The 144,179-nt window shown below is 46.2% G+C and overlaps 2 protein-coding genes across 4 annotated transcripts; one reads left to right on the forward strand and one right to left on the reverse strand.

Annotated features, from left to right (window-relative positions):
• Positions 1-30,734: 30,734 nt before the first annotated feature.
• On the forward strand, positions 30,735-102,091 carry LOC136624358 (zinc finger protein 182-like). 3 transcript variants are annotated; one of them, XM_066598319.1, is made up of 5 exons: positions 95,733-95,938; positions 96,028-96,151; positions 96,234-96,298; positions 98,064-98,166; positions 100,617-102,091. In XM_066598319.1, exons 1-5 carry the CDS (start codon positions 95,735-95,737, stop codon positions 101,930-101,932), a joined length of 1,812 nt encoding a protein of 603 aa, XP_066454416.1. In that variant the 5' UTR covers positions 95,733-95,734; the 3' UTR covers positions 101,933-102,091. The 3 variants fall into 3 exon arrangements, with proteins under 3 accessions (XP_066454418.1, XP_066454417.1, XP_066454416.1); XM_066598321.1 differs by lacking the exons at positions 95,733-95,938; positions 96,028-96,151; positions 96,234-96,298 and adding exons at positions 30,735-31,220; positions 31,303-31,367; XM_066598320.1 differs by lacking the exons at positions 95,733-95,938; positions 96,028-96,151; positions 96,234-96,298; positions 98,064-98,166; positions 100,617-102,091 and adding exons at positions 30,737-31,220; positions 31,303-31,367; positions 33,013-33,115; positions 35,730-37,519.
• A 21,552-nt stretch (positions 102,092-123,643) lies between these two features.
• On the reverse strand, positions 123,644-132,830 carry LOC136624434 (uncharacterized). Its single transcript, XM_066598412.1, has 2 exons — positions 132,797-132,830; positions 123,644-124,796 (listed from the first exon to the last, which is right to left on the reverse strand). Coding segments are annotated over exons 1-2 (1,119 nt in total). The 5' UTR covers positions 132,799-132,830; the 3' UTR covers positions 123,644-123,679.
• Positions 132,831-144,179: the final 11,349 nt, after the last annotated feature.

Genomic DNA, 144,179 nt, shown 5'->3' on the forward strand with positions numbered 1-144,179 from the left:
GTTTTATATCAGCGCTACAGCGAATGCCCTGTGATTAGAGATGAGCGAGCACCAAAATGCTCGGGTGCTCGTTACTCGAGACGAACTTTTCGCGATGCTCGAGGGTTCGTTTCGAGTAACGAACCCCATTGAAGTCAATGGGCGACCCGAGCATTTTTGTATATCGCCGATGCTCGCTAAGGTTTTCGTTTGTGAAAATCTGGGCAATTCAAGAAAGTGATGGGAACGACACAGCAACAGATAGGGCAGGCGAGGGGCTACATGTTGGGCTGCATCTCAAGTTCCCAGGTCCCACTATTAAGCCACAATAGCGGCAACAACTTTTACTTCTGAAAAGCCCTCATTAGCAATGCATACCTTAGCTAAGCACCACACTACCTCCAACAAAGCACAATCACTGCCTGCATGACACTCCGCTGCCACTTCTCCTGGGTTACATGCTGCCCAACCTCCCCCCACACGACCCAGTGTCCACAGCGCACACCAAACTGTCCCTGCCCAGCCTTCAGCTGCCCTCATGCCACACCACCCTCATGTCTATTTATAAGTGCGTCTGCCAGAGAAAAAGCAGGCACACACTGCAGAGGGTTGGCACGGCTAGGCAGCGACCCTCTTTAAAAGGGGCGGGGCGATAGTCCACAATGCTGTACAGAAGCAATGAGGAATCCAATCCTGTGCCACTTTCATCTGGAGCTGCACACGTGGGCATAGCAATGGGGAACATATGTGCCACACACTATTCATTCTGTCAAGGTGTCTGCATGCCCCAGTCAGACCGCGTTTTTTTATAAATAGTCACAGGCAGGTACAACTCCGCAATGGGAATTCCGTGTGCACCCACAGCATGGGTGGCTCCCTGGAACCCACCGGCTGTACATAAATGTATCCCATTGCAGTGCCCTGGACAGCAGAGCTAACGTCAGATTAAATGCAGGTGGGCTTCGGCCCACACTGCATGCCCCAACCTGACCGGGCTCTTTAATTCATAGACACAGGCAGGTACAACTCCCTATTGTGAAGTCCCTGTGGACCGACAGCATGGGTGGGTGCCAGAAAGCCACCGGCGGTACATAAATATATCCCATTGCATTGCCCATCACAGCTGAGGTAATGTCATGTTTAATGCAGGTGGGCTTCGGCCCACACTGCATGCCCCAGTCAGACTGGGGTTCTTTAGAAGTGGACACATGCAGTTACAACTCCCTGTGGACCCACAGCATGGGTGGATTCCAGGAAGCCACCGGCGGTACATAAATATATCCCATTGCATTGCCCATCACAGCTGTGGTAATGTCATGTTTAATGCAGGTGGGCTTCGGCCCACACTGCATGCCCCAGTCAGACTGGGGTTCTTTAGAAGTGGACACATGCAGTTACAACTCCCTGTGGACCCACAGCATGGGTGGATTCCAGGAAGCCACCGGCGGTACATAAATATATCCCATTGCATTGCCCATCACAGCTGTGGTAATGTCATGTTTAATGCAGGTGGGCTTCGGCCCACACTGCATGCCCCAGTCAGACTGGGGTTCTTTAGAAGTGGACACATGCAGTTACAACTCCCTGTGGACCGACAGCATGGGTGGCTCCGTGGAACCCACCGGCGGTACATAAATATATCCCATTGCATTGCCCATCACAGCTGAGGTAATGTCATGTTTAATGCAGGTGGGCTTCGGCCCACACTGCATGCCCCAGTCAGACTGGGGTTCTTTAGAAGTGGACACATGCAGTTACAACTCCCTGTGGACCCACAGCATGGGTGGATTCCAGGAAGCCACCGGCGGTACATAAATATATCCCATTGCATTGCCCATCACAGCTGTGGTAATGTCATGTTTAATGCAGGTGGGCTTCGGCCCACACTGCATGCCCCAGTCAGACTGGGGTTCTTTAGAAGTGGACACATGCAGTTACAACTCCCTGTGGACCGACAGCATGGGTGGCTCCCTGGAACCCACCGGCGGTACATAAATATATCCCATTGCATTGCCCATCACAGCTGAGGTAATGTCATGTTTAATGCAGGTGGGCTTCGGCCCACACTGCATGCCCCAGTCAGACTGGGGTTCTTTAGAAGTGGACACATGCAGTTACAACTCCCTGTGCACCCACAGCATGGGTGGGTGCCAGGAAGCCACCGGCGGTACATAAATATATCCCATTGCAGTGCCCTCCTCCTCCTCCAGCCATACACGCTGAAAGGATGACAGGCAAGCAGCATGGGTACCCTCAGCAGTGGGCAAAGCTGACTCTTCCCCCTCCTCCTCATGCTCCTCCCCCTCCTCCTCAACGCACTGAGATATAGACATGAGGGTGCTCTGACTATCCAGCGACATACTGTCTTCCCCCGCCTCCGTTTCCAAGCGCAAAGCGTCTGCCTTTATGCTTTGCAGGGAACTTCTCAAGAGGCATAGCAGAGGAATGGTGACGCTAATGATTGCAGTATCCCCGCTCACCATCTGGGTAGACTCCTCAAAGTTTCCAAGGACCTGGCAGATGGCTGCCAACCAGGCCCACTCTTCTGTAAAGAATTGAGGAGGCTGACTCCCACTACGCCGCCTATGTTGGAGTTGGTATTCCACTATAACTCTACGCTGCTCATAGAGTCTGGCCAACATGTTGAGGGTAGAGTTCCACCGTGTGGGCACGTCGCACAGCAGTCGGTGCACTGGCAGATTAGACCGATGTTGCAGGGTCCGCAGGGTGGCAGCGTCCGTCTTGGACTTGCGGAAATGTGCGCTGACCCGGCGCACCTTTCCGAGCAGGTATGACAAGTGTGGGTAGCTTTTCAGAAAGCGCTGCACCACCAAATTAAAGAAATGGGCCAGGCATGGCACGTGCGTGAGGCTGCCGAGCTGCAGAGCCGCCACCAGGTTACGGCCGTTGTCACACACGACCATGCCCGGTTGGAGGCTCAGCCACGCAAGCCAGCGGTCGGTCTGCTCTGTCAGACCCTGCAGCAGTTCGTGGGCCGTGTGCCTCTTCTCTCCTAAGCTGAGTAGTTTCAGCACGGCCTGCTGACGCTTGCCCACCGCAGTGCTGCCACGCCGCGCGACACCAACTGCTGGCGACGTGCTGCTGCTGACACATCTTGATTGCGAGACAGAGGTTGCGTTGGAGGAGGAGGAGGGTGGTTTAGTGGAGGAAGCATACACCGCCGCAGATACCAGCACCGAGCTGGGGCCTGCAATTCTGGGGGTGAGTAGGACGTGAGTGGTCCCAGGCTCTGACTCTGTCCCAGCCTCCACTAAATTCACCCAATGTGCCGTCAGGGAGATATAGTGGCCCTGCCCGCCTGTGCTTGTCCACGTGTCCGTTGTTAAGTGGACCTTGGCAGTAACCGCGTTGGTGAGGGCGCGTACAATGTTGCAGGAGACATCGTGCAGGGCTGGGACGGCACATCGGGAAAAGTAGTGGCGACTGGGAACCGAGTAGCGCGGGGCCGCCACCGCCATCATGCTTTTGAAAGCCTCCGTTTCCACAAGCCTATACGGCAGCATCTCCAGGCTGATCAATTTGGCTATGTGTACGTTTAACGCTTGAGCATGCGGGTGCGTGGCGGCGTACTTGCGCTCAAACAGTTGCGCTAGCGACGTCTAGACGCTGCGCTGAGAGACATTGCTGGATGGGGCCGAGGAGAGCGGAGGTGAGGGTGTGGGTGCAGGCCGGTAGGTACTCGTGCCTCTGTCCTGAGAGGGGGGTTGGATCTCAGTGGCAGGTTGGGGCACAGGGGGAGAGGCAGTGGTGCAAACCGGAGGCGGTGAACGGCCTTCGTCCCACCTTGTGGGGTGCTTGGTTATCATATGCCTGCTGGTGGTGGTGAGGCTGCTGGTGGTGGCTCCCCAGCTGATCTTGGCGTGACAAAGGTTGCACACCACTGTTCGTTGGTCGTCAGGCGTCTCTGTGAAAAACTGCCACACCGTAGAGCACCTTAGCCTCTGCAGGGTGGCATGGCGCGAGGGGGCGCTTTGGGAAACAGTTGGTGGATTATTTGGTCTGGCCCTGCCTCTACCCCTGGCCACCGCACTGGCTCGGGCTGTGCCCACACCCTGACTTGGGCCTCCGTGTCCTCGCCCGCGTCCACGTCCTCTAGGCCTACCCCTACCCCTCAGCATGCTATATTACCAGTAGTGCAGAAACAGAACGCTGTAATTAAATGTGCCACTTATTGGCCTGTGGTTGGAGGCTGACTTCGCTTACGGAATGCACAGCAGAGCCAGGAAAGAATTTTGCGCAAGCCTGCTGTAACACTTAGCTGGCTGCGTATGAATTAGGACAACTACCCCCAGCAGAGACCCTGTACACTGAGGACGCTCACAGGTAGCCCAAATAGATTTTTTTTCCCAAATGTTTTTGGAAAGGCCCACTGCCTATATACACTGTATACGTCTTCTGTCCCTGCCTCACCACTACTGGCCCTGGACAATGTAAAATTACTGCAGACTGTTTCACTGTGGACAGGAATACAGCGGTGATGTAACAGGCAACACAGAGGCAGGAAAGAATTTTGAGCAAGCCTGCTGTAACACTTAGCTGGCTGCGTATGAATTAGGACAACTACCCTCAGCAGAGACCCTGTACACTGAGGACGGTCACAGGCAGCCCAAATAGATATTTTTTCTCAATTTTTTTTTGGAAAGGCCCACTGCCTATATACACTAAATATGTCTTCTGTCCCTGCCTCACCACTACTGGCCCTGGACAATGTAAAATTACTGCAGGACGCAATGCTCTGCACGGCCGATATACAAAAAAAAAAAATGTGCAACACTGCAATAAGCAGCCTCCACACTACTGCACACGGTTAGATGTGGCCCTAAGAAGGACCGTTGGGGTTCTTGAAGCCTAAAATAACTCCTAACGCTCTCCCTATAGCAGCTCCGGCACCAGCAGCACTTTCCCTGAACTATGTCAGAATGCATCTGTGACGAGCCGCGGGAGGGGCCGATTTATATACTCGGGTGACACCTGATCTCGCCAGCCACTCACAGCAGGGGGGTGGTATAGGGCTTGAACATCACAGGAGGAAGTTGTAATGCCTTCCCTGTCTTTCTATTGGCCAGAAAAGCGCACTAACGTCTCAGAGATGAAAGTGAAAGTAACTCGAACAACGCGTGGTACTCGTCTCGAGTAACGAGCATCTCGAACACGCTAATACTCGAACGAGTATCAAGCTCGGACGAGTACGTTCGCTCATCTCTAGTCTTTATTCTTGTTCTTCTAATACTTTTTCCAGAGTTTCATTTAGACTGTGTGCGACCAATGTCTTTAGCTGGTGACTCCAGAACATTTCCTTCCTTCGTAACTGGTTAATGATTTGGATGGGATATGTTGTAGTGGGTGACAGCCATGGGTTTCTGCAAAGTGTCGGGATTCACTATGTTTCAGAAATGTATTTTTTATATCAAACCTGTGTTTCGCAATGCGTTTTCTCAAAGCATTTTTTGTTCTCCCTACATATTTTATGCCACAAGTAAATTCTAACAGATAGATAACTAATTTAGTTTCACAATTTAATTTACATTTTACTTTAATTGATTCTCCTTTCTCTCCCATATTAATCTCCTTTCTTCCGTGCATTATATGTTGACAGCATCCCCACTTCTTGCCACATCTGTATGCTCCTAGGCTGTAGGTCTTTAATAGATTGGTCTTTTCATTTAGTTCTTTTAGTCTCCGGACGGGAAGGGGCTACGATAGTTTCTATGGTTTTGTTCTTTCTAAAGATGACTCCGGGATTCCTGTTTATGGAGTCAATGGCACTTTAAAAAAGAACTATTAAAGGGGTTGTCCCGCGGCAGCAAGTGGGTCTATACACTTCTGTATGGCCATATTAATGCACTTTGTAATGTACATTGTGCATTAATTATGAGCCATACAGAAGTTATCAAAAGTTTTTCACTTACCTGCTCCGTTGCTGGCGTCCTCGTCTCCATGGTTGCCGTCTAATTTTCGCCGTCTAATGGCCAAATTAGACGTGCTTGCGCAGTCCGGGTCTTCTTATCTTCTCAATGGGGCTCCGTGTAGCTCCGCCCCGTCACGTGCCAATTCCAGCCAATCAGGAGGCTGGAATCGGCAATGGACCGCACAGAAGCCCTGCGGTCCACCGAGGTAGAAGATGCCGGCGGCCATCTTCAGCCGGTAAGTAAGAAGTCACCGGAGCGCGGGGATTCAGGTAAGCGCTGTGCGGATTTTTGTTTAGGTCCCTGCATCGGGGTTGTCTCGCGCCGAACGGGGGGGGGGGGGGGGGGTTGAAAAAAAAAAAAACCCGTTTCGGCGTGGGACAACCCCTTTAATATTCACAGCAATGAGGCATACACCTATATATAGTACATCACACATATATAGCGCCACACATGGACATTACACACATATATCCATCCTTTTCTCACCGTGCACGCGCTAAAACCGCTCACTGTTGCCCTCATCCACTCTCGGCTCCATTATCGCTTGTGATTGGCCTCCCCTGCGCCAGACTCTCCCCTCTCCAATCCATCCTAAATACGGCAGCCAGACTCATCTTCCTATCCAGCCGCTAATCTGACACCTATACCTTCATCCACAAAGCTCTCCACAGCACCGCGCTGCCCTACCTTGCCTCCCTCATCTCAATCCACCACCCAGCCACAGCGCTGCACTCCGCTAACAAGATCAGATTAAGCTCCCCTTTAATTCGAACCTTTAATTCTTGCCTCCAAGACTTCTGCAGAGCAGCACCAGTCCTCTGGAAGGCACTACCCAAAACTATCTGTGCCAACTCTGATACATAATTTCAGGCGTGCTCTAAAAACGCACCTCTTCAGGGAGGCATACCAAATACCCTAAACCAAACCCCTCTGTACTCCCCCTGATAACATGCTTCCTGTCCTACTGACTGCAATCCCTAGCTGTAATTAACCGCCCCCTGCAGTCATATCGATTCGGCCACTATACGGCTTATGTCTGACCATTGTCCATGTGTATAATATCCCTCACACACAGGCTCAGCTCTGCTCCTCCATCTCACACACGCTCGGCTCTACTCCTCCGTCTCGCACATCCTTGCCTCTGCTTCTCCGTCTCACACACGCTCGGCTCTGCTCCCCCGTCTCGCACACGCTCGGCTCTGCTCCCCCGTCTCGCACACGCTCGGCTCTGCTCCCCCGTCTCGCACACGCTCGGCTCTGCTCCTCCGTCTCGCACACGCTCGGCTCTGCTCCTCCGTCTCGCACACGCTCGGCTCTGCTCCTCCGTCTCGCACACGCTCGGCTCTGCTCCTCCGTCTCGCACACGCTCGGCTCTGCTCCTCCGTCTCGCACACGCTCGGCTCTGCTCCTCCGTCTCGCACATGCTCAGCTCTGCTCCTCCGTCTCACACACACACACGGCTCTGCTCCTCCGTCTCGCACATGCTCAGCTCTGCTCCTCCGTCTCACACGCACACACACGGCTCTGCTCTTCCATCTCACACACGCTTGCCTCTGCTCCTCCGTCTCACACACCCTTGCCTCTGCTCCACCGTCTCGCACATGTTCAGCTCTGCTCCTTTGTTTCACACATCCTTGCCTCTGCTCCTCCGTCTTGCACACGCTCGCCTCTGCTCCTCCTTCTCGCAACGCTCGCCTCTGCTCCTCCTTCTCGCAACTCTCGCCTCTTCTCCTCCGTCTCGCACACGCTCAGATCTGCTTCTCCGTCTCGCACATGCTCAGCTCTGCTCCTCCGTCTCGCACACGCTCAGATCTGCTTCTCCGTCTCGCACATGCTCAGCTCTGCTCCTCCGTCTCGCACACGCTCAGCTCTGCTCCTCCGTCTCGCACACGCTCAGCTCTGCTCCTCCGTCTCGCACACGCTCAGCTCTGCTCCTCTGTCTCGCACACGCTCAGCTCTGCTCCTCTGTCTCACACATCCTTGCCTCTGCTCCTCCGTCTCGCACACGCTTGCCTCTGCTCCTCCGTCTCGCACACGCTTGCCTCTGCTCCTCCGTCTCGCACACGCTTGCCTCTGCTCCTCCGTCTCGCACACGCTTGCCTCTGCTCCTCCGTCTCGCACACGCTTGCCTCTGCTCCTCCGTCTCGCACACGCTTGCCTCTGCTCCTCCGTCTCGCACACGCTTGCCTCTGCTCCTCCGTCTCGCACACGCTTGCCTCTGCTCCTCCGTCTCGCACACGCTTGCCTCTGCTCCTCCGTCTCGCACACGCTTGCCCCTGCTCCTCCGTCTCGCACACGCTTGCCCCTGCTCCTCCGTCTCGCACACGCTTGCCCCTGCTCCTCCGTCTCGCACACGCTCGCCCCTGCTCCTCCGCCTCACACACGCTCGCCTCTGCTCCTCCACCTCGCACACGCTCGCCTCTGCTCCTCCACCTCGCACACGTTCAGCTCTACTCCTCAGTCTCGCACATGCTTGCCTCTGCTCCTCTATCGCGCACACACTCAGCTCTGCTCCTCCGCCTCGCACACACTTGCCTCTGCTCCTCCGCCTCGCACACGCTCGCCTCTGCTCCTCCGCCTCGCACACGCTCGCCTCTGCTCCTCCGCCTCGCACACGCTCGCCTCTGCTCCTCCACCTCCCACACGCTCGCCTCTGCTCCTCCACCTCCCACACGCTCGCCTCTGCTCCTCCACCTCCCACACGCTCGCCTCTGCTCCTCCACCTCCCACACGCTCGCCTCTGCTCCTCCACCTCCCACACGCTCGCCTCTGCTCCTCCACCTCCCACACACTTGCCTCTGCTCCTCCACCTCCCACACACTTGCCTCTGCTCCTCCGCCTCGCACACACTCGCCTCTGCTCCTCCACCTCGCACACGCTCGCCTCTGCTCCTCCACCTCGCACACGTTCAGCTCTACTCCTCAGTCTCGCACATGCTTGCCTCTGCTCCTCTATCTCGCACACACTCAGCTCCGCTCCTCCGTCTCACACACGCATTCGGCTCCGCTTCTCCGTCTCACACACGCTGGGCACCGTTCCTCCGTCTCCCACACGCTCAGCTCTGCTTCTCCGTCTCGCACATGCTCAGCTCTGCTCCTCCGTCTCACACATCCTTGGCTCTGCTCCTCTATCTCGCACATGCTTGCCTCTGCTCCTCTATCTCGCACACACTCAGCTCTGCTCCTCCATCTCGCACACACTCAGCTCTGCTCCTCCGTCTCACACACGCTCGGCTCCGCTCCTCCGTCTCGCACACACTCGGCTCTGCTCCATCCACTCTCTGAATACATCCTCACATAGCAGAGTCCTGCATCCACTGAGCGGAGAGACCTGGTCATGTGACCCCTTGTCTCCTCCCACACACTGATTACATGACGATGACATCATCACAGGTCCTGTAAGCACAGCACAACCCCACGGCTCCTGTCCGGCTGCAGGTAATAATTATAATCTTTATATAACTCCAACTTAGTCCGAAAACAGGGCAGTACAGATACCAAAGACAAGGATACTAAAACCACGGTTACATAGTAATCAGCTGATGGAGACAGTAGGGGTGCGGGGCTCCAAGGAGCTTACATACTACAGATAATGGGGGGATACAGAAGGTAGAGGGGCTTTAGATCTGCACGGTGTGGCGAGGTGGAGAGTGTGGGATGCTATACACACAGACAATGGTCAGACATAAGCCGTATAGTGGCCGAATCGGTGTGACTGCAGGGGGCGGTTGGTTACAGCTAGCAGGGATTGCAGTCAGTAGGTCAGGGAGCATGTTATCAGGCGGAGTACAGAGGGGTTTGTTTGGGGTATGCGGTATGCCTCCCTGAAGAGGTGCGTTTTTAGAGCACGCCTGACGTTTTGTGTGTCAGGGATTGCCCAGATAGCTTTTGGTAGTGCGTTCCAGAGGACTGGTGCTGCTCTGGAGAAGTCTTGGAGGCAGGAGATAGAGGTTTGGGTTAAAGGTGCACTCAGTCTGATTTCATTAGTGGAGCGGATGCCATGGACTGGATGGTGGATTGAGGTGAGCAATGCCATATAGGGTGGCGTGGTGCTGTGGAGGGCTTTGTGGATGTGGGTGGTGAGTTTGAATAGAATTCTATATTTGACGGGCAGCCAGTCCAGTGACTGTCACAGGGCAGAGGTGTCAGATTAGCGGTTGGACAGGAAGATGAGCCTGGCTGTCGTATTCAGGATGGATTGGAGAGGGTAGAGACTGGTGCAGGGGAGGCCGATCAGTAACGAGTTGCAATAATCGAGCCGGGAGTGGTTGAGGGCAACAGTGAGCGTTTTTAGCATGTGCATGGTGAGAAGAGAGCTGATTCTTGTGATGTTCTTGAGGTGCAGCTGACATGTTCGGACCCCAGATTAGATGGGGGGTGTAAAGCAGAGATCAAGTCGAATATAACCCCAAGACAGCAGGCGTGTGGGGAGTTATGGTGCCACACACTGAGATGGAGACGTCAGGATGAGGTCGGTTAGCAGAAGGCGGAAACACCAGTAGGTCAGTTTTTTGAGAGGTTCAGTTTTAGGCTTCTTTCACATGAGCGCATATTGGCCAGCTGTTTTCATGGCCAACCGATATGCGCTGTGATCTGATGCGTTGGATTCCAATGCACAAGATCACATTGGAGTATTTCTGAGAAGTAAAAATGCCCGGCCAAGCCAATATAGCGCTGGTGTTTTTACGTCGAGCCCAAAAGATAGTCCTGGAACTATCTTTTGGGGTGGAATATGTTGGCCGCTGCATGGGCTCCTTTGGCAGCCGATGGCAGCGGCCGTAGGTGGGAGGGAGTTTAGCAGCGTGGCTGCTAAACTTCCTCCCTCCGTTCTCCCCACCTGTGTAGGCTCAACTCTAGTTCCTCCCCACTTGTTCTGTGCAATAGGAGGGGGTGGGGCGGAGCTAAGTGTCCGCCCTCTCCACGCCCCTTGTACATACCCATCAATGGGAGGGGGTGGGGCGGGCCAGAGCTTAGATCCGCCACTGTCTCTCCCCCTCCCATTGTACAGAACGAGCGGGGATAAACAAGAGGTGAGCCTGCAATGGGGAGGGAGGGGAAATGGGCGATGGCCTGGTGAGCTCGGCACATTTGCGCCGGCCTCACCAGGCCATATGATTGGGTGCACAAACTTTTAATTTGTGTGCCCGTTCATTAGACTTTTCACTCCCAGCGTAGCGTATATCGGCTTGCTGTGGAAACGGCCGGCCCATATGTGCTCCTGTGAAAGAAGCCTTAGGTTGAGAGGACAAAGTGTTAGAGACAACGGACAGACAGAGGAATGTTGCTGAGATGTCACAGGCGGAGGTGTATAACTGGGTGTCATCAGCATAGAGATGGTACTGATAGCCAAATCTCCTAATGGTTTGCCCATTAGTGGTTGTGTAGATGGATAATACTGAGCCCTGGGGGACCCCGACAGCAAGGGGAAGAGGAGGAAAGTAGAGCCAGAAGGACAACAGCCGCACCTAAAGTAGTAGCTGCAGTGCTGGCGCAAACTAATGCCCAACTCGAGAATCAACACACTCGACAAGCCGCTGCTCGACTAGCTCAGATGCTGGAGCAAACTAACGGCCGACTCCAGAATCAGCGCAAGCGACAAGTAGCTGCTCGAATTGTAGAAACTAATTAAGCAAAGCATGCCCGACATTCTTCAGACCGAGAGAGACATTCAATTTTGAGAAGAACCGCTTGGAAATTCTTGGAGGGGGGGAGCTTTTAGATACAATGTAAACAATAACTACGAGTGTCACCCTCAGCCTATTGGCGGAATGAACAAACCATGTTTATATTGCAATGCTCTGAAGTGGCCCCAGGAGACCCCTGGACTATGTTGTCATGGTGGAAAAGTTTTACTATCAACGCTTAGAACACTTTGTAAACCACTACAGACTTTTATGTCAGGATCATCTTCCAGGATCTAAACATTTCCTGGAGAATATGAGAAAGTACAACTTATGTTTTCAAATGACATGATTTGGCATGACAAAGGAATTGAGCAACGGCAGATTTTGGTCAACATTTTAAAGTCGAATTGCAAATTTATCAATATGTTGGTTCACTACTAGAGATGAGTGAGTATACTCGCTAAGACGCATTACTCGAGCGAGTATCTCCCCGCTCGTCTCTAAAGATTCGGGGGGCGGGGAGCGGCGGGGGAGAGCGGGGAGGAACGGAAGGGAGATCTCACTTTCTCTCTCTTTCTCTCTCTCTCTCTCTCTCTCTCCCTCTCCCTCTCCCTCTCCCCCCCCTCCCTCCCGCTCCCCGACTCAACTCACCTGTCACCCGCGCCGGCCCCTGAATCTTTAGAGATGAGCAGGGAGATACTCGGCTAAGGCACTACTCGCTCATCTCTATTCACTACTACTTGAATCAAATGAGAAACACAAGTTCCTGCTGATCTACTTTATGGGGGACGAACAGCAGCAAGCCGAACAATGCTGCAAGAACACCCCAGCCACTAGGGAAGATATTGCCTTATCACTGCAGCGAATGCTGCACGAGAATAACAGCTATGTTCATAGTTTTATATCAGCGCTACAGCGAATGCCCTGTGATTAGAGATGAGCGAGCACCAAAATGCTCGGGTGCTCGTTACTCGAGACGAACTTTTCGCGATGCTCGAGGGTTCGTTTCGAGTAACGAACCCCATTGAAGTCAATGGGCGACCCGAGCATTTTTGTATATCGCCGATGCTCGCTAAGGTTTTCGTTTGTGAAAATCTGGGCAATTCAAGAAAGTGATGGGAACGACACAGCAACAGATAGGGCAGGCGAGGGGCTACATGTTGGGCTGCATCTCAAGTTCCCAGGTCCCACTATTAAGCCACAATAGCGGCAACAACTTTTACTTCTGAAAAGCCCTCTTTAGCAATGCATACCTTAGCTAAGCACCACACTACCTCCAACAAAGCACAATCACTGCCTGCATGACACTCCGCTGCCACTTCTCCTGGGTTACATGCTGCCCAACCTCCCCCCACACGACCCAGTGTCCACAGCGCACACCAAACTGTCCCTGCCCAGCCTTCAGCTGCCCTCATGCCACGCCACCCTCATGTCTATTTATAAGTGCGTCTGCCAGAGAAAAAGCAGGCACACACTGCAGAGGGTTGGCACGGCTAGGCAGCGACCCTCTTTAAAAGGGGCGGGGCGATAGTCCACAATGCTGTACAGAAGCAATGAGGAATCCAATCCTGTGCCACTTTCATCTGGAGCTGCACACGTGGGCATAGCAATGGGGAACATATGTGCCACACACTATTCATTCTGTCAAGGTGTCTGCATGCCCCAGTCAGACCGCGGTTTTTTATAAATAGTCACAGGCAGGTACAACTCCGCAATGGGAATTCCGTGTGCACCCACAGCATGGGTGGCTCCCTGGAACCCACCGGCTGTACATAAATGTATCCCATTGAAGTGCCCTGGACAGCAGAGCTAACGTCAGATTAAATGCAGGTGGGCTTCGGCCCACACTGCATGCCCCAACCTGACCGGGCTTTTTAATTCATAGACACAGGCAGGTACAACTCCCTATTGTGAAGTCCCTGTGGACCGACAGCATGGGTGGGTGCCAGGAAGCCACCGGCGGTACATAAATATATCCCATTGCATTGCCCATCACAGCTGAGGTAATGTCATGTTTAATGCAGGTGGGCTTCGGCCCACACTGCATGCCCCAGTCAGACTGGGGTTCTTTAGAAGTGGACACATGCAGTTACAACTCCCTGTGGACCGACAGCATGGGTGGCTCCCTGGAACCCACCGGCGGTACATAAATATATCCCATTGCATTGCCCGTCACAGCTGAGGTAATGTCATGTTTAATGCAGGTGGGCTTCGGCCCACACTGCATGCCCCAGTCAGACTGGGGTTCTTTAGAAGTGGACACATGCAGTTACAACTCCCTGTGGACCCACAGCATGGGTGGGTGCCAGGAAGCCACCGGCGGTACATAAATATATCCCATTGCATTGCCCATCACAGCTGTGGTAATGTCATGTTTAATGCAGGTGGGCTTCGGCCCACACTGCATGCCCCAGTCAGACTGGGGTTCTTTAGAAGTGGACACATGCAGTTACAACGCCCTGTGGACCCACAGCATGGGTGGGTGCCAGGAAGCCACCGGCGGTACATAAATATATCCCATTGCAGTGCCCAACACAGCTGATGTAATGTCAGCTGTAATGCAGATGGGCTGAAAATTAATTGGATTACACTGTAGGCGAGGGCCCCCAAAAATTGGTGTACCAACAGTACTAATGTACCTGAGAAAAATTGCCCATGCCCAACCAAGAGGGCAGGTGAAACCCATTAATCGCTTTGGTTAATGTGGCTTAATTGGTAACTAGGCCTGGAGGCAGCCCAGTAAAAATAAAAATTGGTTGAGGTGAAAGTTTCAACGCTTTAATGAGCATTGAAACGTATAAAAATTGTTTACAAAAATTATATGACTGAGCCTTGTGGGCCTAAGAAAAATTGCCCGTTCGGCGTGATTATGTGAGGTTTCAGGAGGAGGAGCAGGAGGAGGAGGAGGAATATTATACACAGATTGATGAAGCAAAAAGGTCCCCGTTTTGGATGGTGATAGAGAACGATGCTTCCATCCGCGGGTGCAGCCTACGTATTGCTTAGGTATCGCTGCTGTCCGCTGGTGGAGAAGAGAAGTCTGGGGAAATCCAGGCTTTGTTCATCTTGATGAGTGTAAGCCTGTCGGCACTGTCGGTTGACAGGTGGGTACGCTTATCCGTGATGATTCCCCCAGCCGCACTAAACACTCTCTCTGACAAGACGCTAGCCGCAGAACAAGCAAGCACCTCCAGGGCATACAGCGCAAGTTAAGGCCACGTGTCCAGCTTCGACACCCAGTAGTTGTAGGGGGCAGAGGCGTCACTGAGGACGGTCGTGCGATCGGCTACGTACTCCCTCACCATCCTTTTACAGTGCTCCCGCCAACTCAGCCTTGACTGGGGACCGGTGACACAGTCTTGCTGGGGAGCCAGAAAGCTGGCAAAGGCCTTGGATAATGGTCCCCTGCCCTGCGCTGTACATGCTGCCTGATCTCTGCGCCTCCCCTGCTACCTGGGCCGCGGAAATGCGCCTTCTGCCACTAGCGCTGTCGGATGGGAAGTTTACCATCAGTTTGTCCACCAGCGCCCTGTGGTATAGCATCGTTCTTGAACCCCTTTCCTCTTCGTGAATGAGAGTGGAAAGGCTCTCCTTATACCGTGGGTCGAGCAGTGTGTACACCCAGTAATCCGTAGTGGCCAGAATACGTGTAACGCGAGAGTCACGAGAAAGGCATCCTAACATGAAGTCAGCCATGTGTGCCAGGGTACCTGTACGCAACACATGGCTGTCCTCACTCGGAAGATCACTTTCAGGATCCTCCTCCTTCTCCTCCTCCTCTGGCCATACACGCTGAAAGGATGGCAGGCAAGCAGCATCTGTACCCTCAGCAGTGGGCCAAGCTGTCTCTTCCCCCTCCTCCTCATGCTCCTCCCCCTCCTCCTCCTCCTCAACGCGCGAGATATAGACATGAGGGTGCTCTGACTATCCAGCGACATACTGTCTTCCCCCACCTCCGTTTCCGAGTGCAAAGCGTCTGCCTTTATGCTTTGCAGGGAACTTCTCAAGAGGCATAGCAGAGGAATGGTGACGCTAATGATTGCAGCATCCCCCGCTCAGCATCTGGGTATACTCCTCAAAGTTTCCAAGGACCTGGCAGATGGCTGCCAACCAGGCCCACTCTTCTGTAAATAATTGAGGAGGCTGACTCCCACTACGCCGCCCATGTTGGAGTTGGTATTCCGCAATAGCTCTACGCTGCTCATAGAGCCTGGCCAACATGTGGAGCGTAGAGTTCCACTGTGTGGGCACGTCGCACAGCAATCGGTGCACTGGCAGATGAAACCGATGTTGCAGGGTCCGCAGGGTGGCAGCGTCCGTCTTGGAGTTGCGGAACTGTACGCTGACCCGGCGCACCTTTCCGAGCAGGTATGACAAGCGTGAGTAGCTTTTCAGAAAGCGCTGAACCACCAAATTAAAGACATGGGCCAGGCATGGCACGTGCGTGAGGCTGCTGAGCTGCAGAGCCGCCACCAGGTTACGGCCGTTGTCACACACGACCATGCCCGGTTGGAGGCTCAGCGGCGAAAGCCAACAATTGGTCTGCTCTGTCAGACCCTGCAGCAGTTCGTGGGCCGTCTGGCTCTTATCTCCTAAGCTGAGTAGTTTCAGCACGGCCTGCTGACGCTTGCCCACCGCTGTGCTGCCATGCCGCGCGACACCGACTGCTGGCGACGTGCTGCTGCTGACACATCTTGATTGCGAGACAGAGGTTGCGTAGGAGGAGGAGGAGGGTGGTTTAGTGGAGGAAGCATACACCGCCGCCGATACCACCACCGAGCTGGGGCACGCAATTCGGGGGGTGGGTAGGACGTGAGCGGTCCCGGGCTCTGACTCTGTCCCAGCCTGCACTAAATTCACCCAATGTGCCGTCAGGGAGATATAGTGGCCCTGCCCGCCTGTGCTTGTCCACGTGTCTGTTGTTAAGTGGACCTTGGCAGTAACCGCGTTGGTGAGGGCGCGTACAATGTTGCGGGAGACGTGGTCGTGCAGGCCTGGGACGGCACATCGGGAAAAATAGTGGCGACTGGAAACCGAGTAGCGCGGGGCCGCCGCCGCCATCATGCTTTTGAAAGCCTCCGTTTCCACAAGCCTATACGGCAGCACCTCCAGGCTGATCAATTTGGCTATGTGCACGTTTAACGCTTGAATGTGGGTGCGTGGCGGCGTACTTGCGCTCGCGCTCAAACAGTGGCGCTAGCGACATCTGGACGCTGCGCTGAGAGACATTGCTGGATGGGGCCGAGGACAGCGGAGGTGAGGGTGTGGGTGCAGGCCAGGAGACGGTAGTGCCTGTGTCCTGAGAGGGGGGTTGGATCTCAGTGGCAGGTTGGGGCACAGGGGGAGAGGCAGTGGTGCAAACCGGAGGCGGTGAACGGCCTTCGTCCCACCTTGTGGGGTGCTTGGCCATCATATGCCTGCGCATGCTGGTGGTGGTGGCTCCCCAGCTGATCTTGGTGCGACAAAGGTTGCACACCACTGTTCGTTGGTCGTCAGGCGTCTTTGTGAAAAACTGCCACACCGTAGAGCACCTTGACCTCTGCATGGTGGCATGGCGCGAGGGGGCGGTTTGGGAAACAGTTGGTGGATTATTCGGTCTGGCCCTGCCTCTACCCCTGACCACCCAACTGGCTGGGCCTGTGCCCACACCCTAACTTGGGCCTCCGCGTACTCGCCCGCGTCCACATCCTCTAGGCCTACCCCTACCCCTCAGCATGCTGTATTACCAGTAGTGCAGAAATAGAACTCTGTAATTAAATGTGCCGCTTATTGGCCTGTGGTTGGAGTCTGACTTCGCTTACGGAACGCCAGGAAATAATTTTGCGCAAGCCTGCTGTAACACTTAGCTGGCTGCGTATGACTTTGGAGAACTATTACACCCAGCAGAGACCCAGAACACTGAGGACAGTCACAGGCAGCCCAAATAGATTTTTTTCCCAAATGTATTTGCAAAGGCCCACTGCCTATATTCAATCAATAATCAATATGTCTTCTGTCCCTGCCTAAGCGCTTCTGGCCCTGGAGTATGTCAAAGAACTGCAGAGTGTTGCACTGTGGACTGCAATACAGCGGTGATTTCACAGCCCAGACAGAGCCAGGAAATAATTTTGTGCAAGCCTGCTGTAACACTTAGCTGGCTGCGTATGAATTTGGAGAACTACTACACCCAGCAGAGACCCAGAACACTGAGGACAGTCACAGGCAGCCCAAATAGATTTTTTTCCCCAAATTTTTTTGCAAAGGCCCACTGCCTATATTCAATCAATAATCAATATGTCTTCTGTCCCTGCCTAAGCGCTTCTGGCCCTGGAGTATGTCAAAGAACTGCAGAGTGTTGCACTGTGGACTGCAATACAGCGGTGATTTCACAGCCCAGACAGAGCCAGGAAATAATTTTGTGCAAGCCTGCTGTAACACTTAGCTGGCTGCGTATGAATTTGGAGAACTACTACACCCAGCAGAGACCCAGAACACTGAGGACACTCACAGGCAGCCCAAATAGATTTTTTTCCCCAAATTTTTTTTGCAAAGGCCCACTGCCTATATTCATACAATATGTCTTCTGTCCCTGCCTAAGCACTTCTGGCCCTGGAGTATTACTGCAGGGCGCAATGCTCTGCACGGCCGATATACCAAAAAAAAAGTGCAACACTGCAAAAAGCAGCCTCCACAGTACTGCACACGGTTAGATGTGGCCCTAAGAAGGACCGTTGGGGTTCTTGAAGCCTAAAATACTCCTAACACTCTCCCTATAGCAGCAGCAGCATCAGCAGCACTTTCCCTGAGCTATGTAAGAAAGCATCTGTGGCGAGCCGCGGGAGGGGCCGATTTTTATACTCGGGTGACACCTGATCTCGCCAGCCACTCACTGTAGGGGGGTGGTATAGGGCTTGAACGTCGCAGGGAGAAGTTGTAATGCCTTCTCTGTCTTTCTATTGGCCAGAAAAGCGCGCTAACGTCTCAGAGATGAAAGTGAAAGTAACCCGAACATCACGTGGTAGTAATTACGAGTAGAGATGAGCGAACGCGTTCGTCCGAGCTTGATATTCGTGCGAATATTAGGGTGTTCGGGATGTTCGTTATTCGTAACGAACACCATGCGGTGTTCTGGTTACTTTCACTTCCTTCCCTGAGACGTTAGCGCGCTTTTCTGGCCAATTGAAAGACAGGGAAGGCATTACAACTTCCCCCTGTGACGTTCAAGCCCTATACCACCCCCCTGCTGTGAGTGGCTGGGGAGATCAGGTGTCACCCGAACATAAAAGTCGGCCCCTCCCGCGGTTCGCCTCAGATGCGGTGTGAGTTAGATGAGGGACAGTGCTGTTTGTACCGGAGCTGCTGTAGGGAAAGAATTGGTAGTTAGTGTAGGCTTCAAGACCCCCCAAAGGTCCTTATTAGGGCCACTGATAGCTGTGTGTTGGCTGCTGTTAGCAGTGGCAAATTTTTTTTTCTCAAAATCGCCTCTGCAGACCATGGCACCTGGCATTAGGGACAGAAGTGCTGCATAGGCAGGGAGAGTGTTAGGAGTGAGTGTAGCCTTCAAGAACCTCAACGGTCCTTTCTAGGGCCATATTTATCCGTGTGCAGTACTGTCCAGGCTGCTGTTAGCTGTGCTGCATTTTTTTTTGCTTCTCAAAATCGCCTCTGCAGACCATTGCACCCTCCATTGATACTGCAGGGAAAGAATTGTATAGGCAGGGCCACAACACAGTTATTATTCATAGAATATACGCAGTGCTGCCTTTTGGTGGAAAAAAACTGAAAACAAATCTATTTGTCCAGCCTCTGTCCGTCCTAAGGGCGGTGGACACGTGTGAGCTGCTTGAACAACATTGCTAAATCAGACGCACCCAGCTACGCTTTACTGCTGGCTTCGCCATTTGCTTTCCTTAATTGGGAAAAAAATACCTGCTCTCCAAGAGTTATAATAACTCTGCTACCCTCACGTTCTGTGACACATAAGCAGGGACACAGCACAGTTATTAAACTTCTCATGTTCATTGAATATACGCAGTGCTGCCTTTTGGTGGAAAAAAACTGAAAACAAATCTATTTGTCCAGCCTCTGTCCGTCCTAAGGGCGGTGGACACGTGTGAGCTGCTTGAACAACATTGCTAAATCAGACGCACCCAGCTACGCTTTACTGCTGGCTTCACCATTTGCTTTCCTTAATTGGGAAAAAAATACCTACTCTCCAAGAGTTATAATAACTCTGCTACCCTCACGTTCTGTGACACATAAGCAGGGACACAGCACAGTTATTAAACTTAGATAATTCATTCACTAGAGGCAGTGGGGCCTTTCGTTTTCCAAAAAGGGCAAAAATTATATTTGGCCTGCAGTCTTGCGCCAATTTATTTCCTGCCTGTGAAATCAAATCACTGGTAATACAGCATGCTGAGGGGTAGGGGTAGGCCTAGAGGACGTGGACGCGGCCGAGGACGCGGAGGGCCAAGTCAGGGTGTGGGCACAGCCCGAGCTCCTGATCCCGGTGTGTCGCAGCCGACTGCTGCGCGATTAGGAGAGAGGCACGTTTCTGGCGTCCCCACATTCATCGCCCAATTAATGGGTCCACGCGGGAGACGGTTATTAGAAAATGAGCAGTGTGAGCAGGTCCTGTCCTGGATGGCAGAAAGTGCTTCGAGCAACCTATCGTCTACCCGCAGTTCTGCGCCGTCCACTGCTGCCAATCCGAATCCTCTGTCTGCTGCTCCTCCTTCCTCCCAGCCTCCTCACTCCACTACAATAACACCTGCTCAGGAGCGGGAACACTCCCAGGAACTGTTCTCGGGCCCCTGCTTAGATTGGGCAGCAGCGGTTCCTCTCCCACCAGAGGAGTTTATCGTCACTGATGCCCAACCATTCGAAAGTTCCCGGGGTCCGGGGGAAGAGGCTGGGGACTTCCGCCAACTGTCTCAACAACTTTCTGTGGGTGAGGAGGACGATGACGATCAGACACAGTTGTCTTGCAGTGAGGTAGTAGTAAGGGCAGTAAGTCCCAGGGAGCAGCGCACAGAGGATTCGGAGGAAGAGCAGCAGGACGATGAGGTGACTGACCCCACCTGGTGTGCAACGCTTACTCAGGAGGACAGGTCTTCAGAGGGGGAGTCAAGGGCATCAGCAGGGCAGGTTGCAAGAGGCAGTGCAGTGGCCAGGGGTAGAGGCAGGGCCAGACCGAATAATCCACCAAGTGTTTCCCAAAGCGCCCCCTCGCGCCATGCCACCCTGCGGAGGCCGAGGTGCTCTAAGGTCTGGCAGTTTTTCACAGAGACGCCTGACGACCGACGAACAGTGGTGTGCAACCTTTGTCGCGCAAAGCTCAGCCAGGGAGCCAACACCAACAGCCTCACCACCACCACCATGCGCAGACATATGATGGCCAAGCACCCCGCAAGGTGGGACGAAGGCCGTTCACCGCCTCCGGTTTGCACCCCTGCCTCTCCCCCTGTGCCCCAACCTGCCACTGAGATGCAACCTCCCTCTCAGGACACAGGCACTACCGCCTCATGGCCTGCACCCACACCCTCATCTCCGCTGTCCTCGGCCCCATCCAGCAGTGTAGTTCAGCGCACCGTTCAGCCGTCGCTTGCGCAAGTGTTCAAGCGCAAGTACGCCGCCACGCACCCGCACGCTCAAACGTTAACCGTCCGCATAGCAAAATTCATCAGCCTTGAGATGCTGCCGTATAGGGTTGTGGAAACTGAGTCCTTCAAAAGTATCATGGAGGCGGCGGCCCCGTGCTACTCAGTTCCCAGTCGCCACTACTTTTCCCGATGTGCCGTCCCAGCCCTGCACGACCACGTCTCCCGCAACATTGTGCGCGCCCTCACCAACGCGGTTACTGCCACGGTCCACTTAACTACGGACACGTGGACAAGCACAGGCGGGCAGGGCCACTACATCTCCCTGACGGCACATTGGGTGAATTTAGTGGAGGCTGGGACAGAGTCAGAGCCTGGGACCGCTCACGTCCTACCCACCCCCAGAATTGCGGGCCCCAGCTCGGTGGTGGTATCTGCGGAGGTGTATGCTTCCTCCACTAAAGCACCCTCCTCCTCCTCCTCCTCCTCCTCCTCCTCTGTCTCGCAATCAAGATGTGTTAGCAGCAGCATGTCGCCAGCAGTCGGTGTCGCGCGGTGTGGCAGCACAGCGGTGGGCAAGCGTCAGCAGGCCGTGCTGAAACTACTCAGCTTAGGCGATAAGAGGCACACGGCCCACGAACTGCTGCAGGGTCTGACACAGCAGACCGACCGCTGGCTTGCGCCGCTGAGCCTCCAACCGGGCATGGTCGTGTGTGACAACGGGCGTAACCTGGTGGCGGCTCTGCAGCTTGGCAGCCTCACGCACGTGCCATGCCTGGCCCACGTCTTTAATTTGGTGGTTCAGCGCTTTCTGAAAAGCTACCCACGCTTGTCAGACCTGCTCGGAAAGGCGCGCCGGCTCTGCGCACATTTCCGCAAGTCCCACACGGACGCTGCCACCCTGCGCTCCCTGCAACATCACTTTAAGCTGCCAGTGCACCGACTGCTGTGCGACGTGCCCACACGGTGGAACTCCCATCACTTTCTTGAATTGCCCAGATTTTCACACATGAAAACCTTAGCGAGCATCGGCGAAATACAAAAATGTTCTGGTCGCCCATTGACTTCAATGGGGTTCGTTGTTCGAAACGAACCCTCGAGCATCACGGGAAGTTCGTTCCGAATAACGAACACCCGAACATTTTGGTGTTCGCTCATCTCTAATTACGAGTAACGAGCATCTCGAACACGCTAATACTCGAACGAGTATCAAGCTCGGACGAGTACGTTCGCTCAACTCTACCTGTGATACATTTAAGGTAGTTATTCAGGCGGACAAAATACCTTCTGGTCAACATAAAGGATGTTTTAATGCGTCAACAAGTGATGAAGTAGCCATTGCTATCACTGGCAATTATTTTGGAAAAATACAATAGTCAGTTGCAGCGAGTGGCTGCAGGACCCTCTCATTTTTTGCCATGGAGAGGATGGCTTGTGTTGACGGACAGCAGCTTCTGCCGGCGTTCCGGAGGAGTCTTATCCCATGCCTCGCAGCCGCCAGCCTCAGGTTTGTGAGGTGCAGCCACCGTCTCGTCGCTTCAAGATCTTCTGGATGTCTTCTGAAATCAGTAAATCTTCCAAAACTTCTCTTCTCTGCTTCATGTAGTGTTTATAGCATTTAGCGGAAGCGCTGGACACGTTTTGGACACCTGATCCTTCTACAGCAGCCGGACTCATACAAATCACTTACAAATTTATTACAACATAATAAATCCCCCTGGTTAACCCCTTCCTGCTCCGGGGCTTATATGTACACGCTAGGAGAGAAGGCATTCCTGTAAATTGACGAACAGTTACATCCTATAGATGGTGCGGGCAGAGAAGTTGAGCGCCCATCATCTAACTGCTGGCCTACCGCTGCAACAGCAGCATCTAAAAGGTTCACAGAGGGAGAACCATGTAAATGTGGAGGGACAATGGGTTGCCATGGCAAATAAATGCGTCAATAGCGTTGGGGTCTGTGATCACTAGGATAAGCTATGATGCATTGCAGTACAGCAGTGTATTATCAGAGCGATCATAGCCTCACCGGTTCAGTTTCCCTCCAGGGACATAAATATATATGTATATATATATTAATTTTGGTATCATCATAATTGTACAAGTCTGCAGAAAAAAGTTATCATGTCATTTATGCTGCATGATTAACTCCTACACATACGGTTCCGCCCCTCCATCTCGTATGGGAAAGATCATTGTACAAATTGTTAAACAGCATGTCTGCAAGTACTTGGATAAGAATGGAGTAATTACCAGAGCCAGCATGGGTTTGTAACAAGCAAGTCATGTCAGTCAAATCTAATATCTTTCTATGACAGAATCACCGACTGGGTTGATCAGGGAAATGCGGTGGATATAGTATATCTTGACTTTAGTAAAGCATTTGACAAAGTATCTCATACCATACTCATTGAAAAAATGACCAAACATGGGATTGACAAGGCAACAGTTAGGTGGATTCAGAACAGGCTACATGATTCCACTCAAAGAGAGGTCATAAATGCCTACGCATTCAAGTGGAAGAATATTTTGAGTCGGGTATCACAAGACTGTGTCCTAGGCCTAGCGTTCAAGATTTGTATTAATGAATTAGATAAGGGAATTGAGGGAGAAACCTATTGAGTTTTCAAACGACACAAAGGCAGGAACAATGGCTTAACATTGGAGGAGAGAGGATTCAAAAAAATCTGGACAAACGTTAACAGTGGGTGGCGACTTACAGAATGGTATTTAACAGGGAGAAATGCAAAGTCCTACATCTGAGCAAGAAACATGAAAAAAAAAACATACAGCATGGTAGGAGTTGGGCTAAGCAGCAGCACATGTGAAAAGGACTAAGGTATACTAATAGATCATAGGCTGAACATGAGTCAATAATGTGATGCAGCAGCCAAAAAGGCAAACACATTTCTGGGATGAATTAAGAGAAGCATAAAGTCTAGATCACGTGAGGTCATTATCCCCTCTACTTATTTAGACCTCATCTGGAATACTCTGTCCAGTTTTTTGCACCACAATTTTAAAAAGACATCAGCAAACTGGAGCAAATTCAAAGAAGTCACCAAGATGGTGAGCGGTCTGCAAATCATGTCCTACGAGGAATAGTTAAAGGACTCGGGAGTATTTAGCTTGCAAAAAAGAAGGTTGAGTGGAGACTTAATAGCTGTCTACAAATATCTGAAGGGCTGTCACACTGCAGAGGGATCAGCCCTATTCTCATCTGCACAAGGAAAGAGTAGAAGCAATGGGACGAAACTGAAAAGGAGGAGACACAGATTAGATACAAAAAAAAAATTTCTTAAGTGAGGGTAATTAATCCAAGAGAAAAACAAATACTCAGCAGCATATTCTCCCATAACGAAAAGACAGGCAGCTTCGTTTTGACCTCCACCGTCTTTTTCAAGCTTGATCACATGACCAGGTGTCTACGCAGAGACCTGCATACACTGAGCGTAGAGACCGGGTCATGTGATCCCTTTTCTCCTCCCACACGGGTGACTGATCAGATGATAGTGTCATCATCGCAGGTCATGTAGGCACAGATTACTCCCATGTCCCCTGTCTGGCTCTGCAGTTGGAGTTTTGCGGCTCCCAGCTTCTTATAGTGTAGACACCAGGGAGGCAGCAGGAGATTATTGACCATGTAACGCTACTTTGGGAAGTTTGGAAACAAACAAAATTAAAAAAGAAAAAGTTCAAGCACTCTAGAGGTTGCGTAGATGACTTATGTCCAAAAGAAGGTAGCATGCAGAGAAAAGCAATGGCACTTATGTAGAGATGAGCGAACCTGCTAGAAAAGCAATGGCACTTATGTAGAGATGAGCGAACCTACTCGGCCATGCCCCTTTTTCGCCCGAGCACCGCATTTTTCGAGTACTTCCGTACTCGGGCGAAAAGATTCGGGGGGCACCGTGGGTGAGTGGGGGGTTGCAGCGGGGAGTGGGGGGGGGGAGAGGGAGAGAGAGAGGGCTCCCCCCTGTTCCCCGCTGCTACACCCCGCTCTGCCACGCCTCCCCCGCCCCCGAATCTTTTCACCTGAGTACGGAAGTACTCGAAAATCGCGGTGCTCGATCGAGTAATTACTCGAAACGAGTAGGTTCGCTCATCTCTACACTTATGTTATTTGTGGGGGAGGGGTCCAAGATTGAAAACACCCCCACTTGTGCTTTAAAATAATCACTGGAGAGGATAAGGCCCATGATCCCAAATTGGATACTATTTTATTGCTAGAATATACATACAGAAATAAAAGTCTTGCAACACATTTCGAAGGAGGTTCTCTTTTTATCAAGCGTAAAGGAGAAGGACACTCAATTTATAAAGTACATGGTCTCTCGTCTACTGATTAGTGTGTTTGCAATCTACCTCCAAAATGCTCAACTGGGTGTGTAATTCCTGACAATTTGGGTGTGGCTAAACTCAGAAGGTAGTGATGCTCAATCACATTGCCTGGAGCACAAAAATGGCACTCAATTGGCCAGAAGATCAGAAGAGCAGTCAAATTGTCCCGCCAAAATGACCATTTTGGCACATGGTTTTCCACCATTTCGGCGTGCAAATGCCAAAAGAGTGCCGCTATCTGCGTCGCTGGAGCGCACGTTCTTGTTGCCCAGCATCTGGAAATGGTTGGTGGATCAACAGTATTACATTGCCCATATGAAAATTATAAGACTAAATTAAAAATCATAATATGAGTAAAGAAGTAGGACTTAATTCACCATAAATACATAGAGGGACATAAAAATATATAAACAGTTAAGTTTTTTGTTTTTTTTCAATAGCATGTTACTGGATTGTAGGTGGGATTATGGTGAGAATAAACTGTAATGTATAAACTGAGTAACTAAATAGATAAATGAGTATGGTGAAGATTATATGGGCGACATATGTGATGGAAACAGGAGGGGTTGAACCAGAGATTCACACAGACCGCCCAGGGGGGTAACGAGATTAGCGCCGTTTGGGTTGTTTAAAAATGGGTTGTTGAAATTTAAAATAATGAATAATAGTAAGAAATAAATTAAAATAGGTGGTCTGCTTAAAGTTTGAATATAAATCATTTTGACATTAGCTCAAAATGCAAGATGTTGGTTATTACACCACATGGTAGAAAAGCTCTTGAACAGGAAGACATTTCTATTAAAACATTGAAATAAAAATTATATAGATTAAACCAAAACATAAAGTAAATATGAAGTTATTTATCGTAAAAAGGTAACCCGAAATTTAAAACCTCAAAATTTTGTGCGCCTATGTGCGCAAAAAAATGCACTCCACGGATGTACAAAATGCGCGTGACCGAAGCCCCGTGCATTTTTATACATGTGAGCAAAAAAGTGTGTGGAGCAGCTGTGCTTGTAGAAGCGCAGCTGCTTCATGAAGGTCCCCCCATCACTGAACACTGTGACAGCACTGTCAAAGTGTTCAGTGATGATGGGACTCCTTGCAGGGATGAAAGAATCCCCTGCAACAGCTGTGACAGCTTTGGCAGAGGAGCGCGATACCATCCAATTGCTTTCAATGGGACCGGCGCTGCTGCTGCCCCATAGAAGGCAATGAGATGAAGGCAACCCCTGCTGCAATTCATTTTCAGGATGGGGGTTCTTGAAATATAAGCCCTACCCTAAAAATAATCCCTAGCTGTGAAAAAAATAAATAAATGAACCCACCTAGAAGCAATGTCTGGCTCTTCTCCCCATCCCTAGAAATCTTCATCTGCCTTCTGGTGGCCAGGTATTGAAAAATCTCCGCCTCCATAAAGTGCTGCCTCTAATCAGAGGCAGCACTCAGCCATTCATTGAATGACAGCTGAGCAGTGCCTCTGTTTGGTCTGAGCGCTCAGTCAATCAGAGGCAGTGCTCAATGATTCATTGAATTCACAGCTAAGGATGATTTTCGGGATAGGGCTTATATTTCAAGCCCCCCAAAAGAATAATCGCAGCAGGCGTTACTGTCATCCCACTGCTGTCAATGGGGTGGCTGTCAATGGGGTGTCCTCGCTGCAGACCCCTCATCACTGAACACTGTGACAGTGCTGTTACAGTGTTCAGTGATGAGAGGACTCCTCGCGGGGCTTAACAGATTTTGCATTAGGGCCCATATACAGAAAGTTCCCCTCTCCATCTATTATTTCACATGTTACCTGTGGTGGTTTATGTTCTTTGTTCCACTATGTAAACATAGCCCAGGAACTTAATGCTTTTTTTTTCTATCCGCCCTCCAAACAAAGTCCCCTAATCCCCTGTCACTGCTGTCTTTACGCGCAGCACGGACCTTACCGGCACGCATTTAAAGCACGCCTGTCCTATCTTTTGTAGGTACGAGTATTTTGAACCTCTAAAAAAAATGGAAATGTGAGCACTTCATAGGAAACCAATGGTTCTAACAGATGTGATTTTTTTGCGCACATAGGTGCGCAAAAAACAAAATGCTCATCTGACGCAGCCTGAGGTGTAAGTGTTCTCATCCGGAAAATAGAAAACATTTAATTTCTCCTTAATGTCAAAAATTCCCCTTGAGGAATCTTTTCCAGTGGTGTCAAACGCATGTAGGTGGGGTCACTATCATGGTGGCCGAGAAAATGTTTAGAGGCACCATGCTTCGTGAACCCCATCTGGATATTCCAGCAATAGTGGTTTGCTCTAGTTCTCAGCAAGTAGGCAATCCAGCAAGTAAATGTAGGTCAAACCACAATTCATAAAGTCCCTAAGGGGTATTGATTTAATTGTCCTGCATCAATTTCATTCCAGTTATGATAAATGTTTGAGCAACACTTACAACCCCCGTATCCCACACTTAAAGGAGTCTTTTAATGATGGGTCCATGGCTGATCGAATACTGTGGAGAGCGCTCTGTTTGCAATGGTGAAGAGAAGGTTCCAAAATAGCAGCCTATGGTTTCTACGGAAGACCACCGATGGATGTTCTGGAATTTTAGTAACTAAGAGAGGATACCCCCATGGAGTTTCCCACTTTTTGCTCAAAATATTCTTCAATAGGGAATGCTGGGAGTTACATTGGGTTCTAAACTATATTTTTTGTTTAATATAGCCATGTTGATGATAACATAATGTTATGGCTTTTGAAAAGTGGAAATAACCCCCCACCCCCCCCAAAAAAAAAAAATTGTTGATCCCTACTGTATCTTATTGGCTCTATACAGACTGTTGTTTTTCACATCTTGATTTCCCTTCATCATTGAAGCTCCAAGATGATCTGTATTTATTATTAATTCTCGTGATCCCATGTGAGAGAACTTGGGAAGTCAACTGTGTAAGGTTTAGATTTAATGCTTTATACGCAGTGTTCAGTAGTGAGGGGACTCCATTAGGGGATGAAGAAATTAAAAAAATTACAGAAATTACAAAAGTTACATGTGGGGGTGGGGTTGATACAAAAGGTACAGGGAGAGGAGGTGGAGCAAGGGGGAACACAGCAATGTGACGATAATATGTGATATACAGTATTTTTCGGACACAAACGGGGTAGGGGTAATATAGGAGGTCTGGGACAGGAAGTGTACATGATGGGCAAAAGTGGATAGCCATAGGAATAGACAGAGGGCATATTGTGGGGATGGGGGACTAGATCATTGGTATGCTTCGATGAAGAGGTGTGTCTTTAAGGTACATCAGAAGCTCTGTGTGTCAGGGATTGTCCGAATGTTGTGGGGTAGAGCATTCCAGAGGATCGGTGCTGCTGTAGAGGAATCTTGGAGGCGAGCATGTGAAGTTAGAAATAGAGAGGTGTTTAGTCTGAGTGTGTTGGCAGAACGGAGCGCGTGGGTGAGTTATGCATGGACAGGAGGGAAGCGATGTACAGTGCAGCAAATCATGGAGAGATATAACACAGTAGTATATTAGATATTTAATGGGATTTTGTCACAAAAACAAAAATTCTAGCTGCTGGACCCCTCCTTAAATTAATAAAGCATTCTTGCCTCTCCTCAGCCCTGAATGGAAGTTAGTTTACTGCTGCTTCCAATCAGAGGTTGTACTCCTTGCATCAGTGCTAATATTCTGGGTGGTATGATGCCAGGAGTTTGGGACAGTGTTGCTGCAGACTCTGATTGGCTGCAGCAGTCACCCGACTTTCTCCAAGCCGTACAACCCCAGGCCAGTGCTGGGGCAATGGTAGCCATTTACCTGCATTCCAGGGGGCTGACGATTGGTGAGTATAATGTATTTTGTATTTTACGTGGGGTGCAGAAGTTGGTAAAAACAAATTTTTGTGACAACCCCCCTTAAAGGCAAGTTTCAGCTGAGGATATTACGGACACATTTCCTCGTCTGTGATACGGACGTGTGTTCCAGTCCAACCACGAGTTTTACTGACCAGAATTCAAAGCATCATAGGTCCCAATAATCCTCTGAGTTCGGGTCAATAAATCTTGCGGTAAAAATCCCATTATTGTGTTTATCATCTTTAGGGTACACGCACAACGACGTTTTTTCATTCATTTTCAGATCCATTCATTTGATGGGGGTAAATTCACATATACTTTTTTGTTTATTCTGATGAATAGTCCAAGAAAAAAAATAGCAGCATGTCCCATTGTTGTCCGAATCTCAGCTGATAATAGTACATCACTATGTAGTGTCCCGCACATCGGATGCACATGGGTGGGATGGCCAAGTGTTAACTGATCACTGTTACGTCTGAGAATCTCGGGCACAACTTTTTAAATGTCTGTGCTTATGTATCCTTAGACCGTACTTATATTGGCGCGTGCAAGACTGATCCAATACTGAACTTTTAATCTGCATTCTTACCTGTGAGTGCGATGTGTGTTTTGTGAAAAAAAGGCATCGCTGCACATGAGATTTTCACGTGTGTTAAAATAGCATGTTGTTCAAATAGTAAAATAGAAAAACAGAACATTTACGGTGCACTCGCATAAACACCGTACAGCATGCGATGGTGGTGCAAATTTTTTTTTTGTTATAAAGAAAATAATAAGCAGTATCACCCAAAAATAGGACATTCTGCGATCAGTTCAAGAGAAAAATGGCTCATGTAAATTAACCCATGTAAAATAATGGGCTCTTTTCATGTGCAATTTGTGTGCATCCCGAAACGCACAGAAATCATACTAAAAATCGCCCGTCTAAAAACACGCATATTCATTGCTGTCTTTGAATCAACTATAATACAGAGATTTGCGGGTGGGGGGGTTACATTGTCTTCTCTTCTTCCCTTTCAGGATACTCAGCTGATATCTTCTATAGCAGATCATTTTCCTGATTGACCCGACAAGAATGGAGAGGAACCGGGACAAGATGGCGGAGGGTATATTCACCCTCACCCTAGAGATACTCTTCCGGCTTACAGGAGAGGTGAGAGATTCTGGGGATGACGTCACGTTCCATCATTCTTATCTATGTCAGTCTCTGGTCACATCTACGGCAGAGGATTTACTGCTGATTCATCATAAATTCCGGGAAAATAATAGAGCCGGTTGTTCTGGCAGAATGACGGAAACCCAACAGATCTACTATAAGGCAATTGGAGGTTGTTGGGGGTCATTATTGTCTGTCATCTGACAGAACCAAAACTCTGATCATTTTGTTCTTCTGCTCCGGTGACTGAGTAGAACAACGGAGATGATGAACACAGATGTGAGGAGAATCTTACTAATTGTTGGACATAACTGGAGACATGAAGGACTCCGGGAATGTCTGCAGGGATATTTATGGATGTATCTCCCCATAAACAGGATTACACGGTAGTGAAGAAGACTTCTAGTGACGACTGTCAGGCCCCAGTATCTGATAGATTGGGAAGACCCCTTAGTCCAATCACAGGGCCTCCACCTCACTCCCTGTTACTTGAGGAGATCGATGAACAGAAGATCCTAGAACTCACCAACAAGATGATTGAGCTGCTGACTGGAGAGGTGACGCTGCTGGGAATGCTGGGACATTATTCAGTAACGCTATGGCGGCATAACATGTCTGGGTGATGACAGTATCATTGTGTTGTCAGGTTCCTATAAGGTGTCAGGACGTCACTGTCTATTTCTCCATGGAGGAGTGGGAGTATTTAGAAGGACACCAGGATCTGTACAAGGACGTCATGATGGAGGACCACCAGTCCCCCCCATTACCAGGTAATAGACAGGACTAAATCCACACGGCCTTTATTATTGGTATGTAGAGAATGAAGTCAGTGGTTGTCTGTGTTTTCTGCAGGTAGAATCAGTAAGAGAACAGCAGCGGAGAGGTGTCCCTATCCTTCTCTTTCACAGGATGATCAGGTAGATGGAGAGAAGGTCTCATGAAATCTCTCTGGTCAGTAGGATGGCTGACAAGGTCTTGTGTTCAGTCTAATTATATATTGCACGGAAAATTTTATGAAGTCAAGGTTACTTTAGAGTAACTGAGGAATAAAATGTGTATACACACAGAGGAGCATTAGATTTTTCTCAGGCTGCGTGTACCGATGTCCCTCTGCAGAATATGCCACCCCTCACACTCTCCTCATTTAGGACCTAAAGAATACTTGCGCCAAATTTTACGATTGTACGACAACAGGAAACTACATTACATAGGGATGCACTTACCTTTGCAATTAGCATTGAATAATTGACTTGTGACCCCTTTACTTTCCCTATTTAGGAACTAAAGAATGCTCCTGTCAAAGTTCATGTTTGTATGACACCAGGAAGTTAGAGAATTAGATTTGCTACATTACACAGGGGTGCCAATACTTTTGCACTTAGCATTGCATTTTCAAGTTGTGACCCCCTTTACTTTTTCTATTTAGGACCTAAAGAATGGTCATGCCTAATTTCTTGTTTGTTCGACATCATGAAGTTAGAGAATTAGATTTGGTACATTACACAGGGGTGCCAGTATTTTTGCAATAAGCATTGTAGTTTTAAATTTTGACCCCTATACTTTTACTATATAGGACCTAAAGAATGCTCCTGCCAAATTTCATGTTTGTACGACATCAGAAAGTTAGAGAATTAGATTTGGTACATTGCACAGGTGTGCAAATACATTTGCACTTAGCATTGAATTTTTGAGTTGTGATTCCTTTACGTTTCCTATTTAGGACCTAAAGAATGGTCATGCCGAATTTCATGTTTATGCGACATCGGGAAGTAAGAGAATTACTTAGTCAGTGAGGGCTTTCCCTTTATATGTATACTAACTGATAGGCTCGGCCATGCCCAATTTAATTTGATCCAGGTGTTTACATGTTGTTTGCACGGAAAATTTAATGATGTCAAGGTTAGCTTAGAGTAACCGAGGAATAAAATATGTATACATATAGAGGAGCGTTAGATTCTCCTCAGGCTGCAAGTACCGATGTCCCTCTGCAGAATGTGCCACCACTTCCACTCTCCCCATATAGGACCTAAAGAATGCTTGAGCCAAATTTCACGCTTGTACGACACCGAGAAGTTACATTACATAGGGGTGCACTTACCATGACCCCTTTGATTTTCCTATTTAGGACCTAAAGAATGATCATCCCAAATTTCATGGTTGTATGACATCGGGAAGTTAGAGAACTGGTCAGTGAGTGAGTGAGGGCTTTCACACACACACACATACACACACACATATATATATATACATATATATATATATATATATATATATATATATATATATATATAATTGTGTAATGAGAAAGCTGGAGATGGCGGGATTACAGCCAACCACAGACATTAGATCTCTGCATCTTTTCTAGTTCTGGAGACTTCTGGTTGGAATAAAGAAGCAACAGATTGGAGTTATACAGGAGACCTGCAGCTATTTGGCCCAGATCACTACTGCTGTCATGTCATTCCGGCTCCTCATACTAATTAATGACCTTTTCTGGCCATATAAAACCTTCCACACGACTTCTCCAACTGTGTGATGACTTTTACCATATTTATTTCACAGCTTGTGAATCCGGATGAAGATCCGATCCCTATTGATGCTACAGAGACACATGTGAGGGGGGATCAGCCGTGTAAGGAGGGGATTCCTACAGATGACCCCCCAGGTGAGACTACATGTAGAGAAGAGTCTGTGTTGTCAGGGTTTTCTGCTGAATGTTGCCTTATTTAGCCAAAAACAATGTTAAGAATTTTTTTCATAATACGCTGCTCAAACAAAAATTAGGGGACCTTTTAAGTCACATTAGGATTAAAACTATCAGTCCCGCACACAATAGCAGTTTTTAAAAAATCCATATTAACCTCTTGTAGTTTTTGTTAGTACTATTTTAGAATACATACGACTTTTTGATTGCTTTTTATTACATTTTGTCTCTCATTTTTCCATTGATAGGACTGTGTGAGGGCTCGATTTTTGTGGGGTGACCTGTAGTTTGCATTGGTACCATTTTGGGGAACATATAAAACTTTTTGATAGCTTTTCATTATTTTATTTTTTTCTGATGGAGACCTAAGTAGACCTTTATGGATGTAGTAATACCAATTTGTAGATTTTTTTAATTTTACTTTAGATTTTTACAATCCTAATAAAAAAACACTGTTTATTTCTCGACTTTTGCATTGGGAGACACAGTTGAAAACCATGGGTATAGCTACTACCACTATAGGGTGTACACTAAGCAAAAAAAAAAGTGTTAGTTTCTCCTCCCAGCTATACACCTCCTGCAGAAGCCAGCTAATCAGTTTTAGCTCAGAGTCTCGGAGCTCTACTGTCTATGGTAGTTAGGTGAGTATTTTCTCCACTGAGGTAAGTATTCTCTCCTCCCTCTTTTCCTTCCTCTTTCTTTTTACCACCACCACTGCAGCCAACTTTCTTTACTCCACTTCCAACCCACCCACCCACCCAACAAAACCAGTCAACCTATACCAAGCTTCCTAGCAGATGCTCCTTGGGGTGGCATATTCCTGGGGAGTATGAAGATTTCCCTATGGGAGACAGTTGACTAGCCAATAATGTTTCTAAAGCTATTTGTGGTAAGAGTTCTCATCTACCAGAAAACAAAGCCAGCCACGTGTGGTTCTGCACAGAAGAAGAGGCTCCAGATTTGTTTCTTTTGCCGCTCCAAAACAAAACACTCTCCTACAAACTGCGCCCGTCCTGGTGTCCCTGGCCACTATACTCCAAGCCCGCCTATACTAAATCTTCTATGCATATGGCTGTTCAGAACCAAGGCAATCAGAGTGGGGTGACGACTTTTTTTATTCAAGGGGACCTAACTCACTCATGGCTCAGACATCTATGTTCAGAAGGTTATCTATTCGAGCTATGCCATATAGTTTTCTACAAACCCAAAGATTGCTTCTTCAGTTCCAAAATTCCGATCTCTCCTTCATAGTGCAATGCTTTGGCTTATGTGATACACACTTTCTCCTCTAAGGTTGTAATTGTCCCTGTTTCGCCATAAACAGTGCAGGGGGTTATATTCCAATCTCTTCACAAGGAGGACGGCACTGTCCGACCTGTTCTGCATCTGAAGAGATTAAATCAATATGTCAAGGTTCAACAGTTCAGCGTGGAGTTGTTGAGATCTGTCATTGCGCCCATGGGAGTTTCTGTCATCCATTGATATTAAAGGGGTTGTCCCGCGGCAGCAAGTGGGTCTATACACTTCTGTATGGCCATATTAATGCACTTTGTAATGAACATTGTGCATTAATTATGAGCCATACAGAAGTTATCAAAAGTTTTATACTTACCTGCTCCGTTGCTAGCGTCCTCGTCTCCATGGTGCCGACTTATTTTCGGCCTCCGATGGCCAAATTAGCCGCGCTTGCGCAGTCCGGGTCTTCTGCTCTCTTCAATGCAGCCGCTCGTGCAGAATGCCGGCTCCGTGTAGCTCCGCCCCGTCACGTGCCGATTCCAGCCAATCAGGAGGCTGGAATCGGCAATGGAGCGCACAGAAGAGCTGCGGTCCACGGAGGGAGCAGACCCCGGCGGCCATCTTCAGCAGGTGAGTATGAAGACGCCGGACCGCCGGGATTCAGGTAAGCACTCTCCGGTTTGTTTTTTTAACCCCTGCATCGGGGTTGTCTCGCGCCGAACGGGGGGGGGGGGGGGGGGTTAAAAAAAAACAAAAAACCGTTTCTGCGCGGGACAACCCCTGTAAGCAATTCACCTAGTGATTAGTGAAAAGTTTACAAAGTAATAGAGGATGCACTTACTTGGATGAGGAGTTTGCAGGCACCAGTGATCCTCTAGGTTCGCTTTTAATGTAAGAGGCTTTATATCTATTAGTTCCACGCTTGAAAAAGGAGGTGAATCTGTCTATAAACACTCCAAAACACGTTGCACTTCTCTGTGATTCCTGTACTGTTTGTCCAGTGCAGGACAACCTGAATAATGTGTGATACTTTCTTCTTAAAGCTTCTGTGCTCTGTAACCTTACTAGCTGTATGAGCCGTGGATAAGATCAGCAGCTGAGAGCTCCAGCTGTATGTACTAATTAAACGTCAACGCATGGGAAAACACAACAAATAAGCTTATTGGCTAAAATAATTGGTCCTTTAGGATGGCTGTCAGTAGATTAGGCGCTCCACAAATTATTGTGGCTCATGTAAATGGGAAAAACCTTTAACAATTTATATGCAAATGTCATAAACTATTAGTATAATTGTAATGTTATATTCAAAAATATTAAAAATTCATTTTATTCTTGCCAGATTACAAAACTAGAAACTCCAAAGGACATCTGATATCAACAGATTATGAAGTGGAAGATCCTGGTATCATACAAGATACAAATGAAAAGCCGGCTATTATCCCAAATATGCCCTCAGCCCTTCACAGCAAAAATCTATCTTCTGATCCTTCTAAACATGTTTCATCTTCTGATTCATTGAAGAATGTTAAACAAAATAAAATTTACGGAACAGATGTTGAACAACAAAGAGTTCACACAGGGGAGAGGCCATATTCATGTTCTGAATGTGGGAAATGTTTTAACCAACAAGCACATCTAGTGATACATCAGAGAATTCATACAGGGGAAAAGCCATATTCATGTTCAGAATGTGGGAAATGTTTTAACCAAAAATCAAATCTTGTGTTACATCAGAGAAATCACACAGGGGAGAAGCCATATTCATGTTCTGAGTGTGGTAAATGTTTTAACCGAAAATCAAATCTTTTGTTACATCAGAGAATTCACACAGGGGAGAAGCCATTTTCATGTTCTGAATGTGGGAAATGTTTTAACAATAAATCAAATCTTGTGTTACATCAGAGAAATCACACAGGGGAGAAGCCATATTCATGTTCTGAGTGTGGGAAACGGTTTAACCAAAAATCAAGTCTTGTGTTACATCAGAGAATTCACACAGGGGAGAATCCACATTCTTGTTCTGAATGTGGGAAATGTTTTAACAAAAAATCAAGTCTTGTTTTACATCAGATAATTCACACAGGAGAGAAGCCATATTCATGTTCTGAATGTGGGAAATGTTTTAAGCTAAAATCAAATCTTGTGTTACATCAGAGAATTCACACGAGGGAAAAGCCCCATTCTTGTTCTGAATGTGGGAAATGTTTTAACAATAAATCAAGTCTTGTTTTACATCAGAGAATTCACACAGGAGAGAAGACATATTCATGTTCTGAATGTGGGAAATGTTTTAACAAAAAGTCAAGTCTTGTTTTACATCAGAGAATTCACACAGGAGAGAAGCCATATTCATGTTCTGAATGTGGGAAATGTTTTAACAAAAAGTCAAATCTTGTGTTACATCAGAGAATTCACACGAGGGAAAAGCCCCATTCTTGTTCTGAATGTGGAAAATGTTTTAACCAAAAATCAAGTCTTGTTTTACATCAGATAATTCACACAGGGGAGAAGCCATTTTCATGTTCTGAATGTGGGAAATGTTTTAGACGAAAATCACATCTTGCTGTACATGAGAGAACTCACACAGGGGAGAAGACATTTTCATGTTCTGAATGTGGGATATGTTTTAACCGAAAATCAAGTCTTGTGTTACATCAGAGAATTCACACAAGGTAGAGAAGATATTTTTATGTTCTGAATATGGGAAATCTTTTCACACATAAATATGTTCTTATTAAACATTAGAAAAAACACACAGAGGAGAAGCCACATTCATGTTAGGAATATGGGAATTCCCACACAAGGGAAGAAGCCATTTTTATGTTCAGAATGTGGCAAAAAATCCATTTACATGTTTAGATTGTGGTGAATGTTTTATGCATCATTTACATGTTTAGATTGTGGTGAATGTTTTATGCATAAATCAACTGTCGTTACTCATCTGAGAATTCACACAGGGGAGAAGCCATTTTCATGTTGAGAATGTGAGAAATGTTTTGTATTCAAAAGATTTTTATTGAAACTTTAAGGGTAATAGACAAAACACGAATACAATAAGGTATCAAAGATTTAACATATAAGTTGTGATGAAATAAATTGTTTAACTTGTCCTATTGTCTTTTGCCTAATAACAATTGACTCATATTTTCATGTAAACTTAGGAGTAATTTTGTTGGTGACATTTGCCACCTCTCTGTATATACCTCTCAAGTATGAATATACCTGAAGCCCTGCTTAAGATAATCAGAAAGGGCTCGGCCTATGGTGTAACAGCTGGCGCCTGAACAGGGACCAAGTGACCAGAACCTCTGATCCGACTTACTCTCGAACGGACAGAATGCACAGACCCATAATCAGGACCATGCTGGCTGGTAAGAAACTGTTATTCTTATCCCTCATTGTGTCTCTGTGATTCTGTCTGGTCAAAGTTAGGTAAGTGTGTTCATTTATATTGAGTGGTTCATTTAAGGTCTAAATTTGGTTCATTTTATATGACAAAGAACCCTGTCAAACAAGCTGTCTCGTTGTCTGGGTTTGAATGAATGTGTAACCCAATGTGTTTGAAGGCCATAATAGTGTCAATAGGTTGAATAATTGTCCTAGTGTGGATATTCTATGATCTAAGTTCCCTAATCTACTGGTAATATGTTCCCTATCCCTGACGAGGGACCGATTGTTTAGGTGGGTCCTGCCCTGTGAAGCCTGAGTTTTTAGGGGCACGCAGAAGAAACACCTGTGTATGTGGTTTAGGTGGGTCCTGCCCTGTGAAGACTGAGTTTTTAGGGTCACGCAGAGGGAACAATTATACTGTAGGACAAGTGTCTGACTTGTGACAAAAATCACTTGCCATAGTAAACATACCCTTCACAGTTAGGATAAATTAAAACATGTAAGCTTTATTGGGTATTTTAAAATAAGAAGACATTCGTGGGCGACAAATAGTTTCTAAAATCCCTCGAGGAGGGGTACAGTGAGTGTATACACACAAAACGACACGTGTACGATAGCAAGAATGTGGGTTGAGAATGTGTGTTTTCACTCGAAACAAAGAACTATGTTTCGGGGTTGGACAGTACTCCGTAAAATTTTCTGATAGCTCTATAGAATGTCTCTCTGTCACGAATTCAATATGAGAGATACGTAGGCTATCTGTTAGTATGGTGTACTTCACAACCGATAAAGATAAAAAGATTTCCTCATTGGAGTAAAACCTTTGATCGAGATGATACTCAATTGTATTGCACTCTAATAAACTTAGTTAGGAAATGTTGTTTTAATGTATAGATTTGAAATTCTTGACTCAACGCGTTTCTCCGCGAGATATTAGCAGTTCATCAGGAGTGTGGACTTTACGGTGAACTCAAATGTTGGTTCGTTGAGAGTATAAAGTATTCACCACATTGGTTCATGGAATAGGTTACATAAGACCAGGTCCCGCAAGGTATGCACGGTAGCCGGTCTGGTGTAGCCCAGTTGGTGATGTCTCATATCATAGATGTATGTCCTAGATTTAGATTTTATGCTGATGCATGCTCAAAACATGCATACAGCGTTTGCCACTGGCACAGTTCTTTAGGAGCTTAGTGAAGAGTGCTGCCAACAAAGCCGCCACAAACAATCCTACAAGAGGATACTTTGTCTAGGAGATGCTATAGACAAAGCCCCAATTTTTTTGATGCTTGATTGATTTGTGACGTAAAATGAGGCTACGCGAGCCTTGGATTCGTGGGCTAAGCTTGCCAGATGGAAAATCTAATGGCCCAGAAAACCAATGTGATGGTGTTGGATCTCTTAAATATATAAGCCCTTCCATGCAATTCATCCAGAAATGTGTTAAAATAAAAAAAATATATATACTCACCTTGTCCCGGCAGACGGAGTTCAGCGCGGCCAGCCTGCAGTGGGTGTGAAGGGGGTGTGAGTCAGACCTGCCCCTGATTGGCTCAGCGCTGAGCCAATCAGAGGCAGGTCTCACTCACACCCATTCATGAATTCATGAACTCCGTCTGCCGGAACAAGGTGAGTATATATATATATATATATATATATTTTTTTTTTACACATTTCTGGATGAATTGCAGGAAAGGGCTTATATATTTAAGCCCTTCTCAACAATTCATCCCGCGCTCGCCCGTAGCGCATTGCTTTCAATGGAGCCGGCTGTATTGCCGGCTCCATCGAATGCAATGCGCTGGACAGCTCCGGCCCGTTTCTAATGAAACGCGGCTAGGAGCAGATTTTCGGGCGATTTTTGGGCCCCGGTCACGCGATTTGCGGATGCGCATCCGTCATGCGATCCGCAAATCGCGCGAAAAAACGCCCGTGTGACTAAGGCCTAAAGGCCCATTTACACCAGACAATGATTGCTTAAAAAAAAAGTCGCTAATCGGCAATCGTTTTAGCGATCATCGGTGCATGTAAATGTGCGCCCATCGTCTGCTTTTCGGGCAAAGCTGGCTGATCATTAATTCAGTCCAACCTAAAAATCGTTGTTCACTTTTATCAGTAGTTCTCCATGGGGGAGTGCTGATAGCATGGTTTCCCCTTGGAGAACAAAGGATCTGAACTCAGATAATAGCCCCAGGCTATTAACTGTGTTCAGGGAAGGCTTCATTTGCACACCTAATTAGTATTTAGGTAGCTGAGTAGCTACTTAAATACCAATGATCACATACCAATGATTTATGCAAAATAATCGCTCAAAGCTGTCACTCAAATTGTTGTTTGAGCGATCTTTGAGCGATCATCTGCCCATGTAAACCAGCCTTAAGTCTTCACATAGTACCATTGCAACATATGATTAACAGGCTGCAGGAGTGGATACAGACAACATGCACCCCCACATGCAATAGATCCAACGTGCCCCGACTACTTGCTCATTAAAGCAGATGAAGGTTTTTATTGAAAATTGACAGTGAAATTTGTTATACAGTTCTATTAATTGTCTAGATAAGTTTTCTTTGTTCTATGGGAGATGAAGTAAGTTCTAAAGTGTGGGGCTCTGTCCTATAATGTGCTTGCTTGTCTGTGAAAAGATTTGTGAAGTGAAAATGTGTTATATTTTGCTGCACAAGAGAATGGGGATGTAATATTTGTCTATTCTGATCATAAATAATGTGGATCTGTTATTTTTGTGAATTTGTGTGTGGGGGTGTGAAGGACCCTTGTGCAAATTATATTGTGTTATATGGTATGTATACTGTTCGATTGCTGAATATGAAGTGTGAAAGAAATGCTCTAACAGAGGACAAGCACACCAGGGGTGGAGCTAGGTAATGTAAGGAGAGGGCAGGGAAGAAAAGTATGAAACAACTCTGTCCCTCCCTGACACAGACCAGCCTAGAAGAGAGTGTATTTCGATTTCAGTAAATGTGTGTAATATATATATATATATATATATATCACACAAAGGGCATTCCTTAAAGTTTGAAAATTAATTTTATTCATTTAGACTTGTTTTACTTGCAGGCTACTGGGACTGAGACCGGTTGTGTAAGGCGCAGTGGTCCTGTTTTTAGGCGTACTATTCATTACTCTCTCCCATTTTGCCATCTTTGCCTTGGTGTCAGGGCCTCTTTAGATAAATCCTGTACACGTGCATGGTTTGGAGGAGTTTTCTTTATGGTAAAAGGTACTGTTAGGTTGTGCTGGCTCGGATCTGTTGTGCTACATTGGTTTCTAGCAGCACAGCCTCACAAGTGTGGAATGATTGAGCTGGCTGGGTGTGGTGTTCTCCTGCTAGCCAATCACCACCAGTCTGGTTGCAGATAAATATCCTCCCTCTGCAAGAGGAAGCTGGTATCCCTTCACTCTAGGGTTTGTTGGTTTTGCATGCCTGTACTTGTGTTATGCGTTTGAACATGGGCTAGTCCAGTGTTTGGCATGTGGCCAGACATTAGGTGTGCATAGCCTTGTTCTGTTTATATGGTGTGAACAGTGTCAAGTTCTGTATGTCTGAACAGGGGGCTAGACATGAGGAGTGAACAGTCCTGTTCTATATGGTAGTGTGTTTGGCATGTGAACCCTAGTGTGTTGTTGTGTGAATGGTGTCCTGTGCTGCCTGTTTTGTGTCTTGCTAGAGTAGGGACATGCGCAGAAGACCTGTGCGGCGCGAGCACGCTGGAGCGGCCCCATTCAACAGAACAGAAGAGCAGACTGCGCAAGCATGTCTAATGGAAGGAGAAGAAGGTTTCGGTCAGTGCCATAGAGACGGGGACGCCAACACCGGAGGGGGTAAGTGTATAATTTCTGTATGGCCAATATTTAATGCACGATGTATATTACAAAGTGCATTAATATGGCCATACAGAAGTGCTTAACCCCACTTGCTTTCGTGGGACAACCCCTTTAAGGAGTCGTATAAGTTTGCTTTCAGATGACTGAATTGTCCTCAAAATATTGACCATACCAAGTGTTGCAATAGACTTCTATTTCTGTAAAGCTCAAACAGAAACAGAATTCGTTCCACGCCAGCCAGTTTGGTGTTGTCTTGATATTGTTTTTTGACCAAAATGTAAAAGTATTGAATGGAGTCCTCAAAAAGGACTGTGACAACAAGTTCGTAAAACATTAACCCTTTGCAATCCAATTTTGGATTCAGGGTTTCCTAAGGGGCTTTCTCTTTCTGCCATTATACAATGGTGCTGTCTGCTGGCCAGAGCCAGTACTGCGGTATGGGACATACTGGAGAGGCCCCTGACAACGGAGCCTCCAGTAATATACAGTAAGAATACCCTGACGGACGTCATCCGACATCGGAGCTGCACAGCCTTCAATCAGAATGTCTTCAGACATCAGACAGTGGATTGGAAAGGGTTAAGGAGTACTAGTGAGTAGTTCTCTCTGATAGTCAAAAACTCAGAAATTGCTGGATTTGCACACACAGTCCCATTTCAGCAAAAACAATGCCATGCGTAGACATTTCGAACGTAAGGGTTTTTGTGGTATTTAATTGAAAATGTAGTAACAAAACACAAGGTATAGGAAGTACCACTTCCTGTTGCTGCTTGGTTTCAGGATCCGTGTTTGGTATTAAATCTGTCTATTCCTAATGGAAGACTAGGAAAAAGCCAAACTCTGTTCCACAAACGAAACCCCGGTGGCCTGCTATCCCTCGGCAACCAACTGTTCCTGTCTCCAAATCAGATTTCCCCTTAATATGACTGTAATGGTAGAACAAACAAAAGATTTGGGTGTATAGGAGTTTCAGCCAGTGCAGGACTTGGTTGCAGGCCGTACTCCTGTGAATCAAAGAAAAGCACTGGAAGTTGTCTTGACGGTATGGTTGGCAGCAGTTTACAATAAATCTGTCCTTGAACTCCCACCAAGCGTCCACATTAATTGTGGACATGAAGCTTATAAAAGGCTCCCACAAGGTAAAACAGGCCTGTGCACCCTTGCTCAGCTTTCACTTGCCATATTAATAATTTTACATGATGGCCTCTCATATATGGACATTCCTAAACATGCTCTTTTTAGAAGAGCAGCAGACAGCATGCCTAGACCAAATAGTAACCCTCATGTGGTATCTATGAGTGCAGAAAATAAATTTTTCAGTACAATATTTATCTACCCAATGATCATGCAGATGTGGAATAAATTGGTGGAGGCCACAGATTATCTCGGTAACCAGATATTTGCTGTTCTAGGGTTGGTTAATCAGACAAATCAAATACAATCCCAGATAATTGTGGTCACCCACCAACACACAATAGTACTAGATTATCTAACTGCTGCCCAGGGTGGACTGTGTCAAATAATAGGAGTTACCTGTTGCCATTACATAGATCTTAAGGGTAACATGCAGATCAGAGCCAATATCCAGATAATCCAGGAAATGGGAGATAAATGCCTAGAAAAGCTATGAGGAAAAAAAAGACTTCTGGTGGAATGACACTTTCTCAATTTTTAATCCAGGTAACTGGTTAAAATCTATTTAAGGGTGGTTCATGGGTATACAACTGGCTATTTTTCAAATACTGCTGTTATGTTTTGCTGTATATGGTATTATTAGATTGATTATATGATGTGTACCTTATCTGTGCAATGTAAGTAAAAAAAGAATGTTTGGAAACTCACTAGATCAGTATATCTTCGCTATATTCAACCGTCCCCGGGGCCGGGGTACAGTAACCTCCAACAAGATTATGTATCTGAGTAAAATGTTGTGTTCCATCCCTGACTGTCTTATAAAACTCTTCAGGTAGGAAAGGAAATGGTAGCAAATAAGGGTAGGTAATCGAGGCATGGACATATCTACCACTAGGGTTAGTTCCATGGCAGAGGGATAGTTAGGTCCCAGTGAATAGGGGCAGGCCCTTAGTATAATAAAGGACAGTACAGAATTGGTCACAAAAGGGGGGAAAATGTGAGGGAAATTATATCTTGTATGATTTAGTTTGTATTTCAGTCTAATTTTGGCTATGTTAGTAAGGAGAATGTTCTGCAGAGCAGGATATTCTGCCGAGTCATTTCCTTGCACCATGTCAAAAAGTAGTAAAAAAAAAGAGAAACAATGTTTCTCCACGCTTGTAAAGATTTCTTTATCCAGAATTGGAATAAAAAAATGGTTTACCAAACGTGTTCCCAGTGAGGGATCTTCCGTTTTAATATTAATAAAGTTTATGTAAAAAGTAAATATATGAAAAGTAACTTGACAGGCGAGTCTGATGAATACATCTGCACAATAAAGTTTAGAACAACTCTTGCAATGCATTTCATATAAAGTGTGCCTTTTGCAAGCAAAATGATGGTACAAAATATACACATATTAGAGGAATTAGCTGTTTTTCAAATGAGTTCCCCAGTAGTGTGGTGTAGAGCAGTGCCAGCACGTCTTCTGATGCTGATTGTGATGTGTGTGACAAGTAGGCCGCCATTTAGAATGCAAAAAAGCATTCCACCAACTAATAGTAATGTACTGCGCATGCGTAGGTGGTGTGGGATGTCAGAAATGACGTCATCACGCTCCCACGCTCAGTCATGTAACCTGGAGATTCAAGAAGCTTTAATACCATTTTACAAAACCCTTGTGAACATCAGGCCTGGTCATATTCAACAAACTTTGTCTACAGTTGATAATACAATGTAATATAATAAATCACGGTTGCATCTCACAACCAGCAGCACACACTCTGCCGCTCAATCAATCCAAAAATAATAGGTCAGCACGCAAAACTTCCACAAAAAAACTTTTCTATATTTTATTCATTACAATTTAAAAGATTTTACAATACGACAGAGATGAGTCTATAATGTGCAGCAGACATGCGGAAGCAACTTCATAAAATTAAATATATGCTCAAAAAATGCATGTATGGAAAATGATATATCAACAAACATTTAATCATGTAAAATGACACATCAAGCATATAAAAGCATTGAATCTCCTGACCCCCTGAGGAAGCTTGGGACGAAACATGTGTCAGGTGTAGGTGGTAAGGTGGGCTTTATACATTATGTACTGCTGTTTAGATGTATAAATTCAATGCTTTGTATGCTTGATATGTCATTCTATACGATTAAATGTTTGTTGGTATGTAGGGGGATGATTTTGGTGTCATTCAATTCCTTAGATGCTGACCAGGGCCATAAAATCTAAAAATTTGTGGTGTGTACATTCAGTGACCCATGTTAAATATAGCAGTGCTTTTAGCCAGCAGAGCCGTTATGCAGATTCAACTATTGCTAAGCGACGCTCATAGTCTGGCGAGCATGTCTATAGTGGCGTGTTAGGGGGAGAGAAGCAGCATGGACAGGGGGAGAAGCGGCATGGGGAGGGGGGAGAGAAGTGGCATGGAGTTCAGGGTGGGATAAGCAGCAATGAGGGGGGTGAGAAGCGGAATGGAGGTTGGGAGAAAAGCGGCATGGAGTGAGGGCGGAGAAGCGGCATGGAGTGAGGGCGGAGAAGCGGCATGGAGTGGGGGCGGAGAAGCGGCATGGAGTTGGGGCGGAGAAGCGGCATGGAGTTGGGGCGGAGAAGCGTCATGGAGTGGGGGCGGAGAAGCGTCATGGAGTGGGGGCGGGAAGCGTCATGGAGTGGGGACGGGAAGCGTCATGGAGTGGGGACGGGAAGCGTCATGGAGTGGGGACGGGAAGCGGCATGGAGTGGGGGGGGGCAGCGGCATGGAGTGGGGGGGGAAGCGGCATGGAGTGGAGGGTGGGGGAAGCGGCATGGAGTGGAGGGTGGGGGAAGCGGCATGGAGTGGAGGGGGGAAGCGGCATGGAGTGGGGCCAGAGAAGCGGCATGGAGTGGGGGCGGAGAAGCGGCATGGAGTGGGGGCGGAGAAGCGGCATGGAGTGGGGGCGGAGAAGCGGCATGGAGTGGGGGGGGAAGCGGCACTCACAGCCTCTCCCACTCACAGGGATGGAAACATTCTTGATCTGGTCTTCCTCAGTCTCTGCCCTGCTTCCAATTTCACTAACTCCCCTCTCCCGTTCTCAGATCATAATCTCCTTTCTTTCCGTCACGCTCCCTAACATCTCTCCAGATCCACCTACCTACTGTACCTACAGGAACCTTAAGGCCATTCACACCCAGGACTTTGCTGAATCCCTACAGTTCTCTCTGTCCCCTATCTCTCTCCTCTCCTGCCCCAACCTGGCTGCCGCTCACTACAACACCGCTCTCAAACATGCCCTGGATGAAGCGGTGCCCCCCATGACCCGAGCCATCCGATGTAGAATAGGGCAACCCTGGCTCACGCCTCAAACACGCTTCATCTGGCGGTGCTCTAGAAGTGCTGAACGGCTGTGGAGGAAGTCGCAAACGTCCACATACTTCCTCCACTACAAATTCATGCTCAAAACCTACAACCTCACCCTCCACCACGCCAAGCAAGTCTACTTCACCCCTCTCGTCTCCTCACTATCGCACAACCCTAAATGGCTCTTTGATACTTTTCACTCCCTTCTCGCCTCTAAAGCGCAGTCCCCTGTGACAGATCTCAGTGCTGTAGAGTTGGCTGCTTACTTCAAAGAGAAAATTGATGACATCCGTCAGGAAATAACTTCCCAATCCCAGACTAGCCCTGACCCTAGTCTTGTCAGCACTGCATCTAGCTCCTGCTCACTGTCTGTACTCAAACCAATGACAGAGGAAGTCTCCAAATTGCTCTTCTCTGCTTGCCCCACCACTTGCGCTAGCAACCCTCTCCCCTCACATCTCCTCCACCTCCCCCCAGTGGTCATCTCCCATCTCACCACTATATTCAACCTCTCTGACCTCTGGCATCTTTCCCTCTTCTTTCAAACACGCCATCATATCCCCACTGCTAAAGAAGCCAACTCTTGACGTGACTGATGCTGCCAACTACCAACCCATCTCCAATCTCCCCTTCATCTCCAAACTACCAGAACGCCTAGTTTCCTCCCGTCTTGTAAGCTATCTATCAGAGAACTCTCTCCTAGACCCCCTACAGTCTAGCTTCCGACCCCAACACTCGACAGAAACTCCAATGACCTACTGACAGCCAAATCGAGGGGCGATTACTCCCTACTGATCCTCCTCGATCTCTCCACAGCATTTGACACTGTTGACCGGTAAACTCCTCCTCAGTATGCTTCGCTCCATCGGTCTAAAGGAGACTGCTCTCTCCTGTTTCTCCTCCTACCTATCTGACTGCTCTTTCAGTCTCCTTTGGTTGCTCTCCCTCCCCTTCTCTTCCCCTTGCTGTTGGGGGTCCCCCAAGGCTCCGTCCTCGGCCCCCTCCTTTTCTCTATTTACACAGCCCCTATTGGACAAACCATCAGGAGACTTAGCCTCCAATACCACCTGTATGCTGACGACAGCCAGCTATACCTCCTTCCCGTGACATCTCTACACCTTTCCTCCAAAACATGTCTGTCTGTCTGCTGTCTCTAACACTATGTCCTCTCTCTACCTAAAACTAAACCTCTCTAAAACTGACTTACTGGTATTTCCACCCTCCACTAACTGACCTCATCCTGACATCACAATCTCAGTGTGTGGCGCCACCTAAACAACATGCTGCCTTGGGGTCATAATCGATTCTGATCTATCACTTACCCCCTACATCCAATGTCTCGCCCGAACATGTCAGCTGCACCTTAAGAACATCACAAGAATCCGCTCTTTTCTCACTGTAGACATGCTAAAAACGCTTATTGTTGCCTCATCCACTCTCAGCTCGATTATTGCAACTCATTGCTGATCGGCCTCCCCTGCACCAGACTCTACCCTCTCCAATCCATCCTGAATGCGGCAGCCAGGCTCATCTTCCTGTCCAGATGCTATATCGACGCCTCTGGCCTGTGCCGGTCACTGCACTGGCTGCCCATTAAATACAGAATTCAATTTAAACTCACTACCTTCATCCACAAAGCCCTCCACAGTGCAGCGCCCCCCTATATCGCCTTCCTCATCTCAATCCATCACCCAGTCTGGGCTCTCCGCTCTGCTAACAAAACCAGACTGAGCGCCCCTTTAATTTCAACTTCTCATTCCCGCCTCCAAGACTTCTCCAGAGCAGCACCAGTCCTCTGGAACGCACTACCAAAGGCTACCCGAGCAATCCAGGACTCGCAGAACTTCAGGTGTGCTCTAAAAACGCACCTCTTCAGGGAGGCATACCGCATACCCTAAACAAACCCCTCTATACTCTGCCTGATAACATGCAGCCATCATAAACCGCTCCTGTAGTCATACCGATTCTGCAATCACACGGCCAAATGTCTGACCATTCTCTATGTGTATAGCATCCCTCACTCTCCAGCTCGCCATACCGTGCACATCTTCAGCCCTTCACCCTCTGTATCACCCCATTACTTGTAGTATGTAAGCTCGTTGGAGCAGGACCCGCACCCCTATTGTTTCCATCAACTGATTATGTAACTGTGGTTCCGTAATTTTTGTATTTTTTTGTCTTTCAGTATTCCCCCTGTCTATGTAAGCGCTGCAGAATATGTATTATTATTATATGTGACTTTAGTTTCCTTTACTTCATGTTCAGCTGCTGCTTTTGCAGTTACCTTGTTTCCTTGCTACCTGCTCGTGTTTTCCGTTTGTGTATCCATCTGTCTGTCACTCTCGTGAGTCTGCCTCTCTGTTCATCCCTGGCAGTTTGTACCTCCTTTGTTCCTTTATGTCCCGGTATTGTTCTGTCGTTTATTTTTATAAGGTTCTCTGTCCTGCCAGGGTCAGTCAGCAACTAAAAGAAGACCATGGGGTCGTTCTTATCGGGACGAGTGCTCCACTTATAGGCAGGGGTCTCCCCTCCTGGTTATTAGTTCAGGGCAAGATACCTTCCCTAGTTTCCATCTGCATGAGGGGTTCGTAAAACAGGTATCTTACCTTCCACGCTGGTGTCGGCTGTGAACAGTGCTGGACTGGATCATCACTTACCCGGTAGGTTAACACAGTGGTTCCACGTCCATAGTCCTTACAGTAACTGTGTTTGGCTTTGTTAGCCCCCCTTTTCTGTTTTATCTGGAGACCTATTTGTTGTATAGAAAATTGTGTGAAATTACAATAAAGCAGAGTCAGCATTTGGAACACCTTGTCATGTGTGTAGCTTTTGTTGTTTTCTTAGAGGTCATACCAACTACACTTAATATGGCATCCACAGTATATTGAACAGCACTAATTGCACTAATAAAAATAACAATCTTTATGTGTATAGCACCAACTTGTTCCGTAGCACTTTCAAGCAAGGAAGAACATAGACAATACAACAATTACATGTGATATACAATCAGTTTGAAGTCAACGAGGTGGGGGTGATGCAGGAGGATGTAAGGCATGGGGAACACAGGAGGTATGGGAATTACATGTGTAAATCGCTTATTAGGAGGTAAACGGGGTAGGGCAATAAGGGGGTGTAGGGGTAGAGATCATATGCAATAAGCAGGGTGGAAGGTGTGCGGAGCCGTGGGGAGGGGCAGGGGGACTAGGTCAGGTTTGGTTTGCCTCCCTGAAGCGGTGTGTTTTTAAGGCGTGTCTAAAATTTGATGCATCGGGAATTATCCGGATGTCTTGAGATAGAGCAATTAAGGGGATGGGTGCTGTTCTGGTAAAGTCCTTTAGGTGAGCATGTGAGGTTTGTATTAGAGGAGTGCTTAGTTTGAGTGTGTTTGCGGTCAGGGTGTGCGGGCTGGGTGATGCATGGACAAGAGGAAAGCAATGTACAGTGTGGCACCATGGAGAGCTTTGTGGGTGATGGAGAGGAGTTTAAATTTAGTTCTGCAGTGGATGGTCAGCCAATCAGTGACTGGCATAGTGCAGAGGTGTCTGAAAAACGTCTGGACAGTAAAATCAGCCTAGCTGCCGTGTTTAGTATGAATTGGAGGGGGAAGAGTTTGGTACAGAGAAGGCCAATGAATAGCGAGTCGCAGTAGTCAAGTTGGAAGTGGATTTGGGCGACAACTTTAGAGTGTCTGTGGTCAGGAACGATCGAATTTTAGCAATATTTCTGAAGTGCATGTGGCATGTTTGGGCCAGAGATTGGATGTGGGGGGTAAAGGAGAGGTCATAGCCCAGTGTGACCGCAAAGCAGTGGGCATACTGTCTGGGGGTTATGATGGTGCCAGACACTGGAATGGAGATGTTGAGGGGAGGTCAGTTGGAAGCCAGAAAGAGATGAGAAGGTTAGTTTTAGAGAGGTTAAGTTTGAGAAAAAGGGAGGACATAGTGTAAGAGAAAGCAGACACACAGTTGGTGATATTTTGGAATGGTTCAGAGATCTCATGGGAGAAGGTGTATAGTTGGGTGTCGTCAGAGTTTAGATGGTATTGGCGGCCAAATTTTCAGATGGTTTGTCCAATTGGGGCTGTGTAGATAGAGAAGAGAAGGGGACCAAGGACTGAGCCCTGAGTACCCCGACAGTGAGAGGAAGCGGAGAGGAAATGGAGCCAGCAAAGGAGATACTGAAAGAGCTGTCAGAGAAGTAGGAGGAGAACCAGGAGAGCGCAGTGTCCTTTAGACCAATAGAGCCGAGAATAGTGAGGAGGTGGTCAAGGTCGACAGTGTCAAATGCAGCAGAGAGGTCAAGGAGGATTAGTAGGGAGTAGTCGCCTCTAAACTTTGCTGTCATCAGGTCATTTGATACTTTTGTGAGGGCGATTTCAGTTGAGTATAGAGGGTGGAAATTGGACTGGAGGAGGTCTAGGAGAGCTATCGGGGAGAAAGCATGTGAGGCGGGAGTAAGCAAGATATTCTAGTAATCTGGAGATGAAGGGGAGGTTTAAGACAGGTCGGTAGTTGGCAGCGTCAGTCAGGTCAAGGGCTTGTTTTTTTAGCAGAGGGGATATGATACAGTGTTTGAATGAGGAGGGAAAAGTGCCAGAGGTTAGGGAGAGGTTATAAATGGTGGTGAAGTGGGTAATGACAGCTGGGGAAAGGAACCGGAGGAGGTGAAAGGGTCACTAGCACAGGTGTTGGGGCAACTGGCAGAGAGCAGCCTGGAGACTTCTTCCTGTGTCGTTGGTTCTAACATTGAGAGTGGATGGCTGATAGATGCAATGCAGATGGGACTGGAATTGGGGCTAGCAGTACCGTTTTCTGAGATTTCTGTTGATTTTTTTCTTTGAAATAGGTGGCTAGTTCTCTAGCACTAAGATCCGTCATGGGGGCCTCTTCTTAGGGGCTGAAGAGGGAGAGGAAGGTGCTGAAGAGTCGTTTAGAGTTGTGGGATAGTGAGGGGACAAGGGAGGTAAAATAAACTTGTTTGGCGTGGTGAAGGGTTGTGTTATAAGTTTTAAACATGACTTTGAAATGGAGGAAGTCTGTGGGCAGCTTTGATTTTCTTCACAGCCGTTCGGTGCACCTAGAGCACCGCCAGATGAAGCGCATTTGGCACGTGATTCAAGGTTGCCATGGTATGTGGTTGACAGCACATCTGAGGGTGGTGTTGTAGCGTTCAGCTGCCAGGTTAGGGCAGGAGAAGAGAGAGAGCGGACAGGGAGGACTGGATGGTCTCGGAGAAATGATGGGCGTGGATGGTCTGAAGGTTCGTAGAGGTGCAATAGATGGGAGGGTCATTGGTAATGCAAGGGTGCCTGATGGAGAAAGATAGGAGGTTTGGGAGTAAAGTGGGAGGCAAAGCAGAGGCGAAGGAAGATTAAATCGAGAGTGTTGTCATCTCTGTGAGTGGTGGAGTCTGAGAGTCATGTTAGGCCAAGGGAGGAGGTGAGCGTTAAAAGTCAGGAGGCAGATGAGGAGCTAGGCATGAGGAGCTGGCCCTTAACAGGGCAGTGTTTCTCAACTCCAGTCCTTAGGATCCCAAACAGGTCAAGTTTTCTAGATATCCTCAGTATTGCACAGGTGATGTAATTATTGTTAGTGCCTCTGACATTGCCACAGGTGTTTTTACTATAGGAATAGCAGAGGGTAGGAATAACAGAGAAAGAAAGGTGCAGTACAGAGAATATACAGCCGTCCGTACCTGCTGATGGACCAGAGGAGAAACCATCTAATAAACCTCTCAGAGGAGGAGGGGGACTGAGGGAAATACCAACATGCATCTATATGGGTGCCGACAGCAGCAGGAAACCCCTCACAGAGTGTCAGCAGCAACCTGCATAGGAGCCGAGCGACCAGTCAGCCTTCAGATCATGGCTAACGTACCGAAACACCGTCGTGGCCAACAAGCCGCAGTATATACATTATACACACATATATAGTCCCCCACATGTACATTACACACACGTGCGGCTCCGCTCCTCCGTCTCTCACATGCTCGGCTCCGCTCCTCCGTCTCGCACACTCTCGGCTCTACACCCGTGACTTACACTCACTTGGCGCAACTCATTCGTCTCACACACGCTCTGCTCCTCCGTCTCGCACACGCTCGGCTCTGCTCCTCCGTCTCACACACGCTCGGCTCTGCTCCTCCGTCTCACACACGCTCGGCTCCGCTCCTCCGTCTCACACACGCTCGGCTCTGCTCCACTCTCTGAATACATCCTCACACAGCAGAGTCCTGCATCCACTGAGCAAAGAGACCTGGTCATGTGACCCCCTTGTCTCCTCCCACACACTGATCACATGATGGTGACATCATCACAGGTCCTGTAAGCACAGAACAACCCCACGGCTCCTGTCCGGCGGCAGGTGGAGGTATGTGGGGGTCACAGCTTCCCCTTGTGGAGACACTTGGGAGGTGCAGGAGATTAGCGGCCATGTAACGCTCCTCTGGGGAGTCTGGGATGTACATAGGAGATGGTACAAGGCCTCTATAGCATCATAAATCCCCCTGGTTAGCCCTTTCTTGCTCCGGGGCTTACATGTACACACTGGGTGATGTTCTCATCCAGCTGGCCTCCCGTTGCAGCAGCAGGGATCGGTGAGAACATCAATGCCAACAGTTAACACCTTACATGACACAATCAATGTTGATTGCGGCATTTGAAAGCCCCCCATGGGAGAACCATGTAGACGTGGAGGGTGAGTGGGTTGCCATGGCATATGGTGACCCATGCTGTGGGTGCACACAGACTTCCCATAGCGGAGTTGTACCTGCCTGTGACTATGAAAAAAGGCCAGCCTGACTAGGGCATGGAGTGTGGGCCGAAGCCAACCTGTACTTTATCTCACGTTAGCTCAGCTATCTGGGGCACTGCATTGGGACAGACAAGAGGAGCGATACAGCGCTAATGAGACGTTCACAGCTATGCTGGCATTGGAGTCCGTTCTAGGCCCGCGATTGCTGAGGATTTGTGCAGAGGCCCATGTCCTGGGTGCTGTGAAAGTCCACTTTCTCCCTACAATTGCTGAAGCGGTTGGCCGAAGCCTATGTCCGGGGGGGGGGCTGCAACTGCACCAGGTTGGGGCTGTGCAACTTTTTCCTGGCTAATCCAGTCATTGGAGCGGTGAAAGGAAAGCTAACTGATTTAATGAGCCCGTCGCAGATGAACTAGCATCGAAGTCCGCTTCATGCCTAAGATTGCTGAAGCTGTGGGCCGAGGCCTATGTTGTCGGCGCGGTGCAAGTCTGCCATGTTTGGCCGCTCTGATTTATTTACTGTTCATGTCTTGGGTTGCCTAGGACCCACCTATGCTGTTACTGCACACTTAGTTCCTATCGCAGTGTTTGACCTGTCTTGCACAAAGACACTGACTGACTTGGGTGGGAGGCAGAGTGCAGATGGCTTTCCCCTTGCGGTGTCGATTGAGCTATGCGACACCTAGACAGAATGAATACTGTGTGGGCATATGGATTCCCCATAGCTATGTAACTCATACCCACGTTTGCAGCTCCTGACGGAGGTGGCACAAGATTGGAATGAAGATCAAACGTCAATTTCTCATTGATTCTCTACATCATTGTGGGCTATCGCCCCGCCCCTTTTAAAGAGGGTCGCTGCCTGGCCCTGCCAACCCTCTGCAGTGTGTGCCTCCGGTTCCTCCTCATGGCAGACGCACTTATAAATAGACATGAGGGTGGTGTGGCTATGCAGCCAGCGTGTGGCATGAGGGCAGCTGAAGGCTGCGCAGAGACACTTTTGTGTGCGCTGCGGACGCAGGGTCGTGCGGGGGGGTTGGGCAGCATGTAACCCAAGAGAAGAGGCAGCGGTGTGTCCTGCAGGCTGTGCTTGCGCTTGGTTGGAGGTAGTGTGGTGCTTAGCTAAGGAGTGCCTTACATAAATGAAAACCTTAGCGAGCATCGGCGATATACAAAAATGCTCGAGTCGCCCATTGACTTCATTGGGGTTTGTTACTCGAAACGAACCCTCGAGCATCGCAGAAAGCATTTTGGTGCTCGCTCATCTCTATTATTCAACCTATTTGGAACAATATAAGACATCATCGGTGTAATAGGCTAGTCCACAGCATCCTACCTCCATAAGCAGAAAATGAGATCATAATATCACTGGAAAAACACAACAAAAAGACAGCAAAAACAATATATATATATTCCTTTCCTTTCTTCCCCTCTCCCTTTTTCTTCCTTCTCCTTCATTTCTTTCTCCTTCCTTTTCTTTCCCCTTTCCTTCTACTTCCCTTTACTTCTTTAATATACATATACAATAGATCAGTTCTATAGTCCATTCCTGTAGGATACCTTTTGTCTAATTTGAGGATTCAGAATGCCTGTCTTTCTATAACTTTCTTCTTCATATTGCCTCCTCTGTTTATCCCTGTCACTGCTTCTATGCTTTAGAACATGATTGGCTCAAGATTACCATTATGGCAAACCAAAAGGTGTTTGACTACACAGATCTGTTATTTTTATGATTGATATCTCTACAATGTTCCATGATCCTGGTTTTTTATTTCTTCGTGGTACAGCCTGCATAAACTTTGGCGCAACATAAATAGTATCAGAGTTATTTAAAGAATTAGTTTTATATTCCGCTTTTCTATCTGCTCCAAAATTGCATTTTGTATTGATGGCAAACTTACATGCTCCGCACCTGACTCCCCAACATCAGAAGAAGCCGTTTTACGACAGCAAGCATCGTGAGCGACTGGTCTTTTCTAAATGACTATGTGATAGTTTATTTGCTAGATTTGTGTTACGCCCTGGCACACGTTGTACACCCCCTTCCAAAATAGATTTTAATGTCATATCCTGTTTTAAGATGGGAAGGTATGCAAAAAATATATTTTTTAATTTAACTGAACTAGTCTATGAATCTGCAATTGTTTATTAACCTGCTTATCCCTTAACAGATCGGTTCTATCCACCGATTGGACCCTTTTCCTTGACCTTTCCAGCATCCATTTTTGTACCCTTTTTCCTCCAATCTTTCACATATTTCACTTTCTGAGACTGTATAATCTTTTCTCTTAGTGCAGAAAAGTTTGGCTCTCGCTAGCTTCCCCACTGGTATTGCTTTGATTGTTTGCATGGGATGGCAACTATTGGCACGTAATATGGTATTACCTGAATTGGGTTTTCTATAAAGAGATATTATTATTTTCCCCGTCTCTCCCTCCACTCTCATTTACTTTCAGGACACCATGGACCTACTGAACAAAGTGTCAACTATAAGTCCGCTCCCAGATGGTGCCATCCTGGCCAGTATAGATTTGGTGTCCTTATATTCCAATATCCCAGACAAAAATGGACTGCCTGCCTGCCAAGCACACGTTGAGGCCAATGGGGTTACCTCTGAGTCAGTGTTACAACTCACAAGATTCATATTCACACACAATTATTTCTCCTTTGACAAAGAAATATTCCTGCAACTAACTGGGACCGCCATGGGCAGTAAAATGGCACCACAATATGCCAACCTTTTCATGGCAAAACTGAAGAATGACATTTTGGCATCTTGCCCCAACAAACCATTGGCCTACTTCTGCTACATTGATGGCATCATAATCATCTGGACCAACACCGAACAAGAACTAATAAAATTTCATGAGAGATTCAATGCATTTCACCCCACCATAAACCTGACATTAAGCTACTCGTATACAGAAATCAACTTTTTGGACACCACCATAAAAATTTAGAACAACTCTATACATACATCCCTATACCGGAAACCGATTGATGGGCCCAAATACCTCAGATGGGACAGTTCCCGTCTTAAGCACATCAAAATGTCCATCATCTACAACCAGGCCATCAGATACAACCGGATCTCTTCTAACCCAACAGACAGAGAGGAACATTTACACAATCTCAAAAAGACATTTTTAAATCAGGGCTACCATCCCATCTCAGTTGATGACCAAATCACCAGAGCCACCTGGATACCCAGAAATCAACTACTCCAATATAAGTAGTAGCTCTGTCATATATATATATATGCGCACATACACAGAAACAAAGATAACTCATGATGTCCATCTCAGATGCTAGTGTGGTGACCATGATGTCACTTTGTGGGAAGGTCTTTTGCTTTGGGCCAGCGTCGATCATGTGATCAATGCTGTAAAGCACAACGTGCATTCCACCCTCCTCTCTCATTCATAAAATTATTTAAACGTAACGTGCGTCTCTGTTATTAAACACATTGGCGTCATCGTACTAACCACATCGGTTCTGCAAGGAAATTACTATGAATAAAGGTACCTGTGGACTTCTCATTCCCAAACAAGTAATTAAAATCTGTATAAAAACACCTTATACAATGTCTAATGATCTGGCTTCATATATATATATATATATATATATATATATATATATATATATATATATATATTAGGCAGTTAGGGGGTGATATTGTGGATGGAGTATATCTCCCTCCCAGGCTCTTAGTCCTTAGGAAACTCAGCTGTAGGCACTGACCCCGTTACTGGGGCATAACAGGCTGCAGCCCCCAAGGAGTCAGTGTCTGACAGCCTGAGGAGGAAACCCTCTGAGCACCCTGCGTGGTGCAGCATTTCATCTGTTATACTGCATGGACTTTTGTGTTGCTGTCTTGTTGCCTGGAGCATACTATAAAAATAAAGACTGAAGTAAGTTTTTATGCACTTTTGAGTCCAGTGTGTCATTACTGCCCCCACCCCTTGGAGAACATTGTTACAATACATACACACAAATATATATATATAATCTGAAAGGATAATTTTACATAGGAATTCAAATAAAATAATTTCATCTGAGGAAACATCATACTAAAACATTAGAATACATACATTCTACAATTTTCTTCTATTAAAATCATTTCTTAAGAACATGAATTAAAAAAATGCAATAGATTACTTTTATTATACAGACAAGTAGCTAATAGAGATGAGCGAACGCGTTCGTCCGAGCTTGATATTCGTGCGAATATTAGGGTGTTCGGGATGTTCGTTATTCGTAACGAACACCATGCGGTGTTCTGGTTACTTTCACTTCCTTCCCTGAGACGTTAGCGCGCTTTTCTGGCCAATTGAAAGACAGGGAAGGCATTACAACTTCCCCCTGCAACGTTTAAGCCCTATACCACCCCCCTGCTGTGAGTGGCTGGCGAGATCAGGTGTTCGCCTAATATAAAAGTCGGCCCCTCCCGCGGCTCGCCTCAGATGCGGTGTGAGTTAGATGAGGGACAGTGCTGTTTATACCGGAGCTGCTGTAGGGAAAGAATTGGTAGTTAGTGTAGGCTTCAAGACCCCCCAAAGGTCCTTATTAGGGCCACTAATAGCTGTGTGTTGGCTGCTGTTAGCAGTGGGATTTTTTTTTCTCTCAAAATCGCCTCTGCAGACCGTTGCACCTGGCATTAGGGACAGAAGTGCTGCATAGGCAGGGAGAGTGTTAGGAGTGAGTGTAGCCTTCAAGAACCTCAACGGTCCTTTCTAGGGCCATATTTATCCGTGTGCAGTACTGTCCAGGCTGCTGTTAGCTGTGCTGCATTTTTTTTGGGCTTCTCAAAATCGCCTCTGCAGAGCATTCCACCCTCCATTGATACTGCAGGGAAAGAATTGTATAGGCAGGGCCACAACACAGTTATTATTCATAGAATATACGCAGTGCTGCCTTTTGGTGGGAAAAAACTGAAAACAAATCTATTTGTCCAGCCTCTGTCCGTCCTTACGGGCGGTGGAGACGTGTGAGCTGCGTGAAGAACAGTGCTAAATCATACGCACCCAGCTACGCTTTACTGCTGGCTTCGCCATTTGCTTTCCTTAATTGGGAAAAAAAATACCTGCTCTGCCAGAGTTATAATAACTCTGCTACCCTCACGTTCTGTGACACATAAGCAGGGACACAGCACAGTTATTAAACTTCTCATGTTCATAGAATATACGCAGTGCTGCCTTTTGGTGGGAAAAAACTGAAAACAAATCTATTTGTCCAGCCTCTGTCCGTCCTTACGGGCGGTGGAGACGTGTGAGCTGCGTGAAGAACAGTGCTAAATCATACGCACCCAGCTACGCTTTACTGCTGGCTTCGCCATTTGCTTTCCTTAATTGGGAAAAAAAATACCTGCTCTGCCAGAGTTATAATAACTCTGCTACCCTCACGTTCTGTGACACATAAGCAGGGACACAGCACAGTTATTAAACTTAGATAATTCATTCACTAGAGGCAGTGGGGCCTTTCGTTTTCCAAAAAGGGCAAAAATTATATTTGGCCTGCAGTCTTGCGCCAATTTATTTCCTGCCTGTGAAATCAAATCACTGGTAATACAGCATGCTGAGGGGTAGGGGTAGGCCTAGAGGACGTGGACGCGGCCGAGGACGCGGAGGGCCAAGTCAGGGTGTGGGCACAGGCCAAGCTCCTGATCCAGGTGTGTCGCAGCCGACTGCTGCGCGATTAGGAGAGAGGCACGTTTCTGGCGTCCCCACATTCATCGCCCAATTAATGGGTCCACGCGGGAGACGGTTATTAGAAAATGAGCAGTGTGAGCAGGTCCTGTCCTGGATGGCAGAAAGTGCTTCGAGCAACCTATCGTCTACCCGCAGTTCTGCGCCGTCCACTGCTGCCAATCCGAATCCTCTGTCTGCTGCTCCTCCTTCCTCCCAGCCTCCTCACTCCACTACAATAACACCTGCTCAGGAGCGGGAGCACTCCCAGGAACTGTTCTCGGGCCCCTGCTTAGATTGGGCAGCAGCGGTTCCTCTCCCACCAGAGGAGTTTATCGTCACTGATGCCCAACCATTCGAAAGTTCCCGGGGTCCGGGGGAAGAGGCTGGGGACTTCCGCCAACTGTCTCAACAACTTTCTGTGGGTGAGGAGGACGATGACGATCAGACACAGTTGTCTTGCAGTGAGGTAGTAGTAAGGGCAGTAAGTCCCAGGGAGCAGCGCACAGAGGATTCGGAGGAAGAGCAGCAGGACGATGAGGTGACTGACCCCACCTGGTGTGCAACGCTTACTCAGGAGGACAGGTCTTCAGAGGGGGAGTCAAGGGCATCAGCAGGGCAGGTTGCAAGAGGCAGTGCAGTGGCCAGGGGTAGAGGCAGGGCCAGACCGAATAATCCACCAAGTGTTTCCCAAAGTGCCCCCTCGCGCCATGCCACCCTGCGGAGGCCAAGGTGCTCTAAGGTCTGGCAGTTTTTCACAGAGACGCCTGACGACCGACGAACAGTGGTGTGCAACCTTTGTCGCGCAAAGCTCAGCCGGGGAGCCAACACCAACAGCCTCACCACCACCACCATGCGCAGACATATGATGGCCAAGCACCCCGCAAGTTGGGACAAAGGCCGTTCACCGCCTCCGGTTTGCACCCCTGCCTCTCCCCCTGTGCCCCAACCTGCCACTGAGATGCAACCCCCCTCTCAGGACACAGGCACTACCGCCTCATGGCCTGCACCCACACCCTCATCTCCGCTGTCCTCGGCCCCATCCAGCAGTGTAGTTCAGCGCACCGTTCAGCCGTCGCTTGCGCAAGTGTTCGAGCGCAAGCGCAAGTACGCCGCCACGCACCCGCACGCTCAAACGTTAACCGTCCGCATCGCAAAATTCATCAGCCTTGAGATGCTGCCGTATAGGGTTGTGGAAACGGAGTCCTTCAAAAGTATCATGGAGGCGGCGGCCCCACGCTACTCAGTTCCCAGTCGCCACTACTTTTCCCGATGTGCCGTCCCAGCCTGCACGACCACGTCTCCCGCAACATTGTGCGCGCCCTCACCAACGCGGTTACTGCCACGGTCCACTTAACTACGGACACGTGGACAAGCACAGGCGGGCAGGGCCACTACATCTCCCTGACGGCACATTGGGTGAATTTAGTGGAGGCTGGGACAGAGTCAGAGCCTGGGACCGCTCACGTCCTACCCACCCCCAGAATTGCGGGCCCCAGCTCGGTGCTGGTATCTGCGGAGGTGTATGCTTCCTCCACTAAAGCACCCTCCTCCTCCTCCTCCTCCTCTGTCTCACAATCAAGATGTGTTAGCAGCAGCATGTCGCCAGCAGTCGGTGTCGCGCGGTGTGGCAGCACAGCGGTGGGCAAGCGTCAGCAGGCCGTGCTGAAACTACTCAGCTTAGGCGATAAGAGGCACACGGCCCACGAACTGCTGCAGGGTCTGACACAGCAGACCGACCGCTGGCTTGCGCCGCTGAGCCTCCAACCGGGCATGGTCGTGTGTGACAACGGCCGTAACCTGGTGGCGGCTCTGCAGCTCGGCAGCCTCACGCACGTGCCATGCCTGGCCCACGTCTTTAATTTGGTGGTTCAGCGCTTTCTGAAAAGCTACCCACGCTTGTCAGACCTGCTCGTAAAGGCGCGCCGGCTCTGCGCACATTTCCGCAAGTCCCACACGGACGCTGCCACCCTGCGCACCCTGCAACATCACTTTAAGCTGCCAGTGCACCGACTGCTCTGCGACGTGCCCACACGGTGGAACTCTACGCTCCACATGTTGGCCAGGCTCTATGAACAACGGAGAGCTATAGTCGAATACCAACTCCAACATGGGCGGCGCAGTGGGAGTCAGCCTCCTCAATTCCTTTCAGAAGAGTGGGCCTGGTTGGCAGACATCTGCCATGTCCTTGGTAATTTTGAGGAGTCTACCCAGGTGGTGAGCGGCGATGCTACAATCATTAGCGTCACCATTCCTCTGCTATGCATCTTGAGAAATTCCCTGCAAACCATAAAGGCAGCTGCTTTGCGCTCGGAAACGGGGGCGGGGGAAGACAGTATGCCGCTGGATAGTCAGGGCACCCTCCTGTCTATTTCTCAGCGCGTACAGGAGGAGGAGGAGGAGCATGAGGAGGATGAGGAGGAGGGGGAAGAGACAGCTTGGGCCGCTGCTGACGGTACACCGGCTGATTGCCTGTCATCCTTTCAGCGTGTATGGCCTGAGGAGGAGGAGGAGGAGGAGGAGGAGGATCCTGAAAGTGATCTTCCTAGTGAGGACAGCCATGTGTTGCGTACTGGTACCCTGGCACACATGGCTGACTTCATGTTAGGATGCCTTTCTCGTGACCCTCGCGTTGCACGCATTCTGGCCACGACGGATTACTGGGTGTACACACTGCTCGATCCACGGTATAAGGAGAACCTGCCCACTCTGATTCCCGAAGAGGAAAGGGGTTCGAGAGTGTTGCTATACCACAGGACCCTTGCGGACAAGCTGATGGTAAAATTCCCAGCCGACAGCGCTAGTGGCAGAAGGCGCAGTACCGAGGGCAAGGTAGCAGGGGATGTGCGTAGATCGAGCAGCATGTACATCCCAGGCAGTGCAACAGTCTTTAAGGGCCTGGCCAGCTTTATGGCTCCCCACCAAGACTGTGTCACCGCTCCCCAGTCACGGCTGAGTCGGCGGGAGCACTGTAAAAGGATGGTGAGGGAGTACGTAGCGGATCGCACGACCATCCTTGGTGACGCCTCTGCCCCCTACAACTACTGGGTGTCGAAGCTGGACACGTGGCCTGAACTCGCGCTGTATGCCCTGGAGGTGCTTGCTTGTCCTGCGGCTAGCGTCTTGTCGGAAAGGGTGTTTAGTGCGGCTGGGGGAATCATCACAGATAAGCGTAGCCGCTTGTCAACCGACAGTGCCGACAGGCTAACACTCATCAAGATGAACAAAGGCTGGATTTCCCCAGACTTCTGTTCTCCACCAGCGGACAGCAGCGATACGTAAGCAATACGTAGGCTGCACCCGCGGATGGAAGCTACGTTCTCTCTCACCATCCAAAACGGGGACATTTCTGCTTCATCAATCTGTGTCTAATATTCCTCCTCCTCCTCCTCCTGCTCCTCCTCCTGAAACCTCACGTAATCACGCTGAACGGGCAATTTTTCTTAGGGCCACAAGGCTCAGTCAAATAATTTTTCAGAACAATTTTTAAAAGTTTCAATGCGCTTAAAAGCATTGGAACTTTAACTTGAACCAATTTTTCGTTACACTGGGCTGCCTCCAGGCCTAGTTACCACTTAAGCCACATTAACCAAAGCGATTAATGTGTTTCACCTGCCCTCTTGGCTGGCCATGGCCAATTTTTGGGATGTACATTAGTACTGTTGATACAGCAATTTTTGTGGGCCCTCGCCTACAGTGTAATCAAATTAATTTTTAGCCCACCTGCATTACAGCTGACGTAACCTCAGCTGTGTTGGGCAATGCAATGGGATATTTTTGTGTACCGCCGGTGGGTTCCAGGGAGCCACCCATGCTGTAGGTGCACACGGAGTTTTTAATACATCTGTACACTTCTAAAGAACCCCAGTCTGACTGGGGCATGCAGTGTGGGCCGAAGCCCACCTGTATTACGCACAACATTACTACCTCAGCTGTGTTGGGCAATGCAATGGGATATTTCTATGTACCGCCGGTGGCTTCCTGGCACCCACCCAGGCAGTGGGTCCACAGGGAATTATAAATGCATCTGTTTCCACTTATAAAGAAACCCAGTCTGACTGGGGCATGCAGTGTGGGCCGAAACCCACCTGCATTAACCCTTTCCAGTCCACTGTGTGACCTGTGAAGACATTAGGGTTTAAGGCTGTACAGCTCCGTTGTTGGTAGACGTCCGTCGGGGTTCTCTTACTGTATATTGCCAGCCTCTCTGCTGTCGGAGCCTATCCTACGTGTCAGCTCATGCAGTACTGGCTTTAGCCAGCATATAGCGCCGTTGTATAACGGCAGAAAAAGAGTAAGCCCCCTAGGAAAACCATATACAAATTGGATTGGAAAGGGTTAAGCACAACATTACTACCTCAGCTGTGTTGGGCAATGCAATGGGATATTTCTATGTACCGCCGGTGGCTTCCTGGCACCCACCCATGCTGTAGGTGCACACGGAGTTTTTACTACATCTGTACACTTATAAAGAACCCCAGTCAGACTGGGGCATGCAGTGTGGGCCGAAGCCCACCTGCATTAAGCACGACATTACTACCTCAGCTGTGTTGGGCAATGCAATGGGATATTTCTGTGTACCACCGGTGGGTTCCAGGGAGCCACCCATGCTGTGGGTCGCCAGGGACTTCACAATAGGGAGTTGTACCTGCCTGTGTCTATGAATTAAAAAGCCCGGTCTGACTGGGGCATGCAGACACCTTGACAGAATGAATAGTGTGTGGCACATAGGTTCCCCATTGCTATGCCCACGTGTGCAGCTCCTGATGGCGGTGGCACAGGATTCTATTTCTCATTGCTTCTGTACAGCATTGTGGGCTATCGCTCCGCCACTTTTAAAGAGGGTCGCTGCCTAGCCGTGCCAACCTCTGCAGTGTGTGCCTGCGGTCCCTCGTCATGGCAGACGCAATTCTAAATAGACAAGAGCGTGGTGTGGCATGAGGGCAGCTGAAGGCTGCCCAGGGACACTTTGGTGTGCGCTGTGGGGGGGAGGGGGGGCGGTTGGTCAGCATGTAACCCAGGAGAAGTGTCAGTGGAGTGTCATGCAGGCAGTGATTGTGCTTTGTTGGAGGTAGTGTGGTGCTTAGCAAAGGTATGCCATGCTAATGAGCGCTTTTCAGAAGTAAAAGTTGTTGGGAGGGGGGGGCACTCTTGCCGCTATTGTGGCTTAATAGTGGGACCTGTGAACTTAGGATGCAGCCCAACATGTAGCCCCTCGCCTGCCCTATCCGTCACTGTGTCATTCCCATCACTTTCCTGAATTGCCCAGATTTTCACACATGAAAACCTTAGCGAGCATCGGCGAAATACAAAAATGTTCTGGTCGCCCATTGACTTCAATGGGGTTCGTTGTTCGAAACGAACCCTCGAGCATCACGGGAAGTTCGTTACGAATAACGAACACCCGAACATTTTGGTGTTCGCTCATCTCTAGTAGCTAACAATGCTTCTTCTCTAATGTACAACTTTTAGTTTTACTTCATATACGGAGTTGTGTCTTTATTCTTCTTCTTCTAATACTTTTTCCAGAGTTTCATTTAGCCTGTGTGCGGCCAATGTCTTTAACTGGTGACTCCAGAACATTTCCTTCCTTCGTAGCTGGTTAATGATTTGGATGGGATATGTTGTAGTGGGTGACAGCCATGGGTTTCTGCAAAGTGTCGGGATTCACTATGTTTCAGAAATGTATTTTTTATATCAAACCTGTGTTTCGCAATGCGTGTTCTCAAAGCATTTTTTGTTCTCCCCACATATTTTATGCCACAAGTAAATTCTAACAGATAGATATCTAATTTAGCTTCACAATTTAGTTTACATTTTACTTTAATTGAATCTTCTTTCTCTCCGATATTTTCTATGGTTTAGTTCTTTCTAAAGATGACTCTGGGGTTCCTGTTTATGGAGTCAATGACACTTTAAAAAAGAACTATTAATATTCACAGCAATGAGGCATACACCTATATATAGTACATCACACATATATAGCGCCATACATGGACATTACACACATATATCCATCCTTCTCTCACCGTGCACACGCTAAAACCGCTCACTGTTGCCCTCATCCACTCTCGGCTCCATTATCGCTTGTGATTGGCCTCCCCTGCGCCAGACTCTCCCCTCTCCGATCCATCCTAAATACGGCAGCCAGGCTCATCTTCCTGTCCAGCCCCTAATCTGACACCGATACCCTCATCCACAAAGCTCTCCACAGCACCGCGCTGCCCTACATTGCCTCCGTCATCTCAATCCACCACCCAGCCACAGCGCTGCACTCCGCTAACAAGATCAGATTAAGCTCCCCTTTAATTTGAACCTTTAATTCTTGCCTCCATGACTTCTGCAGAGCAGCACCGGTCCTCTGGGAGGCGCTACCCAAAACTATCTGTGCCAACTCTGATACATAATTTCAGGCGTGCTCTAAAAACGCACCTCTACAGGAGGGCATACCAAATACCCTAAACCAAACCCCTCTGTACTCCCCCTGATAACATGCTTCCTGTCCTACTGACTGCAATCCCTAGCTGTAATTAACCGCCCCCTGCAGTCATATCGATTCGGCCACTATACGGCTTATGTCTGACCATTGTCCATGTGTATAATATCCCTCACACACACGCTCGGCTCCGCTCCTCCATCTTGTACACGCTTGGCTCCGCTCCTCTGTCTCACACACACTCGGCTCTGCTCCTCCGTCTCACACACGCTCGGCTCTGCTCCTCCATCTTGTACACGCTTGGCTCCGCTCCTCTGTCTCACACACACTCGGCTCTGCTCCTCCGTCTCACACACGCTCGGCTCTGCTCCTCCATCTTGCACATGCTCGGCTTTGCTCCTCCGTCTCGCACACGCTCGGCTCCGCTCCTCCGTCTCGCACACGCACTCGGCTCTGCTCCTCCATCTCGCACACACTCAGCTTTGCTCCTCCGTCTCACACACGCTCGGCTCTGCTCCTCCATCTCACACACACTCAGCTCTGCTCCCCCATCTTGTACACACTCGGCTCCGCTCCTCTGTCTCACACACACTCGGCTCTGCTCCTCCGTCTCGCACACACTCGGCTCTGCTCCTCTGTCTTGCACACACTCGGCTCTGCTCCTCTGTCTCACACACACTCGGCTCTGCTCCTCCGTCTCGCACACACTCGGCTCTGCTCCTCCGTCTCGCACACACTCGGCTCTGCTCCTCCGTCTCACACACGCTCGGCTCTGCTCCTCCGTCTCACACACGCTCGGCTCTGCTCCTCCATCTCGCACACGCTCGGCTCTGCTCCTCCGTCTCGCACACACTCGGCTCCGCTCCTCTGTCTCACACACGCTCGGCTCTGCTCCTCTGTCTCACACACGCTCGGCTCTGCTCCATCCACTCTCTGAATACATCCTGCAGAGTCCTGCATCCACTGAGCGGAGAGACCTGGTCATGTGACCCCTTGTCTCCTCCCACACACTGATCACATGACGATGACATCATCACAGGTCCTGTAAGCACAGCACAACCCCACGGCTCCTGTCCGGCTGCAGGTAATAATAATAATCTTTATATAACTCCAACTTAGTCCGAAAACAGAGCAGTACAGATACCAAAGACAAGGATACTAAAACCACGGTTACATAGTAATCAGCTGATGGAGACAGTAGGGGTGAGGGGCTCCAAGGAGCTTACATACTACAGATAATGGGGGGATACAGAAGGTAGAGGGGCTTTAGATCTGCACGGTGTGGGGGGGTGGAGGGTGAGGGATACTATACACAGACAATGGTCAGACATAAGCCGTATAGTGGCCGAATCGGTGTGACTGCAGGGGCGGTTGGTTACAGCTAGCAGGGATTGCAGTCGGTAGGTCAGGGAGCATGTTATCAGGGGGGTACAGAGGGGTTTGTTTGGGGTATGCGGTATGCCCCCCTGAAGAGGTGCGTTTTTAGAGCACGCCTGACGTTTTGTGTGTCAGGGATTGCCCAGATAGCTTTTGGAAGTGCGTTCCAGAGGACTGGTGCTGCTCTGGAGAAGTCTTGGAGGCGGGAGAGAGAGGTTTGGGTTAAAGGTGCGCTCAGTCTGATTTCATTAGCGGAGCGGATGCCATGGACTGGATGGTGGATTGAGATGAGGAATGATATACAGGGTGGCGTGGTGCTGTGGAGGGCTTTGTGGATGTGGGTGGTGAGTTTGAATAGAATTCTGTATTTAACAGGCAGCCAGTGCAGTGACTGGCATGGGGCAGAGGTGTCAGATTAGCGGCTGGACAGGAAGATGAGCCTGGCTGCCGCATTCAGGATGGATCGGAGAGGGGAGAGTCTGGTGCAGGGGAGGCCGATCAGCAGCGAGTTGCAATAATCGAGCCGGGAGTGGATGAGGGCAACAATGAGCGTTTTTAGCATGTGCATGGTGAGAAGAGAGCGGATTCTTGTGATGTTCTTGAGGTGCAGGTGACATGTTCGGACCAGAGATTAGTTATAGCGGGTAAAGCAGAGATCAAGTCGAATATAACCCCAAGACAAGAGGCGTGTGGGGAGTTATGGTGCCACACACTGAGAATGAGACATGAGGATGAGGTCGGTTAGCAGAAGGCGGAAACACCAGTAGGTCAGTTTCTTGAGAGGTTCAGTTTTAGGCTTCCGTTTTCATGGCCAGCCGATATGCGCTGTGATCTGATGCATTGGATTCCAATAGATAAGATCACATGGGAGTATTTCTGAGAGGTAACAACGCCCGGCCAAGCCAATATAGCGCTGGTGTTTTTACGTCGGGCCCAAAAGATAGTCCTGGAACTATCTTTTGGGGTGGAATATGTTGGCCGCTGCATGGGCTCCTTTGGCAGCCGATGGCAGTGGCCGTAGGTGGGAGGGAGTTTAGCAGCGTGGCTGCTAAACTTCCTCCCTCTGTTCTCCTCCCCACCTGTGCAGGCTCAACTCTAGTTCCTCCCCACTTGTTCTGTGCAATAGGAGGGGGTGGGGTGGAGCTAAGTGTCCGCCCTCTCCACGCCCCTTGTACATAGCCATCAATGGGAGGGGGTGGGGCGGGCCAGAGCTTAGATCCGCCACTGTCCGTCCCCCTCTCATTGCACAGAAGGAGCGGGGAGAAACAAGAGGTGAGCCTGCAATGGGGAGGGAGGGGAAATGGGCGATGGCCTGGTGAGCTCGGCACATTTGCGCCAGCCTCACCAGGCCATATGATTGGGTGCACAAACCTTTAATTTGTGTGCCCGTTCATTAGACTTTTCACTCCCAGCGTAGCGTATATCGGCTTGCTGTGGAAACGGCCGGCCCATATGTGCTCCTGTGAAAGAAGCCTTAGGTTGAGAGGACAAAGTGTTAGAGACAGCGGACAGACAGAGGAATGTTGCTGTGATGTCACAGGCGGAGGTGTATAACTGGGTGTCATCAGCATAGAGATGGTACTGATAGCCAAATCTCCTGATGGTTTGCCCATTAGTGGTTATGTAGATGGATATTACTGAGCCTTGGAGGACCCCGACAGCAAGGGGAAGAGGAGGAAAGTAGAGCCAGAAGGACAACAGCCGCACCTAAAGTAGTAGTTGCTTGAGTAGCTGCAGTGCTGGCACAAACTAATGCCCAACTCGAGAATCAGCACACTCGACAAGCCGCTGCTCGACTAGCTCAGATGCTGGAGCAAAGGAATGGCCGACTCCAGTATCAACGCAAGCGACAAGTAGCCACTGAATTGTAGAAACTAATGAAGCAAAGCATGCTCGACATTCTTCAGACCGAGAGAGACATTCAATTTTGAGAAGAACCGCTTGGAAATTCTTGGAGGGGGGGAGCTTTTAGATACAATGCAAACAGTAACTACGAGTGTCACCCTCAGCCTATTGGCGGAATGAACAAACCATGTTCATATTGCAATGCTCTAAAGTGGCCCCAGGAGACCCCTGGACTATGTTGCCATGGTGGAAAAGTTTTACTATCAACGCTTAGAACACTTTGTAAACACTACAGACTTTTATGTCAGGATCATCTTCCAGGATCTAAACATTTCCTGGAAAATATGAGAAAGTACAACTTATGTTTTCAAATGACATGATTTGGCATGACAAAGGAATTGAGCGACGGCAGATTTCGGTCAACATTTTAAAGTCGAATTGCAAATTTATCAACATGTTGGTTCACTACTACTTGAATCAAATGAGAAACACAAGTTCCTGCAGATCTACTTTATGGGGGACGAACAGCAGCAAGCCGAACAATGCTGCAAGAACATCCCAGCCACTAGGGAAGATATTGCCTTATCACTGCAGCGAATGCTGCCCGAGAATAACAGCTATGTTCATAGTTTTATATCAGCGCTACAGCGAATGCCCTGTGATGCATTTAAGGTAGTTATTCGGGCGGACAAAATACCTTCTGGTCAACATAAAGGATGTTTTAATGCGTCAATAAGTGATGAAGTAGCTATTGCTGTCACTGGGAATGAGATTGGCACCATATCACCAATGAGGATGGCTACCATATCAGTCTTATGCAGGTTGATCCGTTAACAAGAAATCTGACTTCAACAATATCTCCGCAATGGATTTTTATGCATACAGACGAATGGTGCAAGCTGACACAGCAAATCATATTCTCCGATGATGCCAACTTTTTCATCAATATGTGGTTGGCAAGTATGCGAAAATTGAAGGTGAAATATTGCAATATCTACACTTCAATCAAATCATTCATGGGAATCCCGTAGCAGGTCTTTTATATGTTTGAGATAGCGAGGCACTGGGACGTGTTTACACTGTGCATCCAAATAACTTTGAATGCCTTTTCCTGCATCTATTACTCCACGCAGTAAAGGGCCCCACTTAATTTGAAGACCTCAGGTCTGTTAATGGTCAAGTTTGTGCAGCATTTTGTGAGGTGTGTCAGTTAAGGGGATTGTTGGAAGACGATGCACATTGGAATGGTACAATGTTGGAAGTTGCTGCTGTATATTCACTTGGAAGACTGAAGAATCTTTTTGCTATAATTCTGATCATGTGTGGACCTTCCAATCGGGCACAGCTTTGAGAAAAGCACAAAGAAAGCCTTGCTGAAGATATTTTGACACATGCACATGCTCAAGATCAAGGAGTGACCTTAAATTATACCCCAGAAATGTTTAATCAAGCCTTCATTATGCTTAAAGACAAATCACTGCAGATGGCCGGTAAAGATCTCAACCAATTAGGACTTCCCAGTATTGAAAGAATTAACAAGGATCGACTTAGCAGAGAATTGCTTATAGAGACAAGCTACAATGTCAATGAAGTTGAAGCGGTATGTATCTACCAATGAACCTTTACTGATGCCAGAGCAAAGAACTATGTATAGTTGCATCTTGGACCAACTTGAAGGAGGTGCCGGAGGCATTCTCTTCCTTGATGCACCTGGTGGAACAGGGACGACGTTTGTCATCAACGTAATACTTGCCAAAATTTGACAGCAAAAAAAATTACAATTGCAGTGGCATCATTGCAATTGCTGCTACATTGTTTTATGGTACTCGCATTGCTCACTCAACCCTCAAACTGCTCCTGAATCTTACACATTATGAAGCTCCGTTGTGCAATATCAACAAAGCAACTGGAGAAGCTAGGGTTCTACAAGAATGCGAGTTAATTGTATGGGATGAATGCATTATGTCACATAAGTAAGCATTGGAAGCCCTGAACCGCACTCTGCAGGATCTTCAAGGCAATTGCAGACATATGGGTAGAGTTGTACTATACTTGCAGGGGACTTTTGTCAAACACTCCCTGTGATTCCAAGGAGTACAATACCGGATGAGCTCAATACTTGCTTAAAATCTACTTGCCTCTGGAAACATATAGAACAACTAGCTGATATACCCGGCTTCGCCCGAGTTAATTTGGTACTGGTGTTTATCTGGTGTTCACACGGAAAATCTTATGAAGTCGTGGTTACTTTAGAGATACAAAAAATATGTTCACCATTTTGCATAGTTCTCTGCGTTACCCAGGAAACACCACGTGGAGGTAACCATGCGACGTTTCCTTTATAGAAAATGACATCGGGAAGTGAGAGAATTAGATTACGTACGTAAAATTTGGACGCTAATTCTTTTGTGCTTTTAATTGACTAATCGAGTTGGGACCCATTAGCTTTTCCTATGTATGACATAATCAATGCCCGCGCCAAATTTCAAGTTTCTATGACATGGGGAAGTGATAGAATTAGATTCCGTACGTAAAATCTGGACGCTAATTCTTTTGCGCATAGAATTGAATAATCAAGTTGGGACCCATTAACTTTTCCTATTTATGACATAATCAATGCTTGTGCCAAATTTCATGTTTCTACGACATTGGGAAGTTGGAGAATTAGTGGCGAGTCAGTCAGTCAGTCAGTGAGTGAGGGCTTTCGTCTTTTTATATATATATATATTAATTCTGGTATCATCATAATTGTACAAGTCTGCTGAAAAAAGTTATCATGTCATTTATGCTGCATGATTAACTCCTACACATACAGTTCCGCCCCTCCATCTCGTATGGGAAAGATCATTGTACAAATTGTTAAACAGCATGTATGCAAGTACTTGGATGAGAATGGAGTAATTAACCAGAGCCAGCATGGGTTTGTAATAAGCAAGTCATGTCAGTCAAATCTAATATCTTTCTATAACAGAATCACCGACTGGGTTGATCACAGAAATGCGGTGGATATAGTATATCTTGATTTTAGTAAAGCACTTGACAAAGTATTTAGGGATGAGCGAGTATACTCGCTAAAGCACTACTCGTTAGAATATACATACAGAAATAAAAGTCTTGCAACACATTTCGAAGGAGGTTCTCTTTTTATCAAGCGTAAAGGAAAGGACACTCAATTTATAAAGTACATGGTCTCTTGTCTACTGATTAGTGTGTTTGCAATCTACCTCCAAAATGCTCAACTGGGTGTGTAATTCCTGACAATTTGGGCGTGGCTAAACTCAGAAGGTAGTGATGCTCAATCACATTGCATGGAGCACAAAAGTGGCACCCGATTGACCAGAAGTTCAGAAGAGCAGTCAAATTGTACATTTTGGCACATGGTTTTCCACCATTTCGGCGTGCAAGTGCCAAAAGAGTGCCGCTATCTGCGTCGCTGGAGCGCACGTTCTTGTTGCCCAGCAACTGGAAATGGTTGGTGGATCAACAGTGTTACATTGCCCATATGTAAATTATAAGACTAAATTAAAAAATCATAATATGACTAAAGAAATAGGACTTAATTCACCATAAATACATAGAGGGACATAAAAATATATAAACAGTAAAGTTTTTTGTTTTTTTTCAATAGCATGTTACTGGATTGTAGGTGGGATTATGGTGAGAACACACTGTAATGTATAAACTGAGTAACTAAATAGATAAATGAGTACGGTGAAGATTATATGGGCGACATATGTGATGGAAACAGGAGGGGTTGAACCAGAGATTCACACAGACCGCCCGGGGGGGTAACGAGATTAGCGCCGTTTGGGTTGTTTAAAAATGGGTTGTTGAAATTTAAAATAATGAATAATAGTAAGAAATAAATTAAAATACGTGGTCTGTTTAAAGTTTGAATATAAATCATTTTGACATTAGCTCAAAATGCAAGATGTTGGTTGTTACACCACATGGTAGAAAAGCTCTTGAACAGGAAGACATTTCTATTAAAACATTGAAATAAAAATTATATAGATTAAACCAAAACATAAAGTAAATATGAAGTTATTTATCGTAAAAAGGTAACCCGAAATTTAAAACCTCAAAATTTTGTGCGCCTATGTGCGCAAAAAAATACACTCCACGGATGTACAAAATGCGCGTGACCGAAGCCCCGTGCATTTTTATAAAAATAGTGTGTGGAGCAGCTGTGCTTGTAGAAGCGCAGCTGCTTCATGAAGGTTCCCCCATCACTGAACACTGGGAAAGCACTGTCAAACTGTTCAGTGATGATGGGACTCCTTGCAGGAATGAAAGAATCCCCTGCTACAGCTGTGACAGCTTTGGCAGAGGAGCGCGATGCCATCCTATTGCTTTCAATTGGTCCGGCACTGCTGCCGCCCCATAGAAGGCAATGGGATGAAGGCAACCCCTGCTGCAATTAATTTTCAGGATAGGGGGGTGCTTGAAATGTAAGCCCTACCCTAAAAATAATCCCTAGCTGTGAAAAAATAAATAAATGAACCCACCTAGAAGCAATGTCTGGCTCTTCCCCCCATCCCTAGCATTTTTCATCTGCCTTCTGGTGGCCAGGGATTGAAAAATCTCCACCTCCATAACGTTCTGCCTCTGATAGGTTGAGCGCTGTGTCCAATCAGAGGCAGCACTCAGCCATTCATTGAATGACAGCTGAGCAGTGCCTCTGATTGGTCAGAGCGCTCAGCCAATCAGAGGCAGCGCTCAGCGATTCATTGAATTCACAGCTAGGGATGATTTTCGAGATAGGGCTTATATTTTAAGCTCCCTACAAAAGAATCATTGCAGCAGGGGTTACTGTCATCCTACTGCTGTCAATGGGGCGCTGGCCCCATTGAAATCAATGGGATAGCAGTGACAGCTGTGACAGAGAAATCTTTTGTCCTTGCTGCAGACCCCTCATCACTGAACACTATGACAGTGCTGTTACTGTGGAAAGAATTAGGTAGGAGAAGCAGCACTACCAATTAATTTAAATCAAGGCATATAGCAGCCAATGGTGCACGATCCCGGTTGGTGATCCAGACCCTAGGATCAGAAAAGCAGTAATCCGTATAGAGGTAGCTAGGCCAGCACTCAGGAGTTGTTTCTTTTAAATAAGAATCATCTTTATTCCTCAATACAATGACCGCGACGTTTCGATCCTCAGATCTTTGTCAAGCATAACAAGGACACAGACAGAGACAGAATATATAGCCACAGATAGAAAAAACACATCCAATCATGCACTGGGTCAGACACAGTGTCCAACCCACAAGTGGTGACAGCAAATCCAAAGCAGGGCAGCACAGCTGATCTTCTTTCATTATAAATTAAATGTGCATAGAAAAAAGTATACTGCACCAGTCTGAGATCCTCAGGTTCCCCATGATGAGCACATGGAGCTGCTGCCTGGCGTCTCTCACTCATCAGAGCACAGGCTCCGCCTCTATCTCACTCCCAGGAGTGCCCATACCCAGACTAGACCTGTAGGGGCAACTGCACATGTGCGATGACATCATCAGCTTATGTCAGCCTAGGGGAGGTGTCTCACCTCTCCCGGTTGCCAGGCAATGTACAAACAGATTACCCAGCCCTGTGTAGTGTAAACTGTGCTTCCACGGGGCTGGAGGTTGCACATACTGCAAAGCTCAGTGAAGGACAGCAGCATGACGGTGTGACGTGCTAAAATGTCAGGTATCCGTCTATCAGGGTATAGATGTATCATCATAGCAGGGAGATTATGCATAAGAAGACTTATATACTTATATAACTTATAGTGCTGTTACAGTGTTCAGTGATGAGAGGACTCCTCGCGGGGCTTAACAGATTTTGCATTAGGGCCCATATACAGAAAGTTCCCCTCTCCATCTGTTATTTCACATGTTACCTATGGTGGTTTATGTTCTTTGTTCAACTATGTAAACATAGCCCAGGAACTTAATGCTTTTTTTTCTATCCGCCCTCCAAACAAAGTCCCCTAATCCCGTCACTGCTGTCTTTATGGGCAGCACGGACCTTACCGCCACGCATTATAAGCACGCCTGTCCTATCTTTTGTAGGTACGAGTATTTTGAGCCTCTAAAAAATGGAAATGTGAGCACTTCATAGGAAACCAATGGTTCTAACAGATGTGATTTTTTTTTGCGCACATAGGAAATGAGGACTCTTTTCCAGTGGTGTCAAACGTATGTAGGTGGGGTCACTATCATGGTAGCCGAGAAAATGTTTAGAGGCACCATGCTTCGTGAACCCCATCTGGATATTCCAGCGATACTGGTTTGCTCTAGTTTTCAGCAAGTAGGCAATCCAGCAAGTAGATGTAGGTCAAACCACAATTCATAAAGTCCCTAAGGGGTATTGATTTAACCCCTTAGTGACCAAGCCTGTTTGCGCCTTAATGACCAGGCCAAATTTTGCAAATCTGACATGTGTCACTTTAACATGGAAAAACACCAGAAAGGTTTTGCATATCCAAGCGATTCTGACATCGTTTTTTCGCCACATGTTGTGCTTCATTTAGGCGGAAAAAATAGACCAATAGAAATTGTGTTTATTTATTAAAAGCGCCAAAATTGGGAAAATTTTGAAAAAATCGTCATTTTTTCACATTTCCAACTGCAATATCTTAAATATGTGCAAACATAATATAGAAATTTTTGCTAAGATTTATATTTCCACCCGTTTACTTTATTTTGGGCGCACATTGGAAAAACTTTCGTTTTTTTTAACTATTTAGGAGACGTACAAATTTAACATTACTTTTTAGCATTTTGAGGAACACTTTGTTTTCCTATACCAAGCCGAGATTGGAAAGGCTCATGAGTGTCAGAATAATAGATACCCCCCCAAATGACCTCATTTTAAAAACTACACCCCTTAATGTATTCACTGAGGGGTGTCATGAGTATTTTGACCCCACAGTTTTTTTTCAGGAATTAATTCAATTTAGAGGAGAAAAAGTAAAATTTCATATTTTTGCAAATCTGTCATTTTAAAGACATATTTTTTTCCTATAGTTTACATGAAAATGAGGATTTACACCCCAAAATGGATACCCCTATTTCTCCCGTGTTCAGAAATATACCCATTGTGGCCCTATTGTTATATCTGAGTCCACAACGGGGCCCAAAATGAAAGGAGTAGTCAGTGTCTTTCAAAACAGAAATTTTGCTTGAAGTCCTTTTAGGCCCCATAGCACACATGTAGAGTTCTTGAGCGCCCAAAACCATAGAAAACCCCCACAAATGACCCCATTTTGAAAACTAGACCCCTTAAGGAATTTATCTAGGGGTGTACTGCATATTTTGACCCCACAGTTTTTGAATGAATTCAAACCAAGCAAAAGGAAAAAATTGTGATTTTCGTTTTTTCGGCAATTCTGTCATTTTAAAAACAGCTTTTTTTGTACAGCACACATATGAAGGAAGACTTGCACCCAAAAATGGATACCCCTGTTTGTCCCGTGTTCATAGACATACCCATTGTGGCCCTAATCTTATGTCTGGATACACAACGGAGCCCAAAATGAAAGGAGCGACCGGTGGCTTTCGGAACACAAATTTTGCTTGAAGTCCTTTTAGGCCCCATTGCCCACTTGTAGAGTTCTTGAGCGCCCAAAACCATAGAGAACCCCCACAAATGACCCCATTTTGAAAACTAGACTCCTTAACGAATTTATCTAGGGGTGTACTGCGCATTTTGACCCCACAGTTTTTGAATAAATTCAAGCAAAGCAAAAGGAAAACATTTGGATTTTTGTTTTTTTGGCAATTCTGTCATTTTAAAAACAGCTTTTTTTGTACAGCACACATATGAAGGAAGACTTACACCCCAAAATGGATACCCCTGTTTGTGCTGTTTTCAGAAATATACCCATTGTGGCCCTAATCTTATGTCCGCATGCACAACGGGGCCCAAAATAAAAGGAGTAATTGGTGGCTTTCAGAACATAGATTTTGCTTGAAGTCCTTTTAGGCCCCATTGCCCACTTGTAGAGTTCTTGAGCGCCCAAAACCATATAGAACCCCCACAAATGACCCCATTTTGAAAACTAGACCCCTTAACGAATTTATCTAGGGATGTACTGCATATTTTGACCCCACAGTTTTTGAATAAATTTAAGCAAAGCAAAAGGAAAAAAATAGGATTTTCATTTTTTGGGCTATTGTGTCAATTTAAAAACAGTTTTTTTTGTACAGCACACATATAAATGAAGGCTTTCACCCCAAAATGGATACCCCTGTTTGTCCCGTGTTCAGAAACATACCCATTGTGGCCCTAATAGACTTACAGGACCCATGGCTAGGCCTACAATGAAAGGAATACCCGTTGGATTTCAGGGTACCACTGAATAAATTTCAGGCCCCATTGCCCACTTATAGAGCCATTGAGCGGCCAAAACTATAAAGAACCCCCTCAAATGACCCCATTTTGAAAACTAGACCCCTTAACGAATTCATCTAGGGGTGTACTGCGTATTTTGACCCCACAGTATTTGAATGAATCTAAGCAAAGCAGAAGGAAAAAGTTACGATTTTCAATTTTTTTGGCAATTTTTTCAATTTAAAAAGTTTTTTTGTACAGTGCACATAGGAATGAAGACGTTCACCCCAAAATGGATACCCCCGTTTGTCCCGAGTTCAGAAACATACCCATTGTGGCCCTAATCTACTTACAGGACGCATGGCAAGGCCTATAAAGGACGGAACACCTGTTGGATTTTAGGGCACAACTGAATAAATTCCAGGCCCCATTGCTTATTTGTACAGAATAAAGATTGACTCCCTAAAAATTCCCCCCCTCCCCCTCCGCACCCTTTTTGGCGTTCGCAAATCTTAGATAAAAGTAAAAATGTGAACTGTGTAGTATTTCCGAAGACAGGGGTAATTACGGAGGCTGGTTGGAATAGGCCCATGGGGCAATAAAACCGGGTATCCCCCCCCCTCCTCTCATGCTTTTTGGGGGTATTTCATGACCTCAGTGGCGGGTATGGGGTGTAAAAAGTGGCGTTCCGTGAGTCTCCGTAAGCTTGATGAGGTGCGGCGGTCTCACACAGAAGGCGCTCAACAAGGTGCTCCTGGAACTGCAGGAAAGCGAGCGTTCCCGGGGGTTCTTGTAAAATACGTATCACAGGTAGCGGTCTGAATAACGCCGGGCTCACGCGGGTGCAGGCGGAATCCGCTTGCGGAGGCCCACAGCGGATCTCATCTGTGAGCCCGGCTGTGACCCTGCGTACGGCTGCGTAATGTACTGCGCATAACTGCGTACTCACACAGGCGGTCATGCACAGTACACCTTTGTTTGTATTTCCCGCACCATCGCTTAGCGATGACGGGGGTACCCGCAGCCCGTATACAATGTAGTTGCGTATGGACTGCGGGTATATCCATGACCATGGAGCACAATGGGCTCTATGTTGCCGATATCCGCAGTAAAATAGAACCTGCTGCGTTCTCTTTTCTGCGAGTGGATTACGCAATTCTGACCCGCTAATGTGAGCGGAATTGTGTAATCCAATGCGATTGATCTGCGTATTACCACGGATCAGACGCATGCGGAATCCGTCATTCCTATCCGGTCATGTGAGACCGACCTAAGGTAGATCGCTACCTTTTTATCACGTGACCGGGGACCGCTCAACGAGGCCCCTGGTCACTGCTCCAGGCTCTCTGTGACCGTTGGTCACTGGGAGCAAGGAGATTTTAAATTTCCTGGGTTCCCTGACTCCTGCGCATGTGTCCGGCTTTTTGCCGGCAATCGCATGTGCAGAATCCTGGAAGGTCCACGGAGGAAGATCGCGTCGGGATTCAAATACGCAGGCCTCCGGTAAAAAGTTTCATCTCCTCTCACCGATCGCATCAGTGAGGGGAGATGAAACTTCAAATTTTTTTTTTTACTTTTATGTGATCGCCATTATTGGATAATAGCGAACACGTGACCAGGAACCGCTCACCGCGGACCCCCATTAAATCTCCATGCTCTTGGCTACGTTTTGTAGCGAGGAGCAGGGAGAATTTAAATTATCCTGGCAATCCACAGCTTTTGCGCATGCGCCCGCCATTTTGGCGACGGGCGCGTGTGCAGAAGCTGGGGTATGGTCCGCGGATAAATCTGGGGGCCTTAGGTACGTACTTTCATCCTCCCTCACGGATATGATCCATGAGGGGAGATGAAACGTACGCTTTTTAAACTTTTAAAAACTTTTTTTTACTTTTTTTTTTTTTTTACTTTTTTACACTTTTTTCTCACTTTACATGATCACTGTCATCCATTGGATGACAGTGATCATGTCCCCGGTATAATCTCTCTGCTCCTAGCTACACATGGCAGCCAGAAGCAGAGGGATTTTAAATTTCCCGGGGCTCGAGCCCGTCTGTTCACGCGCCCGATGTCAATCATCGGGCGCGCATGCGCAGACGGGGATTCGGGTCCCGGGACATCGGGACACCGCTGAGGACTGGGGGTGAGTATTTTCACCTCCCCTCATGGATCCGATCCATGAGGGGAGGTGAAACTGACTTTTTTAAAACTTTTTTTTAACTTTTTCGCGATCGCCGCTAACCATTGGATAACGGCGATCGCGGTACTGGGGACCGCTCACCGCAGTCCCCGCTGACATCTCCTGCCTCCCGGCTACCTACAGGAGCCGGGAGCCAGGAGATTTTAAATCTCCCGCGCCGCCGGGCCTTCTGCGCATGCGGCTGACGTAATGCCGCCTGGCGCGCATGCGCAGAAGACCGGCTTCGGGCCCCGGAGCGGCAGGAGAGCGGGGAGCAGCGTGCCAGACCTCGGTGAGTAATTTCAGCTGCTCCGATGGATCCGATCCATCAGAGCAGCTGAATCTTTAACTTTTATGTACTTTTATTTACTTTTTTTGCGATCGGCGCTATCCATTGCATAGCGCCGATCGCAATGCCGGGGGGGGGCTCCGAACAGCCCGGGATGACAGCTCCATGCTGTCAGCTACCTGCGGACACCAACAGCATGGAGCTGTCACGTCCACAGCCCGAGGGGCATTATTCTCTGCAGGAAGCATGTTTTTACGTCCTCAGAGAATAAGGCCCACTTCGGGAGGACGTAAAAACACTATGGGCTGGTCGTTAAGGGGTTAATTGTCCTGTATCGATTTCCTTCCAGTTATGATAAATGTTAGAGCAACACTTACAACCCCCGTATCCCACACTTAAAGGAGTCCTTTAATGATGGATCCATGGCTGATCGAATACTGTGGAGAGCGCTGTGTTTGCAATGGTGAGGAGAAGGTTCCAAAATAGCAGCCTATGGTTTCTATGGAAGACCACTGATGGATGTTCTGGAATTTTAGTAATTAAGAGCGGATATCCCCATAGAGTTTCCCACTTTTTGCTCAAAATATTTTTAAATAGGGAATGTTGGATGTTGTATTGGGTTCTAAATAGAGATGAGCGAACATACTCGGTAAGGGCGATTTCGCAATCGAGCACCACGATTTTCGAGTACTTCACTACTCGGGCGAAAAGTACTCGGGTGCGCCGGGGGGCAGGGATAGGCGTGGCGGCATGGGGGGTAGCAGCGGGGAACAGGGGGGAGCCCTCTCTCTCTCTCTCTCCCCCCCACTCCCCGCTGCAACCCCCCGCACCGCCACGGCGACCCCCGAATTTTTTCGCCCGACTACGGAAGTACTCGAAAATCGCGGTATTCGGGTGAAAAAGGGGCGTGGCCGAGCACGTTCGCTCATCTCTAGTTCTAAAGTATATTTTTTGTTTAATATTTTCAGCCTTGCTTGATCTTTGCAGACTTTCCACTCTCCCTGATATAACAAGTGGTTTCTCCAAATTTCCCACAAAATGACACTTTTTCTGATTCCTACAGTCTCAGAATTATCCCCATCCATGACGTGTTTAGTACTTGGAGCCCCTTCCGGTTTTGGTTTTTGTTACCGGAGGTCTGGTTTATGCTGATGCAATTTTGGAATTTCCTCTTAACTTTCTCTAGCAATGGTGGGAGTGTCTGTGGGAGTGTTCTGCTACCTGTTACACTTGCTTAGCAATCTGGGAGGGCTTTTATTCCTGTCTTGGCTGTGGATCTGTGCTGAATGGTTGTTGGAATCAGAATTGGATCTTGGTCTCCTATTTTTTCCTTCTCCTTTCAAGGTACGTACTCTAGTTTTTGGTGGTAGTTGTATTCTTACTTGTTTACTTCTGTCCTAGATAGGAACAGGGAGTAGCCTAGGATCAGGGTTTGGGAGCGTCCTTATAAGGCCGGGACCTCTGCTATAGGCAGGTACACAGGGGTGTAACTACAGGGGATGAAATTGCACCTGGGCCTAGGAGCCTTAGGGGGCCCCTAAGGCCTCTCTTCTCTATATAGGGAACCTAGAACTAGGTAAAAAGCATTATAGTTGGGGGCCCTGTTACAGATTTTGCATTAGGGCCCATATAGGGAAAGTTCCCCTCTCCCTCTATTATTTCACGTTACCTGTGGTGGCTTATGTTCTTTGTTCCATTGTGTAAACATAGCCCAAGAACTTAATGGCGTTTTTTTTCTACCCGGCCTCCAAACAAATTAAGAACAGTTATGCAATGCATTATGTGTACCTGAAAAATAGTACCAATAAAAGCTACACATATAGCCATGTTGATGATAAAATAATGTTATAGCTTTTGAAAAGTGAAAATAACCCCCCACCCCCCCAAAAAAAAAAAATAGTTGATCCCTACTGTATCTTATTGGCTCTATACAGACTGTTGTTTTTCACATCTTGATTTCCCTTCATCATTGAAGCTCCAAGATGATCTGTATTTATTATTAATTCTCGTGATCCCATGTGAGAGGACTTGGGAAGTCAACTGTGTAAGGTATAGATTTAATGCTTTATACGCAGTGTTCAATAGTGAGGGGACTCCATTAGGGGATGAAGAAATTACAAAAATTACAGAAATTACAAAAGTTACATGTGGTATTCCATTATTTGGAAGGAACGGAGGTGAGGTTGATACAAAAGGTACAGGGAGAGGAGGTGGAGCAAGGGGGAACACAGCAAAGTGACGATAATATGTGATATACAGTTTTTTCGGACACAAACGGGGTAGGGTATCACCGTGGCAATGACGTCCTTCGAACTAAATATACTGTCACCGAGAAGAACTCACTGACTAAGTAGTAAAACTTAACCTTTAATATTTAAATATATAAAATGGGGAGACAAACATATAACATAAATGTCTAAAATAAATGTCGCATTCCTCTGGATGCTCAGGAATTTGCGTATTGTGTGAGGGTTTGATAATATGCAAGGTCCCTTATAATACTTCAGGGTACCTGCTTATGATGGATTACAGACCCAAGACACCTTTCTTATTCCATCCAGAGCACAAATGCCACAAGCATACCGTATCTCTGTCTAAATGTGGTGTTAGAGTAAGGATGATACTACACATATATATTCCCAATAATTACTGCAAGAGCCAGGGCAAACGACTTTTACTGATGGTAGCTGTTATGCTGTGTGGAATATCACCAATATCAGTATATATTGAGCCCCTTATATCTGATAGAAGAAGACCCTTGTCAGATTGAGAGTTTATTGTGTCAATATGTCTTCAATATAGGTACTTAATTAAAGATGACATCTAATGGAATACCATTGGGATCCATATAGAAAGAAGGTACTCTATTGAGACATAGAGACTCTCTAGCACCAAGATAGTCAAGGCTAGAATGGACTACTATATTGCATAGTCTATGTCCACTATGCCCGACTCAAAATGCCTGCACTTAATAGAATAGTGTTTTATGATAGACAAAACACTTTACTGATTAAGCCTATGTTCGATAGGATTTAATATATAGTGAATCCAATCACTGTCTAATGAACCCAATCGACGCGTTTCAATAGCCAAAGATAGTGGCTATATCATCAGGATTGGTAAAACCTAATGGCTGATTAATGATGCAGCCTCAGCCATTGGTAACTAGACTTAAGTGCTAAACAGCACGATATCCCAGCCCACATTCATAGGGCAACAATACGGATGTTACTAAGTGCAGCAGCCCAAAGCAACAGGACAAAACCTGCAGCCCTGCGGGCTGCAATGATATGGTCAGAGATGGTAGTTGGAGACAAATGTCAGACTTAAATATCCATAGCTCCACCCCTCACTTACATGGGATCGTCCTATTTCCTCCAATCGGGTGGTCTGATGCGGTACTCCCTCTTCCTAGATTCTCGCGATACTATAACGTCATGACGCCACGTCGTATGGGCGTGTCTACACTCCAAAGGTTAGGGTAGTGCAGGATTACGGCAAACTGACGTGGTGACGTCACGGCATTGCGATCCGGACCTTCAGATAGTGCCCAACTAATGAGTGTTAGCGCGTGCACAGTGGAATATTCAAAATGCATGCGCAATAAGCAAAGTCCAACACTTAGTGCTTTACAACTGATACGCGCTCTGGACCATATTGAATACTTAGTCCACATAGGTTACACTATCCAACTACCGACCTAGCTAGCATGCATGATACCCAACGCATGCGCTGTAGATAAAATCCAGTACTTAGTGCTTAAGTCCCATTCTGGATCTTATATAGGGTGGTGAAAGTTGCACACACACTCTGGACTGGTTAAGAGCCCACCAACATGAGTAAGAGCCCTTGGGTGGCTCTTTAGGAAGCCATGTTGGTGCGGGAGCTAGAGATGTCAGGTGACTATGCACCAGTCTGTCTCTAAGATTTCTACCTCGTCTGTATGTTATGTGAGGTATCTCCGATATGAACTCTTTCAGGTCAGTGTCTTTTTTAAGAATATCCCAATATTTACCAAGAATGTTCCTTACATCTTGGGATCTATCGTCAAATGACCCGATTACACGTATCGTTTTGTCCGTAGGTTTCTCTCTGGGTTCCAGTAGACAATCCCTGTTCAAATTCCTGGCAGATGTTTCAGCCCTATTGATAACATGTTCTGGATAGCCTCTATTACTGAATCGCTTTTTCATCTCACGTGATTGAATATTAAATTCATTTTCGCTGGAACAGTTACGTCTTGCTCTAATAAACTGGCTTTTTGGAATTCCCCGCTTTAATGGCAGGGGATGGTGACTTGTCCAGTGGAGCAATGTGTTTGTCGCGGTTTCCTTGCGAAAAATAGTAGTCTCAAGTAAATTGTTCTCAGACCGAGAGATGTGAAGATCCAGAAATGTAATTTTGACGGGATCAATTTCGGCTGTCAACAGCAAATTAAGATCATTTTGATTTAGATGTTGAATGAAGGCATGAAATTCGCTAGTCTCACCCGTCCAAAGTATCAAGACATCGTCGATGTACCTTATCCATAATTCGACGAATCTTGTCCATTTCTCATTCTCTTCCCTGAACACCATTGTTCCCTCCCCCCAGCCCAGGTATAGGTTGTCATAACTGGGGGCACAAGGGCTCCCCATAGCCGTACCCCTGAGCTGGTGGAAGAATTTCCTATCAAATAGGAAATAGTTGTGTTCAAGGACAAACTTTAGAAGATTTAGCACCAGGATGTTATGTTCTTGCAGATGTAGCCCTCGTTGTCTTAAAAAGAACTCCACTGCTTTAAGCCCCCCTGTATGCGGGATGGAGCTATACAGAGATTCTACATCAAGGCTTGCTAGTTTCGTCTCTGGAGATAAACATACTCCTTCGAGACGTTTGAGTACATCCATGGTGTCTCTAGTATAGGCAGGTAATGCCTCGACAAATGGTCTCAATATTTCATCAAGGTATTTACTAACGCCTTGGGTGAGACTATCGATGCCCGAGATAATCGGTCTGCCCTTTAAGGGGGATAGACCTTTATGCACCTTAGGGAGCCCGTAAAAGATGGCAATTTGAGGGCTCACTGGGTACATAAACGCAAATTCTTTGTCCCCTATCAAAGAGTTTGATTTTGCTGATGCCAGGATTTCTTTCAGGTCACCCATGAATTGGTCAGTAGGGTCTCGATCCAAGATCTTATATGTAGATCTATCTCTCAGTATTGTAAAGCACATTTCCCGATACTTTTGATGGTCTAACACCACAATATTTCCCCCTTTATCTGAGGGTTTGATTATAATCTCGGTATCTTTTTCGATTGTTAATAATGCTTTCATCTCATTTGGTGTCAGATTTTGTTTACTCCATCTCTTCACTTTAGATAGATCCTTTAGCTCTCTATTAACCATAGATTCAAAGAGATTGATGAAAGGAGATTCTCCAGAGGGTGTGCTGGTGTTTTTAGGTTTTAATGCAGTAAAGGGTCCATGTCCTGGATGTCTTATCCCTTCTTGTTCCAAGGATTCTAGTACACTCAATGCCTCTCGGTCGCCAGGGTCTAAACCTAGCTCCACGCATTTCTTTTTATCCTGTATTGCAAAAAACTTCTTCCAACGGAGCTTCCGTAGGAACAGTGATATATCCTTGGTCCAACAGAAATTATCGTATCTATTAGTAGGAATGAATGAGAGACCTTTTTTCAAAACAGATTGTTCATCGGTTGACAGACTTCTACTAGATAAGTTAACAATTTGGAGTTCATCTTCATATACCGTATGTGGAGTCATTGTAGTTTCCTCATCTATATTGGAGGTCGCTGATGTCTCTATTGGGAGGTTCCTAGGCCTACCCGATCCTGTAGCATATAATTGGAGATCGGCTGACCTAAAAAACGCCTCTCATTGGGACTATTTCTTGCTCTATTGCGTGCTCTCTGTCTACTAGTACCTCGACCCCTAAACATATCTGGGAAGCGACCTTTTCTTGTCATATCACTACTGGTAGTTTCACCCTCCGACGACACTGACCTGAAAGAGTTCATATCGGAGATACCTCACATAACATACAGACGAGGTAGAAATCTTAGAGACAGACTGGTGCATAGGCACCTGACATCTCTAGCTCCCGCACCAACATGGCCACCCAAGGGCTCTTACCCATGTGGGGGTTGTAAAGCCTGCAGATATATGCGGCGGAGTAAAACCTTCTCAAGTTCGTCCACCAAAAAGGAATATGTGATCAAAGAGTTCATCAATTGCCGTACCAGTGGAGTCATTTATCAAGCATCCTGTCCCTGTCCGATGGAATATATTGGAAAAACAAAACAACAGTTGTGTCGCAGAAACTTGGCACACATTGGAAATATTAACAGGAATGAACACACTAGTTTAGCAATCCATATGAAAGAGAAGCATGGAAATAATTCGGATCTGGTGACTTTTCGAGGAATTGAATGTATCCGAGATAATGGCAGAAGAGGAGACTTGGATAAGAAGCTACTGCGGAAGGAATGTGCTTGGATCTTTAGGCTTGATATGTGCACACCTAGGGGCCTGAATGAATGCCTGTCATTTGCGGCATTCATTTAAATCCAATTATGTGGTGGTCTTTCTTATGTGTAATTTGATAAATCAGTTTCTAATTGTCATCTACCACCCTTTAAAGGAATGTGCATAAATAATGACTAGGTTCCAACTGTCTTTTACCATCCTTGCACAAGGACTGTGTATAAATTAAACCTGCAATGCTGGCCCTAAATGATCCATAAAAGGTATAAAGAAAAATTGATACACCACCTATTAACATGGGATATTAGGATCACATATGGAGATATGGTTTGTATCATAGGGAGGAGTAAAGAAGAACAAAAGATCTGTTTTGATTTTCAGCATAGGTTTATTAAGCATCAAAGTATAGGTATCTGCACAGTCTAAATTTCTTTCAATATCTACTAAAATTGCTCCTCGCCAATAATTGAATGAATGAGTAGCATTAGGATTTAATCCGTATAAGATCCTGTCTGAATGATCCTGTTCTAAGATGATAAAAAGAATAGCATGTAATCATAAAGAAAGTCTACTTACCATATTTCTCCTTATTCTATCCTGCTGTTTATAAGTATCCGGTTTTGACATCAGAATCCTCCAATGTGTTTATAGGATCATAATTGTCAGTCTGCGTAGCACAACTTGCCTGTGGTACTTGCATGATATGCACCTTTTGATATTAAACATGATTTTGGCCTTGTGTCTTGTTACCTCTGGGATCCTAACATCCTTTATGATGTGGTTTACCCTCTTCCATATATGTGCTACTGGTAGTCCCCTTTTACCCATGACATCTCTGACACATGGATAATATATCTTAGTGTGAATAGGTACCCATAGAGTCCAGAGTGTGTGTGCAACTTTCACCACCCTATATAAGATCCAGAATGGGACTTAAGTACTAAGTACTGGATTTTATCTACAGCGCATGCGTTGGGTATCATGCATGCTAGCTAGGTCGGTAGTTGGATAGTGTAACCTATGTGGACTAAGTATTCAATATGGTCCAGAGCGCGTGCACAATCCTCACCGTGATATAGGAGATCCGTATCAGTTGTAAAGCACTAAGTGTTGGACTTTGCTTATTGCGCATGCATTTTGAATATTCCACTGCGCACGCGCTAACACTCATTAGTTGGGCACTATCTGAAGGTCCGGATCGCAATGCCGTGACGTCACCACGTCGGTTTGCCGTAATCCTGCGCTACCATAACCTTTGGAGTGTAGACACGCCCATACGACGTGGCGTCATGACGTCATAGTATCGCAAGAATCTAGGAAGAGGGAGTACCGCATCAGACCACCCGATTGGAGGAAATAGGACGATCCCATGTAAGTGAGGGGTGGAGCTACGGATATTTAAGTCTGACATTTGTCTCCAATTACCATCTCAGATCATATCATTGCAGCCCGCAGGGCTGCAGGTTTTGTCCTGTTGCTTTGGGCTGCTGCACTTAGTAACATCCGTATTGTTGCCCTATGAATGTGGGCTGGGATATCGTGCTGTTTAGCACTTAAGTCTAGTTACCAATGGCTGAGGCTGCATCATTAATCAGCCATTAGGTTTTACCAATCCTGATGATATAGCCACTATCTTTGGCTATTGAAACGCGTCGATTGGGTTCATTAGACAGTGATTGGATTCACTATATATTAAATCCTATCGAACATAGGCTAAATCAGTAAAGTGTTTTGTCTATCATAAAACACTATTCTATTAAGTGCAGGCATTTTGAGTAGGGCATAGTGGACATAGACTATGCAATATAGTAGTCCATTCTAGCCTTGACTATCTTGGTGCTAGAGAGTCTCTACGTCTCAATAGAGTACCTTCTTTCTATATGGATCCCAATGGTATTCCATTAGATGTCATCTTTAATTAACCCCTTAACGACCGGGCCATAGTCTTTTTACGTCCTCCCAAAGTGGGCTTTATTCTCTGAGGACGTAAAAACATGCGTCCTACAGAGAATAAAGCCCCTCGGGCTATGGACGTGGCAGCTCCATGCTGTCGGTGTCCGCAGGTAGCCGACAGCATGGAGCTGTCATCCCGGGCTGCGGGGACCAGCCCCCCGGTATTGCGATCGGCGCTATCCGATGGATAGCGCCGATCGCAAAAAAGTAAATAAAACAGTGAAAAAATACAGATATTCAGCTGCCCTGATGGATCGGATCCATCAGGGCAGCTGAAAATACTCACACGGCTTGTCGGCGGTGTCCCCCGGAGATCTGGTCCTCCCGGACCCGCCGGCGGCCTTCTGCGCATGCGCGCCAGACGATTACGTCAGGCGCATGCGCAGAAGCCCGGGAGCCCCCGGCTAATTCAAAACCTCACGGCTCCTGAAGGTAGCAGGGAACCAGGAGGGGAGGTGAAAATACTCACCTAAGTCCTCCCCAAGGTCCCGATGGTTCCGGGACCCGAAGTCCCCCTCGGGCGAGTGCACAGAAGGGCTCGAGCCCCGGGAAATTCAAAATCCCTCTGCTCCCGGCTGCCATGTGTAGCCAAGAGCAGAGGGATGTCACTGGGTACATGATCACTGTCATCCAATAGATGACAGTGATCATGTAAAGTTAAAAAAAAAGTGTGAAAAAGTAAAAAAAAAAAAGTAAAAAAAGTTTTTAAAAGTTTTTAAAAAGTTTAAAAAGGGTACGTTTCATCTCCCCTCATGGATCATATCCGTGAGGGGAGATGAAAGTATGGACATAAGGCCCCCAGATTTATCCGCGGACATTACCCCTGCTTCTGCGCACACGCCCGTCGCCAAAATGGCGGACGCATGCGCAAAAGCTGTGGATTGCCAGAATAATTGAAAATCTCCCTGCTCCTGGCTACAAAACTGAGCCAAGAGCCTGGAGATTTCACGGGGGGCCGCGGTGAGCGGTTCCTGGTCACGTGTTCGCCGTTATACAATGGATAATGGCGATCACGTAAAAGTTTTAAAAAAATTTGAAGCTTCATCTCCCCTCACTGATGCGATCGGTGAGAGGAGATGAAACTTTTTACCGGAGGCCTCTGTATTTGCACCCCGACGCGATCCTCATCCGTGAACTTACCCGGATTCTGCACATGCGACCACAGTCAAAACACCGGACACATGTGCAGGAGTCGGGGAGCCCAGAAAAACTTAAAATCTCCTTGCTCCCAGCGACCAACGGTCGCCGAGAGCCTGGAGCAGTGACGGGTGGCCTCATTGAGTGGTCGCCGGTCACGTGATAAAAAGGTAGAGATCTACCTTAGGTCGGTCTCACATGACCGGATAGGAATTACGGATCCCGTATGCATCTGATCCGCGGTAATACGCTGATCAATTGCATTGGATTACACAATTCCGCTCACATTAGTGGGTCGGAATTGTGTTATCCACTCGCAGAAAAGAGAACGCAGCAGGTTCTATTTTACCGCGGATATCCGCAACATAGAGCCCATTGTGCTCCATGGTCGCGGACATACCCGCTGCCCATACGCACTACGTTGTATACGGGCTGCTGGTACCTGCGTCATCGCTAAGCGACGGTGCGGGAAATACAAACAAAAAAAAGGTACTGCGCATGACCGCCTGTGTGAGTAGGCAGTTATGCGCAGTACATTACGCGGCTGTACGTAGGGTCACAGCCGGCTCACAGCCGGGATCCGCTGCGGGCCTCCGCTAGCGGATTCCACCTACGTCCGTGTGAGCCCGGCGTTATTCAGATCACTACCTGTAATACGTAATTTACAAGAAGCCCCAGGAAAGCTCGCCTTCCTGCAGTTCCAGGAGCAGCTTGTTGAGCGCCTTCTATGTGCGACCGCCGCACCTCATCAGGCTTACGGAGACTCACAGAGCGCCACTTTTTACACCCCATACCCGCCACTGAGGTCAAGAAATACCCCCAAAAAGCATGAGAGGAGGGGGGATACCGGTTTTATTGCCCCATGGGCCCATTCCAACCAGCCTCCGTAATTACCCCTGTCTTCGGAAATACCACACAGTTCACATTATTACTTTTATCTAAGATTTGCGACCGCCAAAAAGGGCGCGGAGTGTGTGGGCGGGGGGTGGAAATTTTTAGGGAGTCAATTTTTATTCCGCACAAATAAGCAATGGGGCCTGGGATTTATTCAGTTGTGCCCTGAAATCCAACGGGTGTTCCCTCATTTATAGGCCTTGCCATGGGTCCTGTAAGTAAATTAGGGCCACAATGGGTATGTTTCTGAACTCGGGACAAACGGGGGTATCCATTTGGGGGTGAACATCTTCATTCCTGTGTACACTGTACAAAAAAACTGTTTTTAAATGTAAAAAATTGCCAAAAAAATTAAAAAACGTAACTTTTTCCTTCTGCTTTGCTTAGATTCATTCAAATACTGTGGGGTCAAAATACGCAGTACACCCCTAGATGAATCTGTTAAGGGGTCTAGTTTTCAAAATGGGGTCATTTGTGGGGGTTCTTTATAGTTTGGCCGCTCAATGGCTCAATAAGTGGGCAATGGGGCCTGGAATTTATTCACTTGTACCCTGAAATCCGACGGGTATTCCTTTCATTGTAGGCCTAGCCATGTGTTTTGTAAGTCTATTAGGGCCACAATGGGTATGTTTCTGAACACGGGACAAACAGGGGTATCCATTTTGGGGTGAAAGTCTTCATTTATATGTGTGCTGTATAAAAAAAACTGTTTTTAAATTGACGCAAAAGCCCAAAGAATGAAAATCGTAATTTTTTCTTACTGCTTGTCTTAGATCTATTCAAAAATTGTACGGTTAAAATACACAGTACACCCCTAGACATATTCGTTAAGGGGTCTTGTTTTCAAAATGGCATAATTTGTGGGGGTTCTCTATGGTTTTGGCCGCTCAAGAACTCTACAAGTGGGCAATGGGGCCTAAAAGGACTTCAAGCAAAATCTATGTTCTGAAAGCCACCGATTACTCCTTTCATTTTGCGCACCGTTGTGCATGCGGACATAAGATTAGGGCCACAATGGGTATATTTCTGAAAACAGCACAAATAGGGGTATCCATTTTGGGGTGCAAGTCTTCATTCACATGTGTGCTGTACAAAAAAAGCTGTTTTTAAAATGACAGAATTGCCAAAAAAACAAAAATCCAAATTTTTTCCTTTTGCTTTGCTTGAATTTATTCAAAAACTGTGGGGTCAAAATATGCAGTACACCCCTAGATAAATTCGTTAAGGAGTCTAGTTTTCAAAATGGGGTCATTTGTGGGGGTTCTCTATGGTTTTGGGCGCCCAAGCACTCTACAAGTGGGCAATGGGGCCTAAAAGGACTTCAAGCAAAATCTATGTTCTGAAAGCCACCGACTACTCCTTTCATTTTGGGTCCTGTTGTGCATCCAGACATAAGATTAGGGCCACAATGGGTATGTCTCTGAACAAGGGACAAACAGGGGTATCCATTTTTGGGTGCAAGTCTTCATTCATGTTTGTGTTGTACAAAAAAAGCTGTTTTTAAAATGACAGAATTGCCAAAAAAATGAAAATCCTAATTTTTTCCTTTTGCTTGGCTTAAATTCATTCAAAAACTGTGGGGTCAAAATAAGCAGTACACCCCTAGATAAATTCCTTAAGGGGTCCAGTTTTTAAAATAGGGTCATTTGTGGGGGTTTTCTATGGTTTTGGGCGCTCAAGAACTCTACATGTGTGCTATGGGGCCTAAAAGGACTTCAAGCAAAATTTCTGTTCTGAAAGACACTGACTACTCCTTTCGTTTTGGGCCCCGTTGTGGACTCAGATATAATATTAGGGCCACAATGGGTATATTTCTGAACACGGGAGAAACAGGGGTATCCATTTTGGGGTGTAAATCCTCATTTTCATGTAAACTATAGGGGAAAAAAATGTCTTTAAAATGATAGATTTGCAAAAATATGAAATTTTACTTTTTCTCCTCTAAATTGAATTAATTCTTGAAAAAAAACTGTGGAGTCAAAATATTCATGACACCCCTCAGTGAATACACTAAGGGGTGTAGTTTTTAAAATGGGGTCATTTGTGGGGGTATCTATTATTCTGACACTCATGAGCCTTTCCAATCTTGGCTTGGTGTAGGAAAACAAAGTGTTCCTCAAAATGCTAAAAAGTAATGTTAAATTTGTATGTCTCCTAAATGGTTAAAAAAAAAGGAAAGTTTTTCCAATGTGCGCCCAAAATAAAGTAAACGGGTGGAAATATAAATCTTGGCAAAAATTTCTCTTTTATGTTTGCACATATTTAAGATATTGCAGTTGGAAATGTGAAAAAATGACGATTTTTTCAAAATGTTCCCAATTTTGGCGCTTTTAATAAATAAACACAAATTCTATCGGTCTATTTTTTCCGCCTAAATGAAGTACAACATGTGGCCAAAAAACAATGTCAGAATTGCTTGGATATGCAAAACCTTTCTGGTGTTTTTCCATGTTAAAGTGACACATGTCAGATTTGCAAAATTTGGCCTGGTCATTAAGGCGCAAACAGGCTTGGTCACTAAGGGGTTAAGTACCTATATTGAAGACATATTGACACAATAAACTCTCAATCTGACAAGGGTCTTCTTCTATCAGATATAAGGGGCTCAATATATACTGATATTGGTGATATTCCACACAGCATAACAGCTACCATCAGTAAAAGTCGTTTGCCCTGGCTCTTGCAGTAATTATTGGGAATATATATGTGTAGTATCATCCTTACTCTAACACCACATTTAGACAGAGATACGGTATGCTTGTGGCATTTGTGCTCTGGATGGAATAAGAAAGGTGTCTTGGGTCTGTAATCCATCATAAGCAGGTACCCTGAAGTATTATAAGGGACCTTGCATATTATCAAACCCTCACACAATACGCAAATTCCTGAGCATCCAGAGGAATGCGACATTTATTTTAGACATTTTTTTTATATGTTTGTCTCCCCATTTTATATATTTAAATATTAAAGGTTAAGCTTTACTACTTAGTCAGTGAGTTCTTCCCGGTGACAGCAAACGGGGTAGTGGTAATATAGCAGGTCTGGAACAGGAAGTTTACATGAAAGCCAAAAGAGGATAGCCATAGGAATAGACAGAGGGCATATTGTGGGGATGGGGGACTAGATCATTGGTATGCTTCTATGAAGAGGTGTGTCTTTAAGGTGCATCAGAAGCTCTGTGTGTCAGGGATTGTCCGGATGTTGTGGGGTAGAGCATTCCAGAGGATCGGTGCTGCTGTAGAGGAATCTTGGAGGCGAGCATGTGAAGTTAGAAATAGAGAGGTGCTTAGTCTGAGTGTGTTAGCAGAACGGAGTGAGTTATGTATGGACAGGAGGGAAGCGATGTACAGTGGAGCGCATCATGGAGAGATATAACACAGTAGCATATTAGATATTTAATGGGGTTTTATCACAAAAATTTTTTTTAGAGTTGCTGGACCCCCCCTTAAATTAATAAAGCATTCTCGCCTCTCCTCAGCCCTGAATGGAAGTTAGTTTACTGCTGCTTCCAATCAGAGGTTGAACTCCTTGCATCAGTGCTAATATTCTGGGTGGTATGATGCCAGGAGTTTGGGACAGTGTTGCTGCAGACTCTGATTGGCTGCAGCAGTCACCTGACTTTCTCCAAGCCGTACAACCCCAGGCCAGTGCTGGGGCAATGGTAGCCATTTACCTGCATCCCAGGGGGGCTGACGATTGGTGAAAATAATCTATTTTACGTGGGGTGCAGAAGTTAGTAATTTTTTTTTGTGACCACCCCCCTTAACCCCTTGAGTGGCGGGTTTTCTATGACCCTGTCGTACCCACCAGGGCAGGTTTTTTAAATGGTCTAATCATTGATTTTCATCTAATTTTGCAGTTGCGTTCCAAGAGCCATAACTTTTTCATTTTTCCATTGACCAGGCCATATGAGGGCTTGTTTTTTGCGGGACAAGTTGTACTTTTTGATGGCATCTTTTTTGGGTATATATAATGTATTGCATAACTTTTGTAAAAACATTTGTAGGGAGATTGGGGGGAAAAAAAAGAAATTCTGCCATTTGTTTTTTGGACTTCATTTTTACGGCGTTCAACATGCAGAATAACTAATGTGTTATCATTATTCTCTGAGTCAGCACGATTCTGGCAATACCAAGTTTATACAGTTTTTGTATGTTTCGGGGAGGAAAAAAAGTAATGGGGGAAAAAAGAAAAAAGGGGCCATGTCATTAAGGGGTTAAATAATGTACCAACTTCCTTCTCTGGGTCATTAAGACGCACGGATACCACATGTGTGATTTTATTTTAAATTTTTTACAAAGTAAAGGGAGACAAGTGTTTTTATTTTTTTTTATAACTTTTTTACTTTTGTTTTTTTATTTTTGTCCCTTTAGGGGACTTCCACAGGGACCCATCAGGACCCCCTGATCACTTTCCGGGGTCCGATGGTGACAGCCCTTTACATGCTGCAGTGACAGCCCTTTACATGCTGCAGTCATATAGACTGCAGCATGTAAAGGGTTAACACAACAGAGATCAGAGGTTTTCTCTGATCTCTGCTGTAAGAGCTGGTTCCTGGCTGTCCTCTGACAGCTAAGCATCAGCTCTCCCTGCACAGAGACCGTCGGCTTGCTTCTGACAAGCCGATGGTCTCTATAGCAACCTGTAAACAAAGCAGGACATTAGAAGCAGGAGATTGCCGGCAGATCGGCAATATCTTCCTGCTTCTTAATGTCTTGCTTTGTTCTCTGTGGGACTGTGCAGGCAGAGCACAATGTCACAGCTTGAAATCTTCCAAGCTATATCACTATCGGCAGTGGAGCTCGTCCCGGAAAATTTCTGGGCGTGCCACTCAAGGGGTTAAAGGCAAGTTTCAGCTGAGGACATTCCGGACACATTTCCGCATCTGTGATATAGACGTGTGTTCCAGTCCAACCACGAGTTTTACTGACCAGAATGCAAAGCATCATAGGTCCCAATAATCCTCTGAGTTCGGGTCAATAAACCTTGCGGTAAAAATCCCATTATTGTGTTTATCATCTTTAGGGTACACGCACACGATGTTTTTTTAATCATTTTCAGATCCATTAATTTGATAGAGGAAGATTCACATAGACTTTTTGGTTTATACTGATGAATAGTCCAAGAAAAATAAATTTCAGCATGTCCCGTTCTTGTCCGAATCTCAGCTGAGAGCAGAAGCTGTCACTGTGTGGTGTCCCGCACATCGGATGCACATGGATGGGATGGCCAAGTGTTAACTGATCACTGTTGCGCCCGAGAATCTCGGGCACAACTTTTTAAATGTCTGTGCTTATGCATCCTTAGACCGTACTTATATTGGCGCGTGTAAGACTGATCCAATACTGAACTTTTAATATGCATTCTTACCTGTGAGTGCGATGTGTGCTTTGTGAAAAAAAGCATCGCTGCACATGAGATTTTCATGTGTGTTAAAATAGCATGTTGTTCAAATAGTAAAATAGAAAAACAGAACATTTACGGTGCACTCGCATAAACACCGTACAGCATGCGATTGTGGTGCAAATGTTTTTTTTTGTTCCAAAGAAAATAATAAGCAGTATCACCCAAAAATAGGACATTCTGCGATCAGTTCAAGAGAAAAATCGCTCATGTAAATTAACCCATGTAAAATAATGGACTCTTTTCATGTGTAATTTGTGTGCATCCCGCAACGCACAGAAATCATACTAAAAATCGCCCGTCTAAAAACACGCATATTCATTGCTGTCTTTGAATCCACTATAATACAGAGATTTGCAGGGGGAGGGTTACATTGTCTTGTCTTCTTCCCTTTCAGGATCCTCAGCTGATATCTTCTATATCAGATAATATTCCTGATTGACCCGACAAGGATGGAGAGGAAGCGGGACAAGATAACGGAGAGTATATTCAACCTCACCCTAGAGATACTCTTCCAGCTTACAGGAGAGGTGAGAGATTCTGGGGATGACGTCACGTTCCATCATTCTTATATATGTCAGTCTCTGGTCACATCTACAGCAGAGGATTTACTGTAGATTCATCATAAGTGCCGGGAAAATAATAGAGCCGGTAGTTCTGGTAGAATGACAGAAACCCAACAGATCTACTATAAGGCAACTGGAGGTCGTTGAAGGTCATTATTGTCTGTCATCTAACAGAACCAAAACTCTGAACATTTAGTTTTTCTGCTCCTGTGACTGAGTAGAACAACAGAGATGATGCACACAGATGTGAAAAGAATTTTAATAATTGTTGGCCATAACTGGAGACTTGAAGGACTCCGGGAATGTCTGCAGGGATATTTATGGATGTATCTCCCCATAAACAGGATTACACGGTAGTGAAGAAGACTTCTAGTGACGACTGTCAGGCCCCGGTGTCTGATGGATGGGGAAGACCCCTTAGTCCAATCACAGGGTCTCCACCTCACCCCCTGATACTGGAGGAGATCGATGAACAGAAGATCCTAGAACTCACCAACAAGATGATTAGGCTGCTGACTGGAGAGGTGACACTGCTGGGAATGCTGGAACATTATTCAGTAACGCTATGGCGCCATAACGTGTCTGGGTGATGACAGTATCATTGTGTTGTCAGGTTCCTATAAGGTGTCAGGACGTCACTGTCTATTTCTCCATAGAGGAGTGGGAGTATTTAGAAGGACACCAGGATCTGTACAAGGACGTCATGATGGAGGACCAACAGTCCCCCCCATCACCAGGTAATAGACAGGACTAAATCCACACGGCCTTTATTATTGGTATGTAGAGAATGAAGTCAGTGGCTGTCTGTGTTTTCTGCAGGTAGAACCAGTAAGAGAACAGCAGCGGAGAGATGTCCCTATCCTTCTCTTCCACAGGATGATCAGGTAGATGGAGAGAAGGTCTCATGAAATCTCCTCTCTGGTCAGTAGGATGGCTGACAAGGTCTTGTGTTCAGTCTAATTATATATTGCACGGAAAATTTTATGAAGTCAAGGTTACTTTAGAGTAGCTGAGGAATAAAATGTGTATACACATAGAGGAGCATTAGATTTTTCTCAGGCTGCGTGTACCGATGTCCCTCTGCAGAATATGCCACCCCTCACACTCTCCTCATTTAGGACCTAAAGAATACTTGCGCCAAATTTTACGATTGTACGACAACAGGAAACTACATTACATAGGGATGCACTTACCTTTGCAATTAGCATTGAATAATTGACTTGTGACCCCTTTACTTTCCCTATTTAGGAACTAAAGAATGCTCCTGTCAAAGTTCATGTTTGTATGACACCAGGAAGTTAGAGAATTAGATTTGCTACATTACACAGGGGTGCCAATACTTTTGCACTTAGCATTGCATTTTTAAGTTGTGACCCCTTTACTTTTTCTATTTAGGACCTAAAGAATGGTCATGCCTAATTTCTTGTTTGTTCGACATCATGAAGTTAGAGAATTAGATTTGGTATATTACACAGGGGTGCCAGTATTTTTGCAATAAGCATTGTAGTTTCAAATTTTGACCCCTATACTTTTACTATATAGGACCTAAAGAATGCTCCTGCCAAATTTCATGTTTGTACGACATCGGAAAGTTAGAGAATTAGATTTGGTACATTACACAGGGGTGCCAGTATTTTTGCAATAAGCATTGTAGTTTTTGAGTTTTGACCCCTATACTTTTACGATATAGGACCTAAAGAATGCTCCTGCCAAATTTCATGATTGTACGACATCGGAAAGTTAGAGAATTAGATTTGGTACATTGCACAGGTGTGCAAATACATTTGCACTTAGCATTGAATTTTTGAGTTGTGATTCCTTTACGTTTCCTATTTAGGACCTAAAGAATGGTTATGCCGAATTTCATGTTTATGCGACATCGGGAAGTAAGAGAATTACTTAGTCAGTGAGGGCTTTCCCTTTATATGTATACTAACTGATAGGCTCGGCCATGCCCAATTTAATTTGATCCAGGTGTTTACATGTTGTTTGCACGGAAAATTTAATGAAGTCAAGGTTAGTTTAGAGTAACCGAGGAATAAAATATGTATACATATAGAGGAGTGTTAGATTCTTCTTAGGCTGCAAGTACCGATGTCCCTCTGCAGAATGTGCCACCACTTCCACTCTCCCCATATAGGATCCAAAGAATGCTTGAGCCAAATTTCACGCTTGTACGACACCGAGAAGTTACATTACATAGGGGTGCACTTACCATGACCCCTTTGATTTTCCTATTTAGGACCTAAAGAATGATCATCCCAAATTTCATGGTTGTATGACATCGGGAAGTTAGAGAACTGGTCAGTGAGTGAGTGAGGGCTTTCACGCACACACACACACACACACACACACACACACACACACATATATATATAATTGTGTAATGAGAAAGCTGGAGATGGCGGGATTACAGCCAACCACAGACATTAGATATCTGCATCTTTTCTAGTTCTGGAGACTTCTGGTTGGAATAAAGAAGCAACAGGTTGGAGTTATACAGGAGACCTGCAGCTATTTGGCCCAGATCACTACTGCTGTCATGTCATTCCGGCTCCTCATACTAATTAATGACCTTTTCTGGCCATATAAAACCTTCCACACGACTTCTCCAACTGTGTGATGACTTTTACAATATTTATTTCACAGCTGGTGAATCCGGATGAAGATCTGATCCCTATTGATGCTACAGAGACACATGTGAGGGGGGATCAGCCGTGTAAGGAGGGGATTCCTACAGATGACCCCCCAGGTGAGACTACATGTAGAGAAGAGTCTGTGTTGTCGGGGTTTCTGCTGAATGTTGCCTTATTGAGCCAAAAACAATGTTAAGAATTTTTTTCATAATACGCTACTCAAACAAAAATTAGGGAAACATTTAAGTCACATTAGGAGTAAAACTATCAGTCCCGCACACAATAGCAGTTTTTTAAAAATCCATATTAACCTCTTGAGAACGCGGCCCTTTTTTTCCATTTTTGTTTTTTCTTCCCCCTTTATAATACAATCATAACTCTATTATTTATCCATCTGAGGGCTTGATGTTTTGCAGGACGAGTCATATTTTTCAATGGCACTATTTAATCTACCATATAATGTGCTGAAAACTTCTGACAGCCATAACATTTTTGTTTTTCCGTGAACATAATTATGCAAGAACTCATTTTGTGCGAGACGTCCTGGAGTTTCTGTTAGTACTGTTTTAGAATACATACGACTTTTTGATTGCTTTTTATTACATTTTGTCTTGGATTATACTTCTTAATTCTGTGGGTCAGTAGGACCACAGGGATACCAAATTTATACAGTTCTTTAATATGTAGTAATGCTTAAAAGTTAAATACATTTTGAGAAAAAATGATTTTCTGACGCTAGATTTTACCTGCATTATTTTTTTCATTTTTCCACTGATAGGACTGTGTGAGGGCTCGATTTTTGTGGGGTGACCTGTAGTTTGCATTGGTACCATTTTGGGGAACATATAAAACTTTTTGATAGCTTTTCATTAATTTTTTTTTCTGATGGAGACCTAAGTAGACCTTTATGGATGTGGTAATACCAATTTGTAGATTTTTTTTATTTTACTTTAGATTTTTACAATCCTAATAAAAAAACACTGTTTATTTCTCGACTTTTGCATTGGGAGACACAGTTGAAAACCATGGGTATAGCTACTACCACTATAGGGTGTACACTAAGCAAAAAAAAAGTGTTAGTTTCTCCTCCCAGCTATACACCTCCTGCAGAAGCCAGCTAATCAGTTTTAGCTCAGAGTCTCGGAGCTCTACGGTCTATGGTAGTTAGGTGAGTATTTTCTCCACTGAGGTAAGTATTCTCTCCTCCCTCTTTTCCTTCCTCTTTCTTTTTACCACCACCACTGCAGCCAACTTTCTTTACTCCACTTCCAACCCCCCAACCACCGACCAAAACCAGTCAACCTATACCAAGCCCCCTAGCAGATGCTCCTTGGTGTGGCATATTCCTGGGGAGTATGAAGATTTCCCTATGAGAGACAGTTGACTAGCCAATAATGTTTCTAAAGCTATTTGTGGTAAGAGTTCTCATCTACCAGAAAACAAAGCCAGCCACGTGTGGTTCTGCACAGAAGAAGAGGCTCCAGATTTGTTTCTTTTGCCGCTCCAAAACAAAACACTCTCCTACAAACTGCGCCCGTCCTGGTGTCCCTGGCCACTATACTCCAAGCCCGCCTATACTAAATCTTCTATGTGTATGGCTGTCCCCAACCAAGGCAATCAGAGTGGGGTGATGACTTTTTTTATTCAAGGAGACCTAACTCACTCATGGCTCAGACATCTATGTTCAGAAGGTTATCTCTTCGAGCTATGCCATATAGTTTTCTACAAACCCAAAGATTGCTTCTTCAGTTCCAAAATTCCGATCTCTCCTTCATAGTGCAATGCTTTGGCTTATGTGATACACACTTCCTCATCTGAGGGTGTAATTGTCCCTGTTTCGCCATAAACAGTGCAGGGGGTTATATTCCAATCTCTTCACAAGGAGGACGGCACTGTCCGACCTGTTCTGCATTTGAAGAGATTAAATCAATATGTCAAGGTTCAACAGTTCAGCGTGGAGTTGTTGAGATCTGTCATTGCGCCCATGGAAGTTTCTGTCATCCATTGATATTAAGCAATTCACCTAGTGATTAGTGAAAAGTTTACAAAGTAATAGAGGATGCACTTACTTGGATGAGGAGTTTGCAGGCACCAGTGATCCTCTAGGTTCGCTTTTAATGTAAGAGGCTTTATATCTATTAGTTCCATGATTGAAAAAGGAGGTGAATCTGTTTATAAACACTCCAAAACACGTTGCACTTCTCTGTAATCCCTGTACTGTTTGTCCAGTGCAGGACAACCTGAATAATGTGTGATACTTTCTTCTTAAAGTTCCTGTGATCTGTAACCTTACTAGCTGTATGAGCCGTGGATAAGATCAGCAGCTGAGAGCTCCAGCTGTATGTACTAATTAAACGTCAATGCATGGAAAAAGACAACAAATAAGCTTATTGGCTAAAATAATTGGTCCTTTAGGATGGCTGTCAGTAGATTAGGTGCTCCACAAATTATTGTGGCTCATGTAAATGGGAAAAACCTTTAACAATTTATATGCAAATGTCATAAACTATTAGTATAATTGTAATGTTATATTCAAAAATATTAAAATTCATTTTATTCTTGCCAGATGACAAAACTAGAAACTCCAAAGGACATCTGATATCAACAGATTATGAAGTGGAAGATCCTGGTATCATACAAGATACAAATGAAAAGCCGGCTATTATCCCAAATATGCCCTCAGCCCTTCACAGCAAAAATCTATCTTCTGATCCTTCTAAACATGTTTCATCTTCTGATTCATTGAAGAATGTTAAACAAAATAAAATTTACAGAACAGATGTTGAACAACAAAGAGCTCACACAGGGGAGAAGCCATATTCATGTTCTGAGTGTGGTAAATGTTTTAACCGAAAATCAAAGCTTGTGTTACATCAGAGAATTCACACAGGGGAAAGGCCATATTCATGTTCTGAATGTGGGAAATGTTTTAACCAAAAATCAAATCTTGTGTTACATCAGAGAATTCACACAGGGGAGAAGCCATATTCATGTTCTGAATGTAGGAAATGTTTTAACCTAAAATCAAATCTTGTGTTACATCAGAGAATTCACACAGGCGAAAGGCCATATTCATGTTCTGAATGTGGAAAATGTTTTAACCGAAAATCAAGTCTTGTGTTACATCAGAGAATTCACACAGGGGAGAAGCCATTTTCATGTTCTGAATGTGGGAAAGGTTTTAACCGAAAATCAAATCTTGTGTTACATCAGAGAATTCACACAGGGGAGAAGCCACATTCTTGTTCTGAATGTGGGAAATGTTTTAACCAAAAATCAAGTCTTGTTTCACATCAGATAATTCACACAGGAGAGAAGCCATATTCATGTTCTGAATGTGGGAAATGTTTTAACCTAAAATCAAATCTTGTGTTACATCAGAGAATTCACACGAGGGAAAAGCCCCATTCTTGTTCTGAATGTGGGAAATGTTTTTACCGAAAATCAAATCTTGTGTTACATCAGAGAAATCACACAGTGGAGAAGCCATATTCATGTTCTGAATGTGGGAAATCTTTTAACAATAAATCAGATCTTGTTAAACATCAGAGAATTCATACAGGGGAAAAGCCATATTCATGTTCAGAATGTGGGAAATCTTTTAACAATAAATCAGATCTTGTTAAACATCAGAGAATTCATACAGGGGAAAAGCCATATTCATGTTCTGAATGTGGAAAATGTTTTAACCAAAAATCAAGTCTTGTGTTACATCAGGGAATTCACACAGGGGAGAAGCCATATTCATGTTCTGAATGTGGGAAATGTTTTAACCGAAAATCAAGTCTTGTGTTACATCAGAGAACTCACACAGGGGAGAGAAGATATTTTTATGTTCTGAATATGGGAAATCTTTTCACACATGTTCTTATTAAACATTAGAAAAAACACACAGAGGAGAAGCCACATTCATGTTAGGAATATGGGAACTGTTTTAAACATAAATCACATCTCGCTGTACATCAGACATGTATCTTCCTGATTGTGGAAAATGTTTTAAGCCGAAACCAACTCTCATTAAAAATCAGAAAATTCACACAAGGGAAGAAGCCATTTTTATGTTCAGAATGTGGCAAAAAAGCCATTTACATGTTTTGATTGTGGTAAATGTTTTATGCATCATTTACATGTTTAGATTGTGGTGAATGTTTTATGCATAAATCAACTGTCGTTACTCATCTGAGAATTCACACAGGGGAGAAGCCATTTTCACGTTGAGAATGTGAGAAATGTTTTGTATTCAAAAGATTTTTATTGAAACTTTAAGGGTAATAGACAAAACACGAATACAATAAGGTATCAAAGATTTAACATAAGTTGTGATGAAATAAATTGTTTAACTTGTCCTATTGTCTTTTGCCTAATAACAATTGACTCATATTTTCATGTAAACTTAGGAGTAATTTTGTTGGTGACATATGCCACCTCTCCGTATATACCTCTCAAGTCTGAATATACCTGAAGGCCTGCTTATGATAATCAGAAAGGGCTCGGCCTATGGTGTAACAGCTGGCGCCTGAACAGGGACCAAGTGACCAGAACCTCTGATCCGACTTACTCTCGAACGGACAGAATGCACAGACCCATAATCAGGACCATGCTGGCTGGTAAGAAACTGTTATTCTTATCCCCCATTGTGTCTCTGTGCTTTTGTCTGTTCAAAGTTAGGTAAGTATGTTCATTTATATTGAGTGGTTCATTTAAGGTCTAAATTTGGTTCATTTTATATGACAAAGAACCCTGTCAAACAAGCTGTCTCGTTGTCTGGGTTTGAATGAATGTGTAACCCAATGTGTTTGAAGGCCATAATAGTGTCAATAGGTTGAATAATTGTCCTAGTGTGGATATTCTATGATCTAAGTTCCCTAATCTACTGGTAATATGTTCCCGATCCCTGACGAGGGACCGATTGTTTAGGTGGGTCCTGCCCTGTGAAGCCTGAGTTTTTAGGGGCACGCAGAGGAAATACCTGTGTATGTGGTTTAGGTGGGTCCTGCACTGTGAAGACTGAGTTTTTAGGGTCACGCAGAGGGAACAATTATACTGTAGGACAAGTGTCTGACTTGTGACAAAAATCACTTGCCATAGTAAACATATCCTCAGACGGGGTTACCGTCTCCTCAAATAAGGAGGAAAAAGGTTATTAAAAACCCATGTAGATTACCAGTGACACATGGGTAACAGATGGTCTAAGAAAGCCACCTCAGATGAGTCAGAATGAATATTGACCTAAAACATAGTAAAGAATATGGAAGGTAAAGAAATAGCCAAAGAATGCAAGGCTTTGATGCCTATCATGAAACAGGACACCAGACATGGGACCCTTAGTCCCGGGCTGTAAATAGCAGTATAGGAATGCGCCACAAGGTCTTCTAAGAATCTTGTTCACAAATATCCAATCCCCAAGATGTCAGGAGAGCTGCAGAACATGAAGAGGGTTTCCCTTATGAAAAGGGAACCCCCACAAGAGAATGTACATAGAAAACTATTAGAAAAAGGCGTCACTGCGCTTCGTGATATTGTGCTATGAGTGATAGTCCCCGGCTGTGGTCAAATGCAATGATAGAATATAAAGGCAGTTTTAAAGATGCTAAAATGGAGGCAGCTGAAGGTTGGGACAGATGTGCCTGCCTGGTTGCTAAAGGGAAGATAGAATTGAAAATGATGGTGTCATTAATTACAGAATGAGAAAGACAGCATCTATCTATATATATAAAATTGAATGTATGTCTGTCTGTGTGTCTGTTTGTCCTTTATGCATTACTACACCATTCATCCGATCGCCATGAAACTTTGGGAAGTTGTTGAGTACACTCCTGGGAAGATTATAGGCATAGTACATTTATGCTATGATAAATGGCACGAGCATTGATTATGTCATAAATAGGAAAAGGTAATGGGTCCCAACTCGATTATTTAATTCTAAGCGCCAAAGAATTAGCGTCCAAATTGTACGTACGGAATCTAATTCTCTCACTTTCCAATGTCATAGAAACTTGAAATTTGGCACAAGCATTGATTATGTCATAAATAGGAAAAGCTAATGGGTCACAACTTCATTATTAAATTCTCAGCGCAAAAGAATTAGCGTCCAAATTTTATGTAAGGAATCTAATTCTCTCACTTCCTGATGTCATCTATATATAAAAACGAAGGCATGTATGTCTGTCTTCGCAGCAACGCGCGATGGGTAAGCTAGTCACTAATAAAATGCCAGATCCTGAGAAACAACCCATGGGGTTCTACAGAGCTTGTCTACAGTTAGCAGGAGTTTATGGCTGTTATAAAAACCTGAAAGAAGTGGCCAGGCATAAGGCTTACCCCTTCTTCTTCCCCTTGATGATTGAGGAGTTTGACCAACCACTTAACCCTAAGGTGTCTGGTTCAGGGGCTAGTTTCCTACATCATCTGAAACTCTGGCCTTTGAAGTGTATGACAGAATTAGGAATTACCATTTATGATGTTAGGCAGGAGAAGACAATCAGCAGAACCTTTTTTTTGTCTAGGATTCTGGTAGCGTGGAAGGACTTGGGATACAGTCTCAATGTTCCTGTACATGCCCAACTTCTTACACAAGCCTTTGGGGGATGTCTCAAAAAGAACATGAACGACAAACTAGAAGCCGCTCCATCCTGAATGGCATACTCTAGAGTCCCAGGCTCTTCTCCAAGTTGTCCGTGGTTTAGAACTAGGCTCCTGTACAATGGTACTTGTGAACCAGGACAACCATGAATTCCGGAAACCTATCACTTGCTACAACTGTGGCAAACAGGGCCACAGGTGTAGACAATGTAGGGCACCTCCAAAGGCTCAGAATGGACAGTCCAAACCAAGACCTTACTTTTCTGACCATTAGGAAACAGGCAATCCACTGTCGGTGCTCATTGATGACGTCTGCCCTTTGCAAATTAGCAAATCCAGAAGGGGCCCAGTACCTATTGTCTCTTTGACTATAGGTTCAGAAGGTCCTCTCCCCTTTCTGGTAGACACCGGAGCAGCCACTAGTGTAATACACAGCAGACATGTCAAAGAGAGGGATGTCAGTAAACAAAGCCTTTCATGTGTTTTGAGTATTGAAAGATGTAAAAGGTTTAGCAGTGAACAGAGTGGATGGCCTATGGATAATAGTTGCTAACTGAAGTGGTAAAGTATATAAGTGGAAATTGGGCATATGTGGTGTTGTAGTCTGAGGATTGTCATTAGATAACCAATACTGGACAAAACATGTAAAACCAAAGTATGTAAAAGTTTTTCTTATCTATATGTGTTTTGTTCACGGTTGGCAGTCCTATGTAAAGTAGATACAATCCCAGTCTCTACGTCACATGCTAAACTTATCAGTCCATGTATGAATTAATACATGTCCCTGTTTGTTTAGTGTGGATAGTTTGTAAGGGGGAGGGAGGTGGGAAGTAAATTACACTCAGAGGCCTCAGTCAGACGGGCGTTTTTTCGCGCGATTTGCGCATGCGTCCGGCGATTTTTTTAAAACCATTGCTTTGCAATGGTATCGGACACATGAGCGCTTTTTATGTGCTCGTCCGATAAATTATAGACCAGAAATCGCAGATCGCACCTATCTGCGATTCCTGTTCTCTTCTCTATCTGCGCTCAATGGGGCCAGCAGCAGCGCTGACCCCATTGAGAACATATAGAAGACAAATCATTCTTCTCTGCCACAGCTGTAACAGCTGTGGCAGAGAAGAACGATGTTTGCCCATTGAATTCAATGGAGCCGGCAATACAGCCGGCTCCATTGAAAGCAATGGGCTGCCGGCGTGCGCGGGATGAATTGTCGGGAAGGGCTTAAATATACAAGCCCTTCCCTGCAATTCATCCAGCAATGTGTTAAAATAAAAAAAAAATATATACTCACATTGTCCCGGCAGATGGAGTTCAGCGCGGCCAGCCTGCAGTGGGTGTGAAGGGGGTGTGAGTCAGACCTGCCCTGATTGGCTCAGCGCTGAGCCAATCAGGGACAGGTCTGACTCACACCCCCTTCACACCCACTGCAGGCTGGCCGCGCTGAACTTTGTCTGCCGGGACAAGGTGAGTATATATATATATATATTTTTTTTTTTTTTTTTTTTTTTTTACACATTTCTGGATGAATTGCAGGAAAGGGCTTATATATTTAAGCTCTTCCCAACAATTCACCCCGCGCTCGCCCGTAGTGCATTGCTTTTAATAGAGCCGGCTGTATTGCCGGCTCCTTTGAATGCAATGCGCTGGACAGCTCCGGCCCGTTCTAATGAAACGCGGCTAGGAGCAGATTTTCGGGCAATTTTTGGGCCCCGGTCACGCGATTTGCGGATGCGCATCCGTCATGCGATCCACAAATCGCGCGAAAAAACGCCCATGTGACTAAGGCCTAATGGCCCATTTACACCAGACAATGATTGCTTAAAAAAAAAAAAGTCGCTAATCGGCAATCGTTTTAACAATCATCGGTGCATGTAAATGTGCGCCCATCGTCTGCTTTTCGGGCAAAGCTGGCTGATCATTAATTCAGTCCAACCTAAAAATCGTTGTTCACTTTTATCAGTAGTTCTCCATGGGGGAGTGCTGATAGCATTGTTTCCCCTTGGAGAACAAAGGATCCGAACTCAGATAATAGCCCCAGGCTATTAACTGTGTTCAGGGAAGGCTTCATTTGCACACCTAATTAGTATTTAGGTAGCTGAGTAGCTACTTAAATACCAATGATCACATACCAATGATTTATGCAAAATGATTGCTCAAAGCTGTCACTCAAACTGTTGTTTGAGCGATCTTTGAGCGATCATCTGCCCATGTAAACCAGCCTTAAGTCTTCACATAGTACCATTGCAACATATGATTAACAGGCTGCAGGAGTGGATACAGATAACATGCACCCCCACATGCAATAGATCCAACGTGCCCCGACTACTTGCTCATTATAGCAGATGAAGGTTTTTATTGAAAATTGACAGTGAAATTTGTTATACAGTTCTATTAATTGTCTAGATAAGTTTTCTTTGTTCTATGGGAGATGAAGTAAGTTCTAAAGTGTGGGGCTCTGTGCTATAATGTGCTTGCTTGTCTGTGAAAAGATTTGTGAATTGAAAATTTGTTATATTTTGCTGCACAAGAGAATGGGGATGTAATATTTGTCTATTCTGATAACAAATAATGTGGGCATTCATTAAAGCTTGAAAAATAATTTTATTTCTTTAGACTTGTTTTACTTGCAGGCTACTGTGACTGAGACCGGTTGTGTAAGGCACAGTGGTCCTGTTTTTAGGCGCACTATTCATTACTCTCTCCCATTTTGCCATCTTTGCCTTGGTGTTAGGGCCTCTTTAGATAAATCCTGTACATGTGCATGGTTTGGAGGAGTTACATAATTTTTTTATGGTAAAGGGTCGGTACTGTTAGGTTGTGCTGGCTCAGATCTGTTGTGCTACATTGGTTTCTAGCAGCACAGCCTCACAGGTGTGGAATGATTGAGCTGGCTGGGTGTGGTGTTCTCCTGCTAGCCAATCACCACCAGTGTGGTTGCAGATAAATATCCTCCCTCTGCAAGAGGAAGCTGGTATCCCTTCACTCTAGGGTTTGTTGGTTTTGCATGCCTGTACTTGTGTTATGTGTTTGAACATGGGCTAGTCCAGTGTTTGGCATGTGGCCAGACATTAGGTGTGCTTGTTCTGTTTATATGGTGTGAACAGTGTCAAGTTCTGTATGTCTGAACAGGGGGCTAGACATGAGGAGTGAACAGTCCTGTTCTATATGGTAGTGTGTTTGGCATGTGAACCCTAGTGTGTTGTTGTGTCAATGGTGTCCTGTGCTGCCTGTTTTGTGTCTTGCTAGAGTAGGGACATGCGCAGAAGACCTGTGCGGCGCGAGCACGCTGGAGCGGCCCCCATTCAACAGAACAAAAGAGCAGACTGCGCAAGCGTGTCTAATGGAAGGAGGAGAAGGCTTCGGTCAGCGCCATAGAGACGGGGACGCCAACACTGGAGGGGGTAAGTGTATAATTTCTGTATGGCCAATATTTAATGCACGATGTATATTACAAAGTGCATTAATATGGCCATACAGAAGTGCTTAACCCCACTTGCTTTCGTGGGACAACCCCTTTAAGGAGTCGTATAAGTTTGCTTTCAGATGACTGAATCGTCCTCAAAATATTGACCGTACCAAGTGTTGCAATAGACTTCCATTTCTGTAAAGCTCAAACAGAAACAGAATTTGTTCCACGCCAGCCAGTTTGGTGTTGTCTTGATATTGTTTTTTGATCAAAATGTAAAAGTATTGAATGGGGTCCTCAAAAAGGACTGTGACAACAAGTTCGTAAAACATTAACCCTTTGCAATCTAATTTTGGATTCAGGGTTTCCTAAGGGGCTTTCCCTTTCTGCCATTATACAATGGCGCTGTCTGCTGGCCAGAGCCAGTACTGCGGTATGGGACATACTGGAGAGGCCCCTGACAACGGAGCCGCCAGTAATATACAGTAAGAATACCCTGACGGACGTCGTCCGACATCGGAGCTGCACAGCCTTCAATCAGAATGTCTTCAGACATCAGACAGTGGATTGGAAAGGGTTAAGGAGTACTAGTGAGTAGTTCTCTCTGATAGTCAAAATCTCAGAAATTGCTGGATTTGCACATACAGTCCCATTTCAGCAAAAACAATGCTATGCGTAGACATTTCAAATGTAAGGGTTTTTGTGGTATTTAATGGAAAATGTAGTAACAAAACACAAGGTATAGGAAGTACCACTTCCTGTTGCTGCTTGGTTTCAGGATCCGTGTTTGGTATTAAATCTGTCTATTGCTTATGGAACACTAGGAAAAAGCCAAACCCTGTTCCACAAACGAAACCCCGGTGGCCTGTTATCCCTCGGCAACCAACTGTTCCTGTCTCCAAATCAGATATACCCTTAATATGACTGTAATGGTAGAACAAACAAAAGATTTGGGTGTATAGGAGTTTCAGCCAGTGCAGGACTTGGTTGCAGGCCGTACTCCTGTGAATCAAAGAAAAGCACTGGTAGTTGTCTTGACAGTATGGTTGGCAGCAGTTCACAATACATCTGTCCTTGAACTCCCACCAAGCGTCCACATTAATTGTGGACATGAAGCTTATAAAAGGCTCCCACAAGGTAAAACAGGCCTGTGCACCCTTGCTCAGCTTACACCTGCCATATTTATAATTTTACTTGATGGCCTCTCATATATGGATATTCCTAAACATGCTCTTTTTAGAAGAGCAGCAGACAGCATGCCTAGACCAAATAGTAACCCTCATGTGGCATCTATGAGAACAGAAAATAACATTTTCAGTACAATATTTATCTACCCAATGATCATGCAGATGTGGAATAAATTGGTGGAGGCCACAGATTATCTCAGCAACCAGATATTTGCTGTTCTAGGGTTGGTTAATCAGACAAATCAAATACAATCCCAGATAATTGTGGTCACCCACCAACACACAATAGTACTAGATTATCTCACTGATGCCCAGGGTGGACTGTGTCAAATAATAGGCGTTACATGTTGCCATTCTGGTGGAATTTTTAATACAGCTAACTGGTTAAAATCTATTTAAGGGTGGTTCATGGGTATAAAACAGGCTATTTTTCAAATACTGCTGCTATGTTTTGCTGTATATGGTATTATTAGATTGATTATATGATGTGTACCTTATCTGTGCAATGTAAGTAAAAAAAAGAATGTTTGGAAACTCACTAGATCAGTATATCTTCGCTATATTCAACCGTCCCTGGGGCCCAGGTACAGTAACCTCCAACAAGATTATGTATCTGAGTAAAATGTTGTGTTCCATCCCTAACTGTCTTATAAAATTCTTCAGGTAGGAAAGGAAATGGTAGCAGATAAGGGCAGGTAATCGAGGCATGGAAATATCTACCACTAGGGTTAGTTCTATGGCAGAGGGATAGTTAGGTCCCAGTGAATAGGGGCAGGCCCTTAGTATAATAAAGGACAATACAGAATTGGTCACAAAAGGGGGGAAAATGTGAGGGAAATTATATCTTGTATGATTTAGTTTGTATTTCAGTCTAATTTTGGCTATGTCAGTAAGTAGAATGTTCTGCAGAGCAGGATATTCTCATTTCCTTGCACCATGTCAAAAAGTAGTAAAAAGTAAAAAAAGAGAAAAAATCTCTTTCTCCACGCTTGTAAAGATTTCTTTATCCAGAATTGGAATAAAAAGATGGTTTACCAAACGTGTTCCCAGTGAGGGATCTTCCGTTTTAATATTAATAAAGTTGATGTAAAAAGTAAATGCATGAAAAGTAACTTGACAGGCGAGTCTGATGAATACATCTGCACAATAAAGTTTAGAACAACTTTTGCAATGCATTTCATATAAAGTGTGCCTTTCACAAGCAGAATGATGTTACAAAATATACACATATTAAAGGAATTAGCTGTTTTTCAAATGAGTTCCCCAGTAGTGTGGTGTAAAGCAGTGCCAGCGCGTCTTCTGATGATGATTGTGATGTGTGTGACATGTAGGCCGCCATTTGGAACGCAAAAAAAGCATTCCACCAACTAATAGTAATGTACTGCGCATGCTTATGTGGTGCGGGATGTCAGAAATGATGTCATCGCGCTCCCATGCTCGGTCATGTAACCTGGAAATTCAATAAGCTTTAATACCATTTTACAAAACCCTTGTAAACATCAGGCCTGGTCATATTCAACAAACTTTGTCTACAATTGATAATACAATGTAATATAATAAATCACGGTTGCATCTCACAACCAGCAGCACACACTCTGCCGCACAATCAATCCAAAAATAATAGGTCAGCACGCAAAGCTTCCACAAAAAAACTTTTCTATATTTTATTCATTACAATTTAAAAGATTTTACAATACGACAGAGATGAGTCTATAATGTGCAGCAGACAGGCAGAAGCAACTTCATAAAATTAAATATATGCTCAAAAAATGCATGTATGCAAAATTATATAACAAACATTTAATCATGTAAAATGCCTCTTTTCGTGACATCTCTACACCTTTCCTCCAAAACATCACTGACTGTCTGTCCGCTGTCTCTAACACTATGTCATCCCTCTACCTAAAACGAAACCTCTCTAACACTGACTTACTGGAATTTCCACTCTCCACTGACCTCATCCTGACATCTCCATCTCAGTGTGTGGCGCCACCATAACTCCTAGACAACATGCTGCCTTGGGGTCATATTCGATTCTGATCTATCATTTACCCCCTACATCCAATCTCTCGCCCGAACATGTCAGCTGCACCTCAAGAACATCACAAGAATCCGCTCTTTTCTCACTGTAGACATGCTAAAAACGCTTATTGTTGCCCTCATCCACTTTCAGCTCGATTATTGCAACTCATTGCTGATCGGCCTCCCCTGCACCAGATTCTATCCTCTCCAATCCATCCTGAATGCGGCAGCCAGGCTCATCTTCCTGTCCAGACGCTATTTGGACGCCTCTGGCCTGTGCCAGTCACTGCACTGGCTACCCATTAAATACAGAATTCAATTTAAACTCACTACCTTCATCCACAAAGCCCTCCACAGTGCAGCACCCCCCCCCCCCCCCCCCCATATTGCCTCCCTCATCTGAATCCATCACCCAGTCCGGGCTCTCCGCTCTGCTAACAAAACCAGATGGAGCGCCCCTTTAATTCGAACTTCTCATTCCCGCCTCTAAGACTTCTCCAGAGCAGCACCAGTCCCCTGGAACGCACTACCAAGGGCTACCCAAGCAATCCAGGACTCGCAGAACTTCAGGCGTGCTCTAAAAACGCACCTCTTCAGGGAGGCATACCGCATACCCTAAACAAACCCCTCTATACTCTGCCTGATAACATGCAGCCGTCATAAACCGCTCCTGTAGTCATACCGATTCTGCAATCACACGGCCAAATGTCTGACCATTCTCTATGTGTATAGCATCCCTCACTCTCCACCTCGCCATACAGTGCACATCTCCAGCCCTTCACCCTCTGTATCACCCCATTACTTGTAGTATGTAAGCTCGTTGGAGCAGAACCCTCACTCCTACTGTTTCCATCAACTGATTATGTAACTGTGGTTCTGTTATTTTTGTATTTTTTTGTCTTTCAGTATTTCCCCTGTCTATGTAAGCGCTGCGGAATATGTATTATTATTATATGTGACTTTAGTTTCCTTCACTTCATGTTCAGCTGCTGCTTTTGCAGTTACCTTGTTTCCTTGCTACCTGCTCGTGTTTTCCGTTTGTGTATCCATCTGTCTGTCACTCTCGTGAGTCTGCCTCTCTGTTCATCCCTGGCAGTTTGTACCTCTTTTGTTCCTGTATCCTGGTATTGTTCTGTCGTTTATTTTTATAAGGTTCTCTGTCCTGCAAGGGTCAGTCAGCAACTAAAAGAAGATCGTGGGGTCGTTCTTATCGGGACGAGTGCTCCGCTTATAGGCAGGGGTCTCCCCTCACGGTTATTAGTTCAGGGCAAGATACCTTCCCTAGTTTCCATCTGCATGAGGGGTTCGTAAAACAGGTATCTTAGCTTCCACGCTGGTGTCGGCTGTGAACAGTGCTGGACTGGATCATCACTTACCCGGTAGGTTGACACAGTGGTTCCACATCCATAGTCCTTACAGTAACTGTGTTTGGCTTTGTTAGCCCCCCTTTTCTGTTTTATCTGGAGACTTATTTGTTGTATAGAAAATTGTGTGAAATTACAATAAAGCAGAGTCAGCATTTGGAACACCTTGTCATGTGTGTAGCTTTTGTTGTTTTCTTAGAGGTCATACCAACTACACTTAATATGGCACCCACAGTATATTGAACAGCACTAATTGCACTAATAAAAATAACAATCTTCATGTGTATAGCATCAACTTATTCCGTAGCACTTTCCAGCAAGGAAGTACATAGACAATACAACAATTACATGTGATATACAATCAGTTTGAAGTCAACGAGGTGGGGGTGATACAGGAGGATGTAAGGCATGGGGAACACAGGAGGTATGGGAATTACATGTGTAAATCGCTTATTAGGAGGTAAACGGGGTAGGGCAATAAGGGCGTGTAGGGGTAGAGATCATATGCAATAAGCAGGGTGGAAGGTGTGCGGAGCCATGGGGAGGGGCAGGGGGACTAGGTCAGGTTTGGTTTGCCTCCCTGTAGCGGTGTGTTTTTAAGGCATGTCTGAAATTTGATGCATCGGGAATTGTCCGGATGCCTTGAGATAGAGCAATTAAGGGGATGGGTGCTGTTCTGGTAAAGTCCTTTAGGTGAGCATGTGAGGTTTGTATTAGAGGGGTGTTTAGTTTGAGTGTGTTTGCAGTCAGGGTGTGCGGGCTGGGTGGTGCATGGACAAGAGGGAAGTAATGTACAGTGTGGCACCATGGAGAGCTTTGTGGGTGATGGAGAGGAGTTTTAATTTAGTTCTGCAGTGGATAGTCAGCCAATCAGTGACTGGCATAGTGCAGAGATGTCTGAAAAACGTCTGGACAGTAAAATCAGCCTAGCTGCCATGTTTAGTATGAATTGGAGGGGGAAAAGTTTGGTACAGAGAAGGCCAATGAATAGCGAGTTGCAGTAGTCAAGTTGGAAGTGGATTTGGGCGACAACTTTAGAGTGTCTGTAGTCAGGAACGATTGAATTTTAGCAATATTTCTGAAGTGCATGTGGCATGTTTGGGCCAGAGATTGGATGTGGGGGGTAAAGGAGAGGTCATAGCCCAGTATGACCGCAAAGCAGTGGGCATACTGTCTGGGGGTTATGATGGTGCCAGACACTGGAATGGAGATGTTGAGGGGAGGTCAGTTGGAAGGCAGAAAGATGAGAAGGTTAGTTTTAGAGAGGTCAAGTTTGAGAAAAAGGGAGGACATAGTGTAAGAGAAAGCAGACACACAGTTGGTGATATTTTGGAATGGTTCAGAGATCTCACGGGAGAAGGTGTATAGTTGGGTGTCGTCAGAGTTTAGATGGTATTGGCGGCCACATTTTCAGATGGTTTGTCCAATTGGGGCTGTGTAGATAGAGAAGAGAAGGGGACCGAGGACTGAGCCCTGAGTACCCCGACAGTTAGAGGAAGCGGAGAGGAAATGGAGCCAGCAAAGGAGATACTGAAAGAGCTGTCAGAGAAGTAGGAGGAGAACCAGGAGAGCGCAGTGTCCTTTAGACCAATAGAGCCGAGAATAGTGAGAAGGTGGTCATGGTCGACAGTGTCAAATGCAGCAGAGAGGTCAAGGAGGATTAGTAGGGAGTAGTCGCCTCTAAACTTTGCTGTCATCTGGTCATTTGATACTTTTGTGAGGGCGATTTCAGTTGAGTGTAGAGGGTGGAAATTGGACTGGAGGAGGTCTAGGAGAGAGCTATCGGGGAGAAAGCATGTGAGGCGGGAGTAAGCAAGGTATTCTAGTAATCTGGAGATGAAGGGGAGGTTTAAGACAGGTCGGTAGTTGGCAGCGTCAGTCAGGTCAAGGGCATGTTTTTTTTAGCAGAGGGGATATGATAGAGTGTTTGAATGAGGAGGGAAAAGTGCCAGAGGTTAGGGAGAGGTTATAAATGGTGGTGAAGTGGGTAATGACAGCTGGGTAAAGGAACCGGAGGAGGTGAAAGGGTCACTAGCACAGGTGTTGGGGCAACTGGCAGAGAGCAGCCTGGAGACTTCTTCCTGTGTCATTGGTTCTAACATTGAGAGTGGATGGCTGATGGATGCAATGCAGAGGGGACTGGGATTGGGGCTAGCAGTACCGTTTTCTGAGATTTCTTTTCGGATCCTGTTGATTTTTTCTTTGAAATAGGTGGCTAGTTCTCTAGCACTAAGATCCGTCATGGGGGCCTGTTTTTGGGGGCTGAAGAGGGAGAGGAAGGTGCCGAAGAGTCGTTTAGAGTTGTGGGATAGTGAGGTGACAAGGGAGGTAAAATAAACTTGTTTGGCGTGGTGAAGGGCTGTGTTATAAGTTTTAAACATGACTTTGAAATGGAGGAAGTCTGTGGGCAGCTTTGATTTTCTTCACAGCCGTTCGGCGCACCTAGAGCACCGCCAGATGAAGCGCATCTGGCACGTGATCCAAGGTTGCCATTGTCTGTGGTTGACAGCACATCTGAGGGTGGTGTTGTAGCGTTCAGCTGCCAGGTTAGGGCAGGAGAAGAGAGAGCGGACAGGGAGGACTGGATGATCTCGGAGAAATGATGGGTGTGGATGGTCTGAAGGTTCGTAGAGGTGCAATAGATGGGAGGGTCATTGGTAATGCAAGGGTGCCTGATGGAGAAAGATAGGAGGTTGGGAGTAAAGTGGGAGGCAAAGCAGAGGCGAAGGAAGATTAAATCGAGAGTGTTGTCATCTCTGTGAGTGGTGGAGTCTGAGAGTCATGTTAGGCCAAGGGAGGAGGTGAGCGTTAAAAGTCAGGAGGCAGATGAGGAGCTGGGCATGAGGGGCTGGCCCTTAACAGGGCAGTGTTTCTCAACTCCAGTCCTTAGGATCCCAAACAGGTCAAGTTTTCTAGATATCCTCAGTATTGCACAGGTGATGTAATTATTGTTAGTGCCTCTGACATTGCCACAGGTGTTTTTACTATAGGAATAGCAGAGGGTAGGAATAACAGAGAAAGAAAGGTGCAGTACAGAGAATATACAGCCGTCCGTACCTGCTGATGGACCAGAGGAGAAACCATCTAATAAACCTCTCAGAGGAGGGGGGGGATGAGGGAAATACCAACATGCATCTATATGGGTGCCGACAGCAGCAGGAAACCCCTTACAGAGTGTCAGCAGCAACCTGCATAGGAGCCGAGCGACCAGTCAGCCTCCACATCGTGGCTAACGTACTGAAAGACCATCGTGGCCAACAAGCTGCAGTATATACATTATACACACATATATAGCCCCCCACATGTACATTACACACACGCTCGGCTCCGCTCCTCCGTCGCCCACGCGCGCGGCTCCGCTCCTCCGTCTCGCACTCGCTCGGCTCCGCTCCTGTCTCGCACTCGCTCGGCTCCGCTCCTCTGTCTCGCACTCGCTCGGCTCCGCTCCTCTGTCTCGCACTCGCTCGGCTCCGCTCCTCTGTCTCGCACTCGCTCGGCTCCGCTCCTCTGTCTCGCACTCGCTCGGCTCCGCTCCTCTGTCTCGCACTCGCTCGGCTCCGCTCCTCTGTCTCGCACTCGCTCGGCTCCGCTCCTCCGTCTCGCACTCGCTTGGCTCCGCTCCCGTTACACACTCTTTTGGCTCCGATCCCCTGTCACACACTCACTTGGCTTTGCTCCTTCATCTCACACACACTCGGCTCCGCTCTTCCGTCTCCCACACACTCGGCTCTGCTCCTCCGTCTCACACACACACGGCTCCGCTCCTCTGTCTCGCACACTCTCGGCTCCGCTCCTCCGTCTCCCACACGCTCGGTTCCACTCCTCCGTCTCCCACACGCTCGGCTCCGCTCCTCTGTCTCGCACACTCTCGGCTCTACACCCATGACTTACACTCACTTGGCGCAACTCATTCGTCTCACACACGCTCGGCACTGCTCCATCCACTCTCTGAATACATCCTCACACAGCAGAGTCCTGCATCCACTGAGCGGAGAGACCTGGTCATGTGACCCCTTGTCTTCTCCCACACACTGATCACATGACGGTGACATCATCACAGGTCCTGTAAGCACAGAACAACCGCACGGCTCCTGTCCGGCTGCAGGTGGAGGTATGTGGGGGTCACAGCAGTTAACCCCTTACATGACACAATCAATGTTGACTGCGGCATTTGAAAGCCCCCCATGGGAGAACCATGTAAACGTGGAGGGTGAGTGGGTTGCCATGGCATATGGTGACCCATGCTGTGGGTGCACACAGACTTTCCATAGCGGAGTTGTACCTGCCTGTGACTATGAAAAAAGGCCAGCCTGACTAGGGCATGCAGTGTGGGCCAAAGCCAACCTGTATTTGATCTCACGTTAGCTCAGCTATCGGGGGGGCACTGCAATGGGATTTATTTATGTACCGTCGGTGGATTCCTGGGACCCACCCATGCTGTGGGTCCACACAGACTTCCCATAGTGGAGTTGTACCTGCCTGTGACTATTAAAAAAACCCAGTCTGACTTGGGCATGCAGTGTGGGCCGAAGCCAACCTGTATTTGATCTCACATTAGGTCAGCTATCGGGGGCACTGCAATGGGATTTATTTATGTACCGTAGGTGGGTTCCAGGGAGCCACCCATGTTGTGGGTGCACACAGACTTCCCATAGCGGAGTTGTACCTGCCTGTGACTATGAAAAAAGGCCAGCCTGACTAGGGCATGCAGTGTGGGCCTAAGCCAACCTGTACTTTATCTCACGTTAGCTCAGCTATCTGGGGCACTGCATTGGGACAAACAAGAGGAGCGATACAGCGCTAATGAGACGTTCACAGCTATGCTAGCATTGGAGTCCGTTCTAGGCCCGCGATTGCTGAGGGTTTGTGCAGAGGCCTATGTCCTGGGTGCTGTGAAAGTCCACTTTCTCCCTACAATTGCTGAAGCGGTTGGCCAAGGCCTATGTCCTGGGGGACTGCAACTGCGCCAGGTTGGGGCTGTGCAACTTTTTCCTGGCTAAGCCAGTCATTGGAGCGGTGAAAGGAAAGGTAACTGATTTACTGAGCCTGTCGCAGATGAACTAGCATCGAAGTCCGCTTCATGCCCGCGTTTGCTGAGGGTATGGGCTGAGGTATATGTCCCGGGGGAAGTGCAAGTACGCCAGGTGGGGCTGTGGAGCTTTTTCCTGCTAATCCAGTCATTGGAGCGGTGAAAGGAAAGCTAACTGATTTAATGAGCCCGTCGCAGATGAACTAGCATCGAAATCCGCTTCATGCCTAAGATCGCTGAAGCTGTGGGCCGAGGCCTATGTTGTCGGCGCGGTGCAAGTCTGCCATGTTTGGCCGCTCTGATTTATTTATTGTTCATGTCTTGGGTTGCCTAGGACCCACCTATGCTGTTAGTGCACACTTAGTTCCTATCGCAGTGTTTGACCTGTCTTGCACAAAGACACTGACTGACTTTGGTAGGGGGCAGAGTGCGGATGGCTTTCCCCTTGCGGTGTCGATTGAGCTATGCGACACCTAGACAGAATGAATACTGTGTGGGCATATGGATTCCCCATAGCTATGCAACTCATACCCACATTTGCAGCTCCTGACGGAGGTGGCACAAGATTGGAATGAAGATCAAACGTCAATTTCTCATTGATTCTCTACAGCATTGTGGGCTATCGCCCCGCCCCTTTTAAAGAGGGTCGCTGCCTGGCCCTGCCAACCCTCTGCAGTGTGAGCCTCCGGTTCCTCCTCATGGCAGACGCACTTATAAATAGACATGAGGGTGGTGTGGCTATGCAGCCAGCGTGTGGCATGAGGGCAGCTGAAGGCTGCGCAGGGACACTTTTGTGTGCGCTGCGGACGCAGGGTCGTGCAGGGGGGGGGGGGGTTGGGCAGCATGTAACCCAAGAGAAGAGGCAGCGGTGTGTCCCGCAGGCTGTGCTTGCGCTTGGTTGGAGGTAGTGTGGTGCTTAGCTAAGGTGTGCCTTGCATAAATGAAAACCTTAGCGAGCATCGGGGATATACAAAAATGCTCGAGTGACATTGACTTCATTGGGGTTTGTTACTCGAAACGAACCCTCGAGCATTGCAAAAAGCATTTTGGTGCTCGCTCATCTCTATTATTCAACCTATTTGGAACAATAAAAGACATCATCGGTGTAATAGGCTAGTCCACAGCATCCTACCTCCATAAGCAGAAAATGAGATCATAATATCACTGCAAAAACACAACAAAAAGACAGCAAAAACAATATATATATTTTTTTTTTCTTCCTTTCTTTTTCCTTCCCTTTCCTTTCTTCCCCTCTCCCTTTTTCTTCCTTCTCCTTCATTTCTTTCTCCTTCCTTTTCTTTCCCCTTTCCTTCTACTTCCCTTTACTTCTTTAATATACATATACAATAGATCAGTTTTATAGTCCATTCCTGTAGGATACCTTTTGTCTAATTTGAGGATTCAGAATGCCTCTCTTTTTAGAACTTTCTTCTTCATATTGCCTCCTCTGTTTATCCCTGTCACTGCTTCTATGCTTTAGAACATGATTGAATCAAGATTACCATTATGGCAAACCAAAAGGTGTTTGACTACACAGAACTGTTATTTTTATTATTGATATCTCTACAATGTTCCATGATCCTGGTTTTTTATTTCTTCGTGGTACAGCCTGCATAAACTTTGGCGCAACATAAATAGTATCACAGTTAATTAAAGAATTCATTTTATATTCCGTTTTTCTATCTGTTCCAAAATTGCATTTTGTTTTGATGGCAAACTTACATGCTCCGCACCTGACTCCCCAACATCAGAAGAAGCCGTTTTGCGACAGCAAGCATCGTGAGCGACTGGTCTTTTCTAAATGACTATGTGATAGTTTATTTGCTAGATTTTTGTTACGCCCTGGCACACGTTGTACACCCCCTTCCAAAATAGATTTTAATGTCATATCCTGTTTTAAGATGGGAAGGCATGCAAAAAATATATTTTTTTATTTAACTGAACTAGTCTATGAATCTGCAATTGTTTATTATCCTGCTTATCCCTTAACAGATCGGTTCTATCCACCGATTGGACCCTTTTCCTTGACCTTTCCAGCATCCATTTTTGTACCCTTTTTCCTCCAATCTTTCACATATTTCACTTTCTGAGACTGTGTGTAATCTTTTCTCTTAGTGCAGAAAAGTTTGGCTCTCGCTAGCTCCCCCACTAGTGTTGCTTTGATTGTTTGCATGGGATGGCAACTATTGGCACGTAATATGGTATTACCTGAATTGGGTTTTCTATAAAGAGATATTATTGTATTCCCTGTCTCTCCCTCCACTCTCATTTACTTTCAGGACACCATGGACCTACTGAACAAACTGTCAACCATAAGTCCGCTCCCAGATGGTGCCATCCTGGCCACTATAGATTTGGTGTCCTTATACTCCAATATCCCAGACAAAAATGGACAGCCTGCCTGCCTGCCAAGCACACGTTGAGGCCAATGGGGTGACCTCTGAGTCATTGTTACAACTCACAAGATTCATATTCACACACAATTATTTCTCCTTTGACAAAGAGATATTCCTGCAACTAACTGGGACCGCCATGGGCAGTAAAATGGCACCACAATATGCCAACCTTTTCATGGCAAAACTGAAGAGTGACATTTTGGCCTCCTGCCCCAACAAACCATCGGCCTACTTCCGGTACATTGATGACTTCATAATCATCTGGACCAACACCGAACAAGAACTAATAAAATTTCATGAGAGATTCAATGTATTTCACCACACCATAAACCTGACATTAAGCTACTCGTATACAGAAATCAACTTTTTGGACACCACCATAAAAATTTAGAACAACTCTATACATACATCCCTATACCGGAAACCGATTGATGGGCCCAAATACCTCAGATGGGACAGTTCCCATCCTAAGCACATCAAAAAGTCCATCATCTACAACCAGGCCATCAGATGCAACCGGATCTCTTCCAACCCAACAGACAGAGAGGAACATTTACACAATCTCAAAAAGACATTTTTTAATTAGGGCTACCATCCCACCTCAGTTGATGACCAAATCACCAGAGCCACCTGGATACCCAGAAATCAACTACTCCAATATAAGTAGTAGTACTGTCTATATATATATATATGCGCACATACACAGAAACAAAGATAACTCATGATGTCCATCTCAGATGCTAGTGTGGTGACCATGATGTCACTTTGTGGGAAGGTCTTTTGCTTTGGGCCAGCGTCGATCATGTGATCAATGCTGTAAAGCACAACGTGCATTCCACCCTCCTCTCTCATTCATAAAATTATTGAAACGTAACGTACGTCTCTGTTATTAAACACATTGGCGTCATCGTACTAACCACATCGGTTCTGCAAGGAAATTACTATGAATAAAGGTACCTGTGGACTTCTCATTCCCAAACAAGTAATTACAATTCACAGAAGATCCCTTAAAAACTAATATTTTATTTGTACATTCTAAAAAACATACACACGTTGGGCTTAATCATCAACCGATGAAAAGACAAAAGACAAGACAACGGATAGAAACTCACATGTACGTGCTCGTGTGGGACAGAATGCAGCCGTCCACGGGAGATTTCAAATCGCAGCTAGATTAATATACAATATTGCTGCATGAATCTCCAGGTGTAAAGAGTGGATATTTTTGCTTATTCCACATATATAGCTGGGGTGACTTAGATGTAGTGATTTATGGTTATGTCCTATCACCCTATCTCATACCAATCTATTTACTTTTCCGAGCACTGTAGATTTTCTTTTCATTGCTTTATTGGTTCAACTTATGGAATTATTTAATCGATCAACGACTAGATCAGTTCAAAATATAAGGTATAGGGTTCGATGCATTTCTGTCGGACCTGCGACTTTTCAAGAACCTTATGGTCAATAGTCTGATAAACATAAATATGTCTGTCTGTATATATACCCAACAGACATATAACTGATACCATCAAAAAAGATTGAAATAACCAGTTGATCTTTGAGTGAACCGCAAACACTAGCTAGTATCGCCTGGTTTTATATTAATGAGAGATTAAAGAATGCGATACTAGATAGTGATAGTAACTCCCTCACTTAGTGAAAGTGATATCGATTGTATGGCTTGTCTTCTGGTATATGGTAACCAGTCAGACAAGTTATTAAAGTAGCCCTTTGCAAGCAAGGGTTAACTTAGCTGCCCAAGTTGCCTTGATAATAAAGTATATCACTTGCAAAGTTCAGCATAAGAAGAGGATAATACCCCTTAATCTAAATCTCAGTTGATACAGGCACTCTTATCTAGGTGCCCATATTCAGAGTATAGAAGCTGAATGAACAGCGTTTCTGTTTAGGCTAAAGGTTGAACAGAGAGAGAGCGTTATATAGCCTCCTGCCCTGATGGTGGGTAGGTGGCCATCTGAATGCATCCACTGATGTCTCATCTTATATAGCTTGTAACCCCACCCACCTCGTTTGGCAGCCACCAATCACGGGTTTATGCATAATTAGCCATGCGCTTTAGTGGTATACTCCCCTTGTTTACTATTTTCCCAAGACAAATGAATGCTACCTCATAGCTCCTTATCAGATTTCCAATTGGGTTTATGCTTTATATGGTCACGTGAGGTAATACACACCTTTACTCTGTTTACTGTCAGATTGCGTGCACTAAATCTCCGATGCATAACAAGCAGCCGCCTGCATCATCAGAGCGCGTCTGGTGCCTTGATAATGTTCATCGGCGCCTGATGACGTCAGCGCAGCGTCAAGGGGTCTAATATATCATGTGACTAAGTCACATGACCGCACTGCGTGTGCGGCAGAGCGAGATGCCGGAACGTACTGACATCAAACATGCGATGTCAGACGGACCTCCATGCGCATTAGTGGTATACTCCCCTTGTTTGCTGCTTCCCCAAGACAAATGAATGCTACCTCATAGCTCCCCATCGGATCTCCAATTGGGTCCATGCTTTATATGGTCACGCTAGGTAATACACGCCTCCACTTTGTTTACTGTCAGATTGCGTGTACTAAATCTCCGATGCATAACAAGCAGCCGCCTGCATCATCAGAGCCCGTCTGGTGCCTTGATAGTGTTTATCGGCGCCTGATGACGTCAGTGCAGCGTCAAGGGATCTAGTGTATCATGTGACTAAGTCACATGACCGCACTGCGTGTGCGGCAGAGCGAGATGCCGGGACGTAATTACATCAAACATGCGATGTCAAACGGACCTTCCTGACTACATCGAAAACCCGTCACAGAAGGAGGGGAATCGATGGTATAGGTTCCTGAAGCCAGTGTCGTCAAAGAAGGAAAGTGACAGTTTGCTGAATTTAGTACTGCATATCTCAGAAAGAGACTATTACTCAGTTCAGAGTTATGGATTTATGCCAAAATAACATTTTTTTTTTTTTTTTTTCGGAATGTGAGTACCTATTTGAATATCAATCAATAGGAATATTCAATAGACTCCATTGTAGTTAGTCTAGGGGAAAATGAATATGATGCCAATAAAGATACTGGAGTGTATCATTTCCTGTGATATTTATTATGTGTGTAGAGCTGTCTTTTAATGTGCATGAATCCCCAATGGTGATGGAATCACCTAAATGATCGATATTCCTAGAGGGGACTGCATTTATCATTAGTAATACAGCCAAAATCACTTTATGATGAGAAATCAAATCCCTTTACGTTAACGGGATCTCGTAGGGATAATTCCAACTACGGTCTAGACGAAGGCATGGTTACGTATCTTAGAATTGAACAACAAGATAAGTATTACGCATGATTACATGACTACCAATTGTAGTTTGAACAAAGAGGTAAGTATTATCTATCAGCATCCCATAAATAATGAATAGACAAAGTAACTTTTTTAGAGCGAAGAGTTGAGGAGGCAAGGGGGAGCCACCGACGGGGGAGGGGGGGGGGATTTTTACAGAAGTAGACTTGATGGAATACAGATGATTAAGCCCTGATGGTTATTACTATAGGCCATCAATAACAGTGTCCGATATTCATATACATTAATTACACTCCATTAATTTGGGGATGCACCTGAGGGGATTTGTCACTTAATAAAACAATTAAACGAGAGGATTTCATTGAGGCCTTGTGGGTGGACGGATTTGAGCCTGAAAATCCACTCTGTTTCCTTTTGCAAAAGCCTCTTGTCCGTGTCTCCTCGTCTGCCGTAGGATCTAATTTTTTCGAGGCCTTGAAACTTGAGTTGTGAAATGTCGCCCTGATGGACTGATCGCATATGGTTGGACAACGGGGTTGCTTCCTTTCTATTGATATTCCCAAGATGTCCCTGGATCCTTCTCCGTAGCTGCTGTGTTGTCTTTCCGATGTAATTTTTTGGACAAGTACATGTAGCCATATATATCACATTATTGCTTTTGCAATTGATGTAATCTCGGATCTCAAATGTCTTGTTTGTAACCGCACTTCTAAATGAGGAACTTCTTAGGATGGATTCGCACACTGAGCAATCTCCACAAGGAAATGTTCCTTTGATCTCCTTCCTACCAAGCCACATCGTTTCTGGTTGGCGAGGGGATAGGTGGCTATGAACTAACCTGTCCCTCAAGTTTCTTCCTCGACGGAATGTTATAGACGGCGTATTTGTAATGAAGTCTCGGATGTCCTCGTCATCCCTCAGGATGCCCCAATATCGTTGTAATACATCCCTGATTGACTTTGCACCTGTGTCATAGGTCCCTATGATCCGGATGGTTTGGGAGGTGTCCTTTTCCTTTGGGACAAGTAGTTCTGTTCTATTCATGTCTCGGGCATGGTAGAAGGCCTCATCTATCAGATCCTTGGGGTAGTCTCTCTGGAGGAACCTGTTTCCCAGACTTCGACTTTCAGATATAAAGTCTTCTGTATTGGAACAGTTCCTCCTAATCCTAAGGAATTGGCCTTTTGGAATGCCGCGTCGGAGAGGTACTGGATGAAAACTTTTCCAGGATAACAGATTGTTGGTAGCTGTCTTTTTCCTGAATAAGGTAGTATTTAAACTCCCGTCAGTAGTTTTTCTAATTTTGATATCCAAAAATGATATTTCCTCTGTTTGTATATCAGACGTCAGCCTAAGGCCCAAGTTGTTGATGTTTAACTGGTCTACAAATCTATTAAAGGAGATTTCATCATCTGTCCATAAAATCAGGATGTCATCTATATACCTGAGCCACAACAAAATCTTCTCTGTCCATTGATGATTGGCCTCAGAGAATACCAGTTTTTCCTCCCACCAGCCCAGGTACAGGTTTGCGAACAGTTTAGACACCGCAAGTTGGCTTACAGAAGCCAGTACAGTGTTTTCCGATAAAGAATTCAACCCTCAGTCACATTACACATCTATTAGAAATTCATTTAAACATCTTACCTCAGTCTACCGAGAATACACTAGGTCCTGGTGGGAGATACAAGGGTTAACAAAATACCTCGAACATCAGATCGTCCCAAGAGGTCTACGATCACCTATATTACCTCCTTTGAGATGCCGCAACCCGGAGTTTTTAAAAAAATGGGAGAAAGAGATGACTGACGGATCTTTAAAGTTGATCAGACTCCTTTTGGAAGAGGAGAAATCCACGTTTGAAAAAAATACACGCCTCCTAACGGAAGCCATTGTAAAAACTAAAACCTTCTCCTCTGACACCGAATATCAGCAGAAAGAAAAACTCCTATAACAAAATATTGAAAACTATACTGCATTCATTAAGGAAAGGAAACACTATCAATTTGCGAGGGATTTGAGCGACTTTAAAGAAGGGAGAGCCTATGGGGAGAAACATAAGTCAGACACTGACATTAGTTCATCTGATTGTGAACAGAGTGACTTTGACACTGTCAGGAGAAATTGTGTAGGTCCTGGAAATAGGAGAGGACCAGGGAGACCAAGACAAGGAGGAAGGAGTAGAAAATCCCCTGAAAAAGGTTTTTTAGGCCAACCTTTTGGTCAATACCTCCTCCGAGGTCGGAAAGAACAGAACCAATAGAGCCTAGTCCACCTGAGATCATACGGACTAACTCTGTACCCCGCCGGTCCCCTGTGCTCCCCCAAATGGCAGGGGAAATTGAATATATAGTTACCCAGACCACTAATCCAGAATCAATATACAGCCATCCTGAGAGTGACAAGATGCAAATTGTAAATTTGTCACAACGCCACCTCACATCTGAGGAAACACGCGTTTTGGAGAGGGGGCTGTCCTTCGTCCCCACGACCCACTACAATGAGTTCGTGTGGACGAAGGACATCTCCCTCTTCCTGCGCAACTTGCGCTGGAAAAAATTCTTCGCAACACAGAATAAGAAAAAGGCCAAGGAATTGGGCTTAGAAGTCAGTGACCTCCCTAGCTTGGAACTTTTAGAGAGTCTTGAATCTGAGAGTCTAGCAAAACCTGATATAGGCCCACTCACAGATCTTAGACCAATAAGCAACTCAAATCCCCCCCCAGTATATGCACCTCTGATTGATGTTTTTGAGAAAATGGTATTGGCTGACTTGACAAAACACCCCCTCAAAGTCTCAAAACATTCCAATATGTCTGCCTCGCAATTACGCGCTTTAAACTCACTTGAATCTGATCCTGAAATCATTATAAAACCCTCCGATAAGGGGGGTAATATTGTCATTATGAATCGGACAGATTATATAAAAATGTGCAAGAACTTGCTGGGAGATAAAAACACCTATCAGATCCTTGGGTATGATCCATCAATATCCTATCAAAAGTCTCTGGAAAAAATACTAACTGACGGTCTACAAACAAAGGTCATAAACGACAAGGAGCACAAATTTATGCTGCCTCGCCACCCTCGAATTGCCACGTTTTATTCCCTACCTAAGATCCACAAGGGGTTAAACCCAGTCAAGGGTCGCCCAATTGTATCTGGTATTGAGTCAGTGACACAGAACGCAAGTGTCTACCTAGACAAAGTCCTTAGAGAATTTGTAACATCTCTCCCGTCATATGTGAGAGACACCATGGATGTTCTCAGACATCTTGACGGAATACAGGTAGAGTCTCACGTACGGCTGGCAAGCCTCGACGTTGAGGCTCTATATAGCTCAATCCCCCACAAAGAGGGCGTTAAAGCAGTGGAATTTTATTTACATCAACGTGGAACACAATTCGAGGAACATAATATCTTCACGGCGAATCTACTAAAATTTATACTGACACACAATTTCTTCCTGTTCAACGGCCAGTACTTCCACCAGCTCAGGGGTACAGCTATGGGGACCCCGTGTGCCCCCACCTATGCAAACCTGTACCTGGGCTGGTGGGAGGAAAAACTGGTATTCTCTGAGGCCAATCATCAATGGACAGAGAAGATTTTGTTGTGGCTCAGGTATATAGATGACATCCTGATTTTATGGACAGATGATGAAATCTCCTTTAACCCCTTAACGACCAGCCCATAGTGTTTTTACGTCCTCCCGAAGTGGGCTCTATTCTCGGAGGACGTAAAAACATGCTTCCTGCAGAGAATAGTGCCCCTCGGGCTGTGGACGTGACAGCTCCATGCTGTCGGTGTCCGCAGGTAGCCGACAGCATGGAGCTGTCATCCCGGGCTGTTCGGAGCCCCCCCCCCCGGCATTGCGATCGGCGCTATGCAATGGATAGCGCCGATCGCAAAAAAAGTAAATAAAAGTACATAAAAGTTAAAGATTCAGCTGCTCTGATGGATCGGATCCATCGGAGCAGCTGAAATTACTCACCGAGGTCTGGCACGCTGCTCCCCGCTCTCCTGCCGCTCCGGGGCCCGAAGCCGGTCTTCTGCGCATGCGCGCCAGGCGGCATTACGTCAGCCGCATGCGCAGAAGGCCCGGCGGCGCGGGAGATTTAAAATCTCCTGGCTCCCGGCTCCTGTAGGTAGCCGGGAGGCAGGAGATGTCAGCGGGGACTGCGGTGAGCGGTCCCCGGTACCGCGATCGCCGTTATCCAATGGTTAGCGGCGATCGCGAAAAAGTTAAAATAAAGTTTTCAAAAAGTCAGTTTCACCTCCCCTCATGGATCGGATCGATGAGGGGAGGTGAAAATACTCACCCCCAGTCCTCAGCGGTGTCCCGATGTCCCGGGACCCGAATCCCCGTCTGCGCATGCGCGCCCGATGTCAATCAGACGGGCTCGAGCCCCGGGAAATTTAAAATCCCTCTGCTTCTGGCTGCCATGTGTAGCTAGGAGCAGAGAGATTATACCGGGGACATGATCACTGTCAGCCAATGGATGACAGTGATCATGTAAAGTGAGAAAAAAGTGTAAAAAAGTTAAAAAAAAAAAAAAAGTAAAAAAAAGTTTTTAAAAGTTTAAAAAGCGTACGTTTCATCTCCCCTCATGGATCATATCCGTGAGGGAGGATGAAAGTACGTACCTAAGGCCCCCAGATTTATCCGCGGACCTTACCACAGCTTCTGCACACGCGCCCGTCGCCAAAATGGCGGGCGCATGCGCAAAAGCTGTGGATTGCCAGGATAATTTAAATTCTCCCTGCTCCTGGCTACAAAACGTAGCCAAGAGCATGGAGATTTAATGGGGGTTCGCGGTGAGCGGTTCCTGGTCACGTGTTCGCCATTATCCAATAATGGCGATCACGTAAAAGTAAAAAAAAAAATTTGAAGTTTCATCTCCCCTCACTGATGCGATCGGTGAGAGGAGATGAAACTTTTTACCAGAGGCCTGCGTATTTGAATCCCGACGCGATCTTCCTCCGTGGACCTTCCAGGATTCTGCACATGCGATTGCCGGCAAAAAGCCGGACACATGCGCAGGAGTCAGGGAGCCCAGGAAATTTAAAATCTCCTTGCTCCCAGCGACCAACGGTCACAGAGAGCCTGGAGCAGTGACCAGGGGCCTCGTTGAGTGGTCCCCGATCACGTGATAAAAAGGCAGCGATCTACCTTTGGCCGGTCTCACATGACCGGATAGGAATGACGGATTCCGCATGCGTCTGATCCGTGGTAATACGCAGATCAATCGCATTGGATTACACAATTCCGCTCACATTAGCGGGTCAGAATTGCGTAATCCACTCGCAGAAAAGAGAACGCAGCAGGTTCTATTTTACTGCGGATATCTGCAACATAGAGCCCATTGTGCTCCATGGTCGCGGATATACCCGCAGTCCATACGCAACTACGTTGTATACGGGCTGCGGGTACCCGCGTCATCGCTAAGCGATGGTGCGGGAAATGCAAACAAAGGTGTACTGTGCATGACCGCCTGTGTGAGTACGCAGTTATGCGCAGTACATTACGCAGCCGTACGCAGGGTCACAGCCGGGCTCACAGATGGGATCCGCTGTGGGCCTCCGCAAGCGGATTCCGCCTGCACCCACGTGAGCCCGGCGTTATTCAGACCGCTACCTGTGATACGTATTTTACAAGAAGCCCCGGGAACGCTCGCTTTCCTGCAGTTCCAGGAGCCCCTTGTTGAGCGCCTTCTGTGTGAGACCGCCGCACCTCATCAAGCTTACGGAGACTCACGGAACGCCACTTTTTACACCCCATACCCGCCACTGAGGTCATGAAATACCCCCAAAAAGCATGAGAGGAGGGGGGGGGGATACCCGGTTTTATTGCCCCATGGGCCCATTCCAACCAGCCTCCGTAATTACCCCTGTCTTCGGAAATACTACACAGTTCACATTTTTACTTTTATCTAAGATTTGCGAACGCCAAAAAGGGCGCGGAGGGGGAGGGGGGGAATTTTTAGGGAGTCAATCTTTATTCTGTACAAATAAGCAATGGGGCCTGGAATTTATTCAGTTGTGCCCTAAAATCCAACAGGTGTTCCGTCCTTTATAGGCCTTGCCATGCGTCCTGTAAGTAGATTAGGGCCACAATGGGTATGTTTCTGAACTTGGGACAAACGGGGGTATCCATTTTGGGGGTGAACGTCTTCATTCCTATGTGCACTGTACAAAAAAACTGTTTTTAAATTGAAAAAATTGCCAAAAAAATTGAAAATCGTAACTTTTTCCTTCTGCTTTGCTTAGATTCATTCAAATACTGTGGGGTCAAAATACGCAGTACACCCCTAGATGAATTCGTTAAGGGGTCTAGTTTTCAAAATGGGGTCATTTGAGGGGGTTCTTTATAGTTTTGGCCGCTCAATGGCTCTATAAGTGGGCAATGGGGCCTGAAATTTATTCAGTGGTATCCTGAAATCCAACGGGTATTCCTTTCATTGTAGGCCTAGCCATGGGTCCTGTAAGTCTATTAGGGCCACAATGGGTATGTTTCTGAACACGGGACAAACAGGGGTATCCATTTTGGGGTGAAAGCCTTCATTTATATGTGTGCTGTACAAAAAAAACTGTTTTTAAATTGACACAATAGCCCAAAAAATGAAAATCCTATTTTTTTCCTTTTGCTTTGCTTAAATTTATTCAAAAACTGTGGGGTCAAAATATGCAGTACATCCCTAGATAAATTCGTTAAGGGGTCTAGTTTTCAAAATGGGGTCATTTGTGGGGGTTCTATATGGTTTTGGGCGCTCAAGAACTCTACAAGTGGGCAATGGGGCCTAAAAGGACTTCAAGCAAAATCTATGTTCTGAAAGCCACCGATTACTCCTTTTATTTTGGGCCCCGTTGTGCATGCGGACATAAGATTAGGGCCACAATGGGTATATTTCTGAAAACAGCACAAACAGGGGTATCCATTTTGGGGTGTAAGTCTTCCTTCATATGTGTGCTGTACAAAAAAAGCTGTTTTTAAAATGACAGAATTGCCGAAAAAACGAAAATCACAATTTTTTCCTTTTGCTTGGTTTGAATTCATTCAAAAACTGTGGGGTCAAAATATGCAGTACACCCCTAGATAAATTCCTTAAGGGGTCTAGTTTTCAAAATGGGGTCATTTGTGGGGGTTTTCTATGGTTTTGGGCGCTCAAGAACTCTACATGTGTGCTATGGGGCCTAAAAGGACTTCAAGCAAAATTTCTGTTTTGAAAGACACTGACTACTCCTTTCATTTTGGGCCCCGTTGTGGACTCAGATATAACAATAGGGCCACAATGGGTATATTTCTGAACAAGGGGAGAAATAGGGGTATCCATTTTGGGGTGTAAATCCTGATTTTCATGTAAACTATAGGAAAAAAATATGTCTTTAAAATGACAGATTTGCAAAAATATGAAATTTTACTTTTTCTCCTCTAAATTGAATTAATTCCTGAAAAAAAAAATGTGGGGTCAAAATACTCATGACACCCCTCAGTGAATACATTAAAGGAGATGTCCCGCGCCGAAACGGGTTTTTTTTTTTTTAAACCCCCCCCCCCGTTCGGCGCGAGACAACCCCGATGCAGGGGTTAAAAAAACCACCCGCACAGCGCTTACCTGAATCCCGGCGGTCCGGTGACTTCAATACTTACCGCTGAAGATGGCCGCCGGGATCTTCTACCTTCGTGGACCGCAGCTCTTCTGTGCGGTCCACTGCCGATTCCAGCCTCCTGATTGGCTGGAATCGGCACGTGACGGGGCGGAGCTACACGGAGCCGCTCTCTGGCACGAGCGGCTCCATAGAAGAAAGCAGAAGACCCGGACTGCGCAAGCGCGGCTAATTTGGCCATCGGAGGGCGAAAATTAGTCGGCTCCATGGGAACGAGGACGCCAGCAACGGAGCAGGTAAGTATAAAACTTTTTATAACTTCTGTATGGCTCATAATTAATGCACAATGTACATTACAAAGTGCATTATTATGGCCATACAGAAGTGTATAGACCCACTTGCTGCCTCGGGACAACCCCTTTAAGGGGTGTAGTTTTTAAAATGAGGTCATTTGGGGGGGTATCTATTATTCTGACACTCATGAGCCTTTCCAATCTCGGCTTGGTATAGGAAAACAAAGTGTTCCTCAAAATGCTAAAAAGTAATGTTAAATTTGTACGTCTCCTAAATAGTTAAAAAAAAACGAAAGTTTTTCCAATGTGCGCCCAAAATAAAGTAAACGGGTGGAAATATAAATCTTAGCAAAAATTTCTATATTATGTTTGCACATATTTAAGATATTGCAGTTGGAAATGTGAAAAAATGACGATTTTTTCAAAATTTTCCCAATTTTGGCACTTTTAATAAATAAACACAATTTCTATCGGTCTATTTTTTCCGCCTAAATGAAGCACAACATGTGGCGAAAAAACAATGTCAGAATCGCTTGGATATGCAAAACCTTTCTGGTGTTTTTCCATGTTAAATTGACACATGTCAGATTTGCAAAATTTGGCCTGGTCATTAAGGCGCAAACAGGCTTGGTCACTAAGGGGTTAATAGATTTGTAGACCAGTTAAACATCAACAACTTGGGCCTTAGGCTGACGTCTGATATACAAACAGAGGAAATATCATTTTTGGATATCAAAATTAGAAAAACTACTGACGGGAGTTTAAATACTACCTTATTCAGGAAAAAGACAGCTACCAACAATCTGTTATCCTGGAAAAGTTTTCATCCAGTACCTCTCCGACGCGGCATTCCAAAAGGCCAATTCCTTAGGATTAGGAGGAACTGTTCCAATACAGAAGACTTTATATCTGAAAGTCGAAGTCTGGGAAACAGGTTCCTCCAGAGAGACTACCCCAAGGATCTGATAGATGAGGCCTTCTACCATGCCCGAGACATGAATAGAACAGAACTACTTGTCCCAAAGGAAAAGGACACCTCCCAAACCATCCGGATCATAGGGACCTATGACACAGGTGCAAAGTCAATCAGGGATGTATTACAACGATATTGGGGCATCCTGAGGGATGACGAGGACATCCGAGACTTCATTACAAATACGCCGTCTATAACATTCCGTCGAGGAAGAAACTTGAGGGACAGGTTAGTTCATAGCCACCTATCCCCTCGCCAACCAGAAATGATGTGGCTTGGTAGGAAGGAGATCAAAGGAACATTTCCTTGTGGAGATTGCTCAGTGTGCGAATCCATCCTAAGACGTTCCTCATTTAGAAGTGCGGTTACAAACAAGACATTTGAGATCCGAGATTACATCAATTGCAAAAGCAATAATGTGATATATATGGCTACATGTACTTGTCCAAAAAATTACATCGGAAAGACAACACAGCAGCTACGGAGAAGGATCCAGGGACATCTTGGGAATATCAATAGAAAGGAAGCAACCCCGTTGTCCAACCATATGCGATCAGTCCATCAGGGCGACATTTCACAACTCAAGTTTCAAGGCCTCGAAAAAATTAGATCCTTCGGCAGACGAGGAGACACGGACAAGAGGCTTTTGCAAAAGGAAACAGAGTGGATTTTCAGGCTCAAATCCGTCCACCCACAAGGCCTCAATGAAATCCTCTCGTTTAATTGTTTTATTAAGTGACAAATCCCCTCAGGTGCATCCCCAACTTAATGGAGTGTAATTAATGTATATGAATATCGGACACTGTTATTGATGGCCTATAGTAATAACCATCAGGGCTTAATCATCTGTATTCCATCAAGTCTACTTCTGTAAAAATCCCCCCCCCCTCCCCCGTCGGTGGCTCCCCCTTGCCTCCTCAACTCTTCGCTCTAAAAAAGTTACTTTGTCTATTCATTATTTATGGGATGCTGATAGATAATACTTACCTCTTTGTTCAAACTACAATTGGTAGTCATGTAATCATGCGTAATACTTATCTTGTTGTTCAATTCTAAGATACGTAACCATGCCTTCGTCTAGACCGTAGTTGGAATTATCCCTACGAGATCCCGTTAACGTAAAGGGATTTGATTTCTCATCATAAAGTGATTTTGGCTGTATTACTAATGATAAATGCAGTCCCCTCTAGGAATATCGATCATTTAGGTGATTCCATCACCATTGGGGATTCATGCACATTAAAAGACAGCTCTACACACATAATAAATATCACAGGAAATGATACACTCCAGTATCTTTATTGGCATCATATTCATTTTCCCCTAGACTAACTACAATGGAGTCTATTGAATATTCCTATTGATTGATATTCAAATAGGTACTCACATTCCGAAAAAAAAAAAAATAATTATTTTGGCATAAATCCATAACTCTGAACTGAATAATAGTCTCTTTCTGAGATATGCAGTACTAAATTCAGCAAACTGTCACTTTCCTTCTTTGACGACACTGGCTTCAGGAACCTATACCATCGATTCCCCTCCTTCTGTGACGGGTTTTCGATGTAGTCAGGAAGGTCCGTTTGACATCGCATGTTTGAAGTAATTACGTCCCGGCATCTCGCTCTGCCGCACACGCAGTGCGGTCATGTGACTTAGTCACATGCTACACTAGATCCCTTGACGCTGCACTGACGTCATCAGGCGCCGATAAACACTATCAAGGCACCAGACGCGCTCTGATGATGCAGGCGGCTGCTTGTTATGCATCGGAGATTTAGTACACGCAATCTGACAGTAAACAAAGTAAAGGTGTGCATTACCTCACGTGACCATATAAAGCATAAACCCAATTGGAGATCCGATGGGGAGCTATGAGGTAGCATTCATTTGTCTTGGGAAAATAGTAAACAAGGGGAGTATACCACTAAAGCGCATGGCTAATTATGCATAAACCCGTGATTGGTGGCTGCCAAACGAGGTGGGTGGGGTTACAAGCTATATAAGATGAGACATCAGTGGATGCATTCAGATGGCCACCTACCCACCATCAGGGCAGGAGGCTATATAACGCTCTCTCTCTGTTCAACCTTTAGCCTAAACAGAAAGGCTGTTCATTCAGCTTCTATACTCTGAATATGGGCACCTAGATAAGAGTGCCTGTATCAACTGAGATTTAGATTAAGGGGTATTATCCTCTTCTTATGCTGAACTTTGCAAGTGATATACTTTATTATCAAGGCAACTTGGGCAGCTAAGTTAACCCTTGCTTGCAAAGGGCTACTTTAATAACTTGTCTGACTGGTTACCATATACCAGAAGACAAGCCATACAATCGATATCACTTTCACTAAGTGAGGGAGTTACTATCACTATCTAGTATCGCATTCTTTAATCTCTCATTAATATAAAACCAGGCGATACTAGCTAGTGTTTGCGGTTCACTCAAAGATCAACTGGTTATTTCAATCTTTTTTGATGGTATCAGTTATATGTCTGTTGGGTATATATACAGACAGACATATTTATGTTTATCAGACTATTGACCATAAGGTTCTTGAAAAGTCGCAGGTCCGACAGAAATGCATCGAACCCTATACCTTATATTTTGAACTGATCTAGTCGTTGATCGATTAAATAATTCCATAAGTTGAACCAATAAAGCAATGAAAAGAAAATCTACAGTGTTCTGAAAAGTAAATAGATTGGTATGAGATAGGGTGATAGGACATAACCATAAATCACTACATCTAAGTCACCCCAGCTATATATGTGGAATAAGCAAAAATATCCACTCTTTACACCTGGAGATTCATGCAGCAATATTCTATATTAATCTAGCTGCGATTTGAAATCTCCCGTGGACGGCTGCATTCTGTCCCACACGAGCACGTACATGTGTGTTTCTATCCGTTGTCTTGTCTTTTGTCTTTTCATCGGTTGATGATTAAGCCCAACATGTGTATGTTTTTTAGAATGTACAAATAAAATACTAGTTTTTAAGGGATCTTCTGTGAATTGGGCTTTTACGTAAATTAGTTCCCTCTGCCTCTGTGAATTCTCCAAACAAATAATTACAATCTGTATAAAAACACCTTATACAATGTCTAATGATCTGGCTTCATATATATATATATATATATTAGGCAGTTAAAGGGTGATATTGTGGATGGAGTATATCTCCCTCCCAGGCTCTTAGTCCTTAGGAAGCTCAGCTGTAGGCATTGACCCTATTACTGGGCCATAACAGGCTGCAGCTCCCAAGGAGTCAGTGCTGACAGCCTGAGGAGGAAACCCTCTGAGCACCCTGCGTGGTGCAGCATTTTCATCTGTTATACTGCATGGACTTTTGTGTTGCTGTCTTGTTGCCTGGAGCATACTATAAAAATAAAGACTGAAGTAAGTTTTTATGCACTTTTGAGTCCAGTGTGTCGTTGCCGCCCCCACCACCTGGAGAACATTGTTACTATATATATATAAATCTGAAAGGATAATTTTACATAGGAATTCAAATAAAATAATTTCAGCTGAAGAAACATCATACTAAAACATTAGAATACATACATTCTACAATTTTCTTCTATTAAAATCATTTCTTAAGAACATGAATTAAAAAAATGCAATAGATTACTTTTATTATACAGACAAGTAGCTAACAACGCTTCTTCTCTAATGTACAACTTTTAGTTTTACTTCATATACGGAGTTGTGTCTTTATTAGAGATGAGCGAGCACCAAAATGCTTGGGTGCTCGTTACTCGGGACGAAATTATCGCGATGCTCGAGGGTTCGTTTCGAGTAACGAACCCCATTGAAGTCAATGGGCGACCCGAGCATTTTTGTATATCGCCGATGCTCGCTAAGGTTTTCATTTGTGAAAATCTGGGCAATTCGAGAAAGTGATGGGAACGACACAGCAATGGATAGGGCAGGCGAGGGGCTACATGTTGGGCTGCATCTCAAGTTCCCAGGTCCCACTATTAAGCCACAATAGCGGCAAGAGTGCCCCCCCCCCCTCCCAACAACTTTTACTTCTGAAAAGCCCTCATTAGCAATGCATACCTTAGCTAAGCACCACACTACCTCCAACAAAGCACAATCACTGCCTGCATGACACTCCGCTGCCACTTCTCCTGGGTTACATGCTGCCCAACCCCCCCGCACGACCCAGTGTCCACAGCGCACACCAAAGTGTCCCTGCGCAGCCTTCAGCTGCACTCATGCCACACCACACTCATGTCTATTTATAAGTGTGTCTGCCATGAGGAGGAACCGCAGGCAACCACAGCAGAGGGTTGGCACGGCTAGGCAGCGACCCTCTTTAAAAGGGGCAGGGCGATAGCCCACAATGCTGTACAGAAGCAATGAGAAATATAATCCTGTGCCACCGCCATCAGGAGCTGCACACGTGGGCATAGCAATGGGGAACCTATGTGCCACACACTATTCATTCTGTCAAGGTGTCTGCATGCCCCAGTCAAACCGCGTTTTTTTATAAATAGTCACAGGCAGGTACAACTCCGCAATGGGAATTCCGTGTGCACCCACAGCATGGGTGGCTCCCTGGAACCCACTGGCTGTACATAAATGTATCCCATTGCAGTGTCCATCACAGCTGAGGTAACGTCCGATTAAATGCAGGTGGGCTTCGGCCCACACTGCATGCCCCAGTCAGACTGGGGTTCTTTAGAAGTGGACACATGCAGTTACAACTCCCTGTAGACCCACAGCATGGGTGGGTGCCAGGAAGCCAATGGCGGTACATAAATATATCCCATTGCATTGCCCATCACAGCTGAGGTAATGTCATGTTAAATGCAGGTAGGCTTCGGCCCACACTGCATGCCCCAGTCAGACTGGGGTTCTTTAGAAGTAGACACATGCAGTTACAACTCCCTGTGGACCCACAGCATAGGTGGCTCTCTGGAACCCACCGGCGGTACATAAATATATCCCATTGCAGTGCCCAGCACAGCTGATGTAACGTCAGCTTTAATGCAGGTGGGCAAAAAATTAATTGGATTACACTGTAGGCGAGGGCCCCAAAAAATTGGTGTACCAACAGTACTAATGTACGTCAGTAAAATTGCCCATGCCCAACCAAGAGGGCAGGTGAAACCCATTAATCGCTTTGGTTAATGTGGCTTAATTGGTAACTAGGCCTGGAGGCAGCCCAGTTAAAATAAAATTTGATTCAGGTGAAAGTTTCAACGCTTTAATGAGCATTGAAACGTATAAAAATTGTTTACAAAAATTATATGACTGAGCCTTGTGGGCCTAAGAAAAATTGCCCATTCGGCGTGATTACGTGAGGTTTCAGGAGGAGGAGGATGAATAGAATACACAGATTGATGAAGCAAAAAGGTCCCCGTTTTTGATGGTGATAAAGAACGATGCTTCCATCCGCGGGTGCAGCCTACGTATTGCTTAGGTATTGCTGCTGTCCGCTGGTGGAGAAGAGAAGTCTGGGGAAATCCAGGCTTTGTTCATCTTGATGAGTGTAAGACTATCGGCACTGTCGGTTGACAGGCGGGTACGCTTATCTGTGATGATTCCCCCAGCCGCACTAAACACCCTCTCTGACAAGACGCTAGCCGCAGGACAAGCAAGCACCTCCAGGGCATACAGCGCGAGTTCAGGCCACGTGTCCAGCTTCGACACCCAGTAGTTGTAGGGGGCAGAGGCGTCACCGAGAACGGTCATGCGATCGGCTACGTACTCCCTCACCATCCTTTTACAGTGCTCCCGCCAACTCAGCCTTGACTGGGGACCGGTGACACAGTCTTGCTGGGGAGCCATAAAGCTGGCAAAGGCCTTGGAGAATGTTCCCCTGCCTGTGCTGTACATGCTGTCTGATCTCTGTGCCTCCCCTGCTACCTGGCCCTCGGAACTGCACCTCCTGCCACTAGCGTTGTCGGATGGGAATGTTACCATCAGTTTGTCCGCCAGGGTCCTGTTGTATAGCATCACTCTCGAACCCCTTTCCTCTTCGGGTATGAGAGTGGAAAGGTTCTCCTTATACCGTGGATCGAGCAGTGTGTACACCCAGTAATCCGTAGTGGCCAGAATGCGTGTAACGCGAGGGTCTCGAGAAAGGCATCCTAACATGAAGTCAGCCATGAGTGCCAGGGTACCTGTACGCAACACATGGCTTTCCTTACTAGGAAGATCACTTTCAGGATCCTCCTCCTCCTCCTCCAGCCATACACGCTGAAAGGATGACAGGCAAGCAGCATGGGTACCCTCAGCAGTGGGCAAAGCTGACTCTTCCTCCTCATGCTCCTCCCCCTCTTCCTCAACGCGCTGAGATATAGACATGAGGGTGCTCTGACTATCCAGCGACATACTGTCTTCCCCCGCCTCCGTTTCCAAGCGCAAAGCGTCTGCCTTTATGCTTTGCAGGGAACTTCTCAAGAGGCATAGCAGAGGAATGGTGACGCTAATGATTGCAGTATCCCCGCTCACCATCTGGGTATACTCCTCAAAGTTTCCAAGGACCTGGCAGATGGCTGCCAACCAGGCCCACTCTTCTGTAAAGAATTGAGGAGGCTGACTCCCACTACGCCGCCTATGTTGGAGTTGGTATTCCACTATAGCTCTACGCTGCTCATAGATTCTGGCCAACATGTTGAGGGTAGAGTTCCACCGTGTGGGCACGTCGCACAGCAGTCGGTGCACTGGCAGATTAAACCGATGTTGCAGGGTCCGCAGGGTGGCAGCCTCCGTCTTGGACTTGCGGAAATGTGCGCTGACCCGGCGCACCTTTCCGAGCAGGTATGACAAGTGTGGGTAGCTTTTCAGAAAGCGCTGCACCACCAAATTAAAGAAATGGGCCAGGCATGGCACGTGCGTGAGGCTGCCGAGCTGCAGAGCCGCCACCAGGTTACGGCCGTTGTCACACACGACCATGCCCGGTTGGAGGCTCAGCCACGCAAGCCAGCGGTCGGTCTGCTCTGTCAGACCCTGCAGCAGTTCGTGGGCCGTGTGCCTCTTCTCTCCTAAGCTGAGTAGTTTCAGCACGGCCTGCTGACGCTTGCCCACCGCTGTGCTGCCACGCCGCGCGACACCGACTGCTGGCGACGTGCTGCTGCTGCTGACACATCTTGATTGCGAGACAGAGGTTGCGTTGGAGGAGGAGGAGGATGGTGGTTTAGTGGAGGAAGCATACACCGCTGCAGATACCAGCACCGAGCTGGGGCCTGCAATTCTGGGGGTGAGTAGGACGTGAGTGGTCCCAGGCTCTGACTCTGTCCCAGCCTCCACTAAATTCACCCAATGTGCCGTCAGGGAGATATAGTGGCCCTGCCCGCCTGTGCTTGTCCACGTGTCCGTTGTTAAGTGGACCTTGGCAGTAACCGCGTTGGTGAGGGCGCGTACAATGTTGCGGGAGACATCGTGCAGGGCTGGGACGGCACATCGGGAAAAGTAGTGGCGACTGGGAACCGAGTAGCGCAGGGCCGCCACCGCCATCATGCTTTTGAAAGCCTCCGTTTCCACAAGCCTATACGGCAGCATCTCCAGGCTGATCAATTTGGCTATGTGTACGTTTAACGCTTGAGCATGCAGGTGCGTGGCGGCGTACTTGCGCTCAAACAGTTGCGCTAGCGACGTCTAGACGCTGCGCTGAGAGACATTGCTGGATGGGGCCGAGGAGAGCGGAGGTGAGGGTGTGGGTGCAGGCCGGTAGGTACTCGTGCCTGTGTCCTGAGAGGGAGGTTGGATCTCAGTGGCAGGTTGGGGCACAGGGGGAGAGGCAGTGGTGCAAACCGGAGGCGGTGAACGGCCTTCGTCCCACCTTGTGGGGTGCTTGGTTATCATATGCCTGCGCATGCTGGTGAGGCTGCTGGTGGTGGCTCCCCAGCTGATCTTGGCGCGACAAAGGTTGCACACCACTGTTCGTCGGTCGTCAGGCGTCTCTGTGAAAAACTGCCACACCGTAGAGCACCTTAGCCTCTGCAGGGTGGCATGGCGCGAGGGGGCGCTTTGGGAAACAGTTGGTGGATTATTTGGTCTGGCCCTGCCTCTATCCCTGGCCACCGCACTGGCTCGGGCTGTGCCCACACCCTGACTTGGGCCTCCGCGTCCTCGCCCGCGTCCACGTCCTCTAGGCCTACCCCTACCCCTCAGCATGCTATATTACCAGTAGTGCAGAAACAGAACGCTGTAATTAAATGTGCCACTTATTGGCCTGTGGTTGGAGGCTGACTTCGCTTACGGAATGCACAGCAGAGCCAGGAAAGAATTTTGCGCAAGCCTGCTGTAACACTTAGCTGGCTGCGTATGAATTAGGACAACTACCCCCAGCAGAGACCCTGTACACTGAGGACGGTCACAGGCAGCCCAAATAGATTTTTTTTCCCAAATGTTTTTGGAAAGACCCACTGCCTATATACACTAAATATGTTTTCTGTCCCTGCCTCACCACTACTGGCCCTGGACAATGTAAAATTACTGCAGACTGTTTCACTGTGGACAGGAATACAGCGGTGATGTAACAGGTAACACAGAGGCAGGAAAGAATTTTGCGCAAGCCTGCTGTAACACTTAGCTGGCTGCGTATGAATTAGGACAACTACCCCCAGCAGAGACCCTGTACACTGAGGACGCTCACAGGTAGCCCAAATAGATTTTTTTTCCCAAATGTTTTTGGAAAGGCCCACTGCCTATATACACTAAATATGTCTTCTGTCCCTGCCTCACCACTACTGGCCCTGGACAATGTAAAATTACTGCAGACTGTTTCACTGTGGACAGGAATACAGCGGTGATGTAACAGGCAACACAGAGGCAGGAAAGAATTTTGCGCAAGCCTGCTGTAACACTTAGCTGGCTGCGTATGAATTAGGACAACTACCCTCAGCAGAGACCCTGTACACTGAGGACGGTCACAGGCAGCCCAAATAGATATTTTTTCCCAATTTTTTTTTGGAAAGGCCCACTGCCTATATACACTAAATATGTCTTCTGTCCCTGCCTCACCACTACTGGCCCTGGACAATGTAAAATTACTGCAGGACGCAATGCTCTGCACGGCCGATATACAAAAAAAAAAAAATGTGCAACACTGCAATAAGCAGCCTCCACAGTACTGCACACGGTTAGATGTGGCCCTAAGAAGGACCGTTGGTGTTCTTGAAGCCTAAAATAACTCCTAACGCTCTCCCTATAGCAGCTCCGGCACCAGCAGCACTTTCCCTGAACTATGTCAGAATGCATCGGTGACGAGCCGCGGGAGGGGCCGATTTATATACTCGGGTGACACCTGATCTCGCCAGACACTCACTGCAGGGGGGTGGTATAGGGCTTGAACGTCGCAGGGGGAAGTTGTAATGCCTTCCCTGTCTTTCTATTGGCCAGAAAAGCGCGCTAACGTCTCAGAGATGAAAGTGAAAGTAACTCGAACATCGCGTGGTACTCGTCACGAGTAACGAGCATCTCGAACACGCTAATACTCGAACGAGTATCAAGCTCGGACGAGTACGTTCGCTCATCTCTAGTCTTTATTCTTGTTCTTCTAATACTTTTTCCAGAGTTTCATTTAGCCTGTGTGCGGCCAATGTCTTTAGCTGGTGACTCCAGAACATTTCCTTCCTTCGTAGCTGGTTAATGATTTGGATGGGATATGTTGTAGTGGGTGACAGCCATGGGTTTCTGCAAAGTGTCGGGATTCACTATGTTTCAGAAATGTATTTTTTATATCAAACCTGTGTTTCGCAATGCGTGTTCTCAAAGCATTTTTTGTTCTCCCCACATATTTTATGCCACAAGTAAATTCTAACAGATAGATAACTAATTTAGTTTCACAATTTAATTTACATTTTATTTTAATTGATTGTCCTTTCTCTCCCCTATTAATCTCCTTTCTTCTGTGCATTATATGTTGACAGCATCCCCACTTCTTGCCACATCTGTATGCTCCTAGGCTGTAGGTCTTTAATAGATTGGTCTTTTCATTTAGTTCTTTTAGTCTCCGGACGGGAAGGGGCTACGATAGTTTCTATGGTTTTGTTCTTTCTAAAGATGACTCTGGGATTCCTGTTTATGGAGTCAATGGCACTTTAAAAAAGAACTATTAAAGGGGTTGTCCCGCGGCAGCAAGTGGGTCTATACACTTCTGTATGGCCATATTAATGCACTTTGTAATGTACATTGTGCATTAATTATGAGCCATACAGAAGTTATCAAAAGTTTTTCACTTACCTGCTCCGTTGCTAGCGTCCTCGTCTCCATGGTTGCCGTCTAATTTTCACCGTCTAATGGCCAAATTAGATGTGCTTGCGCAGTCCGGGTCTTCTTATCTTCTGAATGGGGCTCCGTGTAGCTCCGCCCCGTCACGTGCCGATTCCAGCCAATGAGGAGGCTGGAATCGGCAATGGACCGCACAGAAGCCCTGCGGTCCACCGAGGTAGAAGATGCCGGCGGCCATCTTCAGCCGGTAAGTAAGAAGTCACCGGAGCGCGGGGATTCAGGTAAGCGCTGTGCGGATTTTTGTTTAGGTCCCTGCATCGGGGTTGTCTCGCGCCGAACGGGGGGGGGGTTGAAAAAAAAAAAAACCCGTTTCGGCGCGGGACAACCCCTTTAATATTCACAGCAATGAGGCATACACCTATATATAGTACATCACACATATATAGCGCCACACATGGACATTACACACATATATCCATCCTTTTCTCACCGTGCACGCGCTAAAACCGCTCACTGTTGCCCTCATCCACTCTCGGCTCCATTATCGCTTGTGATTGGCCTCCCCTGCGCCAGACTCTCCCCTCTCCAATCCCTCCTAAATACGGCAGCCAGACTCATCTTCCTGTCCAGCCGCTAATCTGACACCCATACCCTCATCCACAAAGCTCTCCACAGCACCGCGCTGCCCTACCTTGCCTCCGTCATCTCAATCCACCACCCAGCCACAGCGCTGCACTCCGCTAACAAGATCAGATTAAGCTCCCCTTTAATTCGAACCTTTAATTCTTGCCTCCAAGACTTCTGCAGAGCAGCACCGGTCCTCTGGGACGCGCTACCCAAAACTATCTGTGCCAACTCTGATACATAATTTCAGGCGTGCTCTAAAAACGCACCTCTTCAGGGAGGCATACCAAATACCCTAAACCAAACCCCTCTGTACTCCCCCTGATAACATGCTTCCTGTCCTACTGACTGCAATCCCTAGCTGTAATTAACCGCCCCCTGCAGTCATATCGATTTGGCCACTATACGGCTTATGTCTGACCATTGTCCATGTGTATAATATCCCTCACACACAGGCTCAGCTCTGCTCCTCCATCTCACACACGCTCAGCTCTACTCCTCCGTCTCGCACATCCTTGCCTCTGCTCCTCCGTCTCACACACGCTCGGCTCTGCTCCCCCGTCTCGCACACGCTCGGCTCTGCTCCCCCGTCTCACACGCACACACACGGCTCTGCTCTTCCGTCTCACACACGCTTGCCTCTGCTGCTCCGTCTCACACACCCTTGCCTCTGCTCCACCGTCTCGCACATGTTCAGCTCTGCTCCTTTGTTTCACACATCCTTGCCTCTGCTCCTCCGTCTCGCACACGCTCGCCTCTGCTCCTCCTTCTCGCAACTCTCGCATCTTCTCCTCCATCTCGCACACGCTCAGATCTGCTTCTCCGTCTCGCACACGCTCAGCTCTGCTCCTCCGTCTCGCACACGCTCAGCTCTGCTCCTCCGTCTCGCACACGCTCAGCTCTGCTCCTCCGTCTCGCACACGCTCAGCTCTGCTCCTCCGTCTCGCACACGCTCAGCTCTGCTCCTCTGTCTCGCACACGCTCAGCTCTGCTCCTCTGTCTCACACATCCTTGCCTCTGCTCCTCCGTCTCGCACACGCTTGCCTCTGCTCCTCCGTCTCGCACACGCTTGCCTCTGCTCCTCCGTCTCGCACACGCTTGCCTCTGCTCCTCCGTCTCGCACACGCTTGCCTCTGCTCCTC

The sequence above is a fragment of the Eleutherodactylus coqui genome, chromosome 4 (genome assembly GCF_035609145.1).
Source record: "Eleutherodactylus coqui strain aEleCoq1 chromosome 4, aEleCoq1.hap1, whole genome shotgun sequence".
NCBI classification, from domain to species: domain Eukaryota; kingdom Metazoa; phylum Chordata; class Amphibia; order Anura; family Eleutherodactylidae; genus Eleutherodactylus; species Eleutherodactylus coqui.

Coding starts and splice junctions, on each gene's coding strand:
- LOC136624358 (XM_066598319.1), top strand. CDS start 95,735: ATGGATGTATCTCCCCATAAACAGGATTACACGGTAGTGAAGAAGACT. Junction 95,939..96,027: donor TTAGGCTGCTGACTGGAGAG/GTGACACTGCTG, acceptor TTGTGTTGTCAG/GTTCCTATAAGGTGTCAGGA. Junction 98,167..100,616: donor TCCTACAGATGACCCCCCAG/GTGAGACTACAT, acceptor TATTCTTGCCAG/ATGACAAAACTAGAAACTCC.